Raw genomic sequence first — 144,179 nt, 5'->3', positions numbered from 1 at the left:
GTAGTTAATATAACGGTTTCATATTCTTATATTGCATTAGATAATAGAGATATAAAAGGGTATGGATATATTTTTATTCAGAGTTCTTGAAATTAAGGGAGCTGGGTTGTTCCAAATAAAAGATGTTTTACCAACCTGCTTTAGGTGGACTTACAGTGTTTAAGAGAGAGAGAGAGACCTGGTTAACTCATATAAATCTCAGTGATCTTTGTTTATTCTTTCACTTATGAATAGTGTCTAACTGTACTAGGAACCCAAGGCTACAAAAATGAAGGCAATTCTTCCTTCAAAAAGTTTTCAGTCAAGGGGAGGACTGACTGGTAAATAATTAAATACAATACTGTAATCATGAAAATAGCAACGTTAAAAAGATGCAATGGGAACATAAAAGTTGCTTCCAGTCCTGTCTGGGGGAGGATGTTTCTTCCATTTTCATTCACAAAGAGAAATAATTGTCAGAGTTCTAATGATCACCCAATATTTCTCCTTTGCTACTTGCAGGAGCACTTTCTAAAAGAAGCAATTGTTATTGATTTTCAAATAAAATATATTCGTATTTATATCTCAGAAATTCTTGAAGCCAGAAATTTTAGTGAGTTATGTGAGTATATTCCTGACTTTGGTGACGAGGACCAGGAATAGCACAGATGAAAACACCTCATACCTAATTTCATCTAGCTGTTTTGACTTCCTCTCTTACTTTTTTTTTTTTGCGGTATGCGGGCCTTTCACTGCTGTGGCCTCTCCCGTTGCGGAGCACAGGCTCCGGACGCACAGGCTCAGCGGCCATGGCTCATGGGTCCAGCCGCTCCACGGCATGTGGGATCCTCCCGGACCGGGGCACGAACCCGTGTCCCCCGCATCGGCAGGCGGACTCCCAACCACTGCGCCACCAGGGAAGCCCGCCTCTCTTACTTTTAAGAGCCAAACTGACATACACTATGTTTACCAGCTTTCATTTCCCTTCCACTTCACACTTTCTGATGGAAATGGCTGTATAGTGAGCAGTGCAATGGAAGAAAACAAAGGATAAAGGAACCTCAAATACTTACAAACTAGGATAAACCCTGAAGTATATGAGCGTATGTACATATTACTTATGTCTATATTATAAAGACCAGTGTAATCAGGGTAACTGCAATTAATTTGAGAAATTCTTATCTTAGTTCTCAAAAAATGGGCACTTTATTTTCTTATTGGCTGATGCATTAATAATTTAATCAGTAATCCCCAATCAGGTCTGGGATATAGTCATGACTATTAAAAAAAGTTTTTTAAAAATTTAACAAATATTTATACATACATCTGCAGGTATTATACACCAAGTACTTTTACATATAATAACTTATTTTAACTCATTAAAGATTTCAACTCATTAATGGTGAAGCATCATTCTCAAGGGAGACTATTCTGAAAATCTACAGGAAGAAGGAATAAGCCTAGATGGATAAATTTGCTTTTTTAAAGATTTTATTTCTTACTGATTTTTCTGAATCATTATAGTTTTAAAATGGCTACTAATGGACATGGTATTTTTACATATATATCTTAGACATACGTACTGGCAAAAAAATTACTGCTGAAAACAATGCTTTTCACTGCTTTGGCAGAATTGGCCTTATTCTCTCATAGGCGAGGTTACAATACCAATAACCCTTGCTTGGGAAGCTTTCTCATTACATGTCTCATTCATCTGCATTGGTAGATAAATGTTCTCTTGGAATATCTTTTTTGTTTTTATAGAAAAAATGGCTTTCTCTAAAACATTAATATGGTAACGTATATTCCCCTTATACCGCTCTGTTTCTTTTCTCCATAGCACTTACCACCTATATTATTTACTTATTTATTGTTTATATTTTTTGTTGCCCGATTTCTCCAAATAGAACATAAGCTCTATGAAAATGAGGGTTTTTTGTCTGTTTTGTTCATATTTCAAGCACTTAGGACGTACCCGCCACATTAGAAGGCACTCAGTTTGTGCTTAAGTGAAATTTCTGAGTCATATTGTAAAGGAAATTAAAAATGTTATAAAGGAAATAAAAAAGAAAATGCTTTCTGGAAGAAAGTATTTCCCATCAGACCCTCACAACCATCTTTTAATTTAGGTAGGTCAGGTATTATTATCCTCATCTTACATTTCTGAAACATAAAATTTCACCACAAACCTAGAACTTTTAGGTTGTGCACCCTCTGAAATTTATTTCACAGAATCTTTTACTTAAAAGATATGCATCACTTTACCCTGAATCATTTACCTACCATTTTTTTCCCCAATGGAAAATTTCACAGTGTGCATTTACTTTCCTTGTTTTGACAAATAAAACCAGTAGTCTCTTTCTTATGTCCCAAACCTGCCATTCATATACTGCGACCATAGGTTAAAAGTGATCCCAAACCTTGCCCCTTCCTCCTAGGAAATATTTTATATTGTCTTCCCCAAATGATCTCTGAATAAATCTATATTCTCTCTAGACTGCCCTTTTCCTAATCTGGTTAACACCATGGATATATCAACCATACACAACATGATATTTTTTCACCCTTTCCCGCTCAATATTGCTAGAGAAGCTTCAACTATTGTACTCAAATGGAAATATAATTGAGTTTTTGCTATTGAAATTGATACTCTTTTGAGTCTATGCCAGTTGTTAAAGAAGCAGACCTGTGACCAAAGGAAAGCAATATATATTAACTAACGTCTCTGTAAATTAGGCAGGTAAGCCATGAACTTCTATCCTGGCAACCAATATGCATATTTTAATTCTTGTGGAATAGAAATTTATCATGGCATATCTTTTATGCAGTTTATGTGGTTAGAGACAAGAATTTTTTAATTAAAAATTTTAAATTTAAGTATAATTGACTTACCATATTATATTAGTTTCAGGTGTACAACATAGTGATTTGATATCTTTATATATTACAAAATGATTGCCACAATAAGTCTAGTTACCATGTGTCACCATACAAAGTTTTTACAATATTATTGATTATATTCCCTATGCTGGACATTACATCCCTGAGAGTTAATCTCGCTCATCTAGTTCACTCTTCCCCTCACCCCTCTCCCCTCTAACAACTACCAGTTTGCTCTGTATGAGTCTGTTTCTGTTTTGATATGTTTATTTTGTTTTTAGATTCCACATATAAGTGAAATAATACAGTATGTGTCTTTCTCTGTCTGACTGATTTTACTTACATAATACCCTCTAGGTCCATCCATGTTGTCACAACTGTCAAGATTTCGTTATTTTCTATGGCTGAGCAATATTCCATTGTACATACAATTGACCCTTAAACAACACAGTTGTTAGGGGTGCTGACCCTCCTTAAAGTAAAAAATCCATGCATAACTTATAATTGGCCCTCCAAACACGCAGTTCCTCCAACCCACCCACTGTTCTGCATCTGCAGATTCAACCAGCTGTGGATCTTGTAGTACTGTAGTATTTACTATTGAAAAAAATCCATGTAAAGTTTGGACCCATGCAGTTCCAAACCTGTGTTGTTCAAGGGTCAACTGTGTATACCACATATTGTTCATCTATTCATCTGTCAATGGATACTTAGGTTGCTTCCATATCTTGGCTATTGTAAATAATGCTGCAATGAATATAGGGATGCGTATATCTTTTCAAATTAGTATTTTTGTTTTCTTTGGAAAAATACCCAGAAATGGAATTGCTGGATCATATGGTAGTTCTGTTTTTATTTTTTGAGTAACCTCCATACTATTTTCCATAGTGGCTGCACCAGTTTACATTCCCACCAGTAGTGCACAAGGGTATCCTTTTCTTCACATTCTTGCCAACACTTATTTGTTGTATTTTTATAACAGCCATTCTGACAGGTGGTATCTTATTGTGGTTTTGATTTGCATTTACCTGATGATTAGTGATGTTGAGCATCTTTCCATGTGACTGTTGGCCATCTGTATGTCTTCTTTGGAAAATGTTATTTGGGTCCTTGGCCCATTTTTAATTTAGTTGTTGGATTTTTTGCTGTTGGATTGTATGAGCTCTTTGTGATATTAATCCCTTATCAGATACACTGTTTGCAAGTATCTTCTCTCATTCAGTAGGCAGCCTTTTCATTTTGCTGGTATTTTCCTTCACTGTGCAAAAGCTTTTTAGTTTGACATGGTCCTCTTTGTTTATTTTTGCTTTGGCTTCCCTTGCCTGAGGAGACAGATCCAAAAATATTAATAAGACCAATATCAAAGAACTTACTGCCTATGTTTTCTTCTGGAAGATTTATGGTTTTAAGTCTTACATTGAAGTCTTTAATCCATTTTCAGTTCACTTTTGTATACGGTGGGAGAAAGTACTCCAGTTCGATTCTTTTGCATGTATCTGTCCAGTTTTGCCAACACTGTTTATTGAAGAGGCTGTCTTTTCCTCATTGCATATTCTTGCCTCCTTTGTCATAGATTAATTGACCATTTAAGTGTGGGTTTATTTCTGGGCTCTCTATTCTGTTCCATTGATCTATGTATCTGTTTTGTGCCAGTAATACTCTTTGATTACTGTAGTTTTGTAGTATAATTTGAAATCAGGGAGTGTGATACCTCAAGCTTTTCTTTTTTAAGATTTTTTTTTTAAACTATCCAGGGTCTTTGTGGTTCCATACAAATTTTAGAATTATTTGTTCTAGTTCTGTGAAAAATGCCATCCTTGCATCTCTGGGATAAATCCCACTTGATCATGGTGTATGATCCTTTTAATGTATTGTTGACTTTGGTTTGCTAATATTTTCAGTGATATTGGCCTATAATTTTCTTTTTGTTTTTGGTGGTGTCTTTATCTGGTTTTGGTATCAGAGTGATGCCGTCCTTGTAGAATGAGTTTGGAGGCATTCCTTCCCTTTAAATTATCTGAAATAGTTTAAGTAGGATAGGTATTAACTCTTTTTAAATGTTGGGTGGACTTTACCTGCAAAGCTCTCTGGTCCTGGACTATCATTTGTTGGGAGTTTTAAAATTATTGATTCAATTTCATTATTGCTAATCAGTCTGTTCATACTTTCTATTTCTTCCTGATTTGGTCCTGGGAGATTGAACGTTTCTAGGAATTTATCCATTTCTCTAGGTTGTCCTTTTTATTGGTATATAATTGTTTGTACTAATCTCTTTTGATCCCTTTGTATTACTGTGATGTTGGTTGTAACTATTCTGATTTTATTTATTTGGGCTCTCTCTCCTTTTCTCTCTCTCTCTTTTAAAAATTTTATTTATTTATTTAATTTATGGCTGCGTTGGGTCTTCGTTGCTGTGTACAGGCTTTCTCTAGTTGCAGCGAGCAGGGGCTGCTTTTCGTTGCAGTGTGAGGGCTTCTTATTGCGGTGGCTTCTCTTGTCGCAGAGCATGGGCTCTAGGCACGCAGTCTCAGTAGTTGTGGCGCATGGGCTTAGCTGCTCTGCGGCATGTGGGATCTTCCCGGACCAGGGCTCGAACCCATGTCTCCTGCATTGGCAGATCAATTCTTAACCACTGTGCCACCAGGGAAGCCCTCCTTTTCTCTTGATAGTCTGGTGAAAGGGTCATCAATTTTATTTATCTCTTCCAAGAACCAGCTCTTAGTTTCATTGATCTTTTCTTTTCTTTTTTTTTTTCAGTCTCAATTTCATTTATTTCTGCTCTGATCTTTATGAGTTTTTTCCTTCTGCTAACTTTGTCTTCCTTTTCTGTTTCCTTTAGGTGTAAGGTTAGATTGTTTACTTATTTTTCTTGTTTCCTGAGGTAAGCTTATATTGCTATAAACTTTCCTTTTAGAACTGCTTTTGCTGCACCCCATAGATTTTGGATTGTTGTGTTTCCGTTTTCATTTGTCCAGGTATTTTTTTATTTGCTCTTTAATTTTTTCAGTGACCCATTGGTCACTTAGTGGCATATTCTTTGGCCTCCATGTGTTTGTGTTTTTTCCAGTTTTTTTCTTGTAGTTGATTTCTAGTCTCATACTGTTGTAGTCAGAAAAGGTGCTTGATAAGATTTCAATCTTTTTAAATTTACTGAGACTTGTGTTGTGGAGTAGCATGAGATCTATCTTGGAGAACATTTTATGTTCACTTGAAGAGAATGTGTATTCTGCTGCTTTTCTATGGAATGTTTTATGTATATCTATTAAGTCTGTCTGCTCTAATCTGTTGGCCAGTGTTTCCTTATTGATATTATGACTGTATGATCTGTCCATTGATGTAAGTGTGGTGTTAAAAGTCCCTCACTGTTGTTGTGTTACTGTCAATTTCTCTCTTTACATTTGTTAATATGTGCTTTATGTACTTAGGTGCTCTTATGTTGGGTGCATATATGTTTAGAGTTGTTTTACCTTCTTGGATTGATCCCATTATCATTACATAATGTTCTTCCTTGTCTCTTGTTATAGTCTTTGTTTTGAAGTCTATTTTGTCTTATATAATTATTGCTACCTCAGTTTTTTTTTTTCATTTGCATGGAGCATTCTTTTCCATCCCCTCACTTTCAGTCTGCGTGTGTCTGTAGATCTGAAGTGAGTTTCTTGTAGGCAGCATGTATATGCGTTTTGTTTTTGTATGCATTCAGCCCTGCTATATCTTTTTTTTTTTTTTGCGGTACGCAGGCCTCTCACTGTTGTGGCCTCTCCCGTTGTGGAGCACAGGCTCTGGACACGCAGGCTCAGCGGCCATGGCTCATGGGCCTAGCCGCTCCGCGGCATGTGGGATCTTCCCAGACCAGGGCACGAACCCGTGTCCCCTGCATCGGCAGGCAGACTCTCAACCACTGCACCACCAGGGAAGCCCATGCTATATCTTTTGATTGGAGCATTTAGTCCACTTAAATTTAAAGTAATTATTGATAGGTATGTACTTACTGACATTTTGTTAATTGTTTTGGGGTTGTTTTGCAGTCCTTATTTGTTCCTTCCCTCTTCTTTTGCTCTCTTGTGATTTGATGATTATCTTTAGTGTTATGTTTGGGTTCCTTTTCTGTTTTTTGTATGAGAATCTATTATAGATTTTTGGTTAGTAGTTACCAAGAGGTATATATGACAACCTATAATATATGTAATTGTTTTAAGTTGATGATCTCTTATGTTTGCAGGTATTATAATAACCCTGCATTTTTACTATCCCCCAAATGTTTAATGCCTTTGACATCATATTTTACATTTTTTTGTTTTGTGTATCCCTTAACTACTTATTGTAGATATAGATGATTTTACTGCTTTTGTTTTTTAACCATCATAATATAAGTGGTTGATCTACTGTTTGCTTTCACCAATGGGATTTTTCCCTTTGTAACTTCATATTTCTAGTTGTGGTCTTTTTTTTCCACTTAGAGAAGTCCGTTTAATATTTCTTGTAAAGCCAGTTTAGTGGTTCTGAACTCTTAGCTTCTGCTTATCTGTAAAACTCTTTATATTTCCTACAAATCTGAATGATAGCCTTGCAGGATAGAGTGTTCTTGGTTGTAGGTTTTTTTCCTTTCATCATTTTGAATATATCCCTTCTGGCCTGCAAAGTTTCTGCTGAAAAGTCAGCTGAGAGTTTTATGGGAGTTTCCTTATATGTAACTAGTTGCTTTTCCCTTGCTGATTTTAAGATTCTCTTTATCTTTAATTTTTGCCATTTTAATTATAATGTGTCTTGGTGTGGACCACTTTGGGTTCATCTTATTTGGGACTTTATGTACTTCTTGAACCTGGATGTCTATTTCCTTTCCCAAGTTAGGAAATTTTTTAGCTATTATGTCTTCAAATAAATTGTCTGCACATTTCTCTCTTTCTCTTCTCCTGGGATCCCTATAATGCAAATATTAGTATGCTTGAAGTTGAAAAAAATTCCTTTTTCTGTTCAACTTGGATGATTTCCACTACTTTGTCTCCTACTTTGCTAATCTTTTTCTCCGTATCAATAAGGAATATTGTTGATTCCTTCTAGTGTGTTTTTTATTTCAGTTATTGTATTCTTTAGCTTTTCGGTTCTTCTTTATATTTTCTCTTTGTTAAACCTCTCACTGTGTTCATTTATTCTTCTGAGTTCATTGAGCATCTTTATGATCATTGCCCTGAATTCTTTATTGGGTAGATTGCTTATCTCAACTTCACTTAGTTCTTCTGGGATTTTGTCTTTTTCCTTTGTTTGGAACATATTCCTCTGTCTCCGGATTTTGCCCAGTTCTCTGTGTTTATTTATATGTATTTTTTAGGCCATTTACATTTCCCAGTCTTGGAGAAGTGGCCTTATGTAGGAGAAGTCTCATGGGGCCCAACAGAACACTCCTTCATGGTCACTGGAGCTATATGCTCTAGGGGTACTTCCTACTTGGCTGTGTGGGTCCTTCTGTTGTTTTGGGGCCAACTACTGTTTGCACTCTGGTAGGTGGGGCTGGCCCCTGGCTGGTTGGCTGCCAGGCTCTGCTTGTGTGGTGGCTGCTGGCCAGCTGGTGGAGCCAGGTCCTGGTGCAGCTGGCTGTGGGGCCTGCGGGGGCCTGGTGCTAGTGGCTGGCCTGCTAGTGGGTGGGTAAGCCCCTGATGCTAATAGGCTGGAGGGAGGACTCCAAAATGGCACTTTCCAGCACCTGTGTTCTTGTGGTAGAATGAGCTCCCAAGAATGGCTGCCACCAGCATCTACGTCCACAAGCAAGAATCTCAGGTGCTTCCCACGTCGCTGGGAGGCTCTCCAGGATCAGCCTGACCCAGGCTTCTTTCAAGCCTACTTCTGTGCTGAGACTTGGGGGGTGTGAAATTTTCAGCGGAGTCCCTGTTTCCTACAGCCCTCTGACTCTCCCATATGTAAACCTCTCTGGCCTTCAAAACCAAGTGTTCTGGGGGATCATGTTTCTGGTGCAGAACCCCTGGGCTAGGGAGCCCAAAGTGGGGCTCAAACCCCTTGGTCCTTGGAGAGAACCTTTGCAGTTGTAATTATGCTCCCATTTGTGGGCCACCTACCTGGAGGCATGGTCTTGACTGTGCCACGTCTCTGCTCCTCCTTCCCATCTAATTGTGCTTTCTTCTCTATATCTTTAGTTGTGAAAAATCTTTTCTGCTAGTCTTCAGGTTGTTCTCATTGATAGTTGACCTATAAATATCTGTAATTTTCATGTGCCCATGGAAGGATGTGAGCTCAAGATCTTCCTACTCTGCCATCTTGTCTACACCTCTGGCAGCTAATATTTTTAAATTGCTGAATTTAGCTACAGAATATCCAGTAATGATGAAAGATCTTTAGAAACAATTGGCTACATTTTGTTCGGTTTGACTTTTTTTTTAAAGACATAATTTACATATAATAAAATGGAAAGGTCTTAAGTGTTCAGTTTCATGAATTTTCACAGTTGTATGCACCTATCTATCACCCCATACAAGGTACAGATTGTCATCACTCTCAGGAAGATTCCTTCTGCTCTTTCCAATCAACTCTCCTTCCAACCCCAAGGCAACTTTCTGGCCTAGCTCACCGTAGTTTAGTTTTGTCTCTTCTTATACTTTGTATTTTTTTTTAAATATATTTATTTATTTGGCTGCACCAGGTCTTAGTTGCGGCATGCGGGATCTACTGCCCTGACCAGAGGATTGAACCCAGGCCCCCTACACTGGGAGCATGGAGTCTTAACCACTGGATCACCAGTGAAGTCCCTTATACTTTGTATAAATGGAATAATCACAAAGTATCTACTTTTGGTCTGGCTTCTTCAGCTTAGTATAATGTTTCTGAGATTAATCCATGTTATTGAGTGTATCAGTAGTTCCCTTCTGTTTATTGCCAAGTAGCCCATTGTCCAAATACACTACAATTGTCCTTTCAACCACTGGGTTGTTTCCAGTTTTTGGCTATTATAAAAATGCGGTTATGAACATTCTTCTACAGATCTTTGAATAAATATATATCTTCATTTCATTGGATAACCATCTAGTAGTGAAATAACTGAGTATATTTAATTTTATAAGAAATCACCAAATGCTTCTCCAGAGGAGTTGTACTCACTATAACTCATGGTAAAATTTATCTTCTCTGGTTTATATCTAATATATTGGACCAATAACACTTAGAATATATATATTGTCTGAAATAATCCATGCTTCCTTAGAGTTCCCTGACAACTGATTAACAGAGGAATAACCTAGGTATTGGGAAAATATGACATAAAGTAGTTTCTGGAGCTCCTGTTGTGGGCCAAACAATGAAGATTTTATTATAAATTATCACTTACTTTTGAAGTTCAACAGATAGATGAGACTTCTGTTCTTGCAGTCATACTTTAAAAAATACTTCTGGCACAAAATATCTAAAAATACAAGATTAAACATATTAAAAACTTTAAAAATACATAGTTGAACTGATAAGAAAATTAAAAAACTCCTTAAAGTTGGAAAATGACTAGAAATTACAAATCTAGGTGGATAAGCAAGAGTGAAGAAATTGGTCACCTCAGGAGCATCTACCAATTCCTGGTGGCTAGAGTCTCAGTTTCATTGGGCCATGCATGGGCAGGACATGTAAGTCTGGGACCCAAAAGATGATATGCTCCATGAAAGAGTAATCAAGGAAAATAACCTGTTGGTTTGTAAGTAAATTTTGTAAGGAAAAAATTCCTTTGAGAGTCTGTGAACACAAGATGGTCATAATTTGGATACCGAGGGTCATTGTCTATGAGGTGTGAAAAGCCCAATCCAAAAATTTAATTTAAAGTGATTTTGGATTAATGGTGTCATTAGACATCAAGTAGAGGCAAACACAATCCTCTCTGGAGGAAAATACCTTCAAACCAGATCTCAGATATTCCTGAATAAAATTCTAAGGAACATGTGCTACTATCAAAAATCATAAAACATATTAAGACTCCAGTTGACAAGAGTCAACAGAAACAACGAATATAATCGGATCTTTAAAGAATTCAGATATCAGAATTATGAGATATAAAATATAAAATAAGTATTTAATTTGTTTCAATACATTAAAAATGGTATCAAAATGTATGATTAAGAAACAAGATTATTAAATATAACCAGGCAGATTTGAAAAAGAACCCTACTAGAAATTCTAATTATGAAAATATAATAATTTGAAGTAGAAACACAAGGAATGCAATAAATAGATTAGATGCAACTGAATAATGAATTAATGAAGTGGATTGTAGATGTAAGGAAATTACTTAGAACACATTTCAGAGAACCAAAGAAATAGAAAATGTGAAACAGAGTTGAATTAGAAATAGCTCTCCATGGGAGAACAAAGGGAGATATTTCTAATTAAACCTATGAAAGGAAAGAAGAGACAGAATGGGGAAAATGTTTGTAGAGATGTGGCTGATAATTTTACAGAAGCATTGAAGGACTCAAATCCTCAGATTCAGGAAACCCAATAAATTCTAGATAGAATAAATAAAAAGAAATTCTGTAGAACATGAAACCTAAAGAGATCTTAAAAATAACCAGAGATAAAGGCAGATTGTCTTCAAAGGAACAATAGTTAGGCTGAGAACTCACTTCTTGAAAGCAACAATGAAAATCAGAAGGCAATGGAATAATGTCTGCTAAGTGCTGGGGAAAATTATTGTCAATCTAGAATTGGTGAGATATATATCTTCAGATGAACAAAAACAGGGAGTGTATAATCAGCAGATCCTCAGTAAAGGAACTGCTAGAGAATTAATTTCAGGAGAAAGAATATAATCCCAAGAGAAAAGACAGAGATGAAAGAAGAAGTGGCAGGAAAAGAACCCTCAAAAACAATTATAAACATATGAGTAAATCCAAATAAATCTTGAAAATATTACTGTATAAAACAAAATTAACTACTAATTTGTGTGTTAATGAAAAAACAAGGTAGAACTAAAATATTGTACAAAAATAGCATTTAAGTCAGGAAGGATGTGATCAGAGTTAAAGTATTCTAAGATCCTTATATTGTTTGAAAGAGGGTAACATTATTGATTGGCTTTAGACTTGTTAAGGATGCCTGTTAAAAATTACTAAAATAATAGAAATATAGTGTCTAACCTGCAAATAACTAAAGGGAAAAACAATGGAATTTAAAAAATCATTAAATCAATAGATAGCAAGAAAGGTAATAGGGAAAGTGGTAAAAATAGAAAGCACTAAATAATATGATGGAGTTAAATCCAAATATATCAATGATCTCAGTAAATGTAAGTAGGTAAATCTATCCAGGTAAAGACACAAAAAATTATCAGGTTGAATTTAAAAAATTTCAGCAATATGACATTTAAACGAGACGCATCTAAAGCATTAGAATATGAGAAAGATAAAAATAAAAGGATGAGGCTTCCCTGGTGGCGCAGTGGTTGAGAGTCCACTTGCCGATGCAAGGGACACGGGTTCGTGCCCCAGTCCGGGAAGATCCCACACGCCGCGGAGCGACTGGGCCCGTGAGCCATGGCTACTGAGCCTGCGCGTCTGGAGCCTGTGCTCTGCAACGGGAGAGGCCACAACAGTGAGAGGCCCATGTATGGCAAAAAAAAAAAAATAATAATAAAATAAAATAAAATAAAAGGATGAGAAAAATATAAGGTGCAAATAGTAACTGAAGAAAGCATGTATCACTGTCTTAATATAAGATTTTAAGATCAAAGTCATTATTAGCAATAAAGAAGATCAGTATGTATGGAAAAGAGTTCACTTCACAAAAATATCTATCAGTTCTAAATTTGTATGCCCCTAATGAGATAGCTTAAAAGAGACATTTATAAATTCATTATTAGAGTGGGAGGTTTTAAACATGATCCTCCAATATAAAATATAATCAGACAGATAATAAGAATACAGATGATTCAAATAATTTATATAACTTGTTTTATCTAATGACATATTTAGAATACTTAACTCAACATCTGGAAATACATATTATTTTGGCACACTTATGAAATATTAATACAAATTCACCACATACTAGGTTATGAAAGTAAGCCTTAATAAATTTCAAACAATCTTTAATATATATCTGACTAAATGCAATTAAGCTAGAATCTAGTAACAAAAAGCAAACTAAAAACAAACACTGTATTTGGAAATGTAAAAATAAGCCATGGATGAGAAGAAATCATAATGGAAATTAGAAAATGGTAAAAATTAATGATAATAAAATAACATCTATTAAAACTTGTGGGATATTATAAAAATGGCAGATATTTAGAAGAAAATTTATAGCTTTAAGTACTTATACGTAAGATGTCAGAAGAAAGACAGTGAGATAAACCCAAGGAAAATAGAAGGCAGGAAATAATAAAGACGAAAGCAAAAGTCAATGAAATTAAAAGATACAATAGAAAGGATCAATAAAGTCAAAAGTTGGTTCTTTGGAAAGACTAATTAAATGGACACACTTCTGGAATGACTGATGTATTAGTTTCTTATGGCCACTGTACAAATGACCGCAAACAGTAGCTTCAAACAGCACAAATATATTATCTTACAGCCTGTAAGAAGTCCCACAGAGTTTTCACTGAGCTAAAATCAAGGTGTTAGTAGGGTTACATTCATTTCAGAGGCTCTAGGAAAGAATACATTTATTTTCTTGTCTTTTCCAGCTTCTGGAAGCTGTCTGCTTTCCTTGGCTAGTGGCTTCCTTCCATCTTCAAAGCCTGTTGAGTTTTTCTCCCATCTGACACATGTATGATTACATTACGCCCACCCAGATAATCCAGGACAATTTCCTTATTTTAAGAACAGTTCATTAGCAACTTGAATTCCATCTTTTGCCTTAATTCCTCTTTGCCATATAATATAACATATTCACAGGTTCTGGGAATTAGGATACGGACATCTTAGGGAGGCCATTATTCTGCCTACTAAAACTGAATAATCAAAAGAGAGAAGGCACAAGTAACAAATGTTAGGAATGAAAAAGGGACATAGAAATTTAAAATATAATGAGATTATTATGAATAACTTTAAGTCAATAAAGTTAAAATATAAAGACACATTTCTAGAAAAATATAACTTACCAAAACTTACTTGGGAAGAAATGGAAAACCCAAGAATCATACAGCAATAAAGAAAATTGAACCAGTGGTTTAATTTTCCTGGAAAAGCACTAGGTTCAGATGGTTTTATATGCAAGTTCTGCCAAACTTTCAAGAAATGGATTGAACAGATAAATGCAATTTTATTTTTATTTTATTTATTTATTTATTTTAACATCTTTATTGGAGTATAATTGCTTTACATTGTTGTGTTAGCTTTTGCTGTATAACAAAGTGAATCAGCTATACATATACATATATCCCCATATCCCCTCCCTCTTGCATCTCCCTCCCACTGTCCGTATCCCACCCCTCTAGGTGGTCACAAAGCACCGAGCTGATCTCCCCATGCAATGCATAAATGCAATTTTATAATAAACCTTTTTAGAAAATAGAAAAAGGGGAACATGTTCCAATTTATTTTTAAGGCTAGTATATCTTAGTATCCAAACCCAACAAAGACAAAAAGGAAAACTTTACAGGCCAATCTCATTTATAAATATAGGTAAAAAACATTTAAACAAAACATTAAGAATCTGATGGCAGCAATGTATAAAAATGATCAAATTTGATTTATTCCTGGAATGCAAGATTGAGCATTAGAAAATCTAATAATGTAATTCACTGTATTAACTGATTAAAGAAGAAAGACTATATAATCATCTCAATAGTTGTTGAAAGAGCATTCAATTATATTCAACAGCCCTTATAATTAAAAACTCTTAGCAAACTAGGAATAGAAGAGACCTTCCTTAAAGTGAAACAGGATATCTAAAAATGATTATACATCACTCTCAGCGTTGAACATCATAAGCATGCAGGAGCAAGCAAGGATGTCTGCTCTCAACACCTCTATTTATCATGGTGCTGGAAGTCCTAGTCAGTGCATTAAGACAAGCAAAAGAAATAAAAGGTATAAGAATTGAAAAGCAAGATATAAAGGTGTCATTATCTGCAGTCAACATGCATATCTGCATAGAAAACTCAAAAGATTTATAGGAAAAATTAAAATTAATAAGGAAGTGTACAAGTGGTAAAAAATAAAATTGATATCCAAGAGTCAACTGTATTTCCATGTACCACTAATAAACAGAAAACATATTTCTTGAAAGATACTATTGGCAATAGCAACAAAAAATAAGGTAGCCAGGAGGAAATCTAACAAAAGATATATGGGACCATAATGGTGAAAATTTGGAAGCTTTATTAAAAAATATCAAAGAATACCTATATAAATAGAGAGAAAAAAAAGGAAGAAAAGAGTGATAGGAGAAACTCAGTAGCATATCTTTTTTCTCCAACTGATTTTGAGATTCAAGTCAGAATCACAACTGGGTTCTTCACTGAACTTAGTAAGCTGATTCTAAAATGTATTGGAAAGAGCAAAGGGTCAAGAATCGCTAAGATGTTCCTAAAGAAAATGAACAAGGTGAGGGGATTTTTCCTGTCAGATATAAGAGCTTTACAGAGCAAAAGTAATTAAGTCAGTAAGATATCTTTGCCAAGATAGAAAAATGGACTGATGGAACAAAATTGAGAAACCGGAAACACAGTCATACATACATGGATACTTTGATAGATTATAGAGATGTCATTACAGATAGTGGGGACTACTTAATAATTGGTAGTACAATTGATTATCACATGTGGGAGAAATTAATCTGGTTTCCTACTTCATACTGTACACAGTATCAGATAGATTAAGAACTTAAACATAAAAGGCAACACTTCAAAACTTTTAGAAGACCATGTGGGTGATGATGTTTTTAAAGGAGAAGGATTCTTTTTTTATAAATTTATTTACTTATTTATTTTATTTTTGGCTGCGTTGGGTCTTCGTTGCTTCGCGCGGGTTTTTCTCTAGTTGTGGCGAGTGGGGGATACTCTTTGTTGTGGTGTGCAGACTTCTTACCTCAGTGGCTTCTCTAGTTGCAGAGCACGGGCTCTAGATGCGCGGGCTTCTGTAGTTGTGGCACGCAGGCTCAGTAGCTGTGGCTCATGGGCTCTAGAGTGCAGGCTCAATAGTTGTGGCGCATGGGCTTAGCTCCTCTGAGGCATGTGGGATCTTCCCGGACCAGGGCTGGAACCCATCTCCCCTGCATTAGCAGGCGATTCCTAACCACTGTGCCACCAGGGAAGCCCAGGAGAAGCATTTCTTAAACAAGACACTAAGCACAAATTGTAAAGAAAATGATTGATAAATTCAATACATTCAAGTTAAGAGCTTCCTTTAACTAAAAGATCATAAAGAAAATGAATGGACAAGGTACAAACTGTGAGAAGATATCTTAATAAAAAATGTAAAGAACTTCTTAAAATTTTTAAAAGGAAAGTTAAAAACTCCTAAACATTAATAAGAAAAAGACAAACAACCTACCACAAAAATGGAAAAATAGAAAAAGTAGGGAAAACCAGGAAAATACACTTTTAAACCATGATGAGGTTCTATTTAACATTCACTGAATTGTCAAAACTTGAAAAGTGCTGGCCAAGATATGTGTCAATGGGAAACCTTTATACACTGCAGGTGGTAGATTATATTGGTCCAACTGCTTTGTACAATGATTTGGCATTTTCTAGTAAAATCAAAGGTGTGCATACTGAATACCCAGCAATTTCATTCAATATGTATGCTAGAGAAACTTCTGTATTTGTGTACCAGGAGACATGTTCATGAATATTCATAGTAGCGCTATTTTAAAATAAGCTTTATTGAGATATAATTTATATATAATAAAATGCTGCCGTTTTTAAGTATAAAGTTTGAGGTTTGACAAATGTTTGCAGCAATGTAACTGTCAACACAATCAAGATATACAACTTTCCAATACCTCCAAAATGTCCCTCTTTCTCCTTTGCAGAACCCTTCTCCCACTATCAATATAGTTTTCCATTTTCTAGAACTTCATATGAATGGAATCACATTAGTATCTAGTCACTTGTGTTTGGCTTCTTTCCTTTGGGATAATGCATTTGAGATTCATCGTGTTGTTGTTTGTATCAGCATTTTCTTCCTTTTTGTTGCTGAGTAGTATTTCATTCTATGGATATGTCAGGAATTGTTTATATATTCACTAGTTGTTGGACTTTTGGATTGTTTCCAGTTCTTAGCTATTATAAATTTTAAAGGTGCCATGAAAATTCATGTACAGGTATTTGTGTGGACATATGTTTTTATTTCTCTTTTGTAAACTCCTAGGAGTAGAATTGTTGGGTCACGTGCTAAGTATATGTTTAACTTAAAGAAAATAAAAATGTTTTCCAAAGTGGTTGTACTATTTTACATTCCTACCAACAATGTATGAGAGTTATGGTACACAGCAATATTATCCAGAACAGCAAAAATAGAAACAACCCAAATGCTCACTGTCAGAAGAATAGATACATAAATTGTAGTATATTCATTCAAAACGTACCGCAAATAATTAACTACAGCCATGTGTAGCAACACGACTAAAACATAATCTGCAAAAAAATCAAGTCATAGATGAATACCTACAATATAGTCCATATATATGTATACAGTATGCTAATGCAATAAAATTCAATGTGGTGCTTAACCTCTGTGAAAGAAGGAGTATGTAGGGGCAGGGAGGGATAGGGTGCTTCAGAGATGTTGCTAATATTCTATTTCTTAACCTGTGTGATAGATACATGGGTGTTCGTTTATTTTTATTATTCTTTAACTGGAATAATACATTTTATATAGGCTTGTATATGATATATGTTTACAATAAAAGTTAAAAAAGAAAATAAAGACAGTTTAACCTTACTCTTTGCTTTTCTTTAAAAACAAAAAATCATTGACTTGGGCATTTGTCCTACACTGTAAATTACTTTCCTAATTCTAGTTAGTATTCTATATCCTTATCTTGAAAGATTGCAGTCTTAGTACTGGAGTAATTCTGGAATGCATTTCTATCTCTGGGAGTGAGAATTTAGATGTCTGACTCTCAGAAATATTAATGGCAGTAGTTAAATTCATTTATCCTTGTTTATGAAGATGAGAATACAGCCCACCTGATAACAAAAATGATTGAGTAGAATTCATTTATTTCTTAAAATTATACTGGGGAAGGATATGTCCTGTATTTCTTTCTTTCCTAATTGAATTATTTAAAACTAAGATTTAAAAACCAACATAAAATGACCTCATAGCCAAATGCAACGGATATGTCTCAACAATTCTAGAAAGCCAAGTTTGTCACTTATTGGATAAGAAGACTGCAATATTGACAGTAAACATTTCTCTATGACAGTAAAAATTTCTCTATCTCCCTTCTAGGTCATAACATAAGAATATAAATTCAAGAAGTTGAAAATTTCATAAGATGAAAAATGCCAGTGAGGAAAATGGAAAGATGGCAAGAAATAATTTTTTCATGTGTTTAGTAATACAAAAAATCTACAGATTATAGATTTCTATCAAATGATACATTCCTATCTTCTTTTTGAGACATTATTATTGAAGACAATTTTTAAAAAAATAGTTTTAATTTGATTACAACTTTGTTTACAAATATATTGAGACATTACAAAATTGTGTATTTGATTAAAATACAATCTCTACCTCCCAAAACTTTTATAGCAACTCAAGTATGAAATGTGTTTATAGCTGGAAATTACATGTGAATTATTACAGAATTTCAAATGTAGAGGGCTGGTAAATGAACCTTTAATTTGTTAAGTAATAAAAATATCATCAGTAACGAAACAATTATGAAATTACTATCAAAGTACAAATTCAACAAGTAAAAAATGTGCTTTAATATAAATCAATAGCTTGATTTTCTTTTACGTTTGAATCAAGATGTATGACTAGGAGTAATCATTCTTAAAAATGAAGAAATTCTTTCATTGTGCTCCACATTATTTAGAAAATTTTAAAAATATATTTTGCCCCATGTGATTATGAGAAATGGCAAAGAAAGCCACATAAATGTGGAACTGAGCGTGTCAGCTATTTTCTCATGCTAGTAAATGACTGTCAAATTGAGAATATCTGAAAGAGCGGTTACCTATTCCTTAGTTTATCATTACTGCTACATAGGGATTCCCAATTTTCATATAGTGAGCTTTAATTACTCATGTGGATTAAATCTTACATAATCTCATCTTAAATAAAGGATGAATTTAAAATTTTTACTTTGGAATATGGGTTTGCATTTTAATAATATACATTTGAACAATTTTCAAAAATATTTTCATATATATCACTTGATGCTACTATAACCCCACAAGGTTAGCAGGATCTTGTTATTATCTCTATTTTGCTAATGAGAAAATGAGACTTGTGGAGACAAAGTAAATTATTCAGGTATCTTGTCTAATAACAGCTTCAGCACTAAAGTCTTTGTCTTTTGCTTTGAACTCAGTCTTCCTTCTATTATGCCATTATTTCCAAATCTGATACTTGTCTTCACACCAAAATAAAAATTATGATGTTATCCTATTAAATTTCAAGTAGGTTGAATAATGGTCATCCAAATATATCAGGTGTTAATCCCTGGGAACCTATAAATGTTACCTTATAGGGAAAAAGGGTCTCTATACATGTGATTAAGTTAAGAATCTTGAGATGGGGAGATTATCCTGAGCCTTATCCCAGTGGAACCTAAATCTAATCACAAGTGTCCATATAAGAGAGAGGCAGAGGGAGATTTGACACAGACAGAAGAGTAGAAGATGGAGATACAGAGGAGAAAGTAATGTGACCATGGAAGCAGAGATTGGAGTGATGTGGTCACAAGCCAAGGAATGCCAACAGTCCCCAAAATCCCTCTTCAGAGGGATTGTGGTCTTGGGAATGCTTCGATTTCAGACCAGTAACACTGGCATTGAACTTCTGGCCTTCAGGACTGTAAAAGAATAAATTTCTCTTGTTTTAAGCCACCAAGATTGTAGCAGTTTGTTACAGCAGCCCTCAGAAACTAATACAGAGATACTGTTCAAGTTGTCCATTCCCTGTTCAACTCCATGCAATTCACTTGAACCTCTATTTGGGAACAGATGGATTCAGAGGAAACTGAGGTTTGTCCATTAAAATTTTCCTAGAAAAGAGAATGGTTACAATGCTAGGGTTTCAAAGAACTTCTCAGCAGGACTTCTCTTCTCTGAAAATTAATAGGGAATGTTGACAAATTTTTAAAAAAATATTTAAATGGACTAGATATTGTTAATTCATGTGAAAACAAAGTCTTGTCAGTGATAAACTGAAATGTACTGAATCTGCCTAAGAAAAACTGAGAGCTTATTGTGTATTCATTTGAATGCGCAAAACTCAAAATTTTACAGTAAAGAAAGTTGTTTTTTGTTTTGTTTTGTTTTTTCCTTTATAGGAAACACGTTGGAGCTATCATGCCTGGAAGTATGTTTACAACCTAATTTCACCTATTCATTCTCCTCTTTAAATTTTTCTTTCGTGACTTTTCTGCAACCAATAAAAGAAACTCAGACTATTATGGGAATCTTTCTAAATCACTCCAGTTTTCAAAACTTCACCAGGATTTGCCAAGACATCACAAGTGAATTTAAAATGTGCTCCTCATGTTTGGCTTGTGAGTCCAAAGGAAACATGGATTTTATTTCTCAGGAACAAACATCAAAAGGTAAATGCAAAAGAAAAGTGAGAATTAAAATTATCAAGGATAAATAACCTCATGCTGTTAAAAAAGTATTAATAATACATCCCAATGTTAAGTCTAGTAGCCCTGGAACACTCAGCCGCGTGGTGCTTAATGAGTGACTTACAGGCTTTGAGATAGGATAATAACTTGTTCTTGGTTTACTTTATCAAAATATCTATGCTTAAAATACATCAAAATGCCACTAATCCATGTACATTTAATGGTTAAAGTATTATTTAGCAAGCTCTCTTCAAAAGTACTGAAAAAATTCTAAGTAAACTTGCAGGTTCTCATATAAAATCACACTTTGATTCCCCAAGGAGTCATTGAATCCTTGATACATCCTTATAAATAAAAAAAATTTGGATATAGACATGCACACATAGGGAGAATGCCATGTGAAGATGAAAGCAGAGATCAGGGTGATGCTTCTATTAGACAAGGAACACTAAAGACTGCCAGCAAACCACCAGAAGCTAGAAGGGAAGCATGGGAGACATTGTTCCTCACAGCCCTCAGAAGGAAGGAACCTTGTCAACACCTTAATCTTGAAAGTGTAGCCTCCAGCACTGTGAGACAATAAATTTCTGTTGTTTAAGCCACCCATTTTGTGGTACTTTGTTATGACAACCCTAGCAAACTAGTATAATGTGGGATGGGAAATATTGTTGTGGCCATTTTGGAAAATAAAATCTGCCCCACAAGTCATCAGGAAAATGTTTGCTTTTTCTTTGAGATGCTCCAATTTTATTTCAAACTCACCTAGTTTTCACTCTCTTAAAAAATGTAAGCACTGTAATTGTTATTTTTAGTGCTGGTAACTTCTTGTTTCTACTCTTTTTTGTTGTATAGGAAGGAGGGGATTTAGTTTTGAGTTGTATGTGTTTTCTTACTATGTACTACTATTTTTTGTGAATAACATTTTCTTAATCTCTTTCTAGTTCTTATCATGAGAGGATCAACGGAAGTGAAGGCAAATGATTTTCATTCACCTTGTCAACATTTTAACTTCACTGTAACTCCTGTGGTTGACCACTTGGAGCAATGTAACATTACCTGTAATCTAAAAACACACACTAGAAGGTCAGCAATTGAAGAGGAAGATCCAAACAAGGAAACAGATATAAACCATACTTGTAGAATTATGGAACACCCGACTAATTGTATAAATATTTCTTTGCACCTAGAAATGGATGTAAAATGTAAGTTTTTAAGGAAATTGGAGGGAAAAGGAGAATGGAATATAGACACAAAGTTAAGTAAGGACTATCACATTAACTGCATTGAAAGTTGAATAGTTGAAGAATTTTATTGATGAAATAGCAACACTGGAAAGAATGTTAGCCCTTTATCTGTTTATTTTTCTTTCAAAATGTGCTTTTTGTGGAACCCAGCTGTACTCAGAGGTGAAGGAGATGTCTATGGGTTGTGATCTGAGGGGCATTAGAAAGACCCTCTGCCCCAGAATAACTTCTGGGAATGCCTATTAGCTGTGCTTGAGGTAACACTATCACATTTGTGTATTAAAGGATGATATTTCTTTTTAAATGTAAATATACATATACATTGTGATGTGCTATTAAATTTTGAATTGATTTAACATGTCCTCTCTTAGAGCTGAGAAACAGACCTGAATTAAAGGGATTTTTGATATATTGCTGTGAAGTTAGGTGGGGTACAGATTAAGCATTTTGAGGCACTGGATGACTCTGAGGGAAAGGTAGGAGTCTGAAATATAAAACTTACATATATCTTAATTCTGCTTAAGGTTGATTAACACTCTAGTCACCCTATTCTAAATTAACACAGTTGATCCTCACTACTAAGCAGGGTACCCTCACTTGACCCATATACTCTACTCTTGAAGAGCATTTTATGATACAACCATTTAATGAGTGCCTGCTGTATGCCAATCAGTGTGCCAGGCACTGGAGACACAGAGATAGATGTATGTAAAACAATGGAGTCAGTGCAATCAGTGGGACAGGTGCTAGGGCAGAGTAACTTGCTGTGTTTTCTGAGGTTCCAGACATAGGGAAGCCTTTCAGATTGCCTTAGAATGAGTTTCTAAAGCTTTAATTCTATTAGAGGTAATTATTTTAAAATGTTATATTTATTTTAAAGCAAATGCAAATATATAATATGCATGCATTTTTAAAGTGAAATATAAGACTTCAAATAAATTTCTCCTGTGAGTTAGTTTGCCCAAGGCCCTACAGTCTCTGCAGTTAGGGGGGTATTTCAAGGTGTGTGTATGTGTAGGGGGTATGGGAGAGGATCTGAGAAGCTGAACAGAGGGGTTAATTCCCTCTGGCTCAGGAATGAGGTTGGAGGTTTTGAAAAGACCACATAGAGAAGGAGACGATGATGAAATCTGAAAGATAAAGAGGTTTGGATTATAGATATTTAAAACTTATATTTGTTTCAATGTCCATTTATGTATCTATCTAACTGCTTTTTATGTTTTCTAAAACATGAAGGAAAAATAAGCATTACCATGTTCCTTATTTTGAGAATTAATTTTTGTGTTAATGGAAAAAATCATAAATGCCAAAGTGAAGTAGTAATTGACAGCTTTTATGGGTCCATAAATCAGAAGGATAACAGAGGTGTACAAATATGTAGTCTTTTTTAACCTAATTTTTATTGGAGTATGGTTGCTTTATAATGTTGTGCTAGTTTCTGCTGTACAGCAAAGTGAACCAGCTATACGTGTACACATATCCCCTCTTTTTTGGATTTCCTTCCCATTTACGTTACCACAGAGTACTGAGTAGAGTTCCCTGTGCTATACAGTAGGTTCTAATTAGTTATCTATTTTATACATAGTAGTGCAAATATAGAGTCTTGTATTTGGGGAAAAGTATACCTATTTTGCCATGTGTAGAAGATTAAAAATTTATTCATATTTTACTCTGCTGTCCAAAGACTAATTTGATCTCCCTTAAAAGTCCTATCTACTGGAGAGCGGCGGAGGGGGACTAAATTTAGTCCAGTCTGGTAAATTTACTCAGAAAAAATAATTTAATCTACCTCTTTAGATTTTTTTTTAGACTCCTGTCCATTTCCCCTTGTTCCTCTCCAAGACGGCTACAGGGACGGGGAGTAGGGGGACAGCATAGGATGTAGGGAGATACGCTCATCTGTGTTCTCACTGGTGCTTTGGTGGGTGTTCTGGCTGGCTTGGCCCGAGCTGTGTACATTCTGCTATTGTAATATAAAGTTGGTGAATGCATGGTCCTTTTTTCATAGCTTGATCAGTGCCCCATGATACCTTGGTATTGGGTCCACCTTGACTCTTGCTGGCACTGCACATTCTCTATGCCAGTTAACTGCATGCTTTTATTTTGCTGAGTGAGGTATGCAAGTCTAAATAGTATGGAATGATGTTAGGAAGGCCGAGTGCTGCCATTCCAGTCAACCTCTACCTTCTCCATTCAGTGTCTTCTCTAAATAAATGTTCACTGCCTATTTAATGTACATCTGCTTATGGAGTGGGGGACCTGTAAAAGGGGTACCCAGATCATGAGCCCCCAAACAGCAGTCATCTAAGGGTATTCAGAAGTTATATATCCTGCTAAGTTGAATAAGTACTAGCTGTGTTTTGCATACAAGGAAGAGAGTACATAGGGTGGCTTAGAAAGTCAGTAGACAATTGTGTTTTGGACATAATGAAGTCAACCTCCTTTAAGTCACTGATTCCTGGGTCTGCTGGCCAGTGTGTGTTTATGGGACGAAAGAATATCGTGCTAAGCTATTGCTGATGGTGACTCTACTTCCATATTGCCTCACTGTCATTTGAATGAGCGATTTTTTACCTGTATCCTTATTAAATTCAGGCGAGAGTAACTGTATGTTTAACTAATGCATGCACTTGATCTGATCATTGCCATGCAAGCCCCTGTGGAAAGAACGTATGATTAATCATCTACCCTGGTCTCTTGTATGCCTCAATCCAACCTCTTTCTTTGCCTTTCCCTTTCTTCCCCATCCTCATCTTACACACTGTATCTTTGTTGATTTGAGGATACAGTTTTTGGCTGCTTGGTCCAGGGCCAAATTGTTAATCACAAATGGCTCTGATTCTGGCACTCTGCTTGTTGTGGTCTTAACCTAGTGATAGCAATGATAGCAAAACTAACATCAATATAACTTGGAAGTGAAATTAATCCTAGAATTATGAAACTAAATGGATCCCTGGAAACCACTTGGTCATGTTTCTTCATTTAACACGTTAGGAAAGAACTCAGGAAAGCAAGTGACCTTGTAACAGTGATGGTTATATATTCAACTTTTCAGTTATGGGCAGAATATACAGTAGAAGCCAGCTACATCACCATATTGCCTCTTATCTGCTGCATCATTTTACCGTATTTTTATAGTACATTTTTTTTTGCAGATTTTATTTGTTCCATGAAGATCACTTGGTATGTTCTGGTTCTATTAGTTTTTATATTTTTGCTCATCTTCATTATCCACAAAATACTTGAAGCCCACAGGAGAGTGCAGAAGTGGCAGGGTAAGTATTGAAAAATAAATCCATCTTTTGGGAGAATTCATCTAGTATCAAGGTACTCCTAATCTTATCTGTAGGTTCAATTTCTTTTTCTAGTTCAATTTACCACTAACTGAGCACCTACTGTGTGTAAGTGGTGATTCTAGGTAACCCAAGGAACATAAGCATAAGTAAGACATAGTGCCAGCACTCAGGGATTTTCATGTATCTTTCTCCAGCCCAGACAAGTGAATAGAAGGGGAAGAAAGGCTGTGGGAACTGGAAGGAGTTGGTGGACTGGAGGTTGAGCAGAGCTTGGTGGAAGTGAAGGCAGAAGAGGGGTAGAGGAATAGGGAGTGGTGATAAAGAATTTCGGAGTTGGAGTTCTTGAGCTCTAGGCTCTAGGTGATGAGCAGGAGTCAATCTTTAATAAGTGTGGGGGGACAGTAGATTTTTGACTGTGAAGCACTAAAATGTGTAGTTGGAAATCAGGAAGTAGGGATGATATTAAAAAAGAATTAACCAGCATAACACGGGCATCCACCTATCAGAATGGACATTGACTGTCAACTACTATCGTGGTCTTATGGTGTGTACCCATGTATATACTGGCCCTACTGGTGTGTGAGCATGTATACATGACCCTTCTGGTGTGCACCCATGCACATACTGGCTGAATATCAGACCTGATGGACAGTTTATAATATGAGTAGTTGGTCTCTTAAAGACAGGATAAAACGTGTCATTATAAGACTAGGCTTTGGGGCTTCCCTGGTGGTGCAGTGGCTGAGAGTCTGCCTGCCGATGCAGGGGACACAGGTTCGTGCCCCGGTCCGGGAAGATCCCACATGCCGTGGAGCGGCTGGGCCTGTGAGCCATGGTCGCTGAGTCTGTGCGTCTGGAGCCTGTGCTCCACAACTGGAGAGGCCACAACAGTGAGAGGCTCGCATACCGCAAAAGCAAACAAACAAAAAACCCAAAAAAACTAGGCTTTGGAGTCAGGTGGACTTAGGTTAGAATCCTAGTGCTACCACTTACTAGTTATGTGACTTTGTGCAAGTTACTTGCCATATTTGAGTGTCCCTTTCCTCCTCTGTAAAACAAGAATAATCACCATTCCCACAGGGCTGAGGTAAGGATTGAACTAAAGAGATGACATAAGAAGTGTAACAAAGTGCCCTGTGCCTAGTAGTTCTCAATAAAGGATAGTAGCATTGTGCTGGTGTAGTATTTCCCAAGGCTCTTGTGTTCTTTACCAGGCAAGGCTGTGTTAGTCCTTTCAGTAGGCAGAAAGAGTGGTTGCCTGTAGGGCTGAGTGAAAGTTTCATTAATTTTTTTGGCTAAGTGTTTGTTGGAGATATTTCTGAGAGCAGTTTCATATCAAGTCTTGTCATTGGTACCTTAGTATATACGGTCCTAAATGCATTGGTTAATAACATCATCAGTATTGTATATTTGTAGAATAAACATTTTCAGAACATTTTCATGAGATTTTTACTAGATTCTCAAGTTTATAAACAGGGTTTATAAACAAAGTTTATTTATTTATAAACAAAGTTTATAAACAGGGTATGTGCTATTCCTTTCATTTTTTATATATGAAAAAACCCCTGAGCCTCAGAGAGATTAAGTGTTTTGTCCAAAGTAATACAGCTAATAAAATGACAGAATTAAGACCCAGGGTCTTTCTAGTTTTGAAAATTATATTATTTTAAATAAATGTGTGTCATTTGCAATTAGTGCATAGTTTTGAGTTTCTTGATCTGTTTTTCTATAAATGATTACATATTAGGAAAGAGAGAACAGAAGCCACATAGAAAAAAATGCCTAGAAAGAGACCAATAGTGGGGCGTGACATTAAGTTTTTATGAACATCTACCTAAATGACAGGCTTACTGGCTTTCAAAAGCTGCCTTGCAAATTGAAGCATATGAAGTAGTGAAAAATACCACACCATTTATGACATTAAATATTATTAAATATTAAATATACATCAAATATTCTGTATATATCTATTGTATGTAATAATGTAAATAATATTCTGCATTTAAGAAGAGATGCATAATGGAATTTATGGCAGTGGAGAAGCCACTGGTTTTAGAAAGTACCTATTTGTTAATGGAAAATAACTTAATAAGAAAAGGCTGTTAATGTCTTGTTACTCCAGGCTCTGCTGTGAATGGCCCATTTTCTTTGGTAATCCTTGGAACCAACATGGGGAATATATATTAAGAATGTGCTTGCTTAGCATCTAAATATTTAATTTCTTTTCTTGGAATAGGTCATAAATACAAACCTACATCTGTCCTCTTAAGAGGAAGTGATTCTGAGAAACTGCGAACATTGAACGTGCAGGTCATTTCAGGTGAGTTCTGCGACATGCAGAGTACCACTTATGAAATTCCAACACTTCACCACTCACTATTGAGTAAACATAAGATCGAGTGATCTGAGCTCATTTAAATTAGTCTTGTAGCTGGAAGAAAGGAGCTGTGAGCAAATGAAATCTAGTTTAATATGTCTTATTATCAGGCGACAGTTATGATCAAAACTACCTCCTTAAATAATGGAAAGTTGGTTTAATTGGCAAGAAGAAATTCATGTGAGTAGGCAGAGGAGAGAAAGCAATAAGGAATAAGCCTCAGGTTTATTTTTAAATGAGACAAGATACCATTATTCCTCGGAATTGCAAGAAGTAACTGCAGAGTGGGCGTGGCTTTTGCTGGAGCCTTCGCTTAGCAGAGGGTGTCATTGTACAAAGAGAACGTCTAATAGCCCCAATTAAAAAGTCCCCTGTCCTCTCCTGAGAACTAGAAATGGAATAAGGGAATCCTAATTAGAGCAGCTAAGGGGGCTGTGAGCACAGATGCTGTGGTTCGATCTCGTTCTTCTAATTGTGAAACCTTCTGAATTCAAGTTGTCAAACCGCATTAAAAAGAAAGAGAGAGAGAATGCAATGTGGGCAAAGGCCTCTTTTTCATCAGGGAGAAATAATGTCCTTGACTCTTTGAAAACCCCAGAATTATGACTAATGTTACCACAGCTCCTTGCACACAGCCAGGGAGCGGGCGCCTTCGTACTCTGTGACAAGTTAGATAAGGAGCTTCAAGTCTGGTATGTAAACGGTTTTCAAAAATGTAAGGAAACTGAACAAACCCCGAGCGCCCACCATAGCTGCATCTGTAACCACGTGGAGATTTGCACAGCATTTCACTAGGAACTGTGCTGAGACTTTCCTTAGTTATTTAAACTAGGAGGTACTCACACCCCTAGCGTGAGGAAAAATTGGGTTGGGTGCACCTAAAGAGCTCAATTAAAAAAAAATTAGACTTTCTAGTCTCATAATTAGCAGTAAAATTATTAACCTATGGCTAGTAATAAGCATTAGCTAAGTAGTCATTTGACACCAGCTAAATGTGAAGAAAGTTGATGAAAATTTTGTGGGGTCAGTGACAATCTTGTTTGATGAATGACATAAATATCATAGGGCGGTTTCAAATGGCAAAACTAACTTTTATGGGGAGAAAATTGCATTTACTCTGTTCTCCCCTCTTATCAGTACTCTGACGTTCATGTACCAGGCGTGTTTTAACCTGGTGCTGCTGGGCTTTTGGTTGCCTTAGGAATTCTGGTACTTTCTCTTTTTAAGTCATAATTTTGAGCATCACAGCCTCGTCTGAGAAAAGGTCAGCAGTTCCCATCAACCAATATAATCGGGGGAATCGCAAATTTAAAGTACTAGCTAACCACAAGACTAACCTCACAGGTTCTATTTATGAGCCTGTGATTTTCATTCACCAGAGGAATCTGTCCCGGCCATCCTTTCCCTTTAATGGCTCTCACAAAAAAATCCTCTGGCTTTATTACCAGGCATATAATATTAATGTTTAGAGCAGGCCAAGGGGTGATGGCCTTTTTTAAAACCAAGAGGCCTTTTGAAGCTTAGCACCTTAAAGAGGGGTAGAAGCAGATGCTTTCTTGTTATATATATTCCTTTAACCTAAATGCAATTTCCCCCTCCCATTATAAGTTGCTCTTTCTGAGAGCGAAATGGGAAGGAAACAATGTCTCCCCCGAGTGCTGTTCTTAAGGCCTCTCTTTGTAATGATGGATTATAGGCAGCAGTGAGAATCTAAGGGGAAAAAATGTGCCAGCGTGGTTCTCGGGAGAAGCAGTAACACGAGCGAAAAAAAAAATGTATTTCAAAGAGAGCAGTGAATATAGTCATATTCAGCCGAGCAGCTTGCTGTCAGCTCTGGCTGTACATTCCAGAATGTCTCTCTAGTTGTTCATGTATTGCAAAGTAAGTATTGTGACACACATACGCACAGAGCTATAGATAACTCACACCCTCAAAAAGATAAGAGAGAAATAAGGAGAGATTACCAACACCCTGGCACTGCACGGGGCTTGGCACGTACTGGCGCAGGTTAAACACCGATAGAGTAAATGAGCCTCATCGCTGTAGAAAGAGATATCATACAGAATCGAATCCCAAGCTTTTATGTGTCTCTGATATTTTCTTCCTTGCTTGGGGAAGTGTGATACCTTCTGTTGATTGCCTTGGTGTTAATCTATTTTACATTTTATTCACTCAACTATTCTCTTCACACAGGTGATAACTCTGTCTTATTCATCTTTGGATCCCTGTCCCTAGCATAATATCTGGCATGTAGTTCATGCACAATAAACGCTTAGTAAATCGCACAAACCTTAAGGGGAAATGAGTAAAAAGAGAAGATGAACGAGAAATGAATCTTGGGGGTTGGGAAATGTGAAAACAAATGGAGAAACAAAGAGTGTTCAGAGGGAACACAATTCCATTTCATTGAAGAACATAAAATTCACTTTGTAGAATTGCTAAGGATATCAAAGAATAATAAAAAAAGTCTTGAAGAAGAGATTTTGAGAACGATGCAAAAGTAACTTTGAAATGCATCCCTAGAAACAGTGCTTAATGAGTTGACCACATTGGGAGACCAGGGCCAGGGGCAGGAGCAGTGTACTAGGACTCGAATTATTGGATGCAGACAGTAGAAACCAACTTGGCTGACTTGGCAGAAAGGAAATTTATTGGAAAACCAGTAGGTAACCCATGCAAGCAACAGGAACATAAGGCAAGCTGAGCTTATGCAGGAGTCAAGAGAGGCCAAGCAGCCAAAAATACAGCCCCATAGGAATGGTCTGGGGAGAATGCCTCTGCTGGTGTCACCACCACTGGATGCTCCCTCTGGGCCGCTAGAGCTTCCCTCTGACCACCTTGCAACTTTGCAGCACTGTCCAGGATTGCAAGCCCTAAGGAGGGGTACCTGGTTGACTGAATGCAGGCCACAGACTGGTACTCTGGGTACCAGGAGGCAGGGAGAGGAGATATATGCCCCTCTGGCTTCCTGCATACTGAGAGTACCCCTGAGATGTCCACATGCTGGTCAGCCAACAAATAAATATCTACAAGCACGACACTAGGTTCTTAGGATTCGAGCCTCCACCGCATGGGTCAGCCAAGGGAGTCCTGTCATCTCTCTACTTTGTCCATCAAAAATGGTGAGATCTTTACAACTTGAAGTTCTTCACCTTCGAATATTCAACCAAAATCTGTTGAACACTGACTATGGGCCAGAAATTGTGCTAAGCATTGCCGATGCAGTGGCTGTACCACAGCGCAGTCCCCGCCTCCATGGAGCTGACACCACCCTTCAGGAGATTCAATTCCTAGTTCCTTAGGAGAAGGGAAGCTAATTAAGCTATACAAACTCATTCAGCACCTTCCACGTGCACAGTACTTCCATACACATCATTTGATTTCATTTCATAAGAGCCTCACTTTTTTTCCTGGTGAGAAAACTGAAGCTAAGGGAGTTTAAAGTAACTGACCCACTGCCAGATCCCAGCAGGGTTAGGGTTCAAACTCAGTTCTGTCCAATGGCTGCACTTTCCAGCGCATCACTTAATGCCAAGATGAACTGGGGAGTTTACTCCTGCTGGTTCAAGCCACAGATCAAAACTTTTCTCACTACTTTACATTTAGTGCTGGGAACTGAGATGAGACATTTTCTCTGTAAGGTATCAGAAGCTTGGGTGAGACAATGTGAGTCATCCTCAAAGTAATATTTCAGCATTGGCACTTAATGTGGGTGGGCTCTTAGGGACCACAAAGCAAAGAAAACGGAAATTCATTGTGAAAGAGAATTGCTAAATGCCAAAGGGAAGTGGATGACCCAGTAATATATATTACCCCAAAATAAAACTAGTGGAAATGTAAAATTATAATTTGCAACATGTTTAAGACCAACATAATAAAGACTAAGCAGGTTTCAATTTTCTGCCAAAGAGAAGATAAATTACTGGTGCCAGATGTCTAGCAACCAAGCAAGATAACATGAAAATTTAATTTTTACTTGCTTAACTATAATATTTAAGACTCAAAATACAGATTGGGGTCCATAAAACAGTAAAGGTTATAGCCATCTGCTTGGTTACAGAATAGATCAAGATTCAGAGGGTGACTCTACCTGCAGGAGGAAATTCATAAAGTGTGAAGAATCTATAGGCAAAATAGGATGATTTATTCTATTCATCCATTGAATGACTTTATGTGACAGCCATTTGTGCCAGGTCTGAAAAAACTGATGATAAAACATGCAGATAAACATCTTCTCCATCCTCGCACAGACTCCCCCTGCCTGAACCATCTGGCCTCACTCGCCACCTCCCTTGCAATCCTCCCCTTTTCCCACCCTGCCTTTATCTAGTTAAGTCCAACCCTGTCCTCTGATTTTGGCTTAACTAACACTTCCTCAGGGAAGTTGTCTCAGAGCTGGTGGACCAGGTAAATTACACCTTCATAACATCACACTTCTCTCTTTGTGGCAATTATCACTGTTGCTCTTTTACATTTCTGTTATTATTTGATTGATGTCTCTCCTATGAGCCAGTTAGCTCCTTGAGATCCGGGACACTACCTGATAATACTTATCACTGCATCCCCAGCTCATGGCACAGTGCATATGAGTTCATAATAGGTACCCAATAAATATTTGTTAAATAAATACAACTCTACACTGTCTATGTTGAAAGAATGACTGCTGCTGTCTTACAAAGACCTTTCAAATACTTTCCCCCACCCCCAGCGTATAACTTTTGATAATGCCTACCCAAAATAACAAAAGGAGAATGGTTAAACACTTCATCAGTTTTATTCCTTGGAGTATTTAGGATACCTGAAGTGTGAGTGAATTGGAAACTGAGTCAATGGCTCAGAATATTGGCAGTTGTCTGTTCAAGGAGGGTTTTTTCCCCTCTTTAATTGCTATTTCTAGATAATTCTGCAGTCATTTATTTTTCCATCCTCATTTGATTTTCACACTGGCCAGATTTGGAATAGCTGAGTAGTTTTAGGTTCACTGTTAAAAATAACAGATGGATCTTTGAACATAGTAGGGAGTTGGCCTCTTGAATAGTGGAAATCTATTTTAAGCCACCATAATTGGTTCTATTAACCCTAAAAGGCTACTAGCTATCTTGGACTTGCACAAAAGTGCCTGTGTTTTTATATGATGGAAAGGTCAGAATGATGCATAGCAATACTGAAATTCTGCATTCCTATGACAGTAAGAAGAAATAATTAAGACTGAAAAATTTTTTGAAGCCTGATTAGAGAACTGAATAAGAATCACCAAACCATCTGAAAATGTCCACATCTGTCTTGACCGAAGAAATCTGTGACGATTAACTTGAATTCCTTCCTTTTTGGAGAGGCTCTTATGAGGAAACCAAGTACTCTGTGGGTAACAGTTTAGACATTTATTGCCATTGTCTCCACAAAGAGTCATGGCTGAATCTCCACAAAGAGTCATTGTCTCCACAAAGAGTCATGGCTGAAGTATGAAGGAGAGAAGGAAGCGCCCAAGGTCATCGCTTCCGAGTTTAGCTATCCATAGTCCTTCTCTGCTGAGTTCACACACAGGTCCTACTAAATTCTGAGCAGGGCCCTCCAGTGGGCTTAAAAAGATGCCAGTAAAAATACCTTGTTTTGCACTTGGTGGTGCTTTCTCACAGGGCACTCTTATTTTCCTTATCTCCAAATTCCTGGGTGGTACCCCAGAGTTGACTTTTTGTTCTGCTTGAACCCACACCATTTTATTAAGAAACATGAGGCACAAAGAAGTTAAATAACATTCTTTCAGTCATTCAACATGTATTTATTGAGTACCTATTATGTGTCATGCTCCAAGGTGGGTTCTGGGGAGTAAAACCATGCATAAAAATACAATCTCTGGGGCTTCCCTGGTGGCGCAGTGGTTGAGACTCCGCCTGCCGATGCAGGGGACGCGGGTTCGTGCCCCGGTCCGGGAGGATCCCACATGCTGCGGAGCGGCTGGGCCCGTGAGCCATGGCCGCTGAGCCTGCACGTCCGGAGCCTGTGCTCCGCAACGCGAGAGGCCACAACAGTGAGAGGCCCGCGTACCGCAAAACAAAACAAAACAAAACAATCTCTGTACACAAGTGGGCAGACAAATAAGGATAAATTATGCAAATTTATGCAAAATTGGATAAATTCACTATTGGGAAAGTAGAGGTCACAGAGGGTCATAGATAGTATGGATACATAAATCTGTTTTGTTCTTCTTTTGTTTTTTGGCTTTCCAATTTAATAACCAAGTAAAATTTAGCTGAACAAGTATTTTTGGAGATAACAAATATCAAACATTGATGGGGCAAATTCCCTTAGCAGCCAAGACAGACTGACTAGGATGGGGAAGTTTTAGATGTGTCTTCAGTGTGGGAGATGTACCTTGTCTTTGACATGAAAATCATCAGGAACAAAGTGAAGAAAATACCTTGTAAGTTTCCACTACTAAGTGGGAATCAAGAATTACTTTGGAAAGATGAATTGAGGTTAGATACCAGATGACATAGATATAAAGCATTTTGAAAAGTGATAACCTTTTTTAAAAAGGAGAGAAAGAAATGTCAGAGGTCAGCTTGGACACTGTCATGGATGGAATGATAGGGGCTTTATTCAAGAACCTAAGGCATGGAGTTTTATTTTTAATCAAAGTTTCTACTGTTGGAAATCCATTTTGTTCACTAGACTCAACCAGGTCAAAACTCAGACCGGGGTTCTTTTTAATTTTTTAGGCTCTGCTAAGGTTCTTGGAAAAAGTCAAAGAAATATTTGGTTTAGAGATTTGACAAATTCATGAAAAGACTTCTGTGAGGTTTTAAAATACTTCTGACTGCTTCTGCTGACTTAACTAGTGTTGCTGAATTAATATGATTTGAAAGAAACCCTATTTCTCAGTGTAAAACTAGAAAAAAATTCTACCTGTTTTAGCTATTCTAAAGAAGGTATAAAAATGAAAGGATATCCTACCTTTTTGTCTTTTTATCAATTTTTCAGAAGTTTTCCTATTACCATGTAACTTACATGACTTTGGATACTAGGAGAAATAGAAGATAACGTACTACTAGAGAGTTACTTCGGACTAGCTGTCATTTTGACAGATAATGGCTTTCTGAATTATGGTTATACCATACTATAAAACATCAGCAAACCTAATGAATAAGCAAATGATGAGCAGTTTGGCTTTCCAACCAAAAGAGCTCTGTTAATTTTCTTTGATAATTATTTGGTTTCATGAATAGGCTCTTTTGAGATTTTAACCTTTAAAAAGAATTATCTCCAAATCTCAAATTCTGGAAGGTTATAAGATGTTTTGTCAGGGAGGAGGGGTTGTGGGAAGGGATAGTTAGGGAGTTTGGGATTGACATGTACACACTGCTATATTTAAAATAGATAACCAACAAGGACCTACTATATAGCACAGGGAACTCTGCTCAATATTTGGTAACAACCTAAATGGGAAAAGAATTTGAAAAAGAATAGATACATGTATATGTATAACAGAATCACTTTGCTGTACACCCGAAACTAATACAACATTGTTAATCAACTATACTCCAATATAAGATAAAAAGTTAAAAAAAAGATGCTTTGTCAAGGATGTCTAAACAATTATTTGCAATGGTAAATTCATTCTGAAGCTTTAATGTGCATCAGAATTAACCATCAAAGGCTCCTGGGCCTTTATGAAAGGAGATTGTAATTCAGTAGATCTGGGGCAGGGTCCTAGAACCTGCATTTTAAATTACTACCTCTGGGGATTTTCAAGCCAAGGCTCTGTTGATCACTTTATTCATTTTCTATTGTGTGTAACAAATTACCACAACCTTAGGGGCTTAAAACAACACATGTTCATTATCTCACAGTTTCTTTGGGTGAGAAATTTGGGAACAACTTTGCTGGATCTCAGGGACTCACAAGCTTGAAATCAAGATGTGAGCTGGCCTGTGTTCTCATCTGGAGGCTCTCCTTCCAAGCTGGTTCAGGTTGTTGGCAGAATTCCTTCCTTAGAGGCTGTAGACTGAAGGCCCTGGTTTCTTAACTGGCTCTCAGTCAGAGGCCACTCTCAGGTCCTAGAGGCCAGCTGCAGACCCCTGCTACATGACCCTTTCCATAGACGGTGCAGACATGGCGGCATGCTTCCTGAGCCCAGGGAGGGATGCTCTCTGACCCCAGGGAGGGCCCAGTCTCTATTAAAAGCTTTCACCTCTTTAAGTCAGACCCACCCAGGATAGTCTCTCTCAAAATCAACTGATTTGGGATGTTAATTACGCCTGCAACAGCTCTTCATCTTAGTGTAACCTAGTCACCGGAATGAGATGCTATTTACCGCCCTGCCCATGCTCAAGGGAAGGGAGTCACAAGGGTGGCCATGTACACCAGGGGTGGGAATCTGGGGGCTGTTTGAGATCCTGCTTGCTACAGCCACCCTTGAGAAGCACAGATTTCAGAGGACAAAAATCACAGACGCCTGGGAACTTTCAGTGTGACACAGATAAGGCTGATAGATCTAGTCTCATAGGTGCGGTTGGTCCTTACTGACAATAAAATAAAAATGGAAAGACTGGTCTTGTTTTCCCACCTTTGCTCTAATCAGTCAGGAAAGCTTTGTCATTTACTCTTTACAGCTAAAGGCTCCATAGGAAAAAATGTGGACTTTGGTGGTGATTTTAGCATTTCTATAGGAATGAAAGGGCCCTCTGTGTCTGCTGGACATGGCCTCAAAAAGGCATCTAATTCCCTTAAAGAGTAGTTGCTACCTTAATTTTTAAAATGTCTAGTTAAGACGGATACTTTTCTGAGAAAACTTACAAAACCTCACATCAGAAGAACAGAAAATCTAAACAAAACTATTGTCATAGAAGAAATAGAAAATTTGTCAGTTATCTCTCAAAGAATAACAGGAAGAGCAGTACACAGTGGAATTTTAACCATTTCTAAATAACAGATATTTCCAGTGGTATTTTAACTGTTATAGACCACAGAAAAAAAGGATGTTTCCTACGTCTATTTATGAAATAAACATTTATATTCAAGCCCAAGGAAGACTGTCTAAAATGAAAGTATCAATCTTACTTATGTCTATCTATGCAAAAATCCTCAACAAATATTAGCAAAAGAATCCAGTAGCACAGTTTAAAAAAATATGTATACATACATACACACACTCCTATGATCAAGTGGGGCTTATTCCACGAATACAAGAACAGTTCAGCATTAGGAGATCTATTAATATCACTCATCATACTAACAGATCTAAGGGAACGATTGTTGGATCATTTCTATAGATGATAAAAATGTATTTGATTATATGCACAAAAGAAGAAGACTTAGAAGACCTACTTTTCTCATTATTTATTCTACAAATTTACTTCTAATTTTTAAAAGACAAATATAGCTGTTAAGCTATATTCAATTGATTTAAAACATTTCAGCATAGATAATATGATGTTACAGTTAAATATTAAGCACACCACAAGGGTCTGAGCTATCAACCAGAGACTTTGCTAAGTAGAATGATGAATATTAGAAATGAGTTTTCATTAGTAAAATTAGTGGTAATCAAAGTCCGAATTGTATGTTCATTGTTGAAATTAGAGGCATTCAAGATTTGTTAGCTGGATAAAATACTGTAGAAAAATGCTCCATGGCTGCACTAATGGGGTATGAGAACCCAGCCAACACTGTAACCTCTACTTTAGGAATCGTCCAACTCCTTGCACAGGTCCCTGGCTGCATGATGCCAACTGCAAGCCTAACCAAGTCCTACCTCTGGAGCATGTCCTGTCCTCCCCAAGTGAGCTGTGAAGCCCAAGTGACAGGGAGCATGGACTCACATCAAGCCTATACAGCAGGTTTTCCAAGCTGTGTCCTTGCCCTCTCTCTACTGGCTAACAAATACCTAATAAATGCCTGTATGTGAGGAAAAATTTCTCCTGGTGAGACTACCCATGCTCAAACTTTTTGGTGGTTGATTTTATCTACTGATAAGAACCTAAGGGTTGTGCATGGTTAGATTGGCTTAGGTCATTTCACAGCAATAGCTGTAGGGATTTTGTAAACCTTTAGTAAAACTAGTAAAATTAAAAACAATTTACCTAACGATCAAAACACCTAAGACTAAATTACAGAAAGCATAATTCATATAGTAAAATCTAAATTAAAAATCCAGAAACCACACACAAAAAGCAAAATGTATAAAATTTAGACAAAGTAAGGAAGACATAATGCTAAGTATAAACAATTGGGTATTTTGTATAAGTGTTATTTAATCTGTATTGTATACTTGAAATCTGCTAAAAGGATAGATTTTAAATTAAATTTTCTCAACACACACACACACACAATGGTAACTATGTGGAGGTGACGGATAAGTTATTTAGCTTTATCGTGGTGATCTTTTCACAATGTATGCATATACCAAAATATCAAGTTGTACGTATACCTTATATAACTACTATTTTTATATGTCAAAGATATCAATAAAGTTGTTAAAAATGAAAAAAATGTATTTGACAAAATACAATACCCATTCTTCATAAAAACACCTAATAAAAATAAGATAAATAGGTACTTCCATAATATCATAAAATATATCTGTCTCAAACAAAAACTCAGAATCATGCTTAGTAGGGAAATACTGAAAGCATGCTTAGTTAAAGCCAGAAATGTTCAAGAATGTTCACTATTGCCACTTTATCTACAGTTATCCTAGAAGTACTAGTCAACACAATTAGATAAGAGGCAGAACCACAAGGTTCACAAGTTGGAAAGGACAAGTAAAATGATCACTTATTTTGCAGATGATATGTACCCCAAAAATCTAATTCCCTAAAAACATCTTTGAAAAGTTCAGTAAGGGGTAGGGTACAAAATTAATATAAAAAGTCAAACAACATTTATATATTTAAACAACAACGAGTTAGAAGATATACTGCATTTAAAACAGCTGCAGAAAATAAAGTAATTAGGAATAAACTTCATAAGAAATGTGCATGATCTTTCTGAAGAAAACTTCAGAAAAATGCTCCTGAGAGACACAAAAATGACTTGAAGAAAAGGAATAGTATATAATGTTCTTGAAAGTAAGATGAATATAAAAAGATGCCAATTTTCCCTAAGTCAATAAATAAACAAGTTCATTTCCATATCCCAATGAAAAATAAACTGTCAATAGTAGACAGGAAAAAAATGGACATAGAAGAATAAACAGAAGTATCCATTCCATTATGGTACTGGTACAGACTAGATAAAAATACCCAATGAAACATTAGAAAGTTCAGGACTTTAGTAAATCATGAAAATGGCATATCAAATCAGTAGGGAAACAAAGAAATACTGAATGAATGATGTTGGAACAACTGAATAATCATCTAGGAAAAAAAATTTACTTAATCCAGAGCCCACACTAATACTGGAGTAAATTCCATTCAGATCAGTGATTTTAATGAAAACATGAAACCACAAAAGTAATAGAGGAAACAATGGTAGAATTCATTTACAATTAACGCAGAACTAATCATGACACAAAACTCAGCTAAAACACTAATAAATTTGACCCTATGAAAAAGAATGTACACAGCAAAAGCAATTGGGGGAAAGTTATTTGTAGTTCATCACAGATAAGCAACCTTTCCTAGTATATAAAGAGCTTCTAATAGTTGATGAAGAAAAGACCATAACCTAGTAGGCAAATGGGTAAAGGACAAGAATGGACTGTTTACAGAAAAAGGAAATACAAATAGTTCTTAAACATATGAAAGGTTGTTTGGTCTCACTCAGACCAAATTCTTAAAAAAAATTTTTTTTATTGTTGTTTACTATGTGCCAATAATATTGGTCACTTGGGTATAGGAGACACAGCAGTGAACCAAACAAAATAAAGATTTCTGCTCTCATGGAGCTTCATTCAGGTGGGAAAGCAAGTTGAAGCTACACTGAGATGCCACTTTCATCTATCAGATTGGCAAAAGTCCAGAAGTTTGATGTTACACTCTATGGCAAGGGGCAAGAGGTACTCTCATACTTTACTAAGGTAAACTGAGAGGCAAAATTGGTGCAACTTCCATGATAGGTAATTTGGCAATAACTATCAAAGTTACAAATGTATAAGCCCTTTGAGCCAGCAATTCTATTTCTAGGAATTTATCCTATAGATTTACTCACATAGGAGAGAAATGGCATCTATACAATGTTTACTGCTTGTGTATTTATAAGATCAAAAATGATTAGACACCATCTAGGCAGACACCATCTAGGCTGTTCAAAGACATGGTGTTACATCCATACTGTGGAATACCAGGAAGTTGTAAAAAGGAAAGAGGAAGCACTTATGTGGAAAGATCCCTAAGATATATCATTCATGATATATATGTATGGTATTCTACTAATTGTGTAAAGAAGAACAAAAACAAAATTTTAATAACACATATATTAAAGTATAAATTTATCATCCCTCTATCTATCTATCTATCTATCTATCTAACTATCTAGAAGGGAAAGAACTATGTGAAATGGTGGGAAGTGATTGCCTGGGAGATGGGGTAAAAAGGAATATTCACTGAATATCCCTTCATAGTTTAAAAAATTTTAATCAGGTGAATGTATTCCTTATACAGAAAATTAAGTCCAGAAAATAAGTTTTTCTTATCAAAAATTTTTTTCTAATTAAAGGAATAACATTCTGACAGAAGCTTTGACAGGATTTCCCTTTTGGTAAACTACACCAGTGTTTAATAATCTTCTAGGAAAAAAAGCATCATATTCTTGATTATACTTAAATCTTCCTTTCTGATATCTATTCTTAAGAAGCAACTACACAAATTTCTCTTTAAATTAGAGGTCACCTCATTTCCATCCATGTTCAGGGCTTTGTATAAAAAGTAGAGACATCTGTGAAGCAAAAAACCACGTGTATTATGTAGAACCCAAGTTTCAATATAAAGACTAGAAAAGCAAGACCCAGGACCCCAGTGGAATAAAAGAGATACCATTGAGCCACGGACATCAAGTTTTACCTTCTATTTGAAGTCAGTTGAAGATAATATTAGAAGAGTTTTATAAAGTCACAGAGTCATAGCAAAGGAAGACAGGTTAGAGTTCATCTAATTTGTAACCTTGCTTTTTGGTAAAATTGTCCCTGAAATCAAAGATGTTATTTATTAATATTATTCTTAGGGACATATTTCAACAATATGCAAAGAAGGAAATGTTTGTACTTTCCAAACTAAAATTCTTTTCTTGCTACTTGACATTGTACCTTAAATTTTTTCTTGACTTTGCTCCACCTTAACTATACTGCAGGTCTTGTGCTCAGAAGGAGATGGGAGAGGAGGAATTGAAAGGATAGATACAGAGTTGAGAGAAATGGGTCAAAAGTTTCAGAGTTGAGAGGGCAGACAGCAGAAGCAAGAAGAACTACAATCCTGCAGCCTGTGAAACAAAAACCACATTCACAGAAAGATAGACAAGATGAAAAGGCAGAGGGCTATGTACCAGATGAAGGAACAAGATAAAACCCCAGAAAAACAACTAAAGGATAGATACAGAGTTGAGAGAAATGGGTCAAAAGTTTCAGAGTTGAGAGGGCAGACAGCAGAAGCAAGAAGAACTACAATCCTGCAGCCTGTGAAACAAAAACCACATTCACAGAAAGATAGACAAGATGAAAAGGCAGAGGGCTATGTACCAGATGAAGGAACTAGATAAAACCCCAGAAAAACAACTAAATGACGTGGAGATAGGCAACCTTCCAGAAAAAGAATTCAGAATAATGATAGTGAAGATGATACAGGACCTCATAAAGAATGGAGGCAAAGATTTAGAAGATGCAAGAAATGTTTAACAAAGACCTAAAAGAATTAAAAAACAAACAAACAGAGATGAACAATACAATAACTGACATGAAAAATACACTAGAAGGAATCAATAGCAGAATAACTGAGGCAGAAGAATGGATAAGTGACCTGGAAGACAGAATGGTGGAATTCACAGCTGCAGAACAGAATAAAGACAAAAGAATGAAAAGAAATGAAGACAGCCTAAGAGACCTCTGGGAAAACATTAAACATAACAACATTCACATTATAGGGGTCCCAGAAGGAGAAGAGAGAGAGAAAGGACCAGAGAAAATATTTGAAGTGATTATAGTTGAAAACTTCCCTAACATGGGAAACGAAATAGCCACCCAAGTCCAGGAAGCACAGCAAGTCCCATACAGGATAAACCCAAGGAGAAACATGCTGAGACACATAGTAATCAAACTGGCAGAAATTAAAGACAAAGAAAAATTATTTAAAGCAGCAAGGGAAAAACGACAAATAACATACAAGGGAAGTCCCATAAGGTTAACAGCTGATTTCTCAGCAGAAACTCTACAAGCCAGAAGGGAGTGGCATGATATACTTAAAGTGATGAAAGGGAAGAACCTACAACCTAGATTACTCTACCTGGCAAGGATCTCATTCAGATTCGATGGAGAAATCAAAAGCTTTACAGATAAGCAAAAGCTAGGAGAATTCAGCACCACCAAACCAGCTCTACAACAAATGCTAAAGGAACTTCTGTAAGTGGGAAACACAAGAGAAGAAAAGGACTTACAAAAACAAACCCAAAACCATTAAGAATATGGTCATAGGCACATACATATCGATAATTACCTTAAAAGTGAATGGATTAAATGCTCCAACCAAAAGACACAGGCTTGCTGAATGGATACAAAAACAAGACCCATATATATGCTGTCTACAAGAGACCCACTCCAGACCTAGGGACACATACAGACTGAAAATGAGGGGATGGGAAAAGATATTCCATGCAAATGGAAATCAAAAGAAAGCTGGAGTAGCAATACTTATATCAGATACAGTAGACTTTAAAATAAAGAATGTTACAAGAGACAAGGAAGGACAGTACATAATGATCACGGGATCAATCCAAGAAGATATAACAATTATAAATATATATGCACCCAACATAGGAGCACCTCAATACATAACGCAACTGCTAACAGCTATAAAAGAGGAAATCAACAGTAACACAATAATACTGGGGGACTTTAACACCTCACTTACACCAATGGACAGATCATCCAAAATGAAAATAAATAAGGAAAAAGAAGCTGTAAATGACACAATAGACCAGATAGGTTTAATTGATATTTATAGGACATTCCATCCAAACACAGCAGATTACACTTTCTTCTCAAGTGTGCACAGAACATTTTACAGGATAGATCACATCTTGGGTCACAAATCAAGCCTCAGCAAATCTAAGAAAACTGAAATCATATCAAGCATCTTTTCTGACCACAACATTATGAGATTAGAAATGAATTACAGGGAAAAAAATGTAAAAAACACAAACAAATGGAGGCTAAACAATATGTTACTAAACAACCAAGAGATCACTGAAGAAATCAAAGAGGAAATCAAAAAATACCTAGAGACAAATGACAATGAAAACACGACGATCCAAAACCTATGGGATGCAGCAAAAGCAATTCTAAGAGGGAAGTTTATAGCTCTACAAGCCTACCTCAAGAAACAAGAAAAATCTCAAGTAAACAATTTAACTTTAAACCTAAAGGAACTAGAGAAAGAAGAACAAACAAAACCCAAAGTTAGTAGAAGTAAAGAAATCATAAAGATCAGAGCAGAAATAAATGACATAGAAACAAAGAAAACAATAGCAAAGTTGGTTCTTTGAGAAGATAAACAAAATTGATAAACCATTAGCCAGACTCATCCAGAAAAGGAGGGAGAGGACTCAAATCAATAAAATTAGAAATGAAAAAGGAGAAGTTACAAGACACCACAGAAATACAAAGCATCCTAAGAGACTACTACAAGCAACTCTATGCCAATAAAATGGACAACCTGGAAGAAATGGACAAATTGTTAGAAAGGTATAACCTTCCAAGACTGAACCACGAAGAAATAGAAAATATGAACAGAGCAATCACAAGTAATGAAATTGAAACTGTGATTAAAAAGTCTTCCAACAAACAAAAGTCCAGGACCAGATGGCTTCAGAGGTGAATTCTATCAAACATTTAGAGAACAGCTAACACCCATCCTTCTCAAACTCTTCCAAAAACTGCAGAGGAAGGAACACTCCCAAACTCATTCTACAAGGCCACCATCGCCCTGATACCAAAACCAGACAAAGATACTACAAAAAAAGAAAATTACAGACCAATATCACTGATGAATATAGATGCAAAAATCCTCAACAAAATACTAGCAAACAGAATCCAACAACACATTAAAAGGATCATACACCATGATCAATTGGGATTTATCCCAGGGATGCAAGGATTCTTCAATATACGCAAATCAATCAATGTGATATACCATATTAACAAATTGAAGAATAAAAACCATATGATCATCTCAATAGATGCAGAAAAAGCTTTTGACAAAATTCAACACCCATTTATGATAAAAACTCTCCAGAAAGTGGCACAGAGGGAACTTACCTCAACATAATAAAAACCATAAATGACAAACCCACAGCAAACATCATTCTCAACGGTGAAAAACTGAAAGCATTTCCTCTAAGATCAGGAACAAACAAGGATGTCCACTCTCACTGCTATTATTCAACAGAGTTTTGGAAGTCCTAGCCACGGCAGCCAGAGAAGAAAAAGAAATAAAAGGAATACAAATTGGAAAAGAAGAAGTAAAACTGTCACTGTTTGCAGATGACATAATACTATACATAGAGAATCCTAAAAATGCCACCAGAAAACTACTAGAGCTAATCAATGAATTTGGTAAATTTGTAGGATACAAAATTAATGCACAGAAATCTCTTGCATTCCTATACACTAATGATGAAAAATATGAGAGAGAAATTATGGAAACACTCCCATTTACCATTGCAACAAAAAGAATAAAATACCTAGGAATAAATCTACCTAGGGAGACAAAAGACCTGTATGCAGAAAACTATAGGACACTGATAAAAGAAATTAAAGGTCATACCAACAGATGGAGAGATATACCATGTTTTTGGATTGGAAGAATCAATATTGTGAAAATAACTATACTACCCAAAGCAATCTACAGATTCAATCCAATCCCTATCAAATTACCAATGGCATTTTTTACAGAACTAGAACAAAAAATCTTAAAATTTGTATGGAGACACAAACAACCCCGAATAGCAAAGCAGTCTTGAGGGAAAAAAATGGAGCTGGAGGAATCAGACTCCCTGACTTCAGACTATACTATAAAGCTACAGTAATCAAGAAAGTATGGTACTGGCACAAAAACAGAAACATAGATCAATGGAACAAGATAGAAAGCCCAGAGATAAACCCACGCACCTATGGTCAACTAATCTATGACAAAGGAGGCAAGGATATACAATGGAGAAAAGACAGTCTCTTCAATAAGTGGTGCTGGGAAAACTGGATAGCTACATGTAAAAAAATGAAATTAGAACACTCCCTAACACCATACACAAAAATGAACTGAAAATGGATTTGAGACCTAAATGTAAGACCAGACACTATAAAACTCTTAGAGGAAAACATAGGGAGAACACTCTTTGACATAAATCACAGCAAGATCTTTTTTGATCCACCTCCTAGAGTAATGGAAATAAGAACAAAAATAAACAAATGGGACCTCATCAAACTTAAAAGCTTTTGCACAGCAAAGGAAACTGTAAACAAGATGAAAAGACAACCCTCAGAATGGGAGAAAATATTTGCAAACGAATGAACAGACAAAGGATTAATCTCCAAAATATATAAACAGCTCATGCAGCTCAATATTAAAGAAACAAACAACCCAATCCAAAAATGGGCAGAAGACCTAAATAGACATTTCTCCAAAGAAGACATACAGATGGCCAAGAAGCACATGAAAAGCTGCTCAACATCACTAATTATTAGAGAAATGCAAATCAAATCTACAATGAGGGGGCTTCCCTGGTGGCACAGTGGCTGAGAGTCCGCCTGCCAATGCAGGGGACACGGGTTCATGTCCCGGTCCAGGAAGATCCCACATGTTGCGGAGTGTCTGGGCCCGTGAGCCATGGCCGCTGAGCCTGCGTGTCCGGAGCCTGTATTCCACAACGGGAGAGGCCACAACAGTGAGAGGCCTGCGTACAGCAAAAAAATCAAAAAAACAAACAACAACAACAACAATAAAAACTACAATGAGGTATCACCTCACACCAGTTAGAATGGGCATCATCAGAAAATCTACAAACAACAAATGCTGGAGAGGGTGTGGAGAAAAGGGAACACTCTTGCACTGTTGGTGGGAATGTAAATTGATACAGCCACTATGGAGAACAGTATGGAGGTTCCTTAAAGAACTAAAAATAGAATTACCATATGATCCAGCAATCCCACTACTGGGCATATACCCAGAGAAAAACATAATTCAAAAAGACACATGCACCCCAATGTTCATTGCAGCACTATTTACAATAGCCAGGTCATGGAGGCAACCTAAATGTCCATCGACAGATGAATCGATAAAGAAGATGTGGCACATATATACAATGGAATATTACTCAGCCATAAGAAGGAACGAAATTGGGTCATTTGTTGAGACGTGGATGGATCTAGAGACTGTCATACAGAGTGAAGTAAGTCAGAAAGAGAAAAACAAATATCGTATATTAATGCATGTATGTGGAACCTAGAAAAATGGTACAGATGAACCGGTTTGCTGGGCAGAAATGAGACACAGATGTTGAGAACAAATGTATGGACACCAAGGGTGAAAGCCGCTGGGGGGTGGGGATGGTGGTGTGATGAATTGGGCGATTGGGATTGACATGTATACACTGATGTGTATAAAACTGATGACTAATGAAAAAAAAAAAAAGAGTGTCAGAGTTGCAGGCAGGAAATTTAGTAAGTCATGGAAACTGCCAAAGTCCTGTCTAGGTGGAAGGCATGGTTCTCTTACTACATTGGAATATACTGTGTCTACTTTCGCATTGCTCTTGACTAAATACAGACTAGAACAGCTCTCCTTCTTAAACAGCAGAGACCATGCAGAGGCTGCCTATGGCTCATGTCAAGGACGTGCTTCCTCCAATACCAGAACTAGAAGTTACTTCCACGGCGCATCAGCAAGATCAATATACACGGTGAGTGATGCTTCAGATTTATTGACGATTTGACTATTCATTATAAACGTGAATAGATCCAAGGAGGTATAGTTTTCCCCAAACTGCATTTCTATCCGGGTGTAGGTGATAGAAAGTGATGAACTTGCAAAATCAGTTCATATGAATTAGATGGCATGAAATAAAATCACTGTTTCCTCCAAGGTCTAGGAAGGACCAGTAAACTAATCTCTTAGTTTGTTGAACAACATGTGCCCTGAGATGTCTGCTCATCTCTTGGTACTGTTTCCTGGGGTTGAGTCATAAGTCCAGTAGGCTAATCATTATTTCACTTGGAACATGAGAAAAGAGAGAATGTAAATTTGTAAAGCAGAACTACTCACTGACTTTCAACTACTGAAATAAAAACTTCTCTAAATTTAATACTTGATAACCTAGATTAATGCACATTGATTACCATGTATTTGAATACAAAACTGTGATCAGAAGTGTCTTAGTGTCTTTTTCTTTCATTCAACAAATATTTATTAAATAGCTATTTTGTTAAAGGCCCTACTGATAACCACTGCAGGGGGTATAAAAATTATAACAGGGACAAGAAGGGAAACTAGCATTTCTTGGTATTCTTTTATTATGCTTGGTGGTAATAGACTAGATCATTTACTGTTTATAGTATTTGGGTCCTGGCAGGAAACTGATGGTATACTCATATTGAATAATTTGGGGAGAGTTTCATAAAGGGCCTATTAAGCCAGGATGTGGGGAAACCAAAAAAGGACAGTGTAGCATCCTAGGACTAGTAACTGGGGGCACTGCTACTGTCCCTAAGACTAAAGGGACAAGGAACTCAGAGAGACAAAGACAGAAGCACACACATACACACACAGAAGGAATATGTGGGGAGGGCTGACTGATAGGAGCTGTGGCATTTGGTCATGGACACAACAGCCTGTGGTTGCCCTGAGGAGAGAGAATGAATATCCTAACTTGGCTGTTCTCCTTTTTTCCCAATGTCCAGTACTCCCCATTGGCCAAACCCAACCAGAGCCAGAGGACACTGGCGCTGATTGAGACAATTCATATAGATTGGCCTCCCAGAGCACCAAGCAAAGTGGACAAAAGGGGAGGGCAGATCTGGAGAGACAACCAAAGGGATCCAGCATAGGTGGCCCAATACATCAAACTGGAAACTAAGTGCCAAGGAACACTTTGTCTTCAGGACTAGAGAGAGGCAGGTCTTCGTGCTTGGGTCTTTAGTGCAGTCAGGGTCTGCTGTTGGCTCAGACATTCCTAGGGAGAATATAATGTCATCATATAATTGTTTTAATGAAATGTTACTGGCTATTATGCTTGATATTTCTCATTCTGGTCCTCATTCTCGGATGCTCAAGCTTGCACGTGAAGAGCTTTCCTCTGTCCTTTTACCAAATGCTTTTGGAGCACCTACTGTGTGCCAAGAATTCTGCTACTCATTGGCAAAATAACATGCAGTCCATCAGTGGAGGAATCAGATTAGGGAATCCCTAATTCCAACTGAGTGTCAAGTACCATGATGGAGGTACCCACAAGGGACTTGGGGAGCATTATGGGGAGACCCCTCATTCAGAGGACATGTTGCCTAGCATGTAATAGATGTCCAATAAATATTTAGTGGACATAAGTATTGAGTGAATGGATAAATCTCAACTTCTGTGTCTCTCTAATAGAATCATGGACTCCTGTAACCAAAAGAAACTTGCGTGAACACTTTCACTTTTATTTTATATAAGTGGGAAATAAGCCAAAAAAATATAGTGGCAAAGGTTGGAGGAGACCCCAGGTTTCCTGGGACCTAGGCTGAGAAGTTTATTACCACTAACCACACTGTCTACTTGGGGATATAAAGGAGGCTCCATGGCATAACAAAGGATTGGAAAGAGCCCTTAATCAGTGACTTTAGGAAGTTTTTCATGTTCTTATAAGACATAGTTTTAATAAACGGTTTAAAATTTTTTTCCACTAATTATTTTCAGGTCAACAACATTTTTGTGTGAATAATATTTGCCTTTTTTTAAATCTTCAGACTATCCATATGAATTCCTCTGGGCGATTTGGACTGAACCCTTCTGAAGAGTATTCATAATTCTATTCTGGGAATGAGTTAACTGGTAATAGCTGGTCTGGCTGAGGATGCACAATAGGAACCAGTAGGAGTGCTGACTGGTTGATGGAAACTAACTCAACAGCACTCATTTGACCCAGGAGATCAAAGGCACAAGAGTTTTTTTCAGGAAGGCATTATGAGTCATGGAAAACAAGCTAATGAAACCCATGGAAAAAGCAAGAGAACACTTACTCTCTTTGTTTATCCATCATTATACAGCTTACACTAGTCCCAAGATTTTGATTTTGAGGAACCAAAAACAGAGTTGAGGATGCAAATCCTTTCTCTCACTGGCCCACATTGCAGATCCTGATTTGATGTGTTTTCTTATATAGATGGATTGTTTCTATTTGGCAAATTGCTTAAGAGGACCTGGGTTGTTTGTTTATACATTTGCTTGCATGTGTAAAGCCTTCCTTCCTTTTGGCACTGGGATGTTTAAAAAAAATTCGAAACACCAAAATAAAATGAATTTAAGTGAAATACTTGAATGTTTAAATCTAATAACAACATGTTTCCTCTGTTGCCTTTGGCTTTCATCTTTTCATAGCTATCATTGATGTCAAGAATAATTATAGTTATTAACTACAGTAAAATCAAATATAAAAAAGAGGATAGTTCTTAACATTGAAAAATACTTTCCAAAGAATTAATATTGTTAAAATGGCCTTACTACCCAAAGCAATCTACAGATTTAATGTGATCCCTATCAAATACCCATGACAGTTTTCACAGAACTAGAACAAATAATCCTAAAATTTATATGGAACAATAAAAGACCCCAAATTGCCAAAGCAATCTTGAGGGGGAAAAAAAAAAAAAAAAAACCAAAGCAGGAGGCATAACCCTCTCATACTTCAGACAATACTACAAAGCTACAGTAATCAAAACAGTGTGGTATTGGCACAAAAACAGACATATGCATCAATGGGACAGAATAGAGAGCTCAGAAGTAAACCCACACACCTATGGTCAATAATCTTTGACAAAGGAGGTAAGAATACACAATGGGAAAAAGACAGTCTCTTCAGCAAGTGGTGCTGGGAAAGTTGGATAGCTGCATGTAAATCAATGAAGTTAGAATACACTCTCACACTATGCGCAAAAATAAACACAAAATGGCTAAAAGACTTAAACATAAGACATGACACCATAAAATTCCTAGAAGAGAACATAGGCAAAACATTCTCTGACATAAATTTTACCAATGTTTTCTTAGGTCAGTCTCCCAAGGCAATAGAAATAAAAACAAAAATAAACAAATGGGATCTAATGAAACTTACAAGCTTTTGTACAGCAAAAGAAACATAAACAAAATGAAAAAAAACCTATGGAATGGGAGAAAATATTTGCAAATGATGAGATGAACAAGGCCTAATTTCCAAAATATACAAGCTCATACAACTCAACAACAGAAAAACAAACAACCCAATCGAAAAATGAGCAGAAGACCTAAATAGACATTTCTCCAAAGAAGATATACAGATGGCCAACAGGCACATGAAAAGATGCTCAACATTGCTAATTACAGTATGTCCCCTACATATGAACCTTCAAGTTGCGAACTTTCAGAGATGCGAACATGTGTTCGCATGTCCAATCATGTAAATTCATGTGTCTGGCATACCTTGTCACGTGTGTGCATCCTCTACAAGTGATTGTGCTTTTGTGTACAGTACTGTATAGAGTACAGTATCATTATTTCAAGCCCAGGATGTCCAGAAGCAAGCGTAAAAGCAGTGGTATATAGCCGATTGTGTTAGTTGGGTACTTAGGCTAACTTTGTTGGACTTACGAACAAATTGGACTTACGAATACGCTCTTGGAAGGGACCTTGTTTGTATGTAGGGAACTTACTGTATTAGAGAAATGCAAATCAAAAGTACAATGAGATATCACCTCACACTGATCAGAATGGCCATCACTAAAAATTCTACAAATAATAAATGCTGGGGAGGGTGTAGAGGAAAGGGAACCCTCCTACACTGTTGGTGGGAAAGTAAGTTGGTGCAGCCACTGTGGAAAACATTATGGAGGGTCCTCAAAAAACTAAAAATAGAACTACCATATGACCCAGCGATCCCACTCCTGGGCATATATCCGGGCAAAACTATAATTCAAAAAGATACATGCACGCCTGTGATAACCTAGAGGGGTGGGACAGGGGAGTGGGAGGGAGACTCAAGGGGAAGGGCATATATGTATACATATAGCTAATTCACTTTGTTGTACAGTAGAAACCAACACAACATTGTAAAGCAACTATAATTAAAAAAAGAAAAAGGAAAAAAAAGATACATGTACCACTATCTTCATAGCAGCACTATTCACAATAGCCAAGACATGGAAACAACCTAAATGTCCATCAGCAGACGAATGGATAAAGAAGATGTGCTGTATATATACAATGGAATACTACTCAGCCTTAAGAAAGAATGAAATAATGCCATTTACAGCAACATGGATAGACCTAGAGATTATCATATTAAGCGAAGTAAGTCAGACAGAGAGACAAATACCATATGATATCACTTCTATGTGGAATCCAAAATATGACACAAATGAATCTATCTACGAAATAGAAACAGACTCACAGACATAGAGAAAAGACTTGTGGTTGCCAAGGGGGAGTGGGTGGGGGAGGGATGGAGTGGGAACCTGGGGTTAGCAGATGTGAGCTATTATATATAGAATGGATAAACAACAAGGTCCTACTGGATAGCACAGGGAACTATATTCAACATCCTGAGATAACCCGTAATGGAAAAGAATATCAAAAAGAATGTATATGTATAACTGAATCACTTTGCGGTACAGCAGAAATTAACACAACATTGTAAACCAACTATACTTCAATTTTAAAAAGGAAAAGAAAACACCTTCTGAGAGTTAAGGTGGAACTTAATCTCCTGATGTCATTATATGGTTAAAATTGCTTATCTGAGTAGATTTTCAGAGCTTAACTGCAGGGTCAGATTTAACATTAAGCAACCTAACAGGAATGAATGTTTCAGCACACAGGTTTTTTTGGTACTCCAGTTTTTTTTGTTGCTGTTGTTAGATCACAAACTGAGATTCTAATTGTAAAATTTAGGGATTGAGGATTTGGCAAATGGAATTCTACTAGTCATACTTTTTCTTATTTGTATATCCCTGATTAATAGGTGAGTCAGGCTCAGGCCTGGGATACTTCAGCAGGAATTGAGGGATGTCACACTCTTTGAAGTATGGACCTTATATACAGTTTCTGAGAAGTCAAATTATTGTTTCCTTGCATATCACCTATTAGGATCTGACAAATGACTTGGAAATCAATGGCAACTTGGCTTACAAAAGGCATGAATTAAGCTTCAAGTTCTGTTACATTGTGGCAGCTTTTAGAAGCTAATTTCACTTATTTATTAAAATCCTAGACCTTAACAGAAACTGTGAAGCACTGAAAGAGGTAGTGTTATGGGCTGTCTGCCCACAGCAAGCTTACAATGTGATGGAGGAGACAGGATATGAATGCCGCTAGTTATAATACTAGATGCAATGGTAAGGTAAGTGTCACTAGCAGGCTCCATGCTTCATGCTGAGAGTTCACAGGCCAAAAGAACCACTGCCAGTGGGGGTAATCTGGTGGGCTTCTTGGGAAGGCCACTTTTGAGCAGGGTCTGGAAGATGGCTTTTCCTGTCCTCTCAGTAGAAGTCAAATCTCCCACGTGTACATGTTCTCAGCCCTCATAGCCCTTTTCATATTGGTCACTTACAATTATTTTTGTGGTTGTTAATTAATGTCTGTCTCCTTCTCTAGACTGGTTCTGCTCACCATACTATCCCTGGCAGCTGGTAGAATGCTCAGCTCACAGTAGGTGCTTAATAAATATTTGTTGGATGAAGAACGATTTATGGAGCCTCCCTGTGCAGCAGGCACAGTCCGTGTATACTCATTTCCTCTCACAACTGCTCTTAGGTGTCATCACCCCTGAGGAAGCTGAGGCCAAGGGAAGCTCACCAGTTTGCCTGCCATCTCTGGACTAGTATTTGGCTCCAGGCAAGGTCTGTAAAGCCGGTGCTACTCCCAGGACTCGCACTGTGGGGTGGAGATGGGGCAAAGGGTGCAGGATCCTTGGAGGGGGTGCCTGAGAGAAGGGCTCCCTCCGAGAACACCAGCGGCCTCTCTTCTGGGAGTGCAAAGAGGCTGGGTGAACCTGCCTTCGGAGGAGGCCTCTGATGGAACTGCCTCGGCATTGCTTGTCCTGCATGTCTCCCTCAGCCCCGCAGTTCTGCTCGCCTCCCTGCCCGCCTGGTTCCAATAAAAACGACCCTGTGTTCCTGGGTGCCTGGTGTGATGCCTGGCTTCCAGTCTACACAGCTGAGCATGACTTTTGGCCCATCCTGGTTTTCAACTGGTTCCACGTCTGACATTGACCCACCTCACACCCCTTCCCTATGACTTATATCTTTGTCGTCGTGTGTCTGTGGCTCTCACCACAGGCTCCCCTTCCCAGCTGTGAGCCACACTCACCTCCTTGACCTCTGTGTCCTTCTCAGCAGCCGGGACCCCAGCACTCCATGCAGAGGGGTTCAGGTGTGGACTGGAGGGGGAGGGAACCCGGCACCAGGCAGGGAGGCTGCCAGCGTTGCTCAGTCACTGAGCAGACACGGTGGAATTAGATTGGTAGAAAGAGGGAGAGAGAGGGAGAGAGGATGTGAGGGGAGAATTGGTGGCACTTGGCAATGATTTGATGCAGGTGTGTGAGTGAGGGTGGGGCAGGAGAAGGCGGAGAGAAGAGGCACAGAGGGCACCCCTCGGATCTCTATGTGGGGAAAACAGCATCACCCGAATTTATAGCTGCTAGCTTGGGTTTCTAGAAGAATTTTCATTTCCCAAAGGATTCCCTTCAAACTTTACTTTCATCCTGGTTGTAACTTCTTCTTCCCCCTGCCCCCTGCATCCTTAGTCATCCTGAATGGAGCAGTCATTCTCCAGACCACCTTGCTCCTTCTGCCTCCTTTCTGACTGTGACATCTGATCTTTCCTTCCATCTGTAGAAATCCTCTCCACCCTTCAAAGGCAGAAAGGCTACCTTGTCCATGGAGCAGCCCCTGCTGACCGCAGCTGGAATAATGTCTCTTTTCTGTGCTTTCCCAGCATTTAGTCCTCTTGCAAAGTACTTCTCCATCCTGCCTCACACCACAACCATTGTACTCATGTCTGTTTCCCCACCAGATGGTGAGGAGACTTGGAACCACATCTTCTCCAGCTTCTGAATCCCCAGGGACAGGTACTCACTTCTCCCTACCCGCTCCTCCCTTGCAATGCTCATCAATGGAGCTTGACAGATGTTGGCTGTAAATTCAGCACAGTGGTTACCTCTAAGGCGATGGGGAAGGGGATGGGGCTGGGCAGCTACATGCCAGGGACTTCTAACACAACTGTCATGTTCTGTTATAAACTTGGTAGTGGGTATATGGGAGTCTTTGTGTCATGATTCTATGTAGCTTACATATATTTTAAAATATACTTTTGTACCTACACAAAATTTAATAAAACCAAATTTTACAAAGGATAAATAGCATATAAATTGCATCTTCCTTTCTCCCTCTGTCAGAAGATAGCTCTGTCTGTCTCTCTCCCAACTATATTTCTTTCCCTTCATGTAAAACATGGTAGAATAAAGACTTGGAATCAATTTTTTGACAGTTGATTCCCATGATCTGATTTTGCTTACTTCCTTCTCTATTTTTTATTTTACTTCTCTTTTCTGTCTGTATCTTTCTTAACCATCTCCAACTATTGGTGCTATTCTGATGGGTGGCAATCTTACGATAATGAGTGGAAGGAAGTTCTTACATTTTTAAAATCCAAATAAGGTATGTTATTGATTAACTGAGAGATATGACAACAAAAGATGCATTTAAAAATCCTCTATGAACTGGGAATCATGTACTTTAGTAAAGACAGGGTAGTCTAGAAGCTTCTATAATTTGAAGGACAAGATGAAGTGTGCATGCAAGGGCATGGAGCAAAACAGGACATTGTGGCAAAAAATAATACTCACAAAATTCTTTGGATGAGTTATTTTTTCACCTGAGAGTTAAGGCTGTTTCCAGAGAGAAATATGGAGATAAATTTATTGCTTATTGAAAGAATATCATTTTGAGGGTTATAATTGAGGTACTTTCATCTGCAAATAATAGCAGGCCCAAATCAAAATGACAGAAGTTATAAGATAAATTAAATTACTGTCTTACCTAATAGAAATTCTGAATAGGGTGCTTCCCAAGTTGGTGAATTCAAGAACTCACATCATCGAGCACGCAGGTTCTTTCCTCCTTTTCCTCTCTGCCACCTTCAACTTGTTGGCTTTTGCCTTCAGGCTTCCCCTCTTATGGTTTCAAGAAGAGATTGTATTCAATGGTGATGCCACGGCATCAGCCATCAGCACAGTCTTACACCACAGTATTCTTTTTAAGAGTAAAGAAACTTTATAAGAAGACCCCTCCTGGGAAGATTTCTCCTCATGTCAGAGCATCTAGAATTGGATCACAGACCCACCCTTAAACCCACCAATGACAGGACAGGGGGTTGGGAACATTATGACTAGTTTAGAAGAACTCAGATTTGCTTTAGGGGAGAGGAATTGACCATCAGAATGAAAACAGGGCTCTGTAAACATGGAAGAAGAGGAAATGACTATTGGGTGGCTCTGGGAACGTTCCTCCTCAATTCCAAGGAGACGTGCAGAGAGAAACTGATTGAAGACAAAACACAGGCTTGTTTATGTTCCCCCCAGAACAATCTCTTGGGGGCAAGCATGTGTCATTGCCCAACATTTCACGATGGGTGTCAACAGCGTTGTTGTGGGGCCATTATCTCCCTCCAAAGACATGTCTATTTTCAGAAGGACTGTGAAAATAACCCAACAATTTCCACATAGAAAAGTGATATCAGTGTGTGATATTACAAAGGCAGGCACAACATTTGTAGTGAAGAGCTGCATGGTCGTCATTACCTTTCTTTCGTGGCCTTATGTGACTTTCCTCTTAGGAATTCTCTCTCGTCCACTGAATGATGTCTTGGCAAGACTGTAAATCATGGTTTCTTTTCCATTGGGCAAGGGGTGACATATGACCCGAGCTAGACCAATTTGACCCACTTCCTTAGGACTTTGATTTATAGCGACATGAAGGTGGAAAAAAAGATCTGAGCTTCTTCATTCCAGCTGCTGAGTCATTCCTGCTTTTAGACACCCCAATATCTCCCTACCCCCACCAAACTGCCTTGGTCCTGAGCCTGATTCTCCAGTCTTCCCTTTGATTCTGTGAGCTACCAGTAACATCCTTGCAAAAAGATTCTTTCCTGCTTCAGTTTCACAGTTGGTTTCTGTTGCCTGCTATATACATCTAACATCTACTTTATTTCATAAAATCACAGGATGTCTGAGCTGTAAGAAATCTTATAGATCATTTGGTCAATGCCGTCATTTTACAGCTGAGGAAACTGAAGCTCCCAGAGGTTAAGGGTTTCACCCAAGGTTACATCACAGAGCTTGTCAGTGACAGAACTGGGAATAAGACAGGGTCTCCTTTGCCCAGGGTAGTGCAGTCAGTTTTTAATTTTAATTCCTTTTTAGTATAAACCACAGCCTGACTTTCTCCTCTCTCTCTCATGATTAACACAGAATAGTGACTTTAAAATCTTCATTTCCCCCTGCAAACTGACAATTTGCTTTGTGTAGTTAAAAAAACTTGTTTCAGAGATAGTCCTTTCAGGTATATGGCATCTGGTAAAGACAGGCATCAGTTTATATCCTTATATGGAGCCTTAATTCCTTCCAGCTATCTATAAATATTTATTTTTCTCTTGAAATTCATGTTTGGAAAGGAAGTGGTTTGCTCTAGGGAAACATATGGGCTAGGGCTCTGAAAGTGATTATCTACCATTTTTAACTCTAGCTTCTAGCTGTGTGCATTTGGGGAGAGCCTTCCTCAATTCACACTAGAAGATATATATCTGCTCTATTTTTTCAGGTGCTTTAGGGCAGTCGTACCTCATATAACTGCTGCCAAAATAGCCCAGTGTTAGGGTAGGAGTTGAGGAGGGGTTTAATGTAGTACTAATTATGTGCCTGTCTCTATTTTAAGCACAATACCAGAAGGTAAGTACCTCTATCAGGATTCCAGCTTATAGGTGAAGAAATTAAGGCAAAGAGAGGTCAAGCAGTTGCTCAAGGACTCACAGGTTTAAGTGGCAGAGTTGAGATTTGAACCCAGGTGGTCTGGGTTCAAAGTCCATGCCCTTAACCCTCTTCCCCGTTACATCTTAATTATGGAATCTCTCTGTGGAGGTAAAGGTAGATCCATTTTCTTAGGAAGAGATTGTCCAACACTTTTTCATAAACACTTCTAGCAGGGGGTTCTATAGCATGAATCTCCCGTGTCCCAACAATGCTTGGACGGTATACTTAAAAAGCACTGCTCAACGGCAAGTACTCCTCCACAACAAACGCTTTTCTTGTCTCTACCCATGCAACAAAGCACATCTAAAGAACTTAATTATTTGGTAGTTGAGAAAAACTGCACAGAAGGAAGCTTTTTGCTCTGGATGCTCATAAAATAGGATCAAAGGTAAATCATTTAATAGATTTTTAAAAGAATTAAATTCTTTGAATTCATCTCAAGATCCCCTTTGGTGAATGATACTAATTACAGTGCAAAAACAGCCAAATATTGATTAGAAAAAGCTGTGAACTAAGTACCTGGAAATTCCCTTTCTGCTTATGGGTTCAAAACATTTTTCTACTTGAAATTTGTTACAGTGAAACAGGAAATCATCTCTATTCCCCATCCTATTTTGGCAAACGGACAATGTTTTATTTTTAAGCAATTTACCAAAACAAAGTTCCACTACGTCAAAACAAATCAAGAGTGTTTAATGGGGGACACCTTCAAGATGGCGGAAGAGTAAGATGTGGAGATCACCTTCCTCCCCACAAATACATCAGAAATACATCTACATGTGGAACAGCTCCTACAGAACACCTACTGAACGCTGGCAGAAGACCTCAGACCTCCCAAAGGGCAAGAAACTCCCCACATACCTGGGTAGGGCAAAAGAGAAAAGAATAAACAGAGACAAAAGAATACGGACAGGACATGCACCTCTGGGAAGGAGCTGTGAAGGAGAAAACGTTTCCACACACTAGGAAGCCCCTTCGCGGGCGGAGACTGCGGGTGGCAGAGGGGAGAAGCTTCGGAGCCGCGGAGGAGGGCACAGCAACAGGGGTGCGGAGGCCAAAGCGGAGAGATTCCCGCACAGAGGATCAGTGCCGACCAACACTCACCAGCCCGAGAGGCTTGTCTGCTCACCCGCCGGGACGGGCGGGGCTGGGAGCTGACACTCGGGCTTCGGTCGCATCCCAGGGAGAGGACTGGCAGCGTGAACACAGCCCGAAGGGGGTTAGTGCGCCACGGCTAGCCGGGAGGGAGTCCGAGGAAAAGGCTGGACCTGCTGAAGAGGCAAGAGACCATTGTTTCGGGATGTGAGAGGAGAGGGGATTCGCAGCACCGCCTAAACGAGCTCCACAGACGGGCGCGAGCCGCGGCTAACAGCGCGGACCCCAAAGACGGGCATGAGACGCTAAGGCTGCTGCTGCCGCCGCCACCAAGAAGCCTGTGTGCGAGCACAGGGCACTATCCACACCTCCTCTCCCAGGAGCCTGTGCAGCCTGCCTCTGCCATGGTCCCGTGATCCAGAGACAACTTCCCGGGAGAACGCGCAGGCGCGCCTCAGGCTGGTGCAACGTCACGCTGCCCTCAGTTGCCGCAGGCTCGTCCTGCACTCCGTGCCCCTCCCACCCCTGGCCTGAGTGAGCCAGAGCCTCCGCATCAGCTGCTCCTTTTACCCCGTCCCGTCTGAGCGAAGAACAGACAGACGCCCTCAGGCGACCTACACGCAGAGGCGGGGCCAAATCCAAAGCTGAACCCCGGGAGCTGTGCGAACAAAGAAGAGAAAGGGAAATCTCTCCCAGCAGCCTCAGGAGCAGCGGATTAAATCTCCTCAATCAACATGATGTACCCTGCATCTGTGGAATACATGAATAGACAACAAATCATCCCAAATTGAGGTGGTGGACTTTGGGAGCAACGATATATATATATTTTAACCTTTTTCTCTTTTTGTGAGTGTGTATGTGTATGCTTCTGTGTGTGGTTTTGTCTGTATAGCTTTGCTTTCACCATTTGTCCTAGGGTTCTGTCCGTCTCTTTTTTTTTTTTAACTTTCTAAAATTTTTTTCTTAATAATTATTTTTAATTTTAATTATTTTATTTCCTTCCTTCCTCCCTCCCTCCCTCCCTCCCTCCCTCTCTCTCTCCCTCCCTCTCTTCCCTCCTTCCTCCCTTCCTTCCTTCCTTCCTTCCTTCCCCCTTTTATTCTGAGCTGTGTGGATGAAAGGCTCTTGGAGTTCCAGCCAGGAGTCAGTGCTGTGCCTCTGAGGTGGGAGAGCCAACTTCAGAACACTGGTCCACAAGAGACCTCCCAGCTCCACGTAATATCAAACGGTCAAAATCTCCCAGAGATCTCCATCTCAACGCCAAGACCCAGCTTCACTCAACGACCAGCAAGCTACAGTGCTGGACACCCTATGCCAAACAACTAGCAAGACAGGAACACAACCCCATCCATTAGCAGAGAGGCTGCCTAAAATCATAATAAGGCCACAGACACCCCAAAACACACCACCAGATGTGGACCTGCCCACCAGAAGGACAAGATCCAGCCTCATCCACCAGAACACAGGCACTAGTCCCCTCCACCAGGAAGCCTACACAACCCACTGCTCCAACCTTAGCCACTGGGAACAGACACCAAAAACAACGGGAACTACGAATTTGCAGCCTGCGAAAAGGAGACCCCAAACACAGTAAGTTAAGCAAAATTAGAAGACAGAGAAACACACAGCAGATGAAGGAGTGAGGTAAAAATCCACCAGACTAAACAAATGAAGAGGAAATAGGCAGTCTACCTGAAAAAGAATTCAGAGTAATGATAGTAAAGATGATCCAAAATCTTGAAAATAGAATGGAGAAAATACAAGAAACATTTAACAAGGACCTAGAAAGAGCTAAAGAGCAAACAAACAATGATGAACAACACAATACATGAAATTAAAAATTTTCTAGAAGGAATCAATAGCAGAATAACTGAGGCAGAAGAACCGATAAGTGACCTGGAAGATAAAATAGTGGAAATAACTACTGCAGAGCAGAATAAAGAAAAAAGAATGTAAAGAATTGAGGACAGTCTCAGAGACCTCTGGGACAAGATTAAATGCACCAACATTCGAATTACAGGGGTCCCAGAAGAGGAAGAGAAAAAGAAAGGGACTGAGAAAATATTTTAAGAGATTATGGTTGAAAACTTCCCAAATATGGGAGAGGAAATAGGTAATCAAGTCCAGGAACACAAAGAGTCCCATACAGGATAAATCCAAGGAGAAACATGCCAGGACACATATTAATCAAACTATCAAAAATTAAATACAAAGAAAAAATATTAAAAGCAGCAAGGGAAAAACAACAAATAACATACAAGGGAATCCCCATAAGGTTAACAGCTGATCTTTCAGCAGAAACTCTGCAAGCCAGAAGGGAGTGGCAGGACATATTTAAAGTGACAAAAGGGAAAAACCTACAGCCAAGATTACCCAGCAAAGATCTCATTCAGATTCAACAGAGAAATTAAAACTTTACAGACAAGCAAAAGCTAAGATAATTCAGCACTACCAAACCAGCTTTACAACAAATGCTAAAGGAACTTCTCTAGGCAGGAAACACAAGAGAAGGAAAAGACCTACAATAACAAACCCAAAACAATTAAGAAAATGGGAATAGGAATATACATATCAAGAATTACCTTAAACATAAATGGATTAAATGCTCCAGCCAAAAGACATAGACTCGCTGAATGGATACAAAAACAAGACCCGTATATATGCTGTCTACAAGAGACCCACTTCAGACTTAGGGACACATACAGACTGAAAGTGAGGGAATGGAAAAAGATATTCCATACAAATGGAAATCAAAAAAAGCTAGGGTAGTAATTCTCATATAGGACAAAAAAGACTTTAAAATAAAGAGTATTACAAGAGACAAAGAAGGACACTACATAATGATCAAGGGATCAATCCAAGAAGAAGATATAACAATTGTAAGTATTTGTGAAACCAACATAGGAGCATCTCAATACACAAGACAAATGCTAACAGCCATAAAAGGGGAAATCGACAGTAACACAATCATAGTAGGGGACTTTAACACCCCACTTTCACTGATGGACAGATCATCCAAAATGAAAATAAACAAGGAAACACAAGTTTTAAATTAAACATTAAACAAGATGGACTTAATTGATATTTACAGGACATTCCATCCAAAAACAACTGAACACAATTTCTTCTCAAGTGCTGATGGAACACTCTCCAGGACAGATCATATCTTGGGTCACAAATCAAGTGTTGGTAAATTTAAGAAAACTGAAATCATATCAAGTATCTTTTCCAACCACAATGCTATGGGACTAGATATCAATTACAGGAAAAAATCTGTAAAAAATACAAACACATGGAGGCTAAACAAGACACTATTTAATAACCAAGAGATCACTGAGGAAATCAAAAAATACCTAGAAACAAGTGACAATGAAAACACGACGACCCAAAACCTATGGGATGCAGCAAAAGCAGTTCTAAGAAGGAAGTTTATAGCAATACAATCCTACCTCAATAAACAAGAAACATCTCAAATAAACAACCTAACATTACACCTAAAGCAATTAGAGAAAGAAGAACAAAAATAACCCCAAAGTTAGCAGAAGGAAAGAAATTATAAAGATCAGATCAGAAATAAATGAAAAAGAAATGAAGGAAACAGTAGCAAAGATCAATAAAACTAAAAGCTGGTTCTTTGAGAAGATAAACGAAATTGATAAACCGTTAGGCAGACTCATCAAGAAAAAAAGGGAGAAGACTCAAATCAATAGAATTAGAAATGAAAAAGGAGAAGTAACAACTGACACCGCAGAAACACAAAGGATCACGACAGATTACTACAAGCAACTATATGCCAATAAAATGGACAACATGGAAGAAATGGACAAATTCTTAGAAAAGCACAACCCTTTGAGACGGAACCAGGAAGAAATAGAAAATATAAACAGACCTATCACACGCACTGAAATTGAGACTGTGATTAAAAATCTTCCAACAAACAAAAGTCCAGGACCAGATGTCTTCACAGGCAAATTCTATCAAACATTTAGAGAAGAGCTAACACCTATCCTTCTCAAACCTTCCAAAACATAGCAGAGGGACGAATACTCTGAAACTCATTCTACAAGGCCACCATCACCCTGATACCAAAACCAGACAAAGACGTCACAAGGAAAGAAAACTACAGGCCAATATCACTGATGAAAATAGATGCAAAAATCGTCCACAAAATACTAGCAAACAGAATCCAACAGCACATTAAAAGGATCATACACCATGATCAAGTGGGGTTTATCCCAGGAATGCAAGGATTCTTCAGTATACGCAAATCAATCGATGTGATACACCATATTAACAAATTGAAGGAGAAAAATCGTATGATCATCTCAATAGATGCAGAAAAAGCTTTTGACAAAATTCAACACCCATATATAACAACCCTCCAGAAAGTAGGTATAGAGGGAACTTACCTCAACATAATAAAGGCCATATATGAAAAATCCACAACCAACATCATTCTCAACGGTGAAAAACTGAAACCATCTCCACTAAGATCAGGAACAAGACAAGGTTGCCCACTGTCACCGCTATTATTCAACATAGTTCTGGAAGTTTTAGCCACAGCAATCAGAAAACAAAAATAAAAGGAATCCAAATCGGAAAAGAAGAAATAAAGGTGTCACTGTTGGCAGATGACATGATACTATACATAGAGAATCCTAAAGACGCTACCAGAAAACTACTAGAGCTAATCAATGAGTTTGGTAAAGTAGCAGGACACCAAATTAATGCACAGAAATCTCTTTCATTCCTATGCACTAATTATGAAAAATACGAAGGAGAAATTAAGGAAACACTCCCATTTACCATTGCAACAAAAAGAATAAAATACCTAGGAATAAACCAACCTAAGGAGATAAAAGACCTGTATGCAGAAAACTATAAGACACTGATGAAAGAAATTAAAAATGATACAAATACATGGAGAGATATACCATGTTCTTGGAGTGGAAATCAACATTGTGACAATGACTCCACTACCCAAAGCAAACTACAGATTCAGTGCAATCCCTATCAAACTACCACTGGCATTTTTCACAGAACTAGAACAAAAAAATTCACAATTTGTATGGAAACACAAAAGACCCCGAATAGCCAAAGCAACCTTGAGAAAGAAAAACGGAGCTGGAGGAATCAGGCTCCTGGACTTCAGACAATACTACAAAGCTACAGTAATCAAGACATATGGTACTGGCACAAAAACAGAAATATAGATCAATGGAACAGGCTAGAAAGCCCAGAGATAAACCCATGCACATATCGTCACCTTATTTTTGATAAAGGAAGCCACAATATACAATGGAGAAAAGACAGCCTCTTCAATAAGTGGTGCTGGGAAAACTGGACGGCTACATGTAAAAGAATGAAATTAGAACATTCCCTAACACCATACACAAAAATAAACTCAAAATGGATTTGAGACCTAAATATAAGGCCAGACACTATAAAACTCTTAGAGGAAAACATAGGCAGAACACTCTATGATATAAATCACAGCAAGATCCTTTTTGACCCACCTCCTAGAGAAATGGAAATAAAAACAAAAATAAACAAATGGGACCTCATCAAATTTAAAAGCTTTTGCACAGCAAAGGAAACCATAAACAAGACGAAAAGACAACCCTCAGAATGGGAGAAAATATTTGCAAATGAAGCAACTGACAAAGGATTAATCGCCACAATTTACAAGCAGCTCAATAACAAAAAAACGAACAACCCAATCCAAAAATGGGCAGAAGACCTAAATAGACATTTCCCCAAAGAAGATAAACAGATTGCCAAAAAACACACAAAAGAATGCTCAACATCACTAATCATTAGAGAAATGAAAATCAAAACTACAATGAGGTATCACCTCACACCAGTCAGAATGGACATCATCAAAAAATCTACAAACAATAAATGCTGGAGAGGGTGTGGAGGAAAGGGAACCCTCTTGAACTCTTGGTGCGAATGTAAGTTGATACAGCCACTATGGACAACGGTATGGAGGTTCCTTAAAAAACTAAAAGTAGAACTACCATAGACCCAGCAATCTGACTACTGGGCACATACCCAGAGAAAACCATAATTCAAAAAGAGTCATGTTCCACAGTGTTCATTGCAGCTTATTTACAATAGCCAGGACATGGAAGCAACCTAACTGTCTATCGACAGATGAGTGGATAAAGAAGATGTGGCACATAGATACAATGGAATATTACTCAGCCATAAAAAGAAACAAAATTGAGTTATTTGTAGTGAGGTGGATGGACCTAGAGTGTGTCCTACAGAGTGAAGTAAGTCAGAAAGAGAAAAACAAATACCGTATGCTAACACATATATATGGAATCTAAAAAAAAAAAAAAAGCTTATGAAGAACCTAGGGGCAGGACAGGAATAAAGATGCAGACGTAGAGAATGGACTTTAGGACACGGGGAGGGGGAAGGGTAAGCTGGGATGAAGTGAGAGTGGCATGGACCTATATCTACTACGAAATGTAAAACAGATAGCTACTGGGAAGCACCCACATAGCACAGGGAGATCAGCTCGGTGCTTTGTGACCACCTAGAGGGGTGGGATAGGGAGGGTGGGAGGGAGACGTAAGAGGGAGGAGATATGTTTATATGTGTATATGTATAGCTGATTCACTTTGTTATAAAGCAGAAACTAACAAAACATTGTAAGGCAATTATACTCCAATAAAGATGTTAAAAAAAAAAAGAGTGCTTAATGATTATATCACAGTGAGATTTCTTTTTCTTACATTATTCTTTATTCAGAGTGAAAAATTCAATAGAAAAAGAGGTACTTTAAAAATTGTCTATTTTATTCCAGCTATCTAAATAACAGACTAATACTAGACAAAATGTTTATTATTCAGTAGTAGTTGTTGCTTTTTTATCAGAATAATTAGATCAATGTGAGCAAAAATGATCTCTTTCAATGGCATGTGTTACTGACAGAAATGTCATCAGAGACAGAATTCACACAGGCTGTATTCCTGAGAAACTGCTGGTATGCATGGGATGGGTAGGGGTGGAGGAGCAGTAGGGAGGAGAGAGGAAGAGGAGGTAGGAGGCTTCCTACCTCCCTTGGGAACTGGTTGTATGAGCCCTGGGCGTGTAGGCCTCCCCTCCCTGGGGACCCAGGTTGGCCTACCTGTGCCCCCAACAAGCTAGTGTCTGAGCGCCAGTAACTAATACTGGTATCTGATATAGAAATTACCCATTAAGTGTTTGTGGACTTAATGAATGGAGTGCTATGGGAGCCCAGACAAGGGGAACCTAAATCAAGGAGGAAGAAGTGAAGGAAAACTTCCTGGAGGAGGGGACACAATCTGAGATTGAAAGGAGAAGTTGGCCAGGGTGTAAAGAACACATATGAAGGCACTTGGGCAGTTGTGTACAGAAAAGTGGGGGCCTAAATTAAGATCTATGTGTCTAACACACACACACACACACACACACACACACACACACGTGAGCTCCTGTCATGCAGGAGACAGAAGCATGCTCTCTTTGAAATAGTAATAACCATGCTATTCTCTTTCAAGGACATTGTCGTAATTAATGTGGGAGAGGATGGGCTTTGTTAAACTTGATAATGTCAGGGTTCTGCAGGGGAAAACTGACAATACTGTGATCTATTGTGATATTCTTCACACTCTATAATTTGAGCTTGTAACTGCTTAACCAATTAAAGATTAAGCAGGCAGGCCTTAAATGCTACTGCACAACTGAAAGAATGATTTATTACTCACAAGGTTATTGGAAGGGAGGGAAGCCAGATTGCATTCAGAGGAACACCACTGGAGGTGGCTGTTAATTGGGGCTCCAGATCTAGGCTTCCCTGTTCAACCTGGAGAGAAGCTGCACCTTCAGTCCACCTTTTGGAGAGTTTCAATACACAATAATAAACTGAAAGTTTTGGGAATTCACTATAGTTAAAAAAAAAAAAAAAGGTTTATTAATGGTTAACACTCTTCTCAGGAAAATTCTTTTTTTTCCTTCCCAATTATCCCTGACTACCAGTTTTTGAATCATTGCAGTAAGAGAAGATTGAGACACTGGAAGAAATTTCATCCCTCTTTTGGGGTTATATTATAGCCAGATTTTTAAAAATCCAGTCTAAGATAAATTCCATGAAAGCACAGTTTGTGCTAATGATGCTATGCTGACTTTAGGAATGCCTATTTGCTGTTTTTCAAGTGCCTACAACTCAAAGTAATCAACATACCAAAGCAGCATATTTGGGGATGGCATGTCCTGAACTCCTACAGTTATATACTGCAGTGGCATATGCTGCAACCCTTCAGTATCTATTACACCAGTTCACAGGAATGATGAGAAGAAAGGGAAACAAGACTGAGGCAATGGGATTGAGGAAGATATACAAAGTAACTGATAGCATTTGGAAACTGATTGGGTGTTGAGGGTGTAGAAAAGAAAGAGCCTAGGGTGACAGCTAGGTTTCTGGTAGAAGTAACACTGTGCATCCAACTAAGACAGAGAATGTAGGAGGAGGGGGAAAGGTGATGAATTCAATTCAGACATGTTCAGATTAAATTTACTAGGACACCCAAATATTGATGTACAGGTGTCTGGTAGGAAGCTGACTCTATGGCTAGAATCCAGGAGTGATATCAGGGCTCCAGGTAGAAATTTGGGTGTCATTAACATATAGGTGGGTGGTTGTAGAAACCATGGATATACCTAGTGGATTTTTTTGCACAAACAGATTTATATAATTTTGGATAATAGAACTGCAAAGTCAGTTTCAGTTTGAATTTCAAATTGAACCCTATTTTAATTACTAGAGGGTAAAACAGTTGCAATAAATGTTATGCACTGACTGGATGAATATATGGATGAATGGATAATTGAATGAATGAAGGGTAGAGCTTCATGAAAATCAATAGATGTTTTCCTTTTTTACTTTAGCTCATGATTTGTTTCAGTTTTAGCTCTGGAAAGAAGAAAAATATGACTATCTCAAAGATGCAAGAAGGCCACAATGGATGGGTTGTTTAGATGCAATACATGGAAGACTGCATTCCTGCTCTTAAAAGCCAATGAGCCTTTCATTTTTATGCCAACTAAGTTCAGACCATTGATGTATATTATTCCCATTAGGTATTGATGCCCTAGCAGTGACTGATTGACTGCTGCCTTTGCAGCAAATCCAGATGGAGATGACCAGTCAAGTGACAGACTTGTTACTGTTCAGTAAGCAAACATGTTATTTTGCACATGACTTTCTTTGAGTAAATGTGAGTCTTCACTCTATATTCCTTGCCAGAGATCAACTGGCTTTAAAAGAAAGAGATGTGGGATACCAAGCATTGGATTGTGATGCCCATATCTTATATAAATGGCCATACTATGGTCCCAGGGGGCTGAAGAATAGTCCAAGACTCCTTAATAATCAACCACACTGCCGTCAAGGCGATAGACAGGGCAGGTTGGAAACAAGTCTTCCATTACCACTGATGGATGACTTTTACTTTTCCATGGAAAGGTAGTTCTGACTCTTCATGAATCATCGAGGAAATACTTAAAATGCATGGTCCTGGCCCCGAATGGTCAAAATGTTTTCACACCTCACTACAGGCACCAAAAGGTTTGGGCAATGCCAAGAAAATCCATTTTATTGTTCAGGAAGGTCATTAGGACTCAAATTCATTACCTGCTGAGACTTATCTTTGTTTCCCATTCATTACTGTCCTTCGAGTGAAATGGAGCTATAGGAACAGAGCACAGACCTCAGTTCACTCATCCCTGACACATTATTCATGTCTACAATTTCGCCATAAATTTGGAGAGGGAGAGACAGAAATTGCAAATGCAGGGATTTAAATCCCCTTGTGCTACATTTGTCAAGATGAGCAGATTGTAAACTGCCTCTTGCAAACATGATATGCATTTGGGCATCAAACTAATAATTGTGAACCACAGACTCATTCATTTGTGTGGTGTTTCCCTCCAGAAGTTTCTGAAATTGCTTTTGTAGTCATTACATAGACGTAGAATTGTTCAGGTTTAGTAGGAAGATTAGAGAGACTATCCAGCTAAAGAAGTTGGCTTTTTCCAATGAGATAGAAATGACAAATTTTTCTGTTTACATCATCACAGTCTTTACAAACTATGCATTTGGAATACTTGGTTTTGGGCTTTTTTGAGGAAAGGAAGGAGAGATTTGTATAGTCCTCAAATTTGTCTTAGAACTTTATAGGAACATTGATGACAAAGAAATCCAAATCATTTAGATGCTCTCACTCACACATTTGGCCCTTCTGTTGAAAAATAACCTGTGTATTTTATACTTTAAGGCTCTGGCAGGGCCCTATCCTCTCCTCTCTCTCATCAGAAGCTATGTTCTTTTGCTTCTTGTTTTGATTTTAAAATTTTCATTATATAAGTCATCCATTAATATATTTTCATTATAAAAATATTTAAATATTACGAACAACACTGGAGTTTCCTTTGATTACTATGTCAAATTCTGATGTTCTCCCCACCCTATTGCAACCTTTTCCACCCCTGATCACAAGCATTGTTAATAGTTTTGTGTGTATCTTTGCAGATTTTCTTCTAGGAATGTGTGCGTGTGTGTGTGTGTGTAGTATATTTTTGTGTGTGCACATGTTATTTGAGAGAAAATATACTAGAAGTACCATACTGTAGCTTTCTTTTTTCACTCAGTGATACATTTTGGATCTCCATTAGTACAGAGATCTCTTCCACCTTGCTATGGACTGAATGTCTGTATCCTCCCCAAATTCATGTGTTGAAGCCTAATCCCCAATGTGATGGTATTTGGAGGCAGGGCTTTGAGGAAGTAATTAGGTCATAAGTGTGGAGCCCTCATGAATGAGATTAGTGCACTTATAAGAAGAGACATAAGAGAGCTTGCTTCCTCTCTCTCTTCGCTCTCTGCTGTGTAAGAATGCAATGAGAAGACAGCCATCTGCAAACCAAGAAGTGGGCTCTTACCAGACACTGGATCTGCCAGCACCTAGATCTTAGACTTCCCAGCCTCCAGAACTGGAGAAATAAATGTTTATTGTTTAAGCCACCTAGTCTATGGTATATTTATTACAGCAGCTCAAACAGATCAGGACACATTCTTTCCATTCTTTTTAACTGTTGCATAATATTTCACAGTATTGGTATACCATAGTTACTTATTAAGGTGGTTCTAATTTCTCACTATAGTCTACCCTGGCCTGATGAAGAGTCCTGAAAAATCCCTTACAGAGTGAATTCTTCTAAGTAAAAAAATGTAAATTCCATTCACTTTAATGTAAAAAATGTTTATGTACTTCTTTTTTGCAGTACGCGGGCCTCTCACTGCCGTGGCCTCTTCCGCCGCGGAGCACAGGCTCCGGACGCGCAGGCCCAGTGGCCACGGCCCACGAGCCCAGCCGCTCCGTGGCACGCGGGATCCTCCTGAACCGGGGCGCGAACCCATGGCCCCCGCATCCCCAGGCGGACCCCCAACCACTGTGCCACCAGGGAAGCCCGTTTATGTACTTCTAAGCCCTCAAATCATGCCCATTTACGTTACAACACCAAATACCATTAAAATGGACACAAGGACTTCTATAGTTAACATTAACTCGATCAGATATTCTCCATCATTAATTACTCCATAATATGGCTGTTCCCATTCTCTTATTCAGTGTTTACAGATTGCACCCTTAAGACTTTGATGTATTTGTTCATTCAACAAATCATTACTGAGCCCCTACTATGAGCCAAACACTGGTATGCATGCAGGGAATATGTTAACAGACAAAAAAATCCCTGTCTTATGGAAATTACATCCCAGTGCAAGAGATAAATAATAGACAAGTAAGATATAAAGGATGGTAGATAGTGATATATCCTAAGGAGAAAAAAACAAAGCAGGGAAAGGGAATATTGGGAGGGTTGCAATTTGACCCGGAGGTACCTCACCAAGAAGGTGTGCTTTTGAATAAAGACCTAAAAGAAGTGAGGGAGGGATGTGTGAAGCTGTCTGGAAGAAAATTATCCTATGTATCCCTGACTAAGACGCCCTCTAGGACCAAATAATTCTTTCTGACAGAAATGACCAGTCTTTTTGCCCTGCAGTGCATCATTGGTTTCTCATCCTTTATCACATTTCCTAGCATCGGATTTTTCCCCAAAGAGAGTAGACTAGAGCTTTCTTGCAGAAGCGTTAAGAGGCAATCACAGTTTTCAGTGAGAAATGGACCACTCAGCATGAGATTTATAACATGAGGGAGAATGGTATACACAGGCTACCCACTTTCTCTTGGGATCAGAAGCATGAGCAGGAAAAATGTGGTTAGCCTTCTAACAGGGAGATTTGTGGAGCAATTTGCCTCTGCCTGAGGCCACAGGGTAGAGAGAGGAGAGCCCAGGTATTAGCTGGAAGAAAAGAACTCAACCTAAGGGAAAATGAGCAACTTTTCCTTTTTATGACCAGGTATCTGCTTGTCTGTGGGCTCTGACTAGCATTTTATACACTGCCTGGATATAAGTCCTATCTCTTGCGAGTATCAGTTGGATAACCTCAGGCAGATTATTTAATCTCTCTGTGTTTCGCTTTTCATCTGTAAAATGAGTATGATAATAGTCGCTATCTCATAAGGTTGACATTGGGAATTAAACTGAGATCATGGAGATAGTGTCTGGGACATAGTAAGTACTTGTGAATAAGTTCATCATCACCATCACCATCACCATCATCTCTATCACCACCACCACCATAATTTCTTGGGCTTAACAGGGAACAGCAGCAAGTTCAGGGACAAGCAGGTATTATTGAGTGCATCCTTAAAACACTTATCTGTATCTCACAGCACCTGGTACTGAAGATTCAGCAGAGAGGCTGCCTAAAGTCAGTAATCTTCTAGGCAAGGGAAGCATAAAACAAGCCCAAGCTTCAGGCAAATAGTAGAGGGTTAAGGATTTTCAGGAAGGGTGGTGATATGAAAATGGGCTTCCTTGGCACCAGTGAAGGGGGAGGGGGAGGGGGAAGTAGAGCCATTTTAGGACAAAGGCACCTGTGAGACAGGCTGCTGTGCTGAATTTGACCAGGAAGCTGCTTGATGTAAATGTCTGTGAAGCGGTGAAGAGGCCTGCGGTGAGAACCATCCAGGGGCTCCATAACCTCGCCTGGCTTCATTCTGTGTCTCTTTGGCCCCAGTGTGTCCTCAGTTGTGTGGAAACAACCCAAGCTGACGACCAAATCTTTCAGCTACAAATCCACCTCACGGCGTAAAGAGAACTAAACACGTAAGTGTTCAGATGTCTCTAAAATAACGTGTTACTTTTCTCTTTTGTTGGGAAGTTCTACATAATAGTTTATAATGTTAGCTGGTCAGGACGAACTGCTGACATGGATTTGAATCCTGGCTCTGTTTTACTAGTTGTGTAAGATTGGATGAGTTCCATAATTCCTTGGGTCTAAATGTTCTCATTTAGACACTGGAAATTGTAATCATATCTACCCAATAGGGTACTTATGGAGATTAAATGGGATAATGCATATAAAACACTCAGCACAGTGCCCAGCAAACAGTAAATACATATGATGATCATTATAGAAATCTTTTGGCTGGATTGTTTTCTGGTGAGGTAAATGCGGAAAGGAGAGTATAAATGTAGAGAAAGAGAAAGGATAGAAGAGGAGACATGAAAAAGAGAGGCAGGATGTGAAAAGCTGATCCTGGAAGAGAGGCACTTAACAACTGTCAGAAAAGTCCTGAGAGAGAAAAAGGATAAAGATGGCAGGGACTCGAGGCAGAGAATTAGCTTTGCTTTTTTGCCAAGGTTTCATCCATATGGTCTTGGCTTCTATGCTTGCTTTTTCCTCCAAATGCAGCTCTAGAAACCTAGTGGTGAAACCCAGGGCAAGGAGACAGACCATTTCTGAATTACCCTAAACTTCTGTTCTCAGGGAAGGCATATATGAAATGTACATATTAGTCTTTTGCAGTACGTAATTCCTTTGAGACTAATAGAAGAGACAGGCCTGTCAAGTGAGTCAGCAGTGACCAAAGGCAGACATAAGCCTTTTGCTTTTTGGCTGACAGCTCATGCAGAGAAAAATATTCTCTGGTTCAGACAAAGGTAAATGTAGCTTCAATTCCAACACAAAATTCTTTTTTTTTTTGCGGTACACGGGCCTCTCACTGCCGTGGCCTCTCCTGTTGCGGAGCACAGGCTCCGGACACGCAGGCTCAGCGGCCATGGCTCACGGGCCCAGCCGCTCCGCGGCATGTGGGATCTTCCCGGACCGGGGCACGAACCCGTGTCCCCTGCATCGGCAGGCGGACTCTCAACCACTGCGCCACCAGGGAAGCCCCCAACACAAAATTCTTACCCTCCATAATCAGCTTCTATTCCCAGTCTACGATGACAGGAGACACTAGAAATATCAGAAACACCACTGATTTCTTACTGTTGGGTTGTAATAAGTTAATCATTGCTAAAGGTAAAATGCCCAAACGATAGAATAACTCAGATTATTTCAGGATCTAAGCGTGCACACACACACAAAGAATTTAGATTTGTTTAATAGCAGATATTGTAGTGGAGCATCTATTTATAGGTAAATATACAGAAAATGAACACAAACCTGAATAAGTTATGAGATACCTAGAAAAATACAACAAATGGTTAACTTTCTTTAATGTGAAGAATGGCTGGTCTGAATCCACTCCTAGATTAGATTTTTGAATTCTAATCAACTACAAAATCAAGGCAGAATTGCAGTTCTGAACTGAATTTTCATTATGATCTCTTCTGATGTGCCTTTACAAACACAATAATTTAAGAAGCCAAGTTGAAGCCTGGATCTGAATATCAGAACGTAGGGCACACTTAAGAGGAAGACCAAAGGGTAATTTTTACATTACAAAATTTACCTTGACCTTGAAGAATAACTGCTTTTATAAAATTAAATACGGATTGAAGTCATGTGTTATGATCCACCCCATCTGTTCAGCATACATACATACATTTTTTTTTTTAGGAAAAAAGAGAAATATGCTTATTTCACATTTTTGCTGAATTACTTCATAAGATGTTATATCCTGGACCTCTGAGATGGCTGTGACTGGAATCTGCCTGCTTTTGTTTCTAGCTTAAGTGCAGCCTGGCTGGCCTGTGCAGAAGGTAATTTCCCAGACATGCAAGCCCCTAGGGGCAGCTGACTTCTACAAAGCACTGGAGACACTCTCATTTCTCGGTTGGGACTTCTACCATGTAATTCGCACTTTCCTTTGCCTTCCCAAGGCTGGTGCTTCTTCGCCTTTGAGTTCTGCAGCTGAGGTCCATGGTTCCTTTGTGGGTGCAGCTGAAGCAGCTCATTCCTGGCACTGCCCCAGTGAGCCACACTGCTCATTTAACCACAGGCTTGATGTACAGCCCAGTGTGAGACCCAGAGGAAAGAGAGTCTTCTGTCCTCGGTGGGATAGAATATTTACGCTTAGGCCTTTGCTTTAGGATTTGGGATTTTGCCCTTCAGAGCTGTATGTATCAATACCCCAAAGCAATTTTTCTTGGATGCATTTTGCTTTGAATTTGAAATATGCTTTTTATTTAATAAGGCACAGGCACAGGACTACATTCATTATTTAGACTAGAACATCTTTTGCACCTGATGTAAGGAAAAAATAAAAAACTGGCATGCATGTTCAGGGTAATTGCATAGAGTAAAATGAACCCAATTTATGTAAAGGATTATTGAAGGAATACAAAACCTACAAAGTAAGCCTGCTAAATCATTCATTCAGTAACGGATTGACATGTGCCCAGATCTGGATCCTGTGCTTTGCTAGCTTTTAAAGCAAAGCAAAGAAGCAGTTATTTAAAAGTGATGGTGGGGGCTTCCCTGGTGGCGCAGTGGTTAAGACTCCGCCTGCCAATGCAGGGGACACGGGTTCGAGCCCTGGCCCGGGAGGATCCCACATGCCGCGGAGCCACTAAGCCGGTGCACCACAACTACTGAGCCTGTGCTCTAGAGCTCATGGGCCACAGCTGCTGAGCCAGTGTGCCACAACTACTGAAGCCCACACGCCTGGAGCCTGTGCTCCACAGCAAAAGAGGCCGTTGCAATGAGAAGCCCACGCACCGCAACGAAGAGTGGTCCCCGCTCACCGCAACCAGAGAAAGCCCGCGCACAGCAACGAAGACTCAACGCAGCCAAAAATAAAAAAATAAAAAAAATAAAAGTGATGGTGCAAAACAGTATTGAAAGAGAGCAATCCTGGAGAGTGGATACATTTTAAGTGATGATTCTCTCTTAAATAATATAATTCACAGACCATGGAGCTAGGCCCCAGGAATCATCTCTCGGCCTACGTTTCCATATGGCAACCCTTGACATTCTATCATTAAAAGATATATAAATGCAATGTAAATAATGTCAACCACTTTTAAACAAATAATTATCTCTCTTGTTCTTTCGCAGATTTCTATTTCATTTTATGATTAAAATTTTTGCTATGCACTAAATGGGTGCAGTTAGGCTTAAAGTCTAATTTTGGGAATCTAGCCCCTTTGAAACTATTGGTTTCTTTTACATTTCCATCGTCTATAAATCCATCTGATGCTAAAACATCTGATGTGAAGAAATTGTAAATCTAAACCCTTTCTTCTGCTCTATACACAAAACGTCTAAAATTTATGATGAGGCAAATGGAACACTTTCATGAGTTAACTGTTCTCTAGACTGAATAGCAGAAACATTTCAGGCAATCAAAAAGCAAGCAGGGGGACTTCCCTGGTGGCTCAGTGGTTAAGAATCTGCCTGGCAATGCAGGGGACACGGATTTGATCCCTGGTCTGGGAAGATCCCACATGCCGCAGAGCGACTAAGTCCGTGTGCCACAATAACCGAAGCCCGCATACTCTAGGGCCCGCGAGCCACAACTACCAAGCCCACGTGCCACAACTACTGAAGCCTGCGTGCCTAGAGCCCATGCTCCGCAACAAGAGAAGCCACTGCAATGAGAAGCCTGTGAACCACAATGAAGAGTAGCCCCCGCTCGCCACAACTAGAGGAAGCCCACGCACAGCAACAAAGACCCAAAGCAGCCAAAAAAAAAAAAAAAGCAAGTAGGAAAACCCAGCTTTAATTGATTCCTCAGAGAATTTTTTTTCCAGATTATAAATTCTTATATTTTCCATTTTGTTGTTTCAGGAGATACACAAATGAAATGCAGGATATTGGAAAATAAAATGCTGAGAAGTAGGATGATACAAAAATATACCTACTTTGCCTGTATGGAACTCTATCAGGGGAATAAAACCAAAAGTGAACGAGGGATTTTTTCACCCTGGCAAAAGTATAGGCTTCATCTGGCCTGGAGAGAGCCACTGTGCAAGACACCTTGTGACAGTACCTGGAGGGATGTCAGTGGGGCTCCCAGATAGGAACATTGTACAGACCCCTACCCAGAGTGACTATATGGGGCTCGGGGGGAGAAATGCCCATTGACAAGGCCTCTCCTGGCCGCAGGGTCTTCTGTGCAGCTTCCTGGATTGTGACCAATTAGTCATCCACACATCAGCATTTTCTGACTTTAGAAGCAATCATTACATTTGCCATTGGCGAGTGTGATCTGTGTATTCGTGGAACAGCTTGACTCAACTGTAGTAGATATAGAAATGCAGTCCTGGGGGTCTACTCTGTTGTAATTCCCTTAATTTTCTATCTGAATACTTACAAGCTTTATGATTGTGCTATTATGTACTTATAGTCATAAGAATTCAATTTTAAACAAAATATTCTTTAGTATCCTTTTTCATATGTATTTTCATCCCATATGTAAAGCTTGGGATAAAAAAGTACAATCAGTTGAAGGGTAGAACATTTTAAAAAACACTAATTTACCTTGTTCTTCAAATTTTTTAAGGTTTAAAAAAGCTATTAGTATTTTAAAGCATTTTAAGAATTATTATAAATCCCCTCTCAGAATATCTGTCTCTACTGGGGTGAGATCATGTTCCTCTATTGTGAGCACACAGTAGGAACTCAATAAATGCTTGTTCTGAGAGTACATGACTATAAACAGATACTTACGTTTCTCTTTCACCATAATAGGTAATGTCTATGAGTAGTGTTATCTCTGACAGTGGCATTAATATAACAAAACTAAGTTTAGGATAAGAATTGATTTTAAGTCATACTAGAAGAATGGGAAATTTAAAAGTGGAAATATAAAGTCTAGGGTCTGTCCATGAATTTCCAAATATCACATGCTTGACCAGGAAAATAGAAATGAATATTTTGAGTGAACTCCAGATAAAGGAAATTATCAATACAAAGCCATGTAAATTTAAATTAACATAAAGGAAACATAATTACTTGTAAAAACAACCGTATACATTAAGAGAAATGATACTGTCTTTGAACTTGCATTCTCAATCTGTCTGTGCAAAATTGCTTGTAGTGTCTCCAAACAGGCATCTGTGGTCAGATGCGTCGAAAACATTCCATGAAATGGTATATGTCAGAGCAACAGAGCCTGCTGTTTCCTTTAACTAGATGGAGTCTGGCCAGGTCATGGCTGTGCTTTGGAACGACTCGTCTGGATGTGTGAAACCTGCAGGACAGGCAGCAGCAGCTGGAAGGCATCCTGTATGTATGTGGTGCTATTGCAGCCCTATGAAGGGAGAAAATTGTGGTTGGAGGGTTATTGTCAGAGTTCCAGCTTGACAATTCCTCCCATTTGATAATGTTCCTTCTCCTCATACCCCACACTATTTTAGAATATTTTTCTTTTAATGTTGGTGCTTAAAAAAGATGTAAACACATTTCTTTGGATGTTTCTATTCTGTCTCTGACTGCCTGGGTTTCCTCTTAGCTGCGTCCTCCAGAACCTGCCTCTATGGTTCCTTGTCTCTTCTTGTCAACTCCATCCCCCTCTGTGGCTTTGTCTTAAACGATAACATTTGTTGTCACCACATTGTTATTCTTGTACCTTGGTAGTTTCCCTTAACGATAACACCCAATTCCTAAACGCATTGCTATAAATACATAGGTAGCCCTCCCTGACTTTTGTAATTTCCAAATTTTGCATTTGACAGGTACTTCAGACAGCAAGAAACTACTGTATATGCATTGCCCATGTTCAAACTCAACTTGTCAACACCTTGTGGCTTCAGTGGGGTTACAGATGTGCCAGTTCCTTAGAGATGGTCCCTAATAGAAGGTTTTCCCCACTAATTACAGGTGGAACACAGTGCCTCTAAGTCAAGAATGAGGCCTCCTGGGCTTCTCTTCTTCGATCTTACATCGTTACTTCTGGCAAAGCCACAGCTGTACGGGGCAGCTGCATGTCCATGTTACAATGTCCTGGTGGGTGGGCAGGCCACGGAGTGAGCGGTCACAGAGGGTCTTGCCTCTGGTCACTGAACGGGCAGATGATAAACATTCTACTTGTCATTTTTGCCAGTCTGGAGCTTAGACCTAGCTAAACTCAAGGTTATGTAAATGGAGGGAAGTCCCCATTTTTATGAAAATCACCACTGAGCAAGAATACCTCATTGCAGCCAGTTATCACAGTGTTAAATCTGGTGTCAAACTTGGCAGCAGAAATGTGCTTCTGTCGGGGGAAACAGCAACAGAAATAACATGCGAGCTTAGCGTTTCTCTTTATAATCAGAATTCTTGAAAATGAGGTATTGCTGCTTCACCCGAGGGTTTACAGCTGGTTTAACTACACAAATGTACTCAGAAAAGACTGCAGACGATAAAATTTAGAATTGCAATAACACTTGCTGCCTGGGAGAAATACACACACACAAAAAATGTAGCTCTAACATTTGCTTTGATTCAGAAGCACTTTCGCTCCAGGAAGCCACTTACCTCTAACAGTACACTATTGATCATGGGGTTAAGGACCTCAGCCTTCTTGTTGCTCTGTGGAATCAAAAGGATGAAATTGACAGATTAGGTGCTCATACTCCAAGGCTTGTCCCAGAAAATGCAGATGCTGGCTTTGTTGAGGAATCTCTTAGAGAAGAAGGGGAGAAGTGGAATGCTTACTACAGACAAGGCTTCATATTTGGTGCTTCCCCTACACGATCATTTAATTTTGACAGAAATCTTAGGAGGTAGGTAGGTACCATGATAACCCCGATTTAAAGATGAGAAAATAGGGGACGTCCCTGGCGGTCCAGTGGTTAAGACTTCGCCTGCCAGTGCAGGGGGTGCGTGTTCAATCCCTAGTTGGGGAGTTGGGGAGCTAAGATCCCACATGCCTTGCTGCCAAGGAACCAAAACATAAAACAGAAGCAATATTGTAACAAATTCAATAAAGACTTTAAAAATGGTCCACATCAAAAAAAATCTTAATAAAAAAATTTAAAAAAATAAAGATGAGAAAATAGTAATCAGGAAGGTTGAGTAACTTGCTTAAGGTCATGTAGCTAGAAATTTACACTCAGACCTTTTAAACTACTTAAAGCTCGTAGCAGGTCTGGGATTAGGGGGAGGTGAGTGAGGCTGAGTTGTACAGGGTCGGATTCAGTCTTTATTTAAAATTTTGATATTTTGTTCATCATGATTTTTTGGTGTTAATTTTGATTTTTAAAATACTGCATTAAAATATTTATCTAGATGACTGAGGTTGTTTGTCTCTTTTTGTGGGGGGGGGAGTCCCCTTAAATTTGGTAGACATGTTATGTACTTTTACTTGCCTACCCTAGTTCCAGACCTGGTCTGTAGTCTTTTTTCTTTTAAATGCAAACACGGGTACTTGATTATAGGGTGTGTCTTCAAGGTTGGCAGTAAAGTTAAAACACTCTTAAATATAACTTGCAAACAGGTCAGCATAACCCAGTTTGCAAAACATGGAAAATGCAGAATACAGAACCTGATATTAAGTAGGTGTTCAAAAAGTGGGAGTCAGTGTTCATGTCGCCATTATTATTATGTCCAGTCTTCTCTATCTAAAATGTTCAATCCACTCTTAGACAATAAATAATTACAGGGACTAGAAAGAAGAGGGCAGTCTTAATAGGCTGCTTTCCCTCACTGTACTTGAAAGACTTTATGACAAACAAAAGTATATAAATGAACTATTTCTTCCCAGAGCAGCCCACTTTCACTGACATTACTCTACCGAGGGTTAAGTAATGTCCTACTGGGGAAACCAGAATGGAGTCTTGGGAAAAACTCTTTAAAAACCCAGTCATTTTAGTAAGTAACCAGAAAATCCATTATGGTTTGCTTTCATGTTTATTTGATTATCAATAAACCTCTAAAATATAATCAAAATGAGGGCAATAAAATGGCATCGGTTTTCAGAATCAATGAGATGTGCAAGCAATTTAAATAGAGTCTGGAGAGCAATATATACTCATTAACTTCAAGTCATGAATAATGGCTCTTTTAGAGAATACAAACAATGACGATGTGAATGATTCATCACAGCACAAGATGAGAGGTACTGTTGTCGTGAGATGGTATTTCAGTAAACTCCATTTAGACTTGGCTTTTTCTTTCTCCAAACGATAATCTGTGTGTTCCTGATTGTGTTCATACAAACATTTGGACACAAGTGTGTGTGTGTGTATTTTTTTTCTTTTTTCTTTCTTTTGCGGTACGCGGGCCTCTCACTGTTGTGGCCTCTCCCGCTGTGGAGCACAGGCTCCGGACGCGCAGGCTCAGCGGCCATGGCTCACGGGCCCAGCCGCTCCGCGGCATGTGGGATCTTCCTGGACCGGGGCAGGAACCCGTGTCCCCTGCATCGGCAGGCGGACTCTCAACCACTGTGCCACCAGGAAAGCCCTGTGTGTGTGTATTTTATGTGTGTGTATTTATTCAAGTACACATTTATCTGCTAGAGCTTTGCTACTCAAAATGTAGGATATGAATTAGGAGCACTGTTACCACTTGGGAGTTTGTTAGAAATGCAGAATCTCAGTCCTCATCCTAGACCCACTGAATCAAAATCTGCATTTAATAAGCTCTCTAGGTTATTTGCTTGCACATTAAGGTTTGAGAAGCACTGTGCTGGAATACAATACATTAAACGGAATAGAAAGCAATACCATGAATATCACCCACTAACATAAATTAATTAATGTTTAACATGAATCATATAAAACATATAACACACATAGACACAGACATATACATCCTCATCACTAGGCAACCGTAGAGAACCAAACAGTTAGCTGTCTGTCTGCTGTGTCTGATGGGCAGCCAACTGGGAGTTGAGTCAACTGGGTGAATCGTTCACCCTTCTGAGACTCAGTTTCTCAGGTAGTAAACTGGAAAGAGCGAGAAGAGGGTACAGTAGAGCCTTGGGAAGCTGAGTCGCCAAGGTCATTCCATCCTGATTAAGAGCTCACACCTCTCTGTAAATCTAGCAGTTACACCAAAGTCCATGGGCATCAGTTAACTTAGATGATGCCAATCACATAAATGTATTTTATCAAGCCTATCCTATCAATGAGCTTCTACCCTCCCCCTTCACTCTGCCTGTTTACAGTGAAGCTCTATTGCTGAAGGCCTGAAATTAGACAAATATAAAAGCTGGTCTTTTACAAAATAGGAGAAGCAAACCATATGCTTTGACAGCAGAATGAATAGTTGGTATGTAACTCATCCTTTATCAACTAAGCCACTTACAGAAGTCTGAGAGGCACACAAATCGGACAGCCCAGTCCACAATCATTTTTGCTTTTTTTGAGACCTGCTCTTTGCCTGGGGTGGGGGTGCGAAGAGGTGTACCCCAGCAGCAAAGTAGGTCTACATGATACGACCCTGTCCTCATCACTACTGGAGACACCAAGATGCATATCTGAGCCTTTCAAACCTTCTCGCCCAGGATCCTGGAATTTGAATGAAGAGAACCAGGAACTGCTGTAGTTGAGTCACATTAATAACAACACTTCAGAGAGAAGGTACATGAGCTCTGGTGATGGGTCCCCCACGGCTGCTCATATACCTCCACTACCTTTAATAAGCTCCCCTTTCTGTCTAAATTATTTAGTGCTTGTTTCTGTTACTTTGTGCTAGGAAGAGATATGTTGAAGTCCTAACCTCCAGTATATCAGACTGTGACCTTATTTGGAGATAGGGTGTTGCAGATTCAATTAGATAAGATGAGGTTGTACTGGTCATACCTTAATCCAATATGACCACTGTCCTTATAAGAAGAGGGAAATGTGGGCACAGACACACACACAGGGAGGATGATGTGAAGATAGAGAAAGAAATGGGGGTTACACTGCTGCAAGCTAAAGAATGCCTGGGAAGCTGGAAGAGGCAGAGAAGGGTCCTTCCCTAGTGGCTTCAGAAGAAGCATGGCCCTGCCAATACCCTACTTTCAGACTTCTAGCCTCCAGAATGGTGAGACAATACATTTCTGTTGTTGAAGTCACCCAGTCTGTGGTACTTGTCAAGGCAGCCCTAGGAAACTAATTCATTTGTAACCCAAACACCCTAGCTAAAACAGGAAGTGAAACTTGCTGTTTCTCTTGTAAAGAATCATCTGCCTTTGCATCCAGGGCCTTAAAAGGAAAAGAAGAAAGGTTGAAAAGGAATAATTGCCACTGTCTTCTCCAATCCCATTAGGTTGAGTTACAAAACATGACTGATTTCTAAAGAAAAGAACCAGAAGCCACAGCTCCAAATGAATGCCGAACCTTTCAAAATTGTTGCCTTGGGAACAGAAACACTTCTACAGATTGGTGAAATTTTTTTCTTTTGGTCAAAGTTGAAGTGTAACAATAAAGCAGAATTATTTTACTAGAGATTGTGGAATTATATATCGCAGATGTTAAATAATAGAAGGAACCTTAGTGAACAAATAAAGGAAATGAGGCCCAGAGAGGTTTGAAAATCCACCCAATACCCTGTATGTCTGATATGGTCGCATCAGGGCTAGAACTCAGTCAGATGAGAGCCTTAAGCTGCCTATAGCTAAAGAAGATGCTCAGGTCTCATTTTAGCAAATGTCCCGGCAGAGCTTCTGCTTTGTGGAGCTATCAAAGAAGGTACTATGTCCTCCACTTCATATCACAGCCCCATGTAGGCCTTCCCCTCAAAAAGGTGAAAAAAGAATCAGTATCATAATCTTACCCCAACAGTGGTTAAAGAATTTGTGAACTTCTTTGATAAGGAGGCCACTTCCTTGCACATTGCAGTAGTTAATCTGAAAGAAGAAAAAAAGAGATTTGGGTATTTTTAATAAAGAAAAATAATTGTATTGTTAATACAATTATTGATATTAATACAGTATTCCCTTTAAAAGAAGGGCACTCAAGTTTGAAGATGCCTGTAGAAATATTTTCCTCAGTATTCTTCCATGATTCACAATCACAGTTTAATCTAATTCTCACCCTACCTCTTTATCGAAGCAAAGGCATATGCAGGAAAATACCAGGCTTGAGCTCCACAAGGGGTATAAAACTCTTGCCAAGGGACTTTTCTCCAGCATTGTTCATTTGAAAATAATAATGAACATTCACTGAGATACTATGTTAAATACTTTTATATGCATAATCACATTTAATCTGCATAATGACCTGATTAGGGTCCATTATTATTCCCATTTTATAGATGAAGAAATTCAAACTCAGATGTCTCTTCATATCTTGATTATGGGTTTTTTTTTTTTTTTTTTTCCGGTACGCGGGCCTCTCACTGTTGTGGCCGCTCCCATTGCAGAGCACGGGCTCTGGATGCGCAGGCCCAGCGGCCATGGCTCACAGACCCAGCTGCTCCGCGGCATGTGGGATCTTCCCGGACTGGGGCATGAACCCGTGTCCCCTGCACTGGCAGGCAGACTCTCAACCACTGCGCCACCAGGGAAGCCCTTGATTATGTTTTTATGAGATGCCTCAAAATAAAGATCCTGTAGAATATGTTTTTTAAGACTTACATCAAATACATCAAAACTTTACCCCAATGTTTATTCCAGCCATCACGCCTAGGACTTTACCCCAAGAAAATAATGCAAGATAGATACAAATATTTAACAAAGCAATGTTTGTCATAACATTATAGATGATGACAAAAGCTGAAAACAATCTACCTAACAATGGTGCATTTTGCCTGATTTTTTTAAACAATAAGTATGTAAGACTATTATGAAGTGATTAAAATGCTATTGGCAAAACAATAACTCCAAGTTAAGAATCTTACATGTTAAAAGATCTAGTGATGTCAGTAGAGGCAAGTTTTGTTCTGATAAATAGGGGTTCTGTCTAAGCTATGTATTCAGGTTTGTTGAGCTATATCCATCTATCCCTCCTTCCACTCATCTATCCATCCAACTACTCATCCATCCACCCAACCATCCAAAACTTATCTGCAGGAAGGGTCAGGAGTAAGGCCAAGAGATAGCAAAGAGCAGTTCTGCCTATGTTCTTGGGCAGGTGGGTGGAAAGGCACTTACTGTACAGACATATATGAGGCCTTATTACATTTTGCTTGGAGTAGCTTGGTAAGGTTGGGACAATCAGGGGCTGAGAATCAGACAGGAGCTAAGGGTAAGGTTCTGCTTTCCATACTCAGAAACTTCTGACTTCAGCCCTCCTCTTTCCAATCAGCATGCTAATATAAAACAGTACTCAGATGTTTTCCTCAATACTTGAAACTTTTCCTATGTCGCCCTTTCCTCTTCCTTCTTTTCGTCGAGACAAGTACATATTCTTTGCAGGCATTTTAAGGGCAGGATTGTGCAGTGCTTATAATATCTTGGATTTTCACATGTTTAGATAGGAAAATCTACACTAGATCACAAATCTGTACAAGTGAGGAAAAATGCCATCAGAGACACTAATAATGACTTTTTGGAAGGTCCTTCCACCAAAAATTTGCTCCCCAACCTACAATGCCAAATGTAGTAGTAAGTGAAGACTAGTTAGCTAGCAAGTGAGTGAATGTGTTGAGATGTGTGTGTGTGTGTGTCTGTGTGTGTGTCCCCATATATTTTTAGGAGGCTCTTATTTGGGCTCCTGTGTCTATATAATAATGAGAAGGCGTTTGGACCTGTGCTGATTTTCTATACCATAGCTTACAGTCATATGTGTAAAAGTTAATGGCTTATTCTTCAGCTCCATAATCAATTATTTTAATGAACGCTCCATACCAGCTATTTTCATGTGTATAACATTATATATATATACACGTTTTTATTTCACTAAACTAATAATAGTAGCTTACTGAAGAATAAACATATGATAGCAAATATGCACGCAAAAGCAATCCACGGTGAACTGGCTTATGTTAGTGACCATCATTGCCAGAATTCAGAACATGCAGAGCTTGTGTAAGTCCCTCGGAACAGTGGGGGTGTGTTTGCATATTTCTGTGAAACTAGTTGAGAAGGTCCATTAAGGTGTCTTTTATCTGTGTGGCATGTTGAAAATGTAATTATATTCAAAGGTCTGTACTTTCAAGATTCTGATCTATTAAAAGAAACACTTAGCTCTGAATGATTTAGGGTGTCTTCCCTCAAATCTCTTCATAAATAATTCCTGGAATGTCTAGCTAATTATTACTGTTCTCGCTAACTTGGCTCATTTCTTAAGAGAGTTCTTAATTCTTAAGATGACCACAGAACAATGGAATTAGTTGACATAAAATCTGAATCTTTAGTAGCTGAGGGTGTATGCGTGTGTGTGCGTGTGTGTGTGCATTTGAATGGCACGTATACATAAAATTGGAAAAATAAGAATTAAAAGTAACATTTACTTTATCAGAACTTTTGCTTGGTCGTGAGCTGGTTTTTCCTCTTCTTGTCCATGAAGAATTAATTCTGCTACTTTATGCAGCTGCTCAATACAGCGAGCTGTTACTTCTGCCAGGCTTTCGATGGACTGCATGTATGCTTCCTGAAAGCAAAAAGTACAAATCAGAAAATTATTCATGGAGAAGATGCTTTCTAAAAAACTCCTGTGACATTAAAACAATTACATAATTCCTGGAAAAAAATCCCCCAAAACAAATATGACCTGAAAAAATTTACCCAAAGATTAATGGGTGTACCTAAGACTTTTCTAAGTGGAAATACTACCATAAAACAGAAGTGTCACCAGGTCCCAGGGACATAACAAGCCTTCTTCACAGCTGGGTCCCCAGTTCTCAGAGCAGTGCTGGGCACACAACAGACATGAAAGCGTGTGGAAGGGTGGCTGAATTGAACAGACCTCAGAGGACATTTTTCTTTAGAGCGATCTAATTTGAAATTTTCCTTCTCTAAAATTAAAATTCAACGTAAAATGAAGTTATTACAAACTCATTTGTGAACATAGGCAGATTATAAATTATGCACATATAAATTTATTAAACTACAGAATAAAAACTGTGGCAATGAAATTCTTTTTTGGAAAAAGCTTCAATTACCTCATTAGTTATGGGGCATAAGGACATGTTATGGTTACAAATTTGATATGATGGAATTTTACCCTAAAGATAAATCAACTATGTTCTTAAATATCTTTTTTCCTTTAAATTATAACTGTAACGCTATGGAGGAAAGCTACAATATCTATGCTAAATCATGAAATGTCCTGGTATAGAGAAATTTTAGTGTTTATTACATTAATACTCATATTTCTATAGTGTGGAATAGGGTATAAATGAAAATGAAATGGCTTTGCCTCACTTAAAATTAGGCTGCTAATAAAATGAACATAATATTACTGCTCTTTAGGCGGATGATCTGTAATGCGTTTACCTCGACTGTCTTAGTTTTCCTTTCTTCCTTCTTGTCTTCTTCGGGGTTTTCAGGTTTCTCTTCCTTTTCTTCCTTCTCTGTTGTGTCCTCTGACTCTTCGGCCACGTCTACTGGCACCACAGTTTGATCCTCTTCCACCCAGTCATGAGCTTTTTTCATGGCCTGCAAAGGCCCCCAACCAAAGCAATACGTTTATTGTACAAATATGGAGACACAAAAGCCAATCCCACGACTTGGATCAAACCCTAAACCGCCAAGGGTGGTTCTCTGTACATTTAAAGAGTGATGGGGCAATTCCTCAACTTCCTTAAAAACACCTTGTTATTGCTTTCTGGTAAAAAATACAGTAAGAAAAAGGGACAGAGTAAGAATGTATGGAGAGAAAACTGCAGGGCCTGAAGAATTTTTGGTAAAGCATTCTAAAATGATACTCAGGGCTTCCCTGGTGGCGTAGTGGTTAAGAATCCACCTGCCAATGCAGGGAACACGGGTTCGAGCCCTGGTCCGGGAAGATCCCACATGCCGCAGAGCAACTAAGCCCGTGCGCCACAACTACTGAGCCTGCGCTCTAGAGCCCGCGAGCCACAACTACTGAGCCCGTGTGCCACAACTACTGAAGCCTGTGCACCTAGAGCCTGTGTTCTGCAACAAGAGAAGCCACTGCAATGAGAAGCCCTCTCACCGCAACAAAGAGTAGCCCCTGCTCACCGCAACTAGAGAAACTCTGTGCACAGCAACAGAAGACCCAATGCCGCCAAAAGATAAATAAATAAAATCTTAAAATAAAAATAAAATGATACTCAGATAGGAATAAAAATGACCGTCACTTTGGAAAAGCCATAGTATATTTTTCACTTTTTGTGACCAACTGTAAAATTTCATATATATATATATATATATATATATATATATATATATATATGAAATTTAGCCAGGGTCATTGCTAAAGCAAATTTCCTCATCTGCTATGTCTCATGAAGCCCTTAATATTTCATGAACCTAATAATGTATCGCACCGGAAGATGAAGGATGGCTCTGCTCCTCTCCAGCCATGCCAGAACCTCGCAGGGCGGGGTCGGGGGGTGGGAACAAGAGAAGAACTGTGATGAATTTCACTTCACATGAGTGCAGTTTGAGCAACTTGTGGCCTTAAAAGTTTTTGAACAAGCAGACACCACCTTCCCTATCTGTTACTCCCTGAATTTTGAAAGGGCGGACTTACCAGCTTTTATATTATAGTTTAAGCTGTTTGCTTAAGTTGCGTCTGAGCTTATGCAAAACTTACTTCTCATTTGAAAGCCTGCATGTCAAAGTTTAATGTGTCATGGTGTTGATGGCAAGTTAATGGGGAGAAGATTAGGGGAGACGAAACCTAACAAACCATGCTTGGTGTGTCCTCTTTTAGGGACAAAGGTTTACCTACGTAAATAAGCCAGTGAGACCTCGGAGGCACCACACACACTCTCTGAGCTGCTGCAGGTGCTGTGTGGAGATGAACGAGGCAATTTCCCTGCTGTGTTCAAGTCACTGGCCTGCCAGAATCAGTGACCTCTATCAGAGATAAAGAAATTGCTCATCTCTCCACCTCACTGCCTCAGTCTGCCCTTTCCTCACCCACCTTGATGAGTGAGGACCTGTGTCAACCACCGATCGCTAAAGAGAAGAAAGAGAGCGGGTGGTGGTGGGATGAACTGGGAGACTGGGATTGACATGTATACACTGATGTGTATAAAATGGAGGACTCATAAGAACCTGCTGTATAAAAAAATAAATAAAATAAATTCAAAAAAAAAAGAGAAGAAAGAGAGAATGGGAAAAATGACAGTTTTAAGTAATTAATGATCAGTGACCTCATTAAGAAATGCCATCGCAAGACCTTGTAGGAACTTGCAAAACATCCAGTGTTACTCTCAGAGGAAGCCAGACAGCGAAAGCTCAGATGGTCTTAGACACGACGAAGCACCGGCTTTCCCGTGGGAGGGGTTGTGTGAGTGGCCTGGCTCTGGCAGATGTGCTTTCTCTGCCTAATGCTGGCATGTCACTTTCGAGGGGAGGGGAGATGGAATTTGAAAAAGCCCTTTGGTGATTCTGCACCTTCTTTCCTCCTCTAGGCTGAAGGTAACCACTGATCTGATCTAAGACCCTATTTTAAGGAGAAATGACTTGTTCAAGGTCACAAGGTAATTACCAGTGAAACTGCAACTAAAATGCAGGTCTCGCGACACAGCCTAGCAGGTTCTCCGCAGCCACATTTCATGATGTTGCCTCCTTGAATCTTAATTACTGACCTGGGACTCCCCTCCCGCTATGTGCCATTGGGACTTGGGGTTTTTCTATTTCAGGTGGATTTCTGGATTTTACAACCGAGACCTTTAAAAAAAAACAAAAAAAAACCAACGAGCAAAAACTGAGATTCATATGGTGCTGACCTTATTGAGTTTGTCAGGCGTGGCCGCAACATGCAATTCAAAGAGAAGCTCTGTAAGCATGCTAGCAAATTCTTCTCCCTCTTCTTCTATCCCTGGAAATAGAAAATGACAGAAGTAAGAAGCATGATTTATTTTTCATCCTTCAGAATGTGGCAGCTCCCCCAACCTTACAGCCCACAGTCAGAGTATAAGTGGGGGCAGCAGCAGCCCGCCCTCCAGCCGCTGGGCAAAGACGAGTTGTGCCCATGTATGAGCACAGAGGCGAGGCAGCAGGCTGCAGCTGGGCGAGGGGCTGGTGGAGCCTTGCTGCTCGCAGCTCTAGCTGGGGCACCCCTGGGCTGGCCCGAAGGGCACGTGAGGGCAGGGAGGGACCTACTGGTCTTGTTCACAGCTGTAGGTGGTCAGTAGCTGTTTGCTAAATGACTGAATGAACAAATGAATGACCCTTCTCAGGCTTGAGAGCCCTGGGACAACACTGTGTTTATGACTTACAGTACTGTTATGCTTAGCATTGCAACCCTTAATGATACTCAGGGTACCCTTTTAGGTCCACAGAGCCACAGTACTGAGCAAGCAGAATTTTGTAAACACTAGAGTCTTATATAAACTATATTGTTAAGTGTTACAAAGATATAAACATAGGGAGATTAAAAATATTTGAGAGTAATCAACACTAAATTAGGATACACGTACTCTCTGTAGCTCCAGCTTTTAAATGTGCATTCGTTCTATAGGACAGAGAAATACACCAATAACTTGTAGCAAATGTTTTAGGAAAATCATCACAGAGAAAAATGGATATAAATAAAAAACAGATGTTAAAGAATGTTGCAACAAAGAATATCTATGACTACAATTCTTGGTCTGTATGTGTGGCCGAGAAGATCTTCACCAAGTCAATAAAAAGAGAAAATATCTTTTAAAAATCTTTTCACAATAGTGGTAAACCAAATTAGAGACCCACGGCAGTGTGATAAAATTACACTCTGCTGGTAGGACAAACATGCAAATCATTAGCTAATGTTATTAAACGCAGAGGAGCCCAATATTAAATTTATCTAAAAATGATAGTTCATTACATTTTCTAAGACTACCAAATAAATTATTTAGGTGTTAGGGGGCTTTTAGGAATGCAAGTGCTTACAAGAAAAAATATGATGAGAATGCTGTGGTTTCTCCCAGAATTTTGCTCCTGGATTGTCTGCTCTCCCTCACTAATGAGATTGCTCTCGACAGCTTTTAGGTAATCCCTCACCTTTCTGGAGTTGTAACACTCCATCATATTGGATTGATTTAATGACAACCCTGCTATTCTTCTCTCCTATTCTTCTTTAGGTGTCTAAATGACATTTATTTATTAAATTAAGTTAATTAAAAGTAATTGTGTTTTGATAATCTGGAACTGCCCTTTAGGAAAATGGACATATTATGGGAGGTAACACGGTTCCATCACTTAAAGAGAGATTAATCTACCATTTCTTTCTTTTTTTTTTTTTCTGTGGTACGTGGGCCTCTCACTGTTGTATCCTCTCCCGTTGCGGAGCACAGGCTCCGGATGCGCAGGCTCAGCAGCCATGGCTCACAGGCCCAGCCGCTCCGCAGCATGTGGGATCTTCCCGGACCGGGGCACGAACCCGTGTCCCCTGCATCGGCAGGCGGACTCTGAACCACTGTGCCACCAGGGAAGCCCGATCTACCATTTCTTAAGCATGCTGTTCAGGACTTCAATTTTTTTTTTTTTTGGTCATATTAAAAAATCTCCATTTACTGAAGCTCTATATTAACACCGGAACATAACACATGTAGTAACATTTTCTATTTAACAGTATTGAATCAAGTTTTCTCTCCAAGAAATTGCACTAGTTGGGGATGCCATACTGCATTCACTTACACTGGAAACAATATTTCTTTGATGTTAGGGAGAATTTGGGATCCTGTTTTTATCCGTTCTGAATGACATCCCCAGTAAGGCAAAGGTCTACCTCAGGCATCATAAACTGAAGAAAAATAGCCTGTATCTTTTTGGTGATTGTTACTCTGGAAAAGAGGCATCTACATTAGCTCATCTTGGGTTCAGAATACTAGCTGCATGACCTTTGACAGCTAGTATCTTAGTTTCTTCATTATTAAAGCAAAGACAAGATTGTCATCCTTTGTGACTTTGTAGAAACACACAAATGCTCAAAACCATTGTTCTCCATCTGTCTCTTTGATCTTGACCTTTTCCTATGCTTCAGTATAACTGATTCTTCTATTTTGATGCAGTGAGCATATCTCATTAAACTGAAGGCACATGAGGTCAGCATGCGGGGCTAAAGCGGGAGATAGTATTTAAAAGACAGTTTGCAAATGCTTAGAACAATTTTGCCCCGAGCATCTAGGCTGAAGCATTTGAGCTCTTGTGTTTGAGCTTTGATTAAAGATATGTAACACGTCTGGGCACAAAATGCTTCCAGAGAGTGATGTACATGCTATGCATGTACACTATCACAAGTACAATCGTAAATAAAAGTTGTAACTTATTGCATCTTTACTATTTTCCTGGAATTGTGTTAGCACTTTTAATAATAATAACAGCTAACACTTCGAGCAGTTCTGTGTGCCAGGCTCTGTAATATGTTTTTGCATATATTATCTAATTTGATCCTTACAATAGCCCTTAGGAATAGGTATCACTGTCTCCATTTTACAGGTAAGATACTGAATTTCAGAAAGGTTATATAACTTGTTCAAGGACAAATAGCAAGTAAGTAGTGAAAATGTTGCAAATAAGACCCTTCAGATGATCCCAGGAGAAGCCAGCCTTGTGTGTCCAAGGTTACTTAAGTTTTCAGCGTAACCTACGTGAAACAACTGTCTAGTGCCTGGTGATGACGTCAATCACTCTCCATGTACACAACAAATGCTTTACTATATTCTGCTCCCAAATGGACAACTTCATCATTAAGCACGTCCAACTTTGGGAACCTCTTCTCCTCTCTCAAGGAAGCCTTGCTTCTCACAAAATACGTTCTAGTCTCCTTGGGGTCATGTCATCGTCTGGCTGGAAGAGCGTGTACCTGGCTCACTTTAGTGATTGACTAAATCAATCAAACCTGACAAATCATGCCTTGATGCACCCTGTGCCTTTGTATTTTTTGGGTGACGTGTAGGCCACTTACAAATACACCCTAACTCCTACACACAGAAATTAAAAGGAAGAAGAAAAATATGAAAAGAAATCCATTGAAAGACCTGCCCACCATCAAGATCAACCACATTCAACAACTTCCACGTGCAGGTAAAAAATCAGACACTGGAGCATAAACTCCAGTCATCAGGGCCCTGTTGAGTGCACTGTGCTCTTTGTTCACTTGACCAGATGCATTTGCTGTGTGCCTGTGACATGACAGGGACACCAGAGAAATAAAGGTGCCTCACTCAGCAGTTCCCACCCAAAGGACAGGAGGACTATAGGTCAATGTGACCAGCTCCTGTAAAAAGAGCAGATGCACAGAGAATTTGGAAGTGAGCAGGAGAAGCACCTGAATTAAGTAATTCTCTCCTGTTCAAAGGGCTATGCTTATTAACAGCAGTTTCTAAGGACGGCACCAATCGTTTGTCTTGTTATTTAACTGGCTACTTTCCTTTACCTTGCACTTCTTGATTCTCTTCATTCTCTAATTCTTTGGCTGCAAAGATGTCTTTAATGGAAATTAGGTCATTTTTTAAGACTTCCAGCTTCTCTCCATCAAGTGATGCTAAAAATGACTGAACCTGAAAAAAAGAAATAGGTCAGCATAACTCTCATCTTTTCTTCTCATTAATGATGTTTACGTACAGCTGTGCCCAGTTCTCCCAGGTGATTCATGGTGTGGGAGTTAACACTGGGTTGAACGTTGGATTTAACTGCCTAGTAACTGTGCAACTTTGGGTAAGTTACATAAGCTCCTTGGGCCTCAGTTTTCCCATGTTTTTAATTGAATATATTTGACAGATAACATAGTGTAAATTTAAGGTGTATAACGTGTTAATTTGATACATGTGTATATTGTAATATGATTGCCACTGGAGCGATATTTAGCACCTCTATCACATTACATAATTATACTTTCTTTTTAGTGGCTGAGACAATTAAAATTGTAGTCTCTTAGCAAGTTTGATGATTATAGTACAATACTGTTGTCCGTATGCCTCATACTACACATTAGATCTCTATGGCTTATTTACTACTTTTGCAAGTTTGTACCCCTAAGTAACATCTATCTTATCCTCCCCCCAGTCCCCTGCTAATCACCATTTCACTGATTTTTATGAGTTTGACTGTTTTGAGATTCCACATAGAAGTGATATCATGCTTATCTCACTTAGCGTAAGGTGCTCAAGGTCCAACCATGTTGTTGCAAATGGCAGGATGTCCTCCTTTCTCATGGCTGAATAACACTCTATTGTGTATATATCTCACACCTTTTTTAATCCATTCATCTGTTGATGGGCATTTAGGATGTTTCCATATTTTGGCTATTGTGACTAACACAATAAACATGGAAGTGCATATATCTCTTCAAGATCCTGTTTTTGGCTTCCTCAAAAAATTAAAAATAGATCTACCATGTGATCCAGCAATTCCACTTCTGGGTATACACCCAAAGGAAATTTTATGTTTTAAACGGAGAGCCACACTTCATTGTGATCCTTTGTGGGATAAATGAAACAACGAATGTGAAAAACATTGCATAAGTGCAAACAGCAGATGCTAAGTAAATGTTGCTGGTAGCTCTTCTGTCATAGTGGCTGAAAACATACCTTGGTGTCAACCCTGGATTCAAATATCAGCTCTTCGCTTATTAATTATGTGACTTTGGGTAATTTGCTTAAACTTTCTGTGACTCAGTTCTCTTATCTCTAAAATGAGAACTTATAGCATCTACCTTATAAGACTGTTTTGAAGGTTAAATGAAATGATGTACTCAGGAGTATTTATCGTGATGGTCAATAAATTATATATATAATGTAAACAAACATATATGTAAGACAGAAAACAAACTTATGGTTACCAAAGGGGAGAGGGAGGGAGGAGTACGGGATTAACAGATACAAACTACTACATATAAAATAGATGAGCAACAAAGATTTACTATACAGCACAGGGAATTATACTTACTATCTTATAATAACTTATAATGGAATATAATCTGAAAAAAAAACTGAGTCACTTTGCTGTACACCTGAAACTAACAAACTAACAAACAAACTTTAACAATATTGTAAAGCAACCATACTTCAATAAAAAAGTGTATGTAAACAAATATATAAATAAATAGTTGTATGTATATTACAGACATACATACAAATACACTTGCTAGATGTTTTATTGTACTGGGGTTACAAAAGCGTACAAGATACATTTTTCTTCTCAGAGATCTTACAGTCTCAAGGAGGGAGGCCCATGTGAACAGATAACAGCCACACCAGGTGTGAGTGTAGTGACAGTAGGGGGTTCCCAGCAAGGGGGCTGCAAGGCTCCTTGGGGAGGCGAGAGGGTGGGCAGGGATACTGCACAGAGGATGATGCTTAAACTGGTGTGCTCCCTGTTCACTGTCTTCAGAACCCCTCTTTTGAAACTGTCCTTCATAAGCACTTAAAAATTATTTGTACAGATGGTCAGTCAACCTCTGTGAACCTGAAGACCATTTGAATTTCCAAAATGGTCACAGTGCATGGAGAACCATATAAAAAGTGAAGTCTGACTATAAAGTAGTAAAGTTTTAAATTTTCATTCTGCAGGTCAAACACTTGCTCTGGAGGGAGAGCCAGCAGAGAAGCTGCCATACTCTTTGGATTGTGTTTTCATATTGATTATGGCAGTAGACTTGCAGTCCAGACGAGTGAGAGAGTTAAAGAGGGCATCACCGAGGCCTGACACCATTTCCCTAAAAGTTGCCAATGCACATCATCAGGACATCATGCAACTGGCATCAAGGCTCTGAGAGGAAGTTCAGGGGGAAGTCTTCAACACAAAACCCATTAGGCGCCGAGTTCAGCAGGTGGAAGTGATGCTCCCTGCATGCTGGCCGCCCCCACTCCCTTCTGCCCTGACCTCTTCAGAGTCTTCATTTCAGTTCATACACTCATGTTTAGGGCTCGCGGTCCTAGATATGCCCACATCATATCTTTATGCTTCAGATATATTTTCTGAACAGCACTTTTCTCAGAGTAAAGAAAAATGGGTAATTGAATAAATGTTAAAGTACAACGCTTAGTGAAAAAGTATACACACATGTAGGGCCTCTTGGTTTCTCTGTGTCTTCTGCGGGTAGCTATCCTCCAGGAGTGAATGCATTGGGGTTTTAAGATTTGGGCATCTCCCAGGAAGGGTTCTTTTTAGTGAAGTACTCTTTGGTCAGCATCTTTCTATTACAGCATCTCTTTTGCTTCCTCTAGTTCATTCCATTATGCTAGCACGATGTGCATTAAATCTTTACTTCAGTCTGATAATAAATAATAAATAATCATGCACTCCTCAATATTTATGGAATGCTGACTATATGCTTGGCACTGTGCTTAAGCGTTGTCAGGGACACAAGGGTAAACAGTCTGCCTTGTAAATCTTTTCCCTGAAAGGGGGTGTGGGGTGTCATTTTGAGGATTCTTGTTTACTGTTTTGGTTAAGTATTGAGTATAATGACAATAAAAATATCAGTTTTTCCTTAAGATTTATAGTACAGCACGTTGCCATGCCTGTTGCCATCCTAGAATCAATCTAGTAGGTAGTAATGATTCCTTATAATTCTGTACACCCTGTCTAAGTTTCAGCCAGTGGAATGTTAGCAGACGAGATGTGTACCATTTCTGGGTTAAAGTTTTTAACAAATGGGAACGTCCCCTCTATATTCTCTCTCCTTATGCTGGTGGGATGAAGAAGACAACAAGGCCCTAGAGGAGAGTGAAATCCAATACATTAGACTTGGTCATAGGGGAGTCCACAGGGCCAAAGGGATGTGCCCACCGAGAACCCACACTCCCACTTCTAGATCACTCTCCAGGTGACTGAAGTTTCCCTTTCATGATCTGTATGGACCTCTTCCCCAGGCTGTATTCCCTATGGCGGGACCATCCACTGGAGCGTGCACTCCTAGGCCCAAGGGATGGACAAAGGTGGCCGTTTGCAGGGGATGTGGATGGTGCTTGAACTGGGGCATCCTCACTCGTGCCAATGAGGGTCCTTGAAGCAACAGACAGCTGGAGATAAAGGGAAGAGAGCAGGCAGGAAGGTGATATGAAAATTTGAGGAGTCTGAGAATTCTAAATGGAAACCTGGCCTTCCAGGCCATTATGAAAGTACATTTGTCAAGGAAGGATGACAGAATATGTTTTCTTTAACAGTTTGTTTCCAAAACTCTTTAACTTTGAAATAGTTGGTATGTGCAGGGTTGCCAGATAAAATATAGGATGTCTGACTGAATTTGAATTCCAGATAAACAATGAGTGTTTTCTTGGTATAAGTGTGTATCTCAAATATTGCACAGGACATATTTATACTAAGAAAGTATTCATTGTTTATCTAAAGTTAAAATTTTATTAGTCATCCAGTATTTTTATTTGCTAAATCTGACAACCCCAGTAGGGTCTCCATTTGTATTCTTGCCAGGAGCCTGTGAATATTAGGATGGGACTAGTGGAGCCATAAGATGGACAGAGCCCGGCTTCTGGATCCCTAAATGCTGGAAAGCTGCCTGCTGACCAGACACTCATATCTTGGGCTGTCACAGGAGTGAGCAGAACTCTTACTGGTTTTGACCCATATATTTTTAGGACTATTTATTATAACACCCAGTAACTATTATTACTAAGCCAGGAAAAAGTTCTGCATTTCTCACTATAAAAACTACGAAAATCTCCAGGCTGGGGAAAGAAAGCAGAGCTTGTGGGAGCAGTATGCCAACAGAGGGAAATGCCCCCCTCCAGGGACCAAACTGCCTTCCGGGCAACATCAGTCCTTTGGGGCTCTTTTCTAGAGGACTGGGGCTGTTTTACAGCTAGACCTGCATTGGAACCAGCCAGAGTGGAATGTCTCTCTACCACCGTGATAGATTCAAGGGGCCATGCTCCCCTGTAATGTTTTCAACAATAATAACATGTATATATAAGAATGCAGATAAAAATAAAATGTCATCAACATTATATATGCATATGCACGTGTATGTAAAAATGGCAGCTAACGTTTATTGACCACTTATTATGTATTAGGCATGCTGCAACTAGCTTCACATGGATTATCTCATTTAATTCTTTTAATAATTTTACGAAGTTGGTTATCATTCCCATTTCATCGATAAGGAGATTGAGGTAAGACAGGTCCAAAACCATACAGCTACTGAGTGGCATTTGATCACAAAATGTCTGACCCCAAACCCTGATTTTGTAGGGAAAAGTTTGTTTTTTAGTGGAAAACTACATTTTCCAGATCACACTTTACCAGATTATTGGATTCTGATTCCATGGGAGTAATTTTATAACTCCGTAAAATGTAGATAGCTGATAGCAGTGCAAAACAATAACGAATTTTGCCCAGTGGAGGGACAACCTCTCCTTCTATGGAAAAACCAGGTTTGTGTCCACTTGTACATTCATTTCAAAATTGCTTTATTTCATATGAATTTGTGCTTCTTTGGCTTTTCCTCTGAACCAGTTATAACATCTGTCTGGTTCTTTCATTTAATTAATGAGGTAAGTAAATTCTTTGATTTGTGTTCACTTGGTATCTGCATGAGTCATGATTTTGCTTTAAAAAAATGATCCGTTAACAGTTTAACCACAAGACTGTCAGTGATGGCTGATGGATAACGAAAAAGGAAATAAACACAGAGTAACTTGTAATTCTGTAATCTCGTATGTGTGTGTGTGTCCATCCTGTTTGGTTCTTCGTTACCTGTTATATGGCAGAGGTCATCTTTCCCTGACTAGGTGGGCTTCAAGAATGTCTCAACCCCCCAAAGTCCAAATGTAAGAAGACAAGGCCAACAGAGAGTTAAAAATCACTGTTCGCTTCTAAGGCTTACTTCCAAGTTCAGCCTCCTGTCTGAGGACCTGCCTCTCCCCCAAGTAAATGTCACTGGGATGGCCCATGGCCCCTCCCAGGAAGTCCAGAGGGTACTGCCCTGTGGCCTTCACTGCAAAAACACCCCAGACTACAGTAAGTCTGACTCACAAAAAGAGCAGTATATACAATTAAATGAGTTAATAGTTTTAAAGTGCTTAGATTAGTGATTATATAAATGACATATAAGTGTTTGTTAAATAAAAACACACACATTTGGGGACGGACACACACACACACACACACACACACACACACATCCTTTTAAAAAAAAAGAAATCACCAACAACCCTGCTGACTTCCACTATTCATGTTTGTTTCCTTGGGATCAGACAGTGTGAATGTGCAGGGCTGTTAGGTAATTTCCCAGAGCTCTGTTCAGGAGCATCACTAAACAGAGCTTTAATGCCCAGTAAGATAATCCTGCCCTTTGTGGCCCAGGCATTCTAACACATGGGTGAATAAATAACTATATCACCCATGAAACTAAATATATTAGAACCCTGCAGTCTGGGAGAAATACCAGCTGCTCTGTCTCCGCTGGGTAGGAATGAAGACATGGCCTGGCAGGGCACCTCTGATCTGGGTACTACATCGAATGGAGGCACAGGCCAGGTGCTGACAGCCAGGGTTTGCAAGGCCTTTTGGGCCGTGAGTTGGGGGTGGTGATGACTCCTATCATGCTGGCCCTCCTGGGGCTGGTGAGGGGGAACAGCTAGGCACAGGATAGAGAGAAAATAATATGGAGCCTGAGGGGGGTCATCAGGCTGGACAGTATCTGTGACCTCAGCACAGTAATGAGGCTCTAGAAAGGAGGCTTTCTTTCGTGTTTAAGAAGACGTATTCACTCCAGGTACTTCTAATGTAGTGGACAGTCCTCAGACCCCAAATGTGGGAGATGAGTACAGGGACCCTGTTTGTGTGTGTGCGTGTGTGTGTGTGTGTGTGTTTTTAATAATTTTTTTTTTAACATTTAAAAAAAAAAAAAAGAAGACGTATTCATGAGCATACTACTTCAAATGACCAGGACAGACATACCTTGCTTTCGCTTTCATTGGACAGAATTTCCAGGGCTTCCAGGTGTGACAAACCCTGATACTCATCAAACAGCATCCCGTAGTGTGCGGTCCTCTCGGCCGTGAGCTGCTGTGCCAGCCTCTGCTTCTCCTTCTCCTTGGCTTCCCGCAACATCTGCACAAATACACAGTGTTTGTACATTAGGTGTACGCTTAAAAGCCGCATTTCCTGCGGAAGATGTTGGGGGAGATGAGCACTGACTTGGTACTTGTGAAGAGTAGGTTTTAGTCACTGTGGAATTTCTAAAAAAATGACTTTTTGCATTGATTTTACTCACAAGTTTTTACATAATATTCCACTTTGAACTTTTCATGTTCATATGTACACAGCAAAACAAAGCAAAAATTCTACACCCAGGAAGAGGATTGAAAAGAAGCAAAACAAAAGCTGAACGGTGGTTTCTACTGAAGTGTTTTCCATGTGTGTGATTAATCTTATTTTTAAAATGTCCAGATTTTCTATAACGAGCAAATTTTACTTACACTGGGAAAGTTGAATCTATTGTGCCAGGATTAATTGCAACTTGTGCACCTAGGCAGACTTCAAAGCAAAAATAAGCTGGTCTGATTTTATTTGAGTTATTTAAAAATTTTGTGTGTGTGGTTATTAAACATCTTTGATGAAAATGATTAATAAAATATAAACTCATAGTGTATTCCTCACCAGATACTTAATATTAATATAAATAAGAATGTTAGCTTATCAGTTCTTTGATAAGATTGGTTTCTAGAAATACTGTGAACCGAGTTCCTCTCCAGGTTGATCATTTTTCTCCAGTTATTTTTCTGCTGATTAAATAATAAGACAGTAAAATAAACGCAAGTCCACCAGTTACTCTTAATTTCCTGCCTTTGTTTTCTTCGATTCTAAGCATCTTTTATTTGATTCCTCATCAAGGTGACAGTGGCATTTAGTTTATAGGGTTCTTTAATATCTGTGAAGAGCACCATAAATGCACTGGCCACCACAAGGTCACAAGGGGAAGATCATGAAATAATAGATTTTGGTTTTTATTATGTGTCAATAAACAATCAGCTTCACTCTCCTTTTTGGTTCTTGAGGTTGTTAACCCCAAACCCACCAGGCTGCAGACAGAATTCTCCCTCCTGCCTGTCTTTAAGACTAAATAAGTATAAGATCTGAAAGTTTTCAAAACAGCCCCATCAAATCATCCCTGGGAATTGTTAACATTTACAATAAAACCCAGCTACTCCCACGGATCTCACTGGCTTGGTGGTGGTGAAATAAAGTAACAAAGTGACACTGAAATTGCTTTCTTTCCTACACCAACTTCCATCTCTAAATTCTGATTCAGGTTAGAGGGAAAAAGGGATGCAATAAAAGGTAAAGGGAAATTGTCACTTTGGAACGATGTGGATTCACCCAAGAAATGAAGAGTGAAATTAAAGTGGCCTAAAGAAGAATTAACTGGCTTTCGGGGTGCTGCTGCTACATTCCTTCCGGAGAAGAAAAGGAGATTGGTTTAAATAGCAGTGAGTGATTCTGGCGTGGAAGACTTTGGGACAGAAGGGCAGCTTTGGAAACTTACACCAGTGGGATCTGAGAATCACCCTGTCCCCACGTTATTCAAAGAGTAAGATAGAATGCATGAGAAACTTAGGGAGGGCATGCATGAACATTTCTGATGTCTAGAGTTATTTAGTGTGGATTAGGAAAAACGTAACAGATGTCCCTCTCTCAGTTGATGGCAGCTTCATCCTTGTAGCTGCTCAGGCAAAAACCCTGGAATCATCCGTGCCTCTTCCTTTTATGTCATACTCCATACTCAGTCCACCAGGAACTCTGGATTGACCTTCAAACTACACCCAGAACCAGCCTTCATCACCACCTTCATGGCTTCACACTGCTCTGAGCCACCATTATCCTTTGTTTAGATACGTGCAAATGCCTCCTGAGGAGGCTGTGAGAGGGGAGCATAAATGACCAAGAGCCCCGAGGGTGCGCTTTGAAACCCACTCTTCATTTTCACTGAGGTCATGCCTCTTACCACCTCCCCCTGCCAATCACTGGTGCAGCAGGGATGTTAGGGCAGACCTTCTCCTGAGAGACGGAAACTCCTGTCAGTGGACTTTGGCTGAAGGACTCTCCCATGGCTTTGCCAAACCTTCCTTAGACTGCACAGCAGTCTAGGATGATTGCACCCAGTCTCCTTTCTTGTTCCCCTCCACTGGGATCAGACTTGCATTGTGGTCTTATGGCTCTCCCCCAACTCCCACAATTTTCTCTCACATTGTCATTTCTACCAATAAAATCCTTGCACGTTTAAACTTACCTTGGCATCTGCTTCCGGGAGGATGTAGGCTGATACACACTCTAACTGGCCTCCCTGCCCTTCACCCTCCCCCCAACCTAGTCTGTTTTCAACACCATAACTAGAGTGATACTTTTAAAATCAGATCTTGTCACTCCAAAACGTTGCAATGGTCTCCCTTTTTCACTAATAGTGAAGTCAAAGGTTCTTACAAACGCCCTCCACAATCTTCCATCACCTGCTCCCCATGACCACACTGGCCTCATCTTCAGCAACTCTCATCCTGGCTCACTCCTCTCCCACCACACAGCATCCTTACGCTTCCTTGTTCATACCAGACACTCCTGCCTCAGGGCCTTTGCACAAGCTGCTCTTTCTGCTTGAAATGCGCCTCACCCAGATTCTGCATAGTCAAGTCTTCATCTCCTTCAAGTATTTGCTCAAACGTCATTCATCTATCTTCATGAAGTTCTCCCTCACAATCTGACTTAATACTTAACCTGCCCCTCACTCCCATATTCCTGATTACCCTCTTTCTGCTCTACTTTTTCTATTTTTTTGACAGCACTCATCATCTTCTAAAATATGAGATACTGTTTATTGTTTGTTTGTCCCTCCTCACTAGAGCAAATCTCCATAATGCAGGGATATTTACTCATTTTGACCACTGATGTATCTCAGGTGCTTAGAACAGTGCCTAGCACATAGCGGACATTCAAAATGCATTGTGGAGTGAATGACCGAATGAAAAATTACTGTTCGGAAGGAAGCTGAAGTGGGCAGTGGCCCCCCACGTATTTTTCTCCCCTTTCTATGAGGCTGGAAGTAAAGGATTTTAAGATGGTGGAGCCACAAGACGTGGGCTGCCCACGAACGCTAACGCTATAGGAATGAAAGATAAAACGTCTTCATTTTAAGCCCCATTGATACTTGGGTTATTATTATTATTTTTGGTTTTGTTTTGTATTTGTACAACATCTAGTGTTAATGTCCTGATTAATACAAAATCTATTTTCTTCTTTAAGGATCAGGAGGGTGATGGTCTAGCTGATCCTGCCAGGTCCCTACCTGGGCTATAATATCACAGTGGTTATATGTGGGTTATTCTGGAAGAGCCAAGAAGAAATAACCTAAAAATCAAACTTTTCAGGAGCTGCCACTCACCTGTTGCCAGTGATAGCTCCTTTGTGGCTTCCCAGCACTGAGCCATGGGAAGATGTGTTTGTCCTGCCTGTGAAATTTGTAAGATCCTGCATCTGCTGCTCCTGATTTTGATAAGACATAGAGAGACCTGGTGTATCAGACTCTTAAGGGGGAAGGGGAAAAGGGGCATGATTGACACTATGGGGTCTGAGCTGGTCATGTGTCAACTGAAAGAGCAAGTTCAGTATTAGAGTTTTGTATTTGGAAAATAAGATAAACATTATTTTTAATTTTACTGACTACTGTAAGTAAGCAAAACATAGATTAAATTCTTCATACCATATTTCTCAAGGAGGAACACTTTAGAGCTGGAAGTATGAGGGGAGAAGTCTAACCTTGCACATAGTAAGAGAAATATAAATTAAAATTCCAATGAGATACCATTTCTACCTATCATCTTGATACATAAAAAAGACAATGACCACAACTAACATTCTTGGGTGCTAACTATGAGTCAGGTTGTATTCTAACTCATTTCATCCTCACAACAAAGCTATCAGTAGGTATTGATGTTCCCAGTGTACAGATGAGTACTCTGAGGCACAGAAGGGTTAAGTCGTCTGCTCAAGGTCATGTAGCTAGAACGTGGTAGAGCTGGAATATAATCGTAATATAGACTGAATGTTTGTGTCTCCCCAAAATTCTTATGTTGACACATAATCCCCAGTGTGATGATATTTGGAGGTGTGGTCTTGGGGAGGTGATTAGGTCATGAGGGTGGAACCCTTACGAACAGGATTCATGTCCTTATAAAAGAGACCCAGAGAGCTCCTTTGCCTTCTTCTAACATGCGAAGAAACTGTGTGAAAACGTCTGTCTATGAATCAGAAAGCAGGCCCTTACCAGACACTGAATCTGCTGCTATTCTGATCTTGAACTTCCCAGACTCCAGAAGTTTGAGAAATAACTGTTTGTTGTTTATAAGCTCCCCAGTCTGCAGTATTCTGTTATAGCAGCCCGAATGGACTAAGACAAATGGCATCAATGGAATCATCCTTAAGAAATTATTAAGTATAATTTGTACTTAATAAAGCAAGGTACAAAGGAGCATGGTTAGTATGCTAACATTTGGTTGAAAAAGTTTGTATGTATATATATATGTGCACATGTATATATATGTATATGTTTAGCTACATCTATCTATATAGTCATATCTATATCCATATCTATAGCTATATCTAAATCTGTCTGTATAATGTCTCTGATAGAATCCGTAAGAAGTTGTTAACAATGGTTGTCTCCCATGATGTGTGGCTGGGGAAAGGCGTGTATTAGAAACTCAATTTTCACTCCCTGATATTTTGTGTCATTTGAATTTGACATGTGCTTTAAAACATCTATTTAAACAGGTAAATAAAAATGTATTCACTTTATTGACTGAAAGAACGAATCACAAAAGTACATAATCCCACCTGAGATAAGGAAACGGTTCTCTCCATGAGTGTCTTGGTCCGCTTAAAACCTGGGTCACTTTCTGCAAGGACGTTCATAGTTTTCTTGCCAATGAATTCCAGAGCATCAAGACCACCTGTTAAGACGCTTTTACCCTGCCAATGAGATAATTGCATGAGATTAGGTTTTCATGTTTTGCTGTTCCGAGGCAGTCAGCACCTCCTAGACTGCACTATCTTCAAATATGAAAAGCAATATAAAGTCACAGTTTTTTCTCATCAGATGTATCATCCATTTAATCCTATTTTCTTTTCCGTGGAAGAGCGTATGTCATATAACTTTGTAGGACATGCAATGTTATTAAATAAGGATGCTTAAGAAAACCAAAGCACATTAGGGATTAATTTTATTGGCTGTGTGTATGAATAGATATGTTCCTAAGACAAAAAATTAATAGGTGACCCAATTGCTGTTTTTGTTTGAAAAAATTTTAACCCAAGTAGCAGAATCATTTGGAACAGTCTATAAAAATGTCAAATACTCTTGCCAGTTTAGGGAATTCTTTAATATAGGGCCCTAGAGTGTAGGACCCTCAGGCTGTTTCAGTGGCTCTTGCATACTTTCAGAAAGTAGCAATAACCGCCTATAATTAGTATTTTCATGAAATAAGACAGGTTGATTCCATGTGCTTCTGGCTTTAGAAATTGTTCTATTATGTAGTTAACCACTGCAAATTCCTTTGCCAGTCACTGTTTCTCTTTCTAAAAAAAAGAGTAAAACAACCAAGATTTACTCATATAAACTGTACATACAAACAGAACTGCTTACATTTCTTTGCAACATCTTCTTTGCCTATACCCCAACTATACAATTACAATATGCATATATCTGTGTTTTTTCTCACCTTACATGAGTTTGCATAGGTTATATTTTATTATTACATTATTATTATTATTATTTTTTTGTGGTACGCCGGCCTCTCACTGTTGCGGCCTCTCCCGTTGCAGAGCACAGGCTCCGGATGCGCAGGCTCAGCGGCCATGGCTCACGGGCCCAGCCGCTCCGCAGCATGTGGGATCCTCCCGGACCGGGGCACGGTGTCCCCTGCATCGGCAGGCGGACTCTCAACCACTGCGCCACCAGGGAAGCCCTACATTATTCTTTATATGCATTATCCATTTTCATAATTATCACTTCAACAGCAATATTTGATTTCACTGATTAATATGCTTTATTAGTCATCTCCATCTTGAACATTTAGACTGTTTTCCGATTTGGGAGCCAATCAATAATCACACTACAAAACAGATTATTATTATCATTATTTTTGGCGGTACGCGGGCCTCTCACTGTTGTGGCCTCTCCCGTTGCGGAGCACAGGCTCCGGACGCGCAGGCTCAGCGGCCATGGTTCACGGGCCCAGCCGCTCCGCGGCATGTGGGATCTTGCCAGACCGGGGCACGAACCCGCGTCCCCCACATCGGCAGGCAGACTCTCAACCACTGCGCCACCAGGGAAGCCCCAAAACAGATTTTTAAATGCACATATTTTGGGAGGACTAGGGGATATCAGCAATTCACACTTTTGCATAATTTGATTTACTTTCTCCTAACATCCTGTGAGGGATTACTTCAGTAGAGAATAAGATGGGAGAAGGAAGGATGAAGGGACTTTGAGTAAGGGCAGACTTGGTGGGGGAGTGTCTGGAGCTTGGGTAAAGGGAGAACCGGAAGGTTGGAGAGCGCACAGAAAGGAATGTGAGGATGCTGAGAACAAACTCAGAGGGCCCTGCCTCGTAGCTCAGGGAGACCATGGATTTACTTCCTTTTTTTTTTTCTTTTCTTTTTTTTTGGCCGTGCCTTTGTAGCATGAGGCATGTGGGATCTTAGTTCCCTGACCAGGGATCAAACTCTCTTCCCTTGCATTGGGAGCGTGCAGTCTTAGCCACTAGACCACCAGGGAAGTCCCCACGAATTCACTTCTTACGCCAGAGGTAATGAAAGTGCTCTGTCCCATCCCCAGCCCTACAACCCTCCCCACACACCTGCCGTGGGCACACTGGACTTGTACTGCTATCCGACTCCTAAAACATACTTGCTGACCCCCCTTCTCCTTGCTTAGTCTAGAGGACCTCAAGTATCAAGGAAAGGAACAGTCATTTCCTATTTCTGGCATACCCTGACCTGAAGTCTGGCTAAGACACCCCCATACGTGTGTCCACAGCCCCCTCTTCTTCCCATACAGCATTGCATTTGATAACTGTTAAGTTGCCTCCACCTTCCAGGATGTTATGCCCTCTTCCAGCTTATGCTCAGCATCTAGCATAGCTCTTGGGATATAATGAAAGCTAATTACCTTTTTTTTTAAATGAATGAATGAATAAATTGGATGTGAGCCATATTTCTTAAAAAACTAGTTATTTGGTTTCACATAGCAGAAAGTAAATCTTTTCCTTCTGATCCTGAAGACCAGCTAACTGCCTTATCTCAGTTGGGGTGCATCCCCCTTTTTTCATTATTCATTAGTGTTTTGTTGTCAATAACAAGCTTCTTAAGCTTCTTTAAAAGGAAGGGGCCTGGGAAGGAGGGATGTGTATTAGGGCTATTCAAGGAAAGAGGAGAGTGGGAATTGGGAGGTAGGGATGGAGGAAGAATGTTGGTCTTAGTTATCTGGAAACACTTTAGTAACATGTTGGGGAATGTTCCTGATTCTTTACTGATATATATATATATATATATATATATATATATATATACCTGAATCACTTTATAATTTTTCAAATTGAAGGTTAAGAAACATAGAGCATCTCAGAAAAACAGCTCTAAGAAAGAGCCCTCTCTCCCCGCAAGCAGAGGCTGTCCTTGCAGCCATTGGAAAGGACACTGTTATATCAGACTGAACAATGTTCCTTCTAAGCAGCTCCCTTCTTTTAAACATAAAATATATTTCATTTTGTTCTTATCATTTTGGTTCCAAGGTCACGCCTACTCCGTGGGAGAAAGCATAACAAAATCATAATCCAAAGTTATGAGCAAGACCATCTTTTCTCTGATGTATCTAGGTCACTGGTAAATAGAAATATCAAAAAAAGGCACTGGCAGACCTCAGGGAAAACAGAGGAAGCAGCCAACGACTCACTGTGTTCTGAACCGCATTGGTGATGGCTGACAGCATGCCCCGAGACCCCGATGAAGGAGAAGTGGGCGGGCTTTCTGCAGGCCTCTGATCTGCGGCTGCAACTGCTACTAAAGAGAAAAACACCCTTTTAGAGTTCGTTTTGCTGATATGAACTTGGAACTCTATTAGTGCACGTGGTGTAATGCAGCCCAAGTCCAAGAAATCCCCAAATAAATGCGCCACTCACTGTGAGGGATTTCATTTGCAGTATCAGGTTGGGCCCCTTCGGAAGAGGCAGAATTCACACTATGAATCCGGAGGGTGGCCCCTGCTTTTTCCTTGACCGCTGTCAACCCATGACCTGTCAGGAAATAAAATATGGCTCATAGATACAATAGAAGCCCACGGTCTGCAGGTTCCACAGCTCATCTCCCAGAGCTCTTCTTGTAAGCTGTAGGTGTATATCCTGACTGTGAGAGAACGTGGTGATTAACAGCACAGACTTTGCGAGCCCTCAGATGTGGGTTCCAGTTCGAGCTCAGTTTCACCATCACCCAGCTGGGTGACTTTTGAGAAGTTACCACCTCTCTGTGACTCAATTTCTCCACTGTGTTGTTGTGAGGAGCAAATAAGTGCGTGTACAGGGCTCCCAGATGCTTTATTAGTCCCTCTTACTTCTCACACTATCTAACTAGCAACCTGGGGTTTCCAACCCAAGGTATTATCTGTGAATGGTATCCCTGTCTTACCCTCTTTCCTCTTTTCTAAGCTTCTCAAGGCAGGTACGTGTCATTCATTTTTTGATTCCTTGTAGGCCTATCCTATTGTAGGTACTCAATTACTACTTGTTGAATAGAAATCAGCTGAGCCTTAACAAAGTGTCAGTCATTCCTTTAGTATGGTCTGTATGTGTGAGAGCAGGGTCTGGAGATGACATGTCATGATCCAAAGGCAAGCCAGTGGGAAAACCAGAAAGGGCACTCAACAGCTCTGATAGTTATCTTAAGCAGTAACAGTCCAAACACAAGATGTAAGAATAGTCGGCCAGGATGAGGGGCACTGATTTTACTCTATCTGAGCCGGGACAATCCCTATAATTCCCTGGAGCCCAGCACAGTGTGCATTCAATATCAATAACTGTTTAGTGAATACAGAGCTGACCTTCTCATTCACTACCCCCGCCCCGCCACTGACACATACACACAAACAAACTTTGGCTTGACAGAGAAATAGCTCTGTCTACATTTTATTTTGGAGCCATTTTTTTCTCCTTAGAAAACTAATAGTCTAGTGATGTCCTAAGTTGCTGTTTGAATTCTTGGAGAAGCAGCCTGGGCTGCCATCGTCACAGCACTCACCTCCCCCTTAGTGCTCGGGGAGAAAATGAAAGATTCACTCAGGACCCTAGGCAACCTCAGGATGTTAAAACCCAAGGCAGCAGCAATATTAATATCTGGGGGAAAAAGGCCCAAGTCACAGCAGGATTTGAGAGCCAAAGAGAACCATCTAGTTGTAGAGGGCACCATTCAAATGACTGACCGTCCATCTCCTGAATAAGAGAAAGACATGGATGAACCCCAAACCCAAAGAGTCATATTTCATCAATCGTAAGCTTGCTTATCAGAGGGGTCTTAACTTAATCACGGCACCGAAATTTGCCAAACTGATAGAGGACTAATTAAATCCAGTGGGAATCACCTGTTATTATACACTATCTAGAAAACACTGAAACTTAGGAAACAATATTTACAATGTTTACAACATTAATTACATACAGAAACATATGACTATATTCATGTGTAGATCATTAGACACAGTCCAAATTCATTACTGAGTTACTATTTTTGTTTGTTTGTTTGTTTTGTTTTTTTTGTGGTACGCGGGCCTCTCAGTGTTGTGGCCTCTCCCGTTGCAGAGCACAGGCTCCGGACGTGCAGGCTCAGCAGCCACGGCTCACGGGCCTAGCCGCTCCGTGGCAGGTGGGATCTTCCTGGACCGGGGCACGAACCCGTGTCCCCTGCATCGGCAGGCAGACTCTCAACCACTGCACCACCAGGGAAGCCTTATTGAGTTACTTTTAAAAAAAGATGCACTATAACTGCTAAAAGTAAGACTTGATTCTCTCTAGCTTCCAATTAATTCAAAGCATTTCAACGGAAACTCACTGAAGTTTCAGTAACACATGTAAATTATGGGATATAATTATCTAACTTTATTATATACTGAGCTCATATTCCTCGACATCCTTTAAAAGCACAAATATTTTCAAAAAGGAAATAATGTACATCCAAATCTCCATCCATGATTCTCATTTAGATTTCTGAGAGCTAAAATCAAGGGATAAATGAGTTTCAGAAGGCTGGTAGGCATCTGCTATATCTTCTTTGTGTAAACTGTACAAGAGAGATGATTCCATATCCTTCCCTGAGACCATTCAGGGTTTAATGAACTTCACTGTCATTACCTCCTCTTTCACCTCCTCCATCCCTTTGCAGGTTAGAGCCATGTCTGAATCTTTTCCCGGGGAAGAACAGCTTCTCACCATCTCAGCTTCTCACAAATGACTGTGGATATGTATGCACTACCTGCCTCTAGAAAAATCGCTTTGTTTCTGGAAGGAAATATCATTTTACGTGTATAATAAGTAGAATGTGTCTTTTTAACAGACATGACAATAGGCTGCTACTCCACCTACACACACACACACACACACACACACACACACACACACATATACACACAAACATACACACACTATTGAGGTATCATGGATGTACAAGGATTTGCACATATTTAAGATTCCTCCAATTATATTTTCTAATTAACAGTTCTTTTTTTCTGAGTTCTTCTGTTAGTGAAAGTACATCTTTAACTACATTCTACTAGAAATATAAAGCTATGGTTTTTCATAGCTAAGGTTTAGACTCTATGCCACACCCTACTTTGAAGAATAACTTCTAAAATTTTACTTAGTGTGACATCTAGTGCCCAGACAAGGAAGTAATTATACGGAGCCACTGCTGCCTTTTGACTGAGAGCGATTCATTCTCAGAGATACTGGTTTTGTTCTACCAATAACAGAGAAAAACAACCAATATGAATAGTACTACAGGGTGTAGTTCATGGATTCATTTCTTCACATGTCATCATGAACCCTAAGTATCCCCAAGAAATGAACCCATCCAAATTCTATCGTTCTAAAGACGGAATATCCTCTACTCTTTGACTTACTGCAGTAAAAAGGTGAGTACTGCAAAGAAAGTAAGATAATACATGCCGTGATACTGTATCATTTAAAAACAAATGTTAAATGATTGGCTGGTGTTTAATTTATCATCCATACTCTAGTGGAAAACACCCTAAACTTAGGAGTCAGGAGTCTTGTGGAGGAATTTTGGTTCCATCAGTTATTAGCCATGTGGTCTTGGTGACCTTTCTGAGTCTCTGCTGCTGTGTCTTCTCTGAAAGGAGGTTTATAACATCTACCTCCCAGGGTTTTATAAGGTCACTGAGAAGAAATATGTGAAACCTTTGGTACTGGTCAACATTATTGAGCACTTACTATGTCCCAGGCACTGGACTAAATATTTTCAGTGTAGTAAATTATCTTATTTAATCTTTTCATTATGAAGTAAGAGATACTATTATGCCCATTTCACGATTGAGAAAACTGAGACCTGGTGATGTGAAATTACTTGCTGAAGGTCCCCAAACCAATAAGTGGCAGAGGCAGGATTTGAACCCCATATTTCTGACTCTAAAACTCACTTGCTCAATCACTATATTATGTTAAGAAAGTCTTACATGCCGTTTGTAGTTGATTAAACGTCATTTTAGTCCCATTTCTATAACTCCTTGGAGATCAGATACTTAATCAGGAGCTTCTTCATCTTTAAAATATTGGTTTATGTTAAAATTAGCTTGAGTTACCTTACCTTGACCAAACAGCCAGGTGAAGGTCACCCCTGCAGTGAAACCTTCCTCTAACCCTGGCCCTCCCAGCTGTGCCTTGGGTTGGTACAGCTTAATGTTTTTAGGATCATCCCTGTGCTGTGCAGGCACGGATCCCAAGACACTGTGTGGTGCTGTCTTCTACCTCCAGTTTAATTTTTTCTCAAAAATTTTTTACCAACCTCGCTTCTTGTTGAGAAGATCAAAACCCCATTGAAGGGAGGTCTCCCCTCTCTCTGGAGGATGAAAATAATCTGTTATTGGTGGGAGGGTCTCTCTGACCAAGTGGTAACTTAGGGGAGCAAGAGTAGTTCTACACAGCACCCTGGATGACTGGGTAGCCTTATGGGTACTTTCTGCTGGTCCCTTATGATAAAGGACCCCCCAGGAGGGCAGCAGCTAACTTGTTCAGAGGGTTCTCCCCTTTTAGATTGCTTTAATCTTTAATATAACGTTTCCTTCTTTTTCATTTCATTTCTTTCTTTTTCTTTTTAAAAGGTGGATATATAGAAAAGAAACTTTAAAAAAATCCCATAATCTCATTTCTCTATATGGTTGATTTCTAAAAATAAACATTTATTAGGTTAATCTATATCAAGGTACTGTGAGAGTTCATTATAACATTTTTGCAATTCTTCTGTAGGTCTGAATATTTTTCAAAATAAAACTTTTAATTAAAGTGATAAAAAATGTAAAATTAAATAAATAAGTAAAAATAAACATTTATAATGTTAGCAAAATCAGAGTATAGAAACAGACAACAGAAGGTGGGCCAGCCTCTTTCTCCCTAAACAGCGCCTATTGACCTAACAGTCAATACAGTCTATGAGCTTACAGGGGCCTATGGAATGATTTAAGACCTGAAAAGAAGTATTGGTTCTAAAAGACAAAAAAGAAAATTTGTAAATTAGAAATTAAATAATATTTACTTAAATGTGTTCAAAAATGTAATACTTGGTCAACTGGTCAACTATAGTTCAAGTAAATTCAACTCTTCCACAGTTATATACAAATTACATATTTAATGAGGGATGTGGGTGCATTTTATTATATTTGTTGTGATATGAGAGGGACTTCCAAAAGGAGAGGGCTCTTAAAAGACTTAAAGGGGCCCTGCCTTCCTTCCAGTCCCACCCCCTACACCCCATTTCCTTCTAAGGATAACAAGTCTGATTTGTTTCTTGTTGATTCCTTTCAGGGAAAAGTTCTGAAAAGCACATCCCTACATATAAGTGTCTTGGACCCGGCTTCACCATATACAGTGGAGGTCTCAGCATGTGTAGGTGGTGGTGGAGGCTGTGTGTGCTGCCTGGGAGCCCAGTGCTCCTTCACCCCTGCTGACAGCTAGCTCTCAGCTAAACGCCTCCCTTTGAAATGCCCTTCACCAAAGGGAATTGGCTCCTTCAAGACTGTACTGTAATGACTGGTCAGTGGGGAAGTTGGTGATACAAAAGCCTGGTCCTGTGCCTTATGCCCTGGGACAGCTCTGAAGAGTCAGCCCAACCCCCAAGCTCCCTGTGGGATGGGCTGTGGCCTCTGACGCAACTGCATTGCAGCCCAGTTCTTGCAAGGCTTGCTCCTGAGGGTCCTTCCTAATAAAACTCCAGGACACTCATCCCTGCCTCAGTTTCTCCCCGGGCATCCGACCTAGGACACTGATCTACCTCATTCTTTTTAATGGTTGCATAGAATCAGAATTCCACTGAATGGTTCTGTCATGTTTAACATTCTCTGTGGATGGATACTTGGGTTGTTTCCAGTTTCTCATATATGCCTGGTGAACTCCCTCAGCTCTTTCAGGTCTCTGCTCAAATACCATTTCATTAAGATCTACCCCACACCACCTTTTTTAAAAGCTTAACCTGTACTCCTGACACTACCTTACATTTTTCATAGACTTAACACTTTATAACCCTCTCTATAATCTTCCTACTCATTATGTGTATTGTTTATTTTTTAATTTTTAAAAATTTTAATTTTTTTGGAGTATAGTTGATTTACAATGTTGTGTTAGTTTCAGGTGTACAGCAAAGTGATTCAGTTATAAATATGCATATAATCATTCTTTTTTAGATTCTCTTCTCATATAGGTTATCCCAGAATATTGAATAGAGTTCCCTGTGCTATACAGTAGAATATTGAATAGAGTTCCCTGTGCTATACAGTAGGTCCTTGTTGGTTATCTATCTTATATATAGTAGCGTGTGTACGTTCACTCCAAGCTCCTGATTTATCCCTCCCCCCAACATTTCCCCTTTGGTAACCATAACTTTGTTTTTGATATCTGTAAGCCTGTTTCTGTTTTGCAAACAAGTTCGTTTCAGCCTTTTTAAAAATTAGATTCCACATATGAGTGCTATCATAAGATATTTGTCTTTGTTTGACTTACTTCACTTAGTATGATAATCTCTAGGTCCATCCATGTTGCTGCAAATGACATTATTCCATTCTCTTTCATGGCTGAGTAATATTCCATTATATAAATATATACCACATCTTCTTTATCTATTCCTCTGTCAATAGACATTTAGGTTCCTTCCATGTCTTGGCTATTGTAAATAGTGCTGCAATGAACATTGGGGTGCATGTATCCTTTCGAATTATGGTTTTTTTCTGGGTATATAACCAGGAGTGGGATTGCTGGATGTGTATTGTTTATTGTCTGCATCCTTCCACAAGTCTGTAAACTCTACTACAAGGTCTTCATCTTGTTTACTCACTGCTTTACCTCAAGTGCCTAGAACAGGGCCTGGTAAGATATGTATTTGCTGAGTGAATTCCATATTGAACATATACATTAATGAACTTTTGCAAAGAATCAACAGTGGAACTGCTAGACAGAGGACACATGCATCTAAAATTTTATAGATAGTGTTAATTGTTCTTCTGAAGGTTGTGCCAATTTCTACTCTTCTTTGGGTGAATTTTTGAGAAATAGAACCATTTAAAAATATTGGCTGTAAAACCGATAGCTAGTGGGAAGCAGCCGCATAGCACAGGGAGATCAGCTCTGTGCTTTGTGACCACCTAGAGGGGTGGGATAGGGAGGGTGGGAGGGAGGGAGACACAAGAAGGAGGAGATATGGGGATATATGTATATGTATAGCTGATTCACTTTGTTAATACAGCAGAAACTAACACACCATTGTAAAGCAATTATACTCCAATAAAGGTGTTAAAATAAATAAAAATAAAAATATTGGCTGCATTTCAGACTCTACTATCAATGAATTCAAGATATTATAGTTGTGAGAAGTAGTTATTTAGAAAAACACATAGATGGTGTTGCTGTGCTCAACTAAAGCCAACTTCAGGGCAGCAGAACCTGCAGCCAATCAACCTCCCTTTTGGAAAAGTCTTCTCTCTCCGTAATGATGGTTGATGCCCACTCTGTAATCAGATACTCACTTCTCTTTAGGTTCAAAATTGACAAGAAGAGTTTCTCAACTCATAGTGTTTGCCTTGCCATCACATAGGAATTCATTAACTTATTCATAGATTGTAAAGGATTGTGAACAAACTCCAAGCATTAATCCTATTATCTTTTGTATCAATGATCCTTGAGAATTTTCACATCATCAGCAATGCTACCTTCAAAAATAAACCCATGTGATATTGATACTGAAATACCTAGTTAAGAGTTCTTACTGTAGTATCATTCTGACAAGTTTGCCGTTCTCTGTGATAAAAAGACATTGTCATTATTTCTGACAGTGCTGGTAGAAGACTTTCATTAAAATGTGCTGAAGGAAAAAATTGTGTAACTCAGGAGAGGATGGGGAAGGAGAACAATGGTAACTCTGAAAAGGTAAATATGCAGATCAGATCTCCCTCCCCCCCCTCAGGTGCTCTTATACAAGGTGTTGAGCTCATAAAACTGTCAAAACTAGAATTTTAAATAAACATGTAGGTCATTTGTAGTATCTGGAAATAAGTTGATCTAGTCTACTGTAGAATTTTTACCTTGGTATATTTGTATATATCTCAGCATTGTTGACTTTCATTTTGATTACTGGTCCATCACTTAACTTAGCAATATATTCTATGATTAAGTCAGGTCTCTAAGGTGCTTGTGGGAAATCACATCTGGTTCTCACAACAGTACTTTGAAATTATCATCAAAATTGCTTTTTCTTTTTTTTTACATTTTCCTTTCCCACTCAGGTTTCTTCCTGGATCTTAAATAACAACCGTTTTCGTTGTATCTTACGAACTTGTCCAAAGGCATGAATGGCAGCTGATCAAGTCTTCTTAGAATGTGATAATAGCATGGCTGTCAACGAAACTAATGCAGGAGATATGGCTTCTCCAAAAACAATTGTTGGCTGAGAAATGTTGGATTTTATATAAGCATTGGAAAGGTTGCTTTTTCTCATTTTCCCTTAACCTTGGGGGTCAAAGTAGTGAGGCAAAAGATAAAATATAAAAATACAGTGTAGCAAAAAGTCAATCAATTTTCTATATTTTTCTACTTAGCACAGTGGTTACAAATATCTTTCTCCTGCTATATACAGCCACAAACTATGGAATCATCATATTCTGGAAGTTGGAGGGAATCTTAGAATTTCTCAAGTTCTTCCACCCATACTTTCCCAAGTAAGGAGCTGAGTCTGGAGAGGTTCAGTGCATAGTGTAGCTAGGTAGTGACAATTCTTTGTGATCACAAGTTAGTAGCAGTTGGGACCGGGTCTCAGGTCTTATGACTTCTGATACAGTGTTCTTTCCAGGACAGAATCATCTTCTAAATCTTTCCATTCTCCAGTTACTCTCCTGCCAACTCTAAACAGTTCTAATGATTGTGACTGCAGTTTTTCAACAACTGTAAGAAGTATTGGTTTCTGTTTCTAGTGCTCAATTGACAGCTCTGAGTTTTGTTATAGATGCTGTCTTGCATAGAATTCCATCTGCAACTGGAATTACCCCGGGGGTATCATGAGGTTTCTGAGTGGGAATTAATTGCAATAGAATATATGGTTATTTTCTTTCTTTACTTTCCACAGGCAATTTATAAACCTTCAAGAGCTTGTCTGCTGCTGTGAGTGCTCTGTTTTCCAATAAGTTTTTTCACCCTGTGATAATAAACTGTTAATGCTGCAAAGCCCTGGATGGATATTATTTGCCTGTACATAATGGAAGGTCTGCCTTGCTTGCCTCTCTCAATCCAAAGATAGTAGCTCAAGATAGACCACAACCCAGGACGGTGCCCATAACTTTTTCAAGCTTCTGTAAACAGGTGGTTGAACCCTATTCTAACCGTCTATTTCAGGCTGTGAGCCTGGCTGTGACACTTCTCCATTTGTGGCACACTTGTGATCCCTGTTATGTTTTGGGAGTCAAATTCCCAATCACCACCACTGCCTGTTTCCAGCCTTGGAACCTAAGCCTCCCCTTATGCTTCAAGTTTTAGTTCTCTATCAGGTCCACCAAAATACTTATCTCGTTTTCAAGTATATACTGCTATTAGTTTAGCTACTATTACTTTGTAAAGTTAAAGCCCATCCTGACCAAATATCTCCAAAATGTACCTGGAGAACAACTTAGGGATGGCATTCAGCTATCTTGTTATTGCATTTATTGGGGTTGTGATGACCAGCGGTGATGAACATATTTAGTCTCTACATCTCTAAATATAGCTCCAATTTTTCCAAAGGGATTCTTAGAATGAGTATCAATATTTCAAACTTTCTTTGCTCTCCCTCATGTGCCCTTTGGTCATTGTGGGTGCAAATAAGAGAAAAATGCCAAGATTAAAATGCTTTTCAAACTTCCAACATATATCAGGGAGATAGTGTTTTGGGAAGGATCCCTGGTGTTCTCCTTACTTACTGCAAGTAATAATAAATCCTTCCTTCTCCTGAAAAAAAAATTCCAACATGTAGCCAGAGCCCTTAAAAAATACTAAGTTTCTGGCATTGGTGGTATAACTGATGAGGTTTTCAAACGGAAAAGGGAGGTCTGTTAGGGAGAATTGAAAGATCACCCTAAGATTCTCAACCCTGGCATATACAACATGCAATCCCCCACTTTTTTTTTTTTTTTTTTTTGCGGTACGCGGGCCTCTCACTGTTGTGGCCTCTCCTGTTGCGGAGCACAGGCTCCAGACGCGCAGGCTCAGCGACCATGGCTCACGAGCCCAGCCGCTCCGCGGCATATGGGATCCTCCCGGACCGGGGCACAAACCTGTGTCCCCTGCATCGGCAGGCGGACTCTCAACCACTGCGCCACCAGGGAAGCCCAATCCCCCCACTTCGAGTGTGGACAGGATTGTGAATATGATGGGATTCATTCCCATGATTAGGTTACATTATATAGTAAAGGTGAAGGGACTTTTCAGAAGTAATTAAGGTCATTAATCAGTTGAATTTGAGTTAATCAAAAGAGAGATCCTGGATGAGCCTGAACTAATCAGGTGGGCTTTAAAAGGGATTTGGGCCCTTCCTAAAGGGAGAGATTTGAAGCATGGGAGAAATTATTCTGCTGGCTTTGAAAAAGGATCGGAGGGCAGCCTCTAGGAGTTGAGCGACCCTGGCCAATAACCAGCAAGAAAACAGGGGTGTCAGCCCTACAACCGCAAGGAACTAATTTTGCCAACAAATTGAATAACCTTGAAACTGACCCTGAATGTCAGATGACAATGCAGCTAGCTGACACCTTGATTTCAGCCTGGCAAGTCACTAAGCAGAGAACCCAGCTATCTTGGACCTGAATTCCTGATCCATAGAAACTGTGAGATAATCACTGTATGTTGTTTTAAGCCTCCACATGTGTGGTAACTCGTTACATAGCAATAGAAGTGAATACAAGAGGGTCTACTTGAACTTCATTCTGATATTTGATGGGGCAATGTGTGACTGTCAGATCATCTCAGAGGAGCCCTGTCTCCACCAACCATAAGAGGGAAATGGCAGTAGTGATGGCACAATGATCCTGCTGGTCCACAGGCAGTTATCTCCCCAGGTTCTTCTGGATCAGTTACTGCACAGAGCCAGGTGAGAAGCACCACAAGTTTTAAGTGGTTGCAACATTAACAAGACGCAACATTTATTCGGGGTGCCTTAGGGAAACCTCAAGAGTAACCCCAAACCCAAGCACAGGCTAAAGATTAAGACACTGACTTGAGGTCAAATTAAAAGATGAGTGCCTACCAGTATGGGCTGGGACCTGCCATCGGAGTCACAGCCTGATTTTTAAGCAGTAAAGCCAGCATCATCTACTGGTTATACCTGAATCAGGTAACAAAATCTAGAGGTCTTGGAGCACAGTCCACCAGAAGAAGGCTGCACTAGGCTGTATATATGCAAAGGTCAGATTACAACAGGACACTGAAAAAGATAATGCACAGTAAATTCAACAGGTAAGCCGCCAGTTGATGGATGGAAAACTTTATAAAGGTCCAGCAAAGCCCAAAGTCAAATGGTGAGGTGTAGTCGCTGACTGATAAGAAACAATAGCAAAGAGTCAGACCTACGAGGAGCAAAGCAGTCACAGGTGAGTGCACCTGTAAGTGTACCAAAAACACCTGCACATGACACCCACAGGGCGGCTGATAGCTGTCTTTACCGTGGAAGGAGCTTATATTTAAATTTTTAACGAGAAAGTAAATCCTTTGTCTATAATAGAACCTTCTGAAGCACCAAGTTCATTATAAGCCAGGGCAGTTCTGGACACCATTATAACTGGAAGCACCCAAAACACTGTACTGTTTTATGACATAAACCATGAGGAGAGCCGTATAATTTGGTGACCATATAATTTACTGTTCCATGACTTATCACAACTTCAGAAACTTTTAGACTGCACATTTTTAATTTTGGTTCAGAAAGCTGGCAATCCTGAGTGTTGCCAGAGGCAAGATGCATTTGAGAGCCACTAAATCTCAAACATTTTCCCTAGGAAGTAGGATGCCTTCAGGTTCCTGTCCTCACTCTTATGAAAAGACTCTGTCCTGTTCAAAAAACAAAACAGGCTCTTCTACTTTAATCTGATTAATTTTTCCATCTGCATATGTAATATTCATGGCATACCTGGCCTTTCAATTAGCAATAGAAAAAAATTTGCTTTCCAGGCTCTCATGCAGAGGGCAACGTTTATTTGACCACCATCTACTTCTTGCCAGAGCTCTCCTGATACTTGACAGACATGGAATTAGGAGAATGCAATCTATCCATTCTTCCAGGGAGTCTAAGTTCTATCAGATTAGGTATCTGGCCCTTCAGCTGTTTGTGACCATGGTCCATTAGAGTGGGGTCAAAGACCTCAGCCCTGCTGGTTTTAGGAGTAACAGTGAATTGGTCCAATTCATGGCCCATCACAAGATCCTCATGCCACAGAGATACCTTGAGAACACCTGAGTTAGATGATCTGCAAGCTGTGTTACCTGTGACTTCCCCTGTCCTGCTCTTCACTCTCTACCCTCAAGATGAAATGCTACGGCTACATTATCATAGACACGTTTAGGTTGTACCTTCAGTTTTCATGAAGAGCGGATATAAGAAATGGTCACATGAAGAATATTCTGACAAACCTTCACTGATGAAGACATTGTCTATTATATTTTCTCTTTGTATATGAGCCAATATGGGACATTTCTTCAAAAGTTTAATACAAGGAAAATAAATTTATCTAAATAAACTAAGTCTTGTTTTATCACTCAGTGAGATAGATAATCTACTGGTAGCCAAGAATCTCAGAGTTAAGGTCAATGTTCAATTATATTATCCTTGATATATATCTCCTCCCTACCTGCATATTTCTTTTTGTATTTGTATTTTAATACCCTGTGATGAATGCCTTTTATTGAGATACCTCAAATCCTTTTAGGGAGTAGGCTATTTATATATTTTAAAATGTTCATGCGGGATGATAAACACAAAGCATTAAGGATATATTATAAAAGCCTAAATCTTATATTCTAAGATGCAATATAATATAATGGTTAAAAGCCAATTCAGCCACTCCTGACTTTGGATAATGTTTAACCTCTCTGTGATTCAGCTTCCTTACCTCTAAAATGGAGAAAATAAGAGTGCCTCCTCATAGGGTTATTTTGAAGAATAAATATATTAATATACAGGAAGTACTTAGAACAGCAAACACGAAAAACAATTTGCTCTTATTATGTCATGAGCTAATGTTAAACTCTATCAGTACATGGTATGATCAAAATGTCATATCCTATTTGGCTCCTGAACTTTATCCATTCAAACGCAATGTGTAATGCTTACCTACTGTGGCAGATGCTGATGAGAGCAGAGATTTGCCCCAGGAGCCCCAGCCTGCCCAGCCCCCTCCACGTGGAGAGGAATCCACGGCCTGCAAAAAACCAGATTACCCACAAGGTCAGCAATTTCATTCATCCCTGAATGGAAAAACACCCATTCATTTGAAACAAAGAGAAGATTTTAAAAAAATCACCAACAACCATATCTCATTGGCTTATAGTTTATAAGGGCCATAAAATATACCAGTCTACATTGCAATGTGTACTTTGGAACCAAATTGGTTTGTAGTGGTGTCGGCTTCTGAGGGCTTAGCTTGAGGTGAGAAGGGAATTTGATGTCAACTAAGACCCAAATCTCCCATTATCTGGAAGACAGGGATAGGGCTGTGGAGGAGAGGGAGAGATTTAGTATTTTAGGGTACACAGTGATTTGTTAAAACTCCAAAACAACCTTGACTCATGCAATTTTTACAGAACTAAAATAATGTGCTCTTCAAGGTAGGGTTAACTTTCAAAAATCTGGGGTGGTAGGAGGGAGCTTTGGCATGGATGGTAGTAGGCAAAGTGTCTAGAAAAGCATCAAGAAGCTTGGAGATGGCAAATAGCAACAGGAAGCCTTTTGAGGTAGACAACTTTCAAGGTGTCCACTCCACTCACAACGACCCCCTGTAACTATATCTCTCACTGTCCCTGGGCTCACTTGATTCAAATTCTTTTTCCTAGGTATTTTGATTGGGACTGAGAGATTCTGGTTCAGCTTGAATAGAAGATAAAAACTCAGACAATGTGGGGTGACCATATTCTACCCACCATGCAGACTAAGAATTAAGAGAAAGCATAGTGAGCAGAATCCTCTCTGAGATACGCTCAGAGAAACTGTTTGGATTCCAGAGAGCTTCTCAGCCTCTGCTTCCTGTCCCTCTTCAAGGCCCTACCGCATTCCTACTTTTGGGTTTTATGAGATTCCAGCACAGTGTTTCTCTCTCCTTTAATGTTTTGTTCACTGTTATGTCCACAGAGCATAGAATTCATGGCGTATAATGAGTGCTTAATAAATTTAGTTGTTAAATAAATGACTGAAATTCATCCATTTTCTTAGGTGTGCTTAGTTTCTGTTACCTGCAACCAATGCATCCTGACTCGGTGGAACCACAGCTTTCCCTTAATGTCCAGGAATGCATTATAGAAAATGAGGCAAGAACACATTAGGAGATGAAGAATAACAGCTCTTTCACTCCAAGAAAAGAACGGAAGAAGTTAAGAAGGAAATGAAAAATTCCTACAGAGTTTCTAGATTCTATAACTTTTGACTCAAGGCTGGTCCATCATCATCCCCAACTTCCTTCTGCGTGCAGTCTTCCACTCTTATCTTCCACTCTTGCAGATAAGGGTGGCCATGTGAAACAGTTTTGACAAGTGAGATATAAATGGGAAAGGTTTTGCTTTCATGATAAAATACACAGTTTTGTCTGGTGCCGACTCTCCCCTCTCCTTTTTTCCTACCCTGAATGTGGACCTGATGCTTGAAACTGAAGCAGCCATTTTTGCTGCCATGAGGGAAAGGCCAGGGAATCACAGAGTCACTGGTCCTGGTACTGCTAAGCTACTAAACAAATGTGAGTTGTTGCATATCTCCATTCTTTCTGTTAAGTGAGAAAAAATTAATTGCTATTTTGTAAGCTAATATATGTTGGGTTTTAGTTACTTGCACCCAAATGCATTCCTAAGCGATTCACCTCATAAATATCAAACATCATCCATGAGCATAGACTACTGGTCAAGAGTCAAGGTTATGGAATTAAATTGCTTGGGTTTGACTCCAGGCTCTGCCAGTTGGACATGTTAGTTACTCAAGTCTTTTAGCTATCACTGACTCATTACAAAAATGCAACCATAAATATAAGAACCAATAACCTCACAGGGTTATTGTGAAAGTTAAAAGAAATAATTCGCTTAAAGCTGTAAGCATAGTGCCTAGCACATAATAAATACTCCAGAAATGTTAACTAGTAATAATAATAATAATAATAAGTAACTACATTTTTAACACTAAGAAGCAAAAAGTTTTGAAAGTTGGCTGACATTATTTTTCTGTTTGGAAACAATGAGAAGCTTGTTAACATGAATGGAAATACTCAAGATTCATGACAGTCTGCTTTCATTTTTGGTGTCTACATTGATTTACTTCACTTCAGCAATGAAGCCAGTGGCCATTTTATACCATCATGAAGACATATGTAAGTTGGTGATTAATATAGTTCTTTCATGGGACCAATCTCTACCTATGTGATTAGGGAGAGTTAATACACTTAGGGGTGACAGCTTCTGACTCACATTTACAATACGTAATATGCCGTGACAGCTGGTAATTTGACTAGCAAATGGAAATTAATGTTAAATGAGTCTAGAACTTTTTGCAGTGTGACTACTTCAATTGCTTTATTAATAAAGCTCCTTTGACACTGAGCTGTGACTTCCTGATCAGCTAAAAAGAATATTTGTTATCAATGGCAAATACTCAAATAACTAAATGTGCACATTTAATATAAAACCACAAAAACTAAATGTTTGACATGAATTATAAATATATCTCATCTTGAGTATTGTCTCCACTTTAAATAGCTTTAATGTCACATGCTTATGAGACTACAAATTAGGCAGCATGGATCTATTCAGATCTCCCATTTTCATATATGGATATTTTAAAGCTTTTTTCTCACCCTCACCCATGTAACCCCCACCTCCTTTACCAGAGAACTTCACATCCTAATTTACAGAGAAAACAGAAGCCATCAGATAAGAACTCTCTCAACTTCCTGTCCCTTCCTCATAAACTCACAGAAGAGTGACCGCATATTGTAACAGCAAATCAGACTTGGTTTGATCAAGAGGGATCTCCAAAACTCAACTGGAGATCATTTAAACATCTATAACTGTAGTGTGGTCCTAAGAACATGAAAGAGTGCAAGATTCTATCAAGTTCGAAGTTCTTTAAATATAAAAGACATTTATTTATTTTTAGGCTATCAAGTTCAAAGGTATCATTAGATAGAAAAATATGCACAAATCTTAGAATTCCATCAAATTCAAAGGCCTTTAACATTTAGATAGAAGATATATGTACCTCTCTTAAAGGATAAAGACCAACCTGGTTGTCCTATTTCCTTGGGTAGATCAAGAATCAGATACTGTGTATAACTTTGGTCTTGGGATGTGGACAGTAGGAGTTATGAGACCAAAGCCTTTTTAAGTTTTGTAACTTGTGACACAGCTGTTCTAAAAAGGGCCCAGTGTGACATTTGGGAGGATGTAAATTACTCTGGAGGCCTGCAGCTCTGTCGAAATATTTGCTTGAAAATGGCCTCAGTTATTCCCAGGTAATCTTCTTCCTTGGTGAGTATGCATCACTCAACTCTAGGAAGATTTAACATCAAATATGGAAAGGTTTAAAGCGTGAAATATGCTATTAATCATTTTGTGCATATTTGGTCTTTTCTATACTACTGATGTTTAAGGAATTTGACTGATTAGAGTGACAATTTTTTGAAAATCAATTTAAAATGAATAATTGAATTATTAGACTTCTGATTTTTAAGTTGAAATCTTCCTAAGTTTATGCATAATGTTATGCCACCTAAGGGGTTGTTTAGTCTACTCTATAAATTTAAGATTTACAACAATTTTTAAGTACTCAGCAAGATTTTGTTTAAGTAGATAAATGAGGTACTTAAAATGTATATTAAGTTTATAGATGTAGTTTAAAAATATTTGACAGTGTTTAAGTTGGCAAAAAGGACCAAGCATTAATCAAAAGCCCCTTGCAAGTGACTGTTCAATTATGTTAGGCTTCTAAATACAGTAAGATTTGTGAGATGAATGTAAATACTAGGGAGAATTGACATTGTGAATCTGTAACCTTAATATATTGAACACTAATTGTTTAAACCAAATTAAAAGTCTGAGTAGCTTTTTCTTATGGACAAAACACAGACTAGCCTACACCAAAAACCTATCTCAATACAAATCTAACTTTACTGCATCCCCAGTCACAATTACTTCCTCCCCTTCTATCATAACGGAAATGATATCTTCGTCTTAGTTGTAATTATCACCTCCATCTGAACTCCTCTGGGCCTGGGAAGGTTGGTTCTCCCTTTTTTCCTGGTTTTTCAACCTTTCTCTCTGGCTGCTTCCCACATTTAATGATGTGCACGATTCCTCCATCTTAAAACCAGCAGATGAAAATCACGATGACAAAATGTTTCTTTGGAACTTCTCTGGCTTCTGCTCCATGTCCTTCTTTCTTCTTCAACTCTTAAAAAAGATGCCTGCCTTCTGTATCCACCCCCTCCACTCCTCTACCCACCATGGTGACTCTCCCATGGTCACTATTTCATGAAACCATTCTCACCAAGATCACAATGGCTTCCTCATTGTCAAAGCCATGGACTCATTTTAGTCATTTTATTTCTTGACCTCTCAGTAGCATCAGAAGCTTAAGCACTTTTCAATTCTTAAAAGACTATTCTCATGGCTTTCATGACCTATCTTTTGACTCTTGCTTTTTTTGTCCATCCCTTATTATGATGATTTCAGTTTACTTTAGAAAGTTTCCACATGCATATTGTGATATTATGGAAGCTCCTTAGATTAAGATACAACCCAACTGCATTCCAATAAAATACACACAGTCCAGGTGGTCAGCTGGCATCCTAATCAGGAAAGCCATACCCCAAAGGCAGCTATAATGAACACTTCTATTATTTGCATCTGTATTAACGTATGGTGCTTTGCTAATTAGCATACTGAATTACAGAAATGGGTTTTAACTGGTAAACATGGTGGACTGTTGACTAGCATTTTAAATATCTGAAAGGGGTTCTCGATGGTGAAATTAAAGGTGTTAAACACTTGTAGATGGTTAAATATATTTTAGAGCCTCTTCCTACCTTTACATGAATAGGGTGCAAGAAAGGGTTTTTCCCTGTACTAAATGATCTTCTATCCATCTCTGAACTCTGGAGAATTCTGGTTTCTGATGCCAGGTATAAGGGAAGAAACCCCTGCCCCTAGAATTCTAGACATTTGTGTTGAATGCACCTTTCACGCAGGGTAGTGGTCAAAGCACCTGAAAGTCCAAAACAATGGCACATTCTCAAGCCTACATGAGTTCTCACAAGCTATCTTTAACTTTCTTGTCAATTAATGTTTAATTTTAAAACGTCAGTGTAGTATAATGCGATTTGAGATTTGATTTCATTTATAGAATGAACTTTGCTGGCAATCACAACTTATCAAAGAGCGGTCCATGACCAAAGTGGCTTAGAGACAGGAGACTTCAGGGCCAGGTCCTTGGCCTCTGTGCTTTATTTATGTATAACACCTGGGCAATCTTACCCACTCCCATTACTTAAATAACATCCAGTTGCTGCTGGCCTCCAAATCTCTCTCTATCCCCTGGGCTCCAGACCACTATAACCAACTGCCCACAAAATATCTTCACTTGGATGTCTCATCTCATGTTCAGTATGGAACTCACCATCTTCTCAATTGTACACGATTCCCGTATTAGTGGTTCCCAAACACGGGTCCACAGACTGACTGCAAGAGTATTATCTGGGGGAACTTATTAAAAATACAGAGTCTTGGCTTCTACTGTGATCTTTTGAATAAGAATCTCTCGGGCTTCCCTGGTGGCGCAGTGGTTGAGAGTCCGCCTGCCGATGCAGGGGACACGGGTTCGTGCCCCGGTCCGGGAGGATCCCGCATGTCGCGGAGCGGCTGGGCCCATGGGCCGTGGCCGCTGAGCCTGTGTGGCCGGAGCCTGTGCTCCGCAACGGGAGAGGCCACAATGGTGAGAGGCCCGTGTACCGCAAAAGCAAAAAACAAAACAAAACGAAAATCTCTCAGCAGGCTTCCCTGGTGGCACAGTGGTTAAGAATCCGCCTGCCAATGCAGGGGACACGGGTTCCTGCCCTGGTCCGGGAAGATCCCACATGCCGTGGAGTAACTAAGCCCATGCACCACAGCTACTAAGCCTGCGCTCTAGAGCCCGTGCTCTGCAACAAGAGAAGCCACCGCAATGAGAAGCCCACACACCACTATGAAGAGTAGCCCCCGCTCACCGCAACTAGAGAAAGCCCGTGCACAGCAACGAAGACACAACGCTGCCAAAAATAAATAAAGTAAATAAATTTTTAAAAAAGAATCTCTCAGGGTTTCTACCCTGAGAATCTGAATTTCTAACAAGCTTCCCAGGCAATTCTAATATACCACCAGATTTAGGACGCACTGCCCAATATAGCCATAAGGCAACAGCATCCACCTGGTTGCCCAAGTCAAAAATCAGGTGCCATGATGGAGAGAGGCTTAAAAGGAGAAAAACTCCAACAGAATTGGAGCAAACTCTACTCACTCATTTAAGAGGCAAAAATCTATCATCAGCATGTCTTGGCCTATATTCTCTCATCTTTGTCTCTGTTGATAGCAATTTTATTGCCCTTAAACACCCTGCTTTTCCTTTTCCAGGGACAGAACTATTGAGTGGTAGTCTATGTTTTCCTTTGAGAGTACTTTTAGTTGTAACATTGCGTTCTTTACCTTCTTCATAATTGGTCTTATGCACTGGTGTAGGACAGTAGGGATGAAATTTTTTTTACTCTGGGAAATATTTCTTGGTGCTAAGAATTTAGAGAAATTTTATCTAGATTAGATCTTTTAGGGGCTGATAGACTAGTACATAATAAGGTCCCACAAGATCTCTGGGAATAAATGTTGCTCCAGGCTAGCACTCAAGACAAACATCTCTGAATGGAAGCTTAGGACTTCACTGACTCCTTAAGATTGATTTGAGTGCTCTATCTAAGGCTACCTTGTGCCTGTCCTATCTAGTACTATAAGACATGCTATAGTTGCTTTTATGCAACACTGCCTTACCCATCTAGGTGGTAGGCGTCCTGAAGATAGTTGTACTACTCAGATTCTGGGGCATAACTCATGTATCCTGAGGCTGGTTGAGGCCTTAAAGGATCTAGTACAACCTTCAAAGTTCAAGGGAGGCTGGGGACCATCTCTTATGGATGTGGTAGAGTGGAGTCCTGAAGGAAGCCTTAACTCAATGGCTTCTGAGTCTGTACATCAGAATGGATGAGAAAGGGGCCCTAAAGACAGAAATAGCTTCTCTGAGTGCATCAACTGTGAACAGTGTGATCCTTCAAGGTAGAGGTGCCAGCTGAGTAGCTGGCAGAACCGCTGGCCCCAGGCCCCCTCCTTGTCACACCGCCCTACCTGCCAAGTTATGGCCCCCATGCTGGCTCAGGCAAAGGTGAAGCTAATAATGTGGATTTTAAGGGAACTCAGACCACTTATAGAAAAATATATACATTTAAACCCATTATCACAAAATCTAGTGTGTCCTAGATTATATAAGTTTACTTCTTCAAAGACTATTCTGCCAGGTTTTTTTTTAAGCAGGCATTTTCCCTTAGAAACGTTTTTTAAAGGTGATGAGATTCTTTTAGGCTCAGATACACCTGGAATCAGATAGGTTTTGGAGCTTGACTACACCTATAGGACTTGACATCCCTCAGGGGATCTGTGTTCAAGATCCAAACAGCCAACTTGTAAAAGAACTTTTCATTGAAGATTTTTTGTAGAATTCATTATCTGCTGGATCAACAGAAAAATGGTTGTTTTCATCACTGCAAAAGGACTTCTTATCAGTGTCCAACAAATAGCAAATAAAACAGCAAATGAACAATGCTTGAAGACGAAGCACAAAACCGAATTCTTCTATATTAACCTAAGATACAAGGATAGGCTGCCACGAGAGATAGCAGAACCCCCTTTTCTGGTAATTATTTAAAGGAGACTATATTTGTACCTATTTAGAAGGGTTTAAATGGAACCTGGGTGAAAGAGATATATCCCTTCCCTTCAAGGCCCTTCCAGCCACCCATATCAGCTTTCTGCCTTCTTAGAACCAATATACTGACAAGAATTCCTCTTACACCCCATTTCTATCTGAGCTCCTGATGCAATGCCACACACACACATGCAGAGCCATGGCCCCAACTCTGTGGCTAATATTTGTATTTCCATCCAGGTACTTTTGTGATGCTTCATTATGAGGAAATGCTCACCTTTTCAAAGTCCTTGAAAGCTATCAGTGGTGCTGGGAGAGGAGGGGAGTACCTGTCTGCCAGTTGGCTCTCTCCCTGTAGCACTAAGGAGGTTTATAAAGTGCTTGCAAGAGCAGGATTCATTCGATTTGCTCAAAATTTAGGAAGATGGATGTGTAGGAGCATACTGAATTTTTTTGTGCTATCTTTATTGGCAATCTTGTTATAACTTTCAGAAGTCTGAAATTGGAATGTATAATCTAGCCTTCATGAGCTCACGTATTTTGAATCAGTGGAGCTTTTGTAGTTTCTTTAAGTCGTCTTCGGTCAAAATGGTGTGGCTAAGACATAGTGTCTTAATATGTATCAATAGTAGCACTTACAATAACAATTGGGAACCAATGGTCCCCCAATAGAAAGACAGCATGGAGGGAACCCAGGTTCCAGAGTCAGGCATATAGGTAAATACAAGAATAGGGTATATCCTATTGGTTCTGTTTCTCTGAGAATTCAGGCTAATATACATCCTGGCATCATTATTTCTTAAAGCTCTCTCAGTGGTTGAAATGTTCAGCTAGGGTCGAGACCCTCTGGTCTAGGAGTTCCCACAGGGGGGTCCATGGATGGCTTTAAAGGGTCTGTGATATCATGGAACTTGTAAACAAAATTTTACACGTATGTTTACATATCTGATCCAAACTCCCATCTGGTCCTCAAATGCCTTCCATGACGTTCCTGCAGAATGATTGTTTGCTTTTGTTTAAACATCTCCAGTGATGGGAACCCCCCTCTTCCCTGAGGAAGCTCATATCATCTTAGAATAATTCTAAGAGTCGCTTTGAGGAAACTGTGGCTAAGAAGCTTGATTCTGAATAAAAGAATCACAAAACATTAGTTGGAAGGATACCTCGTGGTCTTCGTGTGCAAAGTCCTCATTTTACAGAGGAAAAACTGAAGCACAGAGAAATTAGGTGTCTTGCTCAAACTAACAAAGTTAACGATAGATGGAGGATGAAAACCAGGCCCCCCCGACCCCCTGCTTCATTCCCGTCCCTCACTGCTTGGAGCAGAGTCACCTCAAGGCGGTGATCTGTGTGGTACACTCCAGGAGAGCAGGGCTGGGCCTGGCAGAGGGAAGACTCTCATTTCCCCTATACCGTAGAATCCTTCTAGAAGGGAGGATTGGAGGACAGGGCCTCCCCACCCTTTCCAGTCCCCACATGGATGGAGGGGAAGGTGTCAGGAAAACCCAGCTTGATGGTCATACTGATGTGGAACCAGGTACCACCTGGGAGACACTGGTCTGTCTTATTGCCCAGAGAGACAGGTGCAGGCACTGAAGGGAAGCATGAACGTGTTCTGCCTCTGGTCTCCTGGACGGTGGTATGTGATAATAAATGAGTGATCTGAATGTTTAAGATCTTCACAGTAGATTTGTAAATATGTATTAAAATTTGAGTGATGTTAAAGAAACATTGACTTGTTTAGGGTGGAATCAGGTTCATTAATAATTTGGACTCATTACGTTCAATATTACAATATCTTCCATATACTACTGAGTAGCTTAATCTTACTGGGTTGCTTAATTTCTCTGAGCCTGGTTGCCTCATCTATAACTTGAGGTCAATAATATCCAGCTTAGAACCTCAAAGAACTGTTGTATAGAGTGAATTACATAACATATAGAGTAGCTAGCAGAGTGCCTGGCACACAGGATGTGCCCAATAATTGGTGATTGTTATTATTAATAATAAAACAATTATCAAAATGCAAATATTATAATGACCAATTACTCTCATATATGCCTTTTCTCACCACACAACACATCTTTGATGACAGAGGTAATGTCACAGTATATACTGAACTTCTAATCCCTACCCAAAGAGCCTGGCACAAATCTATGGCCATGGTAGTATCAGTAAGAACTTAGGTTGAACTGAGTCAAGTGAACCACTCCTACCGGATTACTCTGCTCTTTCAGGAGTATTTCGGATCCAAGTTCTGCCTCGAGGTTGACGGAGTCAATGCATTCAACAAGGGTATCCTCAGTCACTTCTCCATTGCGGGGGTGCTCCATGGGACCGGGGTCTTTGGGCTGCTCAGTGAGTCCAGTGTCAGCAGTCTCTGCACCCTGAACAGCCGCATTTTCATGTACATCTCCTCTGGGGTCAGCTGGCGTTAGCTCATTTGAAATCGTAGCTGAATCACAGTGCGCTTCTGCATCTTTGGGTAAGGTATCACTATTGGGCATGTTGGTGATTTCTGCTTTGTCTCCAGTGGCTAAGGTATCGTCACCATCATCAGACATTTTAATATCTGTCAACATGATTACAAACAAACATCTTATGCTTTAATCCGAATTGTTAAACGTTAATTCAAAGCCCTGAATAATTAAGTTAAATCTGGTGGGGGTAACCTTTCTTCTACCAAGAAGAAAGTTTATGTAACCTTCGGGTAGGCTGAATAATGGCCCCCCAGAATATCCATGTCATAATCCTTGGAAGCTGTGAATGTTACCTTATATGGCCAAAAGGACTTTGAAGATATGATTAAATTAAGAAGCTTGGATTATCTGGGTGAGCCCTAAATGAAATCACAAGTGTCCTTATCAGAGAGAGGCAGAGGGAGATTTGACTACAAAGAGGAAAAGGTGATGTGATGATAGAAGCAGAGACTGGAGTGATGCATTCTGAAGATGAAGGAAGGGGCCACAAGCCAAGGTACACTGGTGGCCACTAGAAGCTGAAAAAGTCAAGGAAACCATTCTCCCCTCAGAGACTCCAGAATTATAAGAGAATACATGTGTATTATTATAAACCACTATGTTGGTTGTACTTTGTTACAACAGCAATAAAAAAACTAATACAAGCCAACCGTGCTCTCTTTAAACTTTCATGGATCTCTTACTTGGCATGAAGAAATAAATATGCATATGGGAACTAAGAGCATTATCTGTATCTGTGAAAGTACTTATTTAATATGACTTTATTAATTATATTTTTAGCCATAATCAGAATAAGCATGGAAAATACCTGAGAGCTTATAAAAAATATTTGACATTTGGCTTTGCAATGTGGTCTGAAATTCAAATTGAGAGAGACATACATACACATAAGTGTGCCTTGTTGGGTACCAGCCCATGAAGGCCTGGGCTATATTTGGACAATAGTTTAGATGGAAAAACACAAGGATGAAACAGAAAAAAAAGAAGCCAATATTAAGCCAAATAAGGAATGTAGCCATTACAAAATAATCTACGAAGTAGAAAACTCTTTATGAAGCTTGCAAGTTATTGCTATCATATCGAACAGTGCAGTTCAACAGAACTTTCAGTGATGATGAAAATGTTCTGTATCTGCACTGGCCAATATGGTAGCTAACAGTCACCTGTGGCTATTGAGCACTTAAAACGTGGCTAGTGCGACTGAGGAACTAAGTTTTAATTTTAATTTTAGGGAATTCCCTGGTGGTCCAGTGGTTAGGACTTGGCGCTTTCAGGGCTGTGGGCCTGGGTTCCATCCCTGGTTGGGGAACTAAGATCCCACAAGCTATGCGGTGCAGCCAAAAAAAAATATTAATCTTAAATAATGTAAACTTAAATTTACACAGGTATGTGTGGCTAGTGGCTATCTTACTGAATAACACATATCTAGAAGGCTTATTCAAGATGATAATTTTCTTAGTCTAAAATAAAGACACAGTGTTCTCACTATACAGGAAGCCAAGTCTCAGGAAAATCAGTGGGTATTTTTGTTGACCTCAGTGTTTACCAGTTGGTCAAATCTCTGGTCACTGTTAAAACCACAGTATATGGGAAGCCATTTAACATACTGGCCACATGATGGCACAGACTTAGAACTCACGTGCCTATGCCAACCCTCTTGTCCCCTCAAATAGCCATTCCCTAAAGTTGTCTAGCTATTTTCTTTTCTCTTGCTACCTTCTCTCCCTTGGTGAATCACATTCCTTTCTCACAGTTTTACACACTTCTATGTTGTGACTCTCAAATATCTACCTCCATTCTATAGAGACAGAAAGTAAATTAGTGGCTTCTAGGGGCTGAAGGGAGGGGAAATGAGTAATGGCTGCTAATGGGTATAGATTTCTTTTGTGGGTGATGAAAATGTCCTAAAACTAGATAGTGGTAATGGCTGTACAATTCTGTGAACATGTTAAAAACCACTGAACTGCACATTTAAAAAGAGTGAATTTTTAGTATGTGAACTTTGTTACGTATGAATTATATCTCAATACACTGCCATAGAAAAAATTCTACCATTGGATAAGCAGTTCTAATCGTCAGCTGAACATCTCTTTCTATCCCAAAGGAAACCTGTTGTCTTGCCATTAATTCTAGATCTTCACTTTGACCTTTGTGTTTCTTTTAATGGCACCTAGATTTCTCCAATAACCCAGGCTTAAAATCTCAGAGCTGTCATTGACCAAACCTTCACTTTCTCAAGAATATATAATATCAATAGCTATCATTTACTGAGTGCCTATTAAATCCAAGCTCTTTAAATGTGCTATCTCCTGTGAGTTAGCTACGACGAGCTTCATTTTACAGATGAGGCAACTGATGCTCAGAGGTCACACTTTAAGAAACAGTGGCAGATTTGAGATCTGAACCCACGTCTGACTTTGAGATTGAGCCACGTCGGAGCCCTATCTGCAATGCCACTTGCCTCTTCTCTTACATTCAACCAGTGCTCAAATCCTAGAGGCTCTTTATTCAGAATCCATATCCTTTCTTTGACTTCTATTTTCCCTGCCATCACCTTCAGTCAGGTCCTCAATTTGGTTCATGTTGATGATTTCAATATTGGGGTTACCTCTCCACTGTTCTCCCTTTCACTTCCCCATCCTTCCCCACCCTTTACCTCACTGCTTTAATTACATCATCTCCTGCTCAGACATCCTCAGGGGCTTCCCACTTCCTATTGAGATGAAGCTACATCCTTCAGCTGCCATCCAAGGACCTCTGTGCTCTGATCCCACTAGGTTTACCTCCCACGATGCCCTTCCAAATCCTTAAGTGAGACAACATAAGTATGTGAAAAATGCCTGACATTCACAAAAGAACCTCAGATGGCTGTTGGTTCAGTATGTTGTTTTAACATATTTAAGGCCCATTTAAAATAACCGCCTCCTCTATTTTTGTTCTTCCCAACTGGATATAACTTTTCTTCCTCTGAACTTCCCAGAGTGCTTTGCATCTGTCTCACTTTGGAGGGTTACAATCGTCTTTGATCAGTCATTTGAGTGTTTTCCTACTATACTGTAAATTCTATGAAGACAAGGATCTTCCTTGTTTTGTCTTCATATTTTATATAGCACTTAACATGGTTTCTTGAACATAGTGGGAAGCTCAAGAAATATGTGTTGAGTTGTATTAATATTTTTGTGGAGATTTAAAATTAAAGTGTAATTTGGAATGAAAGCAAGCAGAAAATGTCTTTACCCCATTCACTACTCAGGAGTTATCTTACAGCAAGTGGTTCCAAATGACCCATATTGTCTTTCCTTTGTTCCTTCACCTCCCAGATAACTGAGTTAGAATGTCTCTTTTTAAACAAAAATACTTGAATTCTCTGATAACACACCTGTAAACAAGTCTACAGATGGGAAAGGCAAATAATGCATATTTCCTTTTAGGTGGGATATTAAATTTCAGATATTCAAGGTTGGATATGGTCTGTCAATGAGTATGGTCAATGCCTAGATGAAATAGTAAAGAGTGAAAAAGGCCACTGTACAGAAAAGGAGTAGTTACTGTGGTTCATGGGAGGGGGATGAGATTGAGGGAGGGTACTTGAAAAGCTATCATCACATGGCAACTTATAAAATCTTTATGAAAACCTTGAGTCAGGACTGGCCTAGGTGAGGGGCTGCCAAACTACAGCCTGCTGGCTAAATTTGCCTTCCCTCTGTTTTGGTAAATAAAATTTTATTGGAACACAGACATGCTCATTTTGTTTATGTACCGTCTATGGCTTCTCTAGTACACCAGCGGAGTTGAATAGCTGCAACAGAGACCATATGGCCCACAAAATTGCAAAGCCTAAAATATTTATTAGCTGGCCGTTTATAGAAAATGTTTGCTAACCCATGGTCTAGGACATTGCTTGACGGCCATGGCCTAGAGTTCTCTGTCCTAATTTGCCCTAACCCCGCCTGGGTCCTAGGGGCACAACCATAAGGAGAATGGGTCCATATTGGACATCACTTATATTCCCATTTTTTTGTTCATCAACAGCTGGTCATAGGCACTGTCTGATATCTTAATTTCTTTGTAAGATAATTTGAAAATCCTTATTAATCTGGATTATTAAGAAGTTCCAAGCTATTTCACTTCTCTATAAGCAGGAACATGAGAATAAACCTGGTTATGATCAACATTCATGGGTGAATAAAAAGCATTATAAACACTTTGTTGTATCTGCTTCACCCTCAATTGTTGTGATACTGTTCCCAGTGCTAAAATATTTCAGCACATACCATGTGACATCTATGTGAGTTAGCTGGATTTTATGCCCTGAGGGTGGCTGGTTAACATTTGAAGCGCCCTATTCAGGAATATACTCTCCAGGGTCTTTACTTACTTAGCATTTCAGATTCTGTAATGAAGTGTTCACCTTTTGAGAGGGTTCAATTATCCCTCTCTCTGATCGCTATTTATCAGGGGGTACTACTTATCCTAAGGGGTATTAAAAGCATTTTTCACTGATAAAATGGAAATAGTGCTTAAAGTGGATTGGCAAGAAATTATGCACAAGTGCTTTCAGCTCTTCCATTTCCAGGGCAGAAGATTATATTCAGTCCAGCAGCTATTGAACTTTGCAGTAGAGTTTTTCTAGTTCTTCTGCTAATTGCAGGAGAACATCAAAGCCTGATTAGAAGGTTAGCTGAGTCCTGCCACCAGAGCAGTCCTAAAAGCAAAGAGAGCTAGGACTTCATCAACCTACAAGAACAAGCTACACAACTGAGCCTGGTCGCTAATATACATGTGGGTGTGAGGCAGAACTCCATCTGAGAGGTGGATTCATAGTATAATCAGTCTTGGTAGGGATGTTGCACAGAGGAGCCCTACAGCCCTCATCCATCTCTGATGGCCAAACTGCCCTAAGTCAGCTCACCTCAATTGTGGAAAAATTATCGAACAAAACCTCTCTTCCCTGCAGCTGCTCTGTATTCAAGCAACAACATGAAGCCATTCCTTCAGAAACACGCCCAAAGTTCATCTATCAGGTGCTGAACCAATACTGTTAGGAAATATTTATAGACAACTTATAAGTTTCAGAAAGACTATATTTTTACATCTGTTCAAATAATGAAAATGGTCACCATAATATTCAGCCCTACTTTAACTTCTAATTGTACATGAACTTCTGCCTGTTACAGGTCCACATTTTCCCTAAACCAAAACCAAAAATGAATCCCCTCCCAAACCTTTTTTGTCCTGGTAGATCTTTGCCTACTCTGGATGTTATTATGACAGGAGATATGTAATCTTTTTTAAGGCGGTGCCCTTTTGTCTGAAGCCATTAGAAATTGTGTTCTAAAGACACAGCTGTTTCTATGCAGTGACTGTTGGTGTCCAGAAGGACCACAGCTGTGATACATGCTCTTTCCTGGGACAGCCCCCACCTCTGCCTGGATGCCCCAGAAGCAGTCAGACTTAAAATCTCCCGATTTATGGTTTGGAATGTTGATCGCTGCAGCCATGTCCTGTGGCTTTGATGCTAGGGAGCCTCAACCCACAGAAACAAGGAGGCTTCTTCAGTAGATTCCAAGGAGAGGAAGAGTGGCATATAAAGAAGCCTTTATGGGCTGGGAATAAGTTAGTTTTTCATGAGTAAATTCATTCATCACCTAGAATGCTCCCAGAACTATGCTAGGTATTGGAGCAGCAACATCATAGCTCCAAAAATAAGTTTAAAACGGAAGACATGGTTACTATCCTTCAGAAAACAAATAATCTGTTTTCATTTTATTCCTGGTCAGTGAAGGCCCAGGAAACTATTGCATCTAACATGAAATGGTTAAGTGATGATGCAAAACAGCACATCAAAGCAGGGAAAGATGTGCCTGAACAAGACTGATCTCATACATGGGAGAACCTTGATAGCGGCTTTGATAGTTATTCAGGCATGATGGGATAAGAGTATGTGCAAATGCCCAAGAATGAATGTAGATATTCAGAACAGATGCTGTGTGGCTGGACCAAGAGCGATATGGAGGAATAGCGAGGGATGGGAGGGATGGACGCTGAGGCGCAAAGAGCCATGCTCTGGTCCCACCATCCCTCTGTGGGCGTACAGCTCATTCTTGTTGTTGTTCCTCACTCCCTCCTACGTAGAGTAAGGCTGGACAAAATGATCTGGATACTTTGTTCCCCAACACCAGACTGCAGGACTGGAACCAGTCCATGATGACAGAGGAAAATGAGGACAAGATAGCGAGTTTTTCATCAAGCTAAATTTATTAAATGTAAAGCACTGCCTTCATCTTGCAAGTTTAGCCTTCGTGCTTTTCCTGGTATTAAAATGTCTTTCATTTTACGAAATAGTGGTGTAGTGCATGGATTTTTTTTTAATGATCTCACTTGGCAAAATAAGAATTTGGTAATACCATACCCTGTGTGAAATTACTGCTCCCAATTTCAAAAAGTGCCAGTAAGTGAAAGACCAGGAACAAAAACTGTGGATGACAGGCTCTTAACCAGGTTGCAAGAGTTTCTACGGTGCTTGACAAGTACACGTGCCCAGAGCCCAGTCTCTTTATCCTCCCGTCCGGCCTCCACGTGTCTGCCAGGTAATTTTATGAAACACGGAGAGGACCTACCTGCTCCCCTGTTTAAAAACCATTAGGTTTAAACACCTTTGCATGGCATCCCTGGCCCCGCACAATCCAGCTCCAATCTCTCTATCCGCTTCTGTAACTCTCAACACACCCGACACTCTTCCCTCACCAGATGCTCCATCACTGCCGGCACAGCTCATAAACATCCCCACCTCCGCTTATGCTGGTTTCTCTGCCCAGGATGCCCTGTCTCCAACTGCCTGGCAAGTTCCTATTTGTTTCTCAATGTGTAATGTCACTGTTTACTTTGAAATTTTCCTGAATTTGTCCCACTCCTTCCAAAGAATGAATTACTCTCTCTTCCATGTTTTTCATGATACCTTGCATGGACTTCTATGGCATTTATAAGGAATATTTATTTCTCTGTCATTCTCTCCTCCAGAACTGTGACCAACAAGCACATAGTTTGTCTTTGGACCCTCTAATATTTACTGAACTGAAATATATTGTTTGATATTGATTAAAAAGAAACAACGTTCCATATAAGCCTGGTCTTATTATTATTTTTTTCAAACTGAATCCTGCTTTAATTGAAGCTTGTGGAGTATAAAGTCCTACAGAAACATTACAGAGAATCTTCTGGAAAACAGGAGTGATGACAACCCCTGTGGAGAGGCAGATGAGAGTAATTCATAGCTCACCAAGGCCTCCCTGTATCGAGATCCCAGAGTACCCAGAAGATCTCTTCACCATCTCAGTCCTGTAAGCCTGGTCTTATAAATAAATGGCTGCTTATATGGTCTGAATCCCTGAGATTCAGCAAGGTCCCTTCCTACCCTCAAATTCCTTCTGGACTGGCTCCGTGGAGCCTCAAATTCCACCCTGAAAGTTTCCTTCTTTTGCTTAAAGCTTATGATGTAAGGAGTTTATCAGTCTTTCCTGAGCTCAGGTTTTGATGGAGAAAGGAAGGAGAGAGCAGGGAATGGATATGGGTGAGGTAGGAAAGGAGCACTAGGTGGAAGAGAAAGCAGAGAGAGGCCTCTGAGGAGTAAGCCTGCCTCATTCTCAGTTTCCTCAGGTTGGCTGAGGTCTTCTGGAGTTCAAGAGACATTGATTTTAAAAAGCTACCTGCCTGCCTCTCTCCGTGTTTAGGATGGGAATTGATAGGATCGGTAGGACAGAGATCACTCTTAAGATGATACAGAGAGGTCTCCTACTCTAGGAAAGGGCAGTGAAGTTTAGGCGCCTGATCTGAGATGGCTGGAAATACTCACCAGATTCCAGGGAAGAAGATGAGCCAACTGGGTGGTTAGGTTGGGGGGCTGGGGAGCTGGCGTAGGGAGTAGGACTCAACCTGGGAGCTGTGAATGGAGGTGCTGCTGGCTTAGAGTGTTGGCTGGGGTGGAAGAGCCAACACGGCCGGCGTCTGCAGGGGGAGAGATGATGAGCTTGGGTGGGAGGTCAAGGCCTGAGCTCAGTTTTCCGAGGCCAAGGGCAGCGAACCCCGGGATGGGACTTGCTTCCTCTGTGTCCCCCGCTGCGGAGACCCCGCAGCCTACCTCTCAGTCGAACCTAGGACCTTGGGGAAACTTTTTCCGACTTGCATGGTGCTGGACCGGATACTTCGGGAGCACAAGACAGGCTCCGCAGAGGTTCTCGCCGGCCGAGGGGGCAGAGCCAGAGTGCGGGCGTGTGGGTGTGTGCATGAGCGTGGACCCGGAGCGACACACACTCACACACACACACTCACACGCCCGCACCCACGCAGGGCCCTCGGCCGCAACGCTCGCGCCGCCCGGGACCCTCACCCAAGGCCGGTCCTCCGGGTCCTGCGCCCCGTGCCAAGCCCCTGCCGACTCCGGGAACAGGACAAGCAGCGACGGCAGGGTCTCCCCACCACCCCGCGGCGGCTGTCCCCGCATCCACCCCCCCCCCCCCCCATCTGCCCGCCCGGGGAAGGGGATGACGGCGAGAGTTACCCAGGGCTCTTACCGCTCAGGCGGCCGAGTGCGCGCGGGAGCGCCCGCCGGGTCCCGCCCCGCCACGTCGGCAGGGCTGGCGGGGACGCGGCCTGAGGGCGGGCCAGGAGGGGGACGGGTGCTGACGAGCCGAGCTGCCCCGCCCCGCGGCCCCGACAGGGCCCCGCCCCCCGTGACCCCGCCCCAGCCCAGAGCGCGGCGGAAGTCCCGGGCACCTCTTTCCTCAGGCTGCGGGGGTCGCGGGCGCGCTTCAGACCAAGCTTGGGGAACTTGGCTTTTGTGGCTTTGCGCCTCCGGGTGAACTGGAGGGGCGCCCACCCCCACCCAGGGCGGGACTCGGGGTTCTCCGGATCCCTTTCCTTCCTTTAAAAGCGCCCAGGAAACACCGCAGACAGTTTCACCGAGAAGGGGCCGCTCAAGTTCAGTAAGAGTTTGCGATCCCCTGGTGGTGCTTTAAACAGCTTTGTCTTACTCTGTTTGTGGGAGTGTAATTTGATTTAAAACCAATCAACCGAATAAAAATACTTTCTAGAAGGCCAGTTTAGAAATGCGGATCAAAATTCAAATGTATTAGCTTTGGCCCAGGAATTCCACATCTGCGAATTGTACTAAGTAAACAGTCAAATGTACAAATATGTATGTCCAAGGATGTTTATTGTGGTTGTTTATGCCGGGGAAAATAACGCGGAAATAATCTGTCCCCCAGTAAAAAGATTGGTGAAGTAAACTATGGTAACTTAAAACAATCGGACATGCTGTAGTCATTAACTATAACTGTACGTCCAATTTGTTGATATGGAAGGAAGGCGGGCCATAGCCGAATATTAAGTTGAGAGCAAGGGAAGCTTACAAAAGTGTGTATATAGCATAAACCTATTCTTGTGAATATGTATGTGTATTGTAATTTTTTGTATAAAGTTTAGGGAAAATTTAATTTTAAAAACAGTGATTCTTTCTGAGTTCTGCCATTGTGAGTGTTAGCAAATTGTATTCCAGGTGTGACAGGTGTGTTTTGGTGTACCACAGACACAAACACCATTGCCTGTGACTTCTGTGCCTGCCTAGGGCATAGCAAATACCTTTGCCACACCTGCCCCTCCTTGCCCTGCTGAAAGGCAACAGCCCTATCAGGCATTCCTCCCTTTGTGTTTTTTTGTTTGTTTGTTTGTTTGTTTTTTTGCGGTACGCGAGCCTCTCACTGTTGTGGCCTCTCCCATTGCGGAGCATAGGCTCCATCTAGATGGGCAGGCTCAGCGGCCATGGCTCACGGGCCCAGCCGCTCTGCGGCATGTGGGATCTTCCCGGACCGGGGCATGAACCCGTGTCCCCTGCATCGGCAGGCGGACTCTCAACCACTGTGCCACCAGGGAAACCCCCTCTCCTTGTTTTTAAATTTAATTTAAATTTTATATTGGAGTACAGTTGATTAACAATGTTGTGTTAGTTTCAGTTGTACATATACATGTATCTATTCTTTTTCAAATTCTTTTCCCATTTAGGTTATTACAGAATATTGAGCAGAGTTCCCTGTGCTATGCAGTAGGTCCTTGCTGGTTATCTATTTTAAATATAGCAGTGTATACATGTCAATCCCAAACTCCTAATGTATCTCCCACCACTCTTCCCCCCTGGTAACCATAAGTTCGTTCTCTAAGTCTGTGAGTCTGTTTCTGTTTTGTAAATAACTTCACTTGTATCATTTTTTTTAAGATTCCATATATAAGCAATATCATATCTGTCTTTCTCTTACTTCACTTAGTATGATAATCTCCAGGTCCATCCATGTTGCTGCAAATGGCATTATTTCATTCTTTTTAATGGCTGAGTAATATTCCATTGTATATATGTACCACATCTTCTTTATCCATTCATCTGTTGATGGACATTTGGGTTGTTTCCATGTCTTGGCTCTTGTAAATAATGTTGCTATGAACATTGGGGTGCATGTATTTTTTTTGAATTAGAGTTTTCTATGAATATATGCAAAAGAATGGGATTGCTGGATCATATGGTAACTCTATTTTTAGTTTTTTAAGGAACCTCCATACTGTTTTCCATAGTGGCTGCACCAATTTACATTCCCACTAACAGTGTAGAAGGGTTCCCTTTTATCCACACCCTCTCCAGCATTTATTATCTTTAGATTTTTAACACCATTCTGACTGGTGTGAGGTGATATCTCATTGTAGTTTTGATTTGCATTTCTCTAATAATTAGTGATGTTGAGCATCTTTTCATGTGCCTCTTGGTCATCTGTATGTCTTCTTTGGAGAAATGTCTATTTAGGTCTTCTGCTAAGTTTTTGACTGGGTTGTTTGTTTTTTTGATATTGAGGCACATGAACTGTTTGTAAATTTTGGAGACTAGTCCCTTGTTGGTTGTATCATTTGCACATATTTTCTCCCATTCTGTGGGTTGTCTTTTCATTTTGTTTATGGTTTCCTTTGCTGTGCAAAAGCTTTTGAGTTTAACTAGTTCCCATTTGTTTATTTTTGTTTTTATTTCCATTACTCTAGGAGATGGCTTGAAAAAGATATTGCTGCAATTTATGTCAAAGTGTTCTGCCTATGTTTTCCTCTAAGAGTTTTATAGTATCTGGCCTTACATTTAGGTTTTTAATCCATTTTGAGCTTATTTTTGTGTATGGTGTTAAAGAATGTTCTAATTTCTTTTTTTATTTTACATGTAGCTGTTCAATTTTCCCAGCACCATTTATTGAAGAGACTGTCTTTCCTCCATTGTATAGTCTTACCTCCTTTGTTGTAGATTAATTGGCCATAGGTGAGTGGGTTTATTACTGGGCTTTCTATCCTGTTCCATTGATGTATATTTCTGTTTTTGTGCCAGTACCATACTGTTTTGATGACTATAGCTTTGTAGTATAGTCTGAAGTCAGGGAGCCTAATTCCTCCAGCTCCGTTTATCTTTCTCAAAATTGCTTTGGCTATTCAGGGCCTTCTGTGTCTCCATACAAATTTTAAAAAATTTTTGTTCTAGATCTGTGAAAAATGCCATTGGTAATTTTATAGGGATAATATTGAATCTGTAGATTGCCTTGGATAGTATAGTCATTTTGACAATATTGATTCTTCCAATCAATGGTATATACAACATGGTATATCTTTCTATCTGTTTGTGTCATCTTCGATTTCTTTCATCAGTTTTATAGTTTTAGGAGTACAGGTCTTTTGTCTCCTTAGGTAGGTTTATCCAGTTTTCTTTCTCCTTTGACCCAAACTGTATCTTTACAATAAGAAACTATCAATCAAGCAACAGGTTTTGTTGCCAACTGCTAATTATGCCCTTTTACTCAAATGTTGCTGCTTCAAGCCCACCTGGTTTATTTCAAAACTTTAATTTTTGGCAATGTAAGCAATTTTTATTTAAAAAACTCAGGAGTAGTTAAAATATATAGAAAACTAGAGAATAATATTGAGCCAGGCTGGGACCTGGGACCTGGGACCGTTTCCTGCACTGCTTGTACCTGGACACATGTCTCCTCAAGCAACAGAATACAAAGAAACTATGAGGGACTAAAGATAGCTGCATGCATGTGCAGTTGGGGCAAAATATGAACAATAAGATACAAAAAAGCCAAAACCCAACTGCCACTTTTGAAGTGCCAGAAGCAAAAGCAGGGTCCTGAGCATGATCCCTGCATGCAGCACCACCAAGGGGGTAGGCAAATGACCTAAGCCACCCTCCAGCCCAACCCACCAATCTGCCCTCACCCTCACCCCATTTAAGGGACCAGCTCACCCACCTTGGGGCTCGAGCAAGGGCACCTGTTACTTGTTTTCAATCCCTCGTGCTGCAGCACGAGTCCCCATAAAGCCTTGCCTGAATTCCTCGTCTGGCCTCTTAGCAATTTCTATTGATTAAAGAGTCCAAGAACCCAGGTTGGGAACAATATGACAAATACTTATGTGTGTGAAGAAAAGTAGAGAATGGTATGAAAATATGTAGATTTAACAAATTTTATTTTTTGCCACATTTATTTTAGAACCTTCTTTTAAAAAGAAAAAAGTTACAGATATGTTTGAAACCCTGTTCCTCCTAGTCTCCACCTTCTCCAGAGGTAACGGTAACGAGTATCCTGAGGTTGTTGTGCATCCTTCCCACCCATAGTTCTATTACATTTGACTGCACATATCCTCATTCATCAACAGTATAAAATTGTTTTTCAGTGTTTTAAAATGTTATAAATAACATCCTGTACACTTATTTACTCAACATTATATTTTTGAGAATCATTCATATTCATACATGTAGCTCCAGTACATGCATTTTTAAGTCTTCATGGGATTCCATTGTATGAATGTGCCACAATATATCCATTCCCCACACAATGGACATTTAGTGTGTTTCATGTTTCACTATTACATGTTGTTACATGTGCTGAATGCCAATATAGTGCTATCTACTATATTGCATATAGAGCTGCTATGGTCAACTTTGTATATGTTTTCTTGTATCCCAGGCTAGAAATGGAATAGCCAGTTGACCATCACTAGATATTATGAAATCGTTCTACACTGTGGTCCCAACCATTCATTAAACAAAATTTTTTTTTATTTTTTTAATTTTTTCTTTGCTGTACGCGGGCCTGTCACTGTTGTGGCCCCTCCCGTTGCGGAGCACAGGCTCCGGACGCGCAGGCTCAGTGGCCATGGCTCACGGGCCCAGCCGCTCTGCAGCATGTGGGATCTTCTCGGACCGGGGCACGAACCCGTGTCCGCTGCATCGGCAGGTGGACTCTCAACCACTGCACCACCAGGGAAGCCCCTAAACAAAATTTTTTTGAGAGTGCGCTACGTACCTAAAACTTATCTAGGTACTAGGGATGATATAAGGAGCAGAGCAAAGTCCTGCCCTCCAAGAATTTATATTCTGTCACAAGGCAGATAGATCCTAACTAGATAATGTGCAAGGTGGTGGAATAAAGCAGAATATAGTCTATAGGGTCTAGGGAATGATGGGTGGGAGCAGCTGTGGTCAGGGAAGGCCCTGCAGATAAAGCGACACTTCAGTGTAGACTTTAAGGAAGTGAGGGAGTGAACAACGGCGATATGTGGGGACAGTTTCAGGCAGGGGGAACAGCAGGAGCAGTGTGGGAGCATGCTTGGTGTGCTCACAGCATGGTAAGATGGCCAGTGTGGCTGGAGCAGAGGGAGGATGGGGCAGAGCGGAAGGAAATGAGGCCACAGAGGCACTGAAGACTGAGAGATGGGGCAGACCAGGCAGTGCCTTGCAAACCATGGTAGGGATTTGGCTTATGCTTTGAGTGGCAAGGGAATCCTTACAGCTTTTGAGTAGGAGTGTGCCATGATTTTAATTGGGTTGGGATGGGGTTGGGGGGGATGGAGGGAAAGGTAGAGCCAGATAGACCAATTAGGGGTCCACTGCAGTTACCCACGTGAGGGAATTGATGGTTTGGCCACGTGGGAGTGGTAGAGGGCCTGAGAGCGGTTTTGCTTGTGGATATAATTTAAAGAAAAACTCAACAAAATTTGCTCATGGATTGGGTGTGGAGTTTGAGCGAAAAGAAAGAAGTCTCAAATTACTCCAAGGAATTTAGCCTGCAAGAATAGAAGTATCATTTACTGAGATGAGGAAGGATGCAAAAGGGACAGGTTTGGGGTTTGAGGTAGATGGTGGATGGACCTAGAGATTATCATACTAAGTGAAGTAAGTTAGAAAGAGAAGGACAGATACCATATGATATCACTTATATGTGGCATCTAAAATATGATACAGATGAACTTATTTATGAAACAGAAACAGACTCACAGACACAGAAAACAAATTT

General features: G+C 39.6%; 2 protein-coding genes across 5 annotated transcripts in view; one reads left to right on the top strand and one right to left on the bottom strand.

Annotated features, from left to right (window-relative positions):
* The window catches only part of TMEM156 (transmembrane protein 156), a gene marked incomplete at its 5' end in the record, with an annotated part of 49,378 nt that extends 2,726 nt beyond the window's left edge, over nt 1-46,652 (top strand). Inside the window, 5 exons of the mRNA XM_079919583.1 lie at nt 20,299-20,568; nt 21,528-21,788; nt 24,986-25,105; nt 27,363-27,446; nt 46,499-46,652. Coding sequence (XP_079775709.1) covers nt 20,299-20,568; nt 21,528-21,788; nt 24,986-25,105; nt 27,363-27,446; nt 46,499-46,608 — 845 coding nt within the window. The 3' untranslated portion in view covers nt 46,609-46,652. The remainder of the gene's footprint in view (nt 1-20,298; nt 20,569-21,527; nt 21,789-24,985; nt 25,106-27,362; nt 27,447-46,498) is intronic.
* A 25,928-nt stretch (nt 46,653-72,580) lies between these two features.
* Nucleotides 72,581-138,485, bottom strand: FAM114A1 (family with sequence similarity 114 member A1). Of its 4 annotated transcripts, none has more exons than XM_079919389.1 (15): nt 138,384-138,485; nt 137,666-137,817; nt 129,550-129,905; nt 119,474-119,561; nt 106,546-106,659; nt 106,320-106,426; nt 103,202-103,336; nt 98,276-98,428; nt 91,791-91,914; nt 88,159-88,250; nt 85,730-85,891; nt 84,745-84,884; nt 82,126-82,198; nt 77,899-77,952; nt 72,581-76,693 (listed from the first exon to the last, which is right to left on the bottom strand). In XM_079919389.1, the coding sequence occupies exons 3-15, from the start codon at nt 129,895-129,897 to the stop codon at nt 76,592-76,594; spliced, it is 1,692 nt and encodes a 563-aa protein (XP_079775515.1). In that variant the 5' UTR covers nt 129,898-129,905; nt 137,666-137,817; nt 138,384-138,485; the 3' UTR covers nt 72,581-76,591. The 4 variants fall into 4 exon arrangements, with proteins under 4 accessions (XP_079775515.1, XP_079775516.1, XP_079775517.1 ...); XM_079919390.1 differs by having other exon boundaries at nt 106,320-106,423; XM_079919391.1 differs by lacking the exon at nt 137,666-137,817 and having other exon boundaries at nt 138,384-138,408.
* Between the last annotated feature and the right edge of the window lie 5,694 nt (nt 138,486-144,179).

Source organism: Stenella coeruleoalba (genome assembly GCF_951394435.1).
Source record: "Stenella coeruleoalba genome assembly, chromosome: 4".
Lineage (NCBI taxonomy): Eukaryota > Metazoa > Chordata > Mammalia > Artiodactyla > Delphinidae > Stenella > Stenella coeruleoalba.
The sequence above is the reverse complement of the archived record's forward strand: the minus strand, read 5'-3'. Positions and strand labels throughout refer to the sequence as shown.

Excerpts from the sequence above, each read along its gene's own strand:
- FAM114A1 (XM_079919389.1), bottom strand. The coding sequence starts at position 129,897 with ATGTCTGATGATGGTGACGATACCTTAGCCACTGGAGACAAAGCAGAA. Across the intron at positions 106,660-119,473 it reads ATCAGCATCTGCCACAGTAG|GTCATGGGTTGACAGCGGTC; the intron begins GTAAGCATTACA and ends ATTTCCTGACAG. Across the intron at positions 77,953-82,125 it reads ATTCTTTAACCACTGTTGGG|AGCAACAAGAAGGCTGAGGT; the intron begins GTAAGATTATGA and ends TTGATTCCACAG.